This window comes from Plectropomus leopardus, chromosome 2, assembly GCF_026936395.1.
Source record: "Plectropomus leopardus strain MGB_pleo_1.0 chromosome 2, ASM2693639v1, whole genome shotgun sequence".
Taxonomy (NCBI): Eukaryota; Metazoa; Chordata; class Actinopteri; order Perciformes; family Serranidae; genus Plectropomus; species Plectropomus leopardus.
The window spans coordinates 40,252,223-40,396,401 of record NC_142177.1 but is presented as its reverse complement, the minus strand read 5'-3'; the positions used below and the strand labels follow the sequence as shown (position 1 = coordinate 40,396,401).

Below are 144,179 nucleotides of genomic sequence, written 5' to 3'. Positions count from 1 at the left end.
GTTATTAACTCACAACTTCCTGCTTCTGTTTCAAAATAAACACATTTTGTTTTCTTTATAATCTATTTTTTCATTTCATGTTTGTAACTTGCTTCTATATTTTTATCCAATGTGTTTTTCTATTTAAATTTAAATTCCCTGTGTAAGTGTACTTGGCAATAAAACTGGATTCTGATTCTGATTAAAAGCTAGAAATTTAATGGCTTTCACAATCAAGTTCAAAATCAGCCGTACAGGATGTTTGAGTGCTGGGTGTCTCCGGCGTGTCCACAGAGGCGGCGTTCACTCTGCTGCTGTACTGGGAGCTGCTGCACTGGGACGAGCGGCCTCTCAAAGAGTTCCTGCATTATCCCGCTCAGACAGAGTGGCATCGCAAGGAGGGGCTCTGCCGCAAAGTTATTCACTACTTCAACAAGGGGAAGGTGAGGAGTCACACACACACACACACACACACACACACGCACACACACACACATTGTTATAACTGTATTTTGGGGGCTTTTATGGCCTTTATTTGATGGTGCAGCTTGAGATTACAGAAAAAAGGGATGACACAGAGTGAGGATGACACACAGTAAATGTTCGTCGGTCGGGCTCGAACCGTTGGTCACTTTAATGACGACACATCGCCTCTGAATTTTGGGCACGCACTCTACCAGCTGAGCTACTCAGCGCCCTGAATGCTCTTTATTTTTCGATCCACACTGATTTAATAATTCTGTATCGTACTATTGGTGTATTCTGCTAACTTGTAATGTCATTTATGTCTCACTGTGCAGAAATTTTGAGAAGTGCATGTAAAACAAATCTAGACTCTGTATATAAATAAGAAATAAATAAAAGAGCTCATAGGATAATGCATAAAGCTGGCTATTATGAATTCACAAATATTTTTTGTAAGATCCTACACTTCAATATTTGCAGACATTGCCCTTATAAAAATTTAAAATACTTTTCCGAGTTGTAAACAAAAGCCTTTCGGTCTATATTGAATTTTCTTTTTTTTAATTGAGAGAAGGAAATTTTAATTTGAGAACTGTGAAGTGAGAATGAATGTAAAATATAGATGTATTTCAGTTTTGGAAGTCATTTTATGGAATGGATTCTGTCGCTCTGCTGAGTTTTTAAAAGCTGTAAAATGTGAAAAGATTACAGATTATAGTGTAAAATAATTAAGGATTGATCATAATGTGAAATAACAAAGGATTACGCTTTAAAGTTGTTTTTTTTGTTTATTATTATTATTATTTTTATTAAGTCATCCATGTTGTTTCTCTGGTGTTATTCAGGGTAAAATTTAAGAAAAAAAGTGACAAATGAAATGTCTCTCATGATTATGACATAAAATATTCATATTCATATTATTCATGTTCATTACTTCAACGACATTTAGGGAAGGATTCTTGTTGAATAAGTCAACACTGCGAAGTTTTTGCTTCTTCCCACTACAGAGGTGTGTGTGTGTTTGTGTGTGTCCTCAGTGCTGGGAGTACGGGATCCCTCTGTGCCGGGAGCTGGCCTTCCAGTATGAGTCACTGTACGACTACCAGAGTCTCAGCTGGATTCGGGTGAGCTGCACGACACGAAACACACCGACACACTGTGAAATCGGTCACTCAGAAACCACAAACACATCAGTTCACCTGTGAGACGTCGTGTGTGTCGACTCTGTCAAACTCATTGATGAGGTTTCATACGTGATAACCTGCAGTTTATCACAACGTGCAATTGGTGTGAACATTTTTTTAACCGTTGAGTTTTGCGTCTTGTTTATACAGTTTATTTTGTTCTTTTGTTTATTTGTCTTGTACATGCCTTACTTTGATATCCCTTTGCTGCTTTAATAATGCAAATTTCCCTGTTGAAGGACGAAGGACAGATTATCTTATATTAATGTATCGCATGTCATCGTATCACTACACGTATCATTTCCATTTTCATTATCAGTATCGTATCGTATCGTATCGTATCGTATCGTATTGTATCCTATAAATTTCAGATCATGTACGAAACTTCGTCAAAGAGTGATGAGGAATGAAGATGGTTTTAGTCTTTATTTGTCCCTCAGTGGCATTGGTAGCAGAACGATAGTTCTGTATCGTACTGTTTGTGTATTATAACACAAGGTCGGTTACGTTTATTTTATGTTATGTTATGATTATCACATTTCAGCAACAAAGCAACTCAAAGTACTCGACTTAAAACATTAAAAGCATCGAGACAGTACAAAAGAAACACGTCATAAAAGAACATTTAAGTTCTTAGAGTTAAGTTCTTAAGTCTTAAACTTATTAAAATTATTTAAAAGATATAAAATACAAAAATAAAAGTTACAGCGTAATAAATGAATAAATATTTGATTTAATAAATTAAAACAACAAACAGCAAAGTCTTAAGCCTTGATTTAAAACAAGTAAAACACAAGTTTATGTTGTTGAAATTTTAATTAATAATTACTTCATCATTATCATCTCTGTGCGCGTGTGTTTGTGTGTGTGTGTGCATGTGTGTGTGTGTGTGTGTGTGTGTGCATGTGTGTGCGCGTGCGTGTGTGTAGAAAATGGAAGCAGCGTATTACGACAACATAATGGAGCAGCAGCGTTTGGAGCCGGAGTTCTTCAGGGTCGGATTCTACGGCAGGAAGTTCCCCTTCTTCCTCAGAGTGAGTTCAAACAGATTTGTTTTGCAGTTTTAGTTTCTTCTAAAAGCTCACAGTCAAAAATGTTTAATTTGCCATAAATAAATCAGAAAAAAGCATTAAACATGGATTACAAGCTAACTCGTTCCCAAAAACGAAAGAGCTAAATATTGCATTTTTGCTTTTAAACTTGAATTTCTTTTCCTCTGTTTTGACCAGAACAAAGAGTTCGTGTGCCGCGGTCATGACTATGAAAGGCTAGAGGCCTTCCAGCAAAGGATGCTGGGAGAATTCCCACAAGCCATTGCGATGCAGCACCCCAATCAGCCTGATGAGGCCATTCTGCAGTGTGACGCACAGTGTATCCTTCAGACAAGCAATAAGATGCTGCGTGTTTGTCTGCATCTCTGTAACTGAACGAATTATTGATTATCATGGAAATTCTTCTGTAATATTCACTAGAAATATTACAGCCAACATTTTTCACATTTCTTACAGCCATTCTGTTTTCATCACGTGTTAACACTACGTTTGTTTTTAGGGTCATAAAGGCAGCAAAGTCTGCAAACTCCATTGTATTTCTTTGACCTCCTCCTCGGCTCAGACCTGCAGATCTACGCTGTAACGCCGGTACCGGACAGCGTCAGCGTGCTCCAGATGGACAGAGTCCCCGACCGCATCAAGAGCTTCTACCGCGTCAACAACGTGCGGCGATTTCGATATGACCGCCCGTTCCACAAAGGACCGAAAGACAGAGATAATGAGTTCAAGGTGAGCGAGGAGGAAAAGTTTTCAGAATTTTGGCCTTTTAAATGTCGGAGTTTTGTCATGATGCCACTTTGTTTTTTAGAAGAAGAAACAAACAAACAAAGAAATGAAATATTTTCAATATACTACATGCAAAGTAGTTTTTTTACGATGACAGTCTGGGATATGTCAGTGTGTGAGTGTAGCTGCTGACAGTCTGGGATATGTCAGTGTGTGAGTGTAGCTGCTGACAGTCTGGGATATGTCAGTGTGTGAGTGTAGCTGCTGACAGTCTGGGATATGTCAGTGTGTGAGTGTAGCTGCTGACAGTCTGGGATATGTCAGTGTGTGAGTGTAGCTGCTGACAGTCTGGGATATGTCAGTGTGTGAGTGTAGCTGCTGACAGTCTGGGATATGTCAGTGTGTGAGTGTAGCTGCTGACAGTCTGGGATATGTCAGTGATCAGCAGCTACATTGACTGTGACAGGTCACCTAGTGGAAATAGCATGTATTTCCTCCATATGCCAAATATGGTCAAAATGACCTCATCAGGTGGAAAATAGTCAAAATGACAAATTCAGAGTCAAAAGCCCAGAATGACACCCAGAAATAATACAAGTCCTGTTTTTCTGCTCTGATGGCTGTGGGATCAAAAATGTCAGTTTGAATGGGTTTCAATGGAGCATTTTTGGACCTGAACAGTCTGAATGTAACTATTTAGTTTCCACAGTGTATTTTAGACTTATTGTAGGAGCTGAGCTGCAAATTCACTGATTACACTCAAATACACAATATGGCTGAAATGTATGCCATACGCATGAACACAGACAAAATTATCAAGACATGAAGAATGAAAAATGTGTAAAATGTGCCAAACAGACCCTAGGGCTAAATGATGTTAAAATGCGGATGATGTTGAGGACAAAGTGTCGCCTGGTGGATTCAGGACAGTTTGTCTCTCTGCGTGTTGTCTCGTGTGTTTTCAGAGTCTTTGGATCGAGAGGACGACCCTGATCCTCACTCACCCTCTGCCTGGGATCTCCCGCTGGTTCGAGGTGGAGAAAAGAGAGCTGGTGAGTGAATAAATTATCTTCACGTTCAAAGGTAGATAAACCAAATAATACACATGTATGATCACCGTTTCCTCTCTTTTTCTGCGCCCGCCACTCAGGTGGAGGTGAGTCCGTTGGAAAACGCCCTCTCTGTGGTGGAGAATAAGAACCAGGAGCTGCGGACGCTGATCAGCCAGTACCAACACAAGCAGCTGCACGGCAACATCAACCTGCTCAGCATGACGCTGAACGGAGTCATCGACGCCGCTGTTAACGGAGGCATCGCCCGATACCAAGAGGTCAGACAAAAACCATTACACCAACTGTTAAACATTTTGATGGGGGTCATTTGAACCTGTGTAAAACCTGTGATAGTAAATCCTTGAAACTTTAGATGGGTCTTTAAAGCAGGTCCTTTATTTTTGTCCAGTTTGCATAGATAATAAAACCTTTATCAGAAGTCTTTTCAAATGTTTACTTGGGTTATTTTTTGTGGTATGTAGCATGTTCCTATTATATGCCTTTACTGGTTGAGAGAATATCTGTTTTGTATAAGTTTTATTATTTTGTATTTATTTGTGATAATCGTAGTCTTAACCCTTTGAAACCTGGGCAAAATACGTCATTTCTGTCAAAATCATGGGAGGAAGGAAATGAGTAATTTAGGAAGAAATCACACTGAAATTAGCAAGAAATAGTGAAAAGTAGGGCTGGGTAAAAAATATAATTATATCGATTCACCCATGCATCGCAATATATATTTTTCCCAATTCAATATCGATTCATAAAATCCAGTCGTCGAGTATTTGCGTTGTAATGCCGCCCCGCTCCTGTGGGGGCGCTGTGAGTGTGGTGACGTTGTTCAGAGGCCCCGCTTGACCCCGAACAACGTCTGTTGTTTATTCATGAAAATGGCGCGAGATCGCAGCGTGTTAAAATTAGCGCTGACAGCAATCAAAGCCGGCGTTTGGATACCTGAAGTCGACAGTCGTCACGCCGCGTGTGAGCCTCGCGAGTCAGTGTTAAAACACCGCAACAACACGACGAACCTGCGCAACCGTTTGCGCCAAAACCACGCAGGTGTTCTGCAGCCCGTAACTGAAGCTAACGCTAACGCTAACGCTAAAGCTGTGGATCAAATGCAGGTAAACAAACGTGTGGTCTGCAAACTACAGTCAGGCTCCTTCAAGCAAGACTCCTGCAGGAGGTGCAGCCTGACTCCTGACTCCTGCAGGAGGTGCAACTTGCCCCCCTGCTGCGCGCGATAATCTCCAGTCAGGTAAGTACACTTACGGTTCTGCATCATTGTGTAAGGCTTGTTTTTGTTTTTTTTTACATGTTTTACTGTAAACTAAGTCTGCTGTATGTAGAAATAAATGTACAAACGTATGTAGTTTTATAAAAGAATTTAATGATCTGGAAAAACAGATTAGTAATGTAGTGTAAATTAATTAAGGTGCGCAGAATCAGTGACATCTTTTAAATCTTATTTATTTATTGTTTTATTTTATTTATACCATCTAGCCACGTTTAAATTTACCTGCTTGTTCATCTGTCTCTTATTTATCTGATTTTATCATTCTATCTTTATTTTATTCACTCTGATGTGATATCGTCTTGTTAGATTACCTCGTTTTTTATGTCTTTTATTGCATTTGTTTTTATATTTTCAAAAAATTTGCTTTATTCCTGTTGACGTTTGTATACGTATATTCTTCTGGCCTTTTTGCTTTCTCTGTTTGGCTGTGTTATTCCCGCCTTTACTTTGTCTGTCAAAGCACTTTGTAAAAAACTGTTTTTAAAGGTGCTATATACATAAAGTTATTTTTATTATTTCAAGAAATGTGGACCTGTGGAGACCTTTACTCGTCAAGTCACCGAGGAATCCAGATCAGAAATGATAAAAACTGTAAGTTTAAATGCAAAAATACTGAAAAAAATGAGTGTGCGCGCACACACAGACACACACACACATATATACAGTATATATATCGGTTGTGTTGGCTTAGTGAATATAACTTTTGTATTATAAAACTATGCTGTATTTATATGATACATTTACTTTTTTAGCAGAGTGGACCAGTAAATGCAGCGACCACGAGGCAGCCGAGGAGCTGGAGCCGCAGGAAGAACAAGAAGACAATAATGTTGTTTTAGTGTTTAAATAAACACCAAGACATGCTTCGTGTTTGTGATAATAAGTTAAAGGTCTCACTGGTCTTTATTATGTCCAGCATTCAGTATGAGTTATTGTGTTATCCAAAACAAAGCACGTTAAGCCTAATTATAGTTGCACTTAAAAAAAATAATAATAAGCACAGTGTGCCTTTGTTTACATTTCAACTCAAACTTAAGGACAAGACGTGCTTTTTACTTTTTTCCATTAAATTACTATTAAGTTGACGTTTGTGCACTTTTCTGTACTTTAAATGTTTAATTTGATTAATAAAGAATAATGTGATGTTAAATTAAGTTTTGGTGTCAGTTTGTTCTGAGTCAGTTCTGATAATGCACGCTTTATTGAACACATATCACAAGGTATTTGAATTAATTACTGGGTGTTTCTGACATCTACACACACTGAATCGATATCGAAGCAACTGGATTAATATCGAATTGAATCGTGACCCAAAGAATCGAATTTGCATTGTGAGGTTCTTCACAATACTCAGCCCTGGTGAAAAGTAAAAAAACACAACAGAAATCAATAAAAACCCACTTTCCCAAACAATAACGGAACAAACAGGAAAAGAAAAGAAAAGAGGGAAATGACCTGGAAAAAAACTTCATAAAAATTGTAATAATTCTGCAAAATAATTTTAGATGCATAATTTTTATGATTAAAATTATAGTTCTGGATGTTTTGTGCAATTTGTGGGACGTTTCTTGTCAAGTCGTCCGCTGCCTTTTTCCACATCTTTTTTGAAAGAATTCAAACGGGGAGCAGCACACAAAGAATGATGTCCGCCAAGGTTTCAAAGGGTTAAACACCAGATACACTTTACTTTGTTATTTTGGTTTACACAGTAGTTTGTTTTGTTCGTGTCTCTTTCGTTTTTGTCACCAGGCTTTCTTTGATAAGGAGTACATCACCAGCCACCCTGAGGACACGGAGAAGATCACGCAGCTCAAAGACCTGATGCAGGAGCAGGTGAGACTTAAACTGCCAAACATGATCAATTACAAGACGGATTTTGGCGCCAAAATATTGATCTGATCTGAACACACGACATCTGTCCGTCCTCGAAGACGAATCCCTCCTCAGTTGATCATCCTGAGTTTTCGACCATTTTTCTCCCGGTTAAAGGGATTTTTGGGAGTTTTCTCTAATCTGCTGTGAGGGTCTAAAGATAGACGGATGCTCTGTGATGCTCAAAGCAGAGGAGAAAACTTTAATGTTTTTATTAAAAAACACGTTTACACTTTCTGAGGAAACGAAGCAAAAATGTGCACGTGTACAAACTTGTGGCCTGATGGTGGCATTTTTGGAAAAGTCACCAAAACAACAAATATGAGTTCAGGAGATTCTTCAGAGGCTCAGGAGTGTGAAAAGATTAACATCCAGACATCTCAGTCTGCACAATAGAAAGTCTGTCCAATCATGTTTTGTGATTTTGCCTCAGGTTCACATCCTGGGAGTCGGTCTGGCCGTGCACGAGAAGCTGGTGCACCCAGAAATGCGTCCCCTGCACAAGAAGCTGATAGATCAGTTCCAGATGATGAGGAGCAGCCTCTGCCACGTGAGTGCAGCAAAACGTTAAACAGCATTTTTTCACTTTATAAAACTCATGTTTCTTTTTAAAAACTTTGATCCTGTTCTACCACGTTTTTGCGTCTACCTGACTCATTGGAACAACTATTCTGGAAATGATTTCAGTGTGAAGTTGGAGCGCTGCAGCTGGAAACTACGAAACAGGCTGTGATGAAACCACACTTTTATTATTCACCATCAGTTTGAATCTACAAAAATAGCTTGTTTTTGTCACTGACAGGCTCAGACTGACACCATTATTGGAAATGATCCCATCAAAGATAGACTTTTGTTAAAGAGTAAGATCCTTCATGTTCAAGCAGAAACAGCCCAAAAATCCCCATCGCCGAACTTATGATTTCCCCAAATGGTTACATTGCATCCTGCTTTATTCTCTCTCGCAATACTGGAGCGATTTTTCATTTTTTGTTTTGACACAAAAACAAAAGAAAACAGGGTCCCGGCTGAAAAAGTTAGCCTTTAAGCTTGGGGGAGGGGAATAAAGAGACGCACAAATGTTGTTGAGAAATGATTTTTGTGAGCTCCTCATGAGCCAAAATATGATTAAAAAAACTTAAACAATGTGGAGTCTAAAGGAGGATTTTTCTTTTGTAAACATGCTGGAAGGGAGGACGATCACAGTGACGGAAGCTAATTAGTAGCTTCTTCAAAGAGGGTTTTATTTTGCTTCCAGCTCAGAGAAACGTGTCTCCGCTCAGAATCTGAACTTTCTCAACTTTGAACATTTCACCCTTTTAGGTCCTAATTAATCCGACAGTGTGAGTGTGTCTGCACAGCGCTTTGTGTTGAATTTTGCCACTGACGCGCGCAGAAACGTGCAGTGTGAATATTCAGAGCAGTGTTTCTACGTGGCGTTGCAGGGCCTGCCGGGTTTAGACAAAGCCGGATCAGGAGCGAGCAGAGGGATCCTGGCCTCGCACGGCCCCATGAGCCCCGAGAGCTTCAAACTCATGCACAGACACAGGTCAGCAACACACACGTTTCCCTCATCCTCTTCACCCCGACTCTGACATCACATCCTCATTACTCTCAGGGTTCCCACGGTCATGGAACACCTGGAAAAGTCAGGGAATTTCAAGGAGAAGTAGATGAAATGTGTAGTTTTGGTTGTTTTTGTTTTTTGTTCATTAGGAAAGTTTCTTTATTTTCTCCCCATGTTCTGTCTCTCTTTTTGTTTATTCCCATCAGGTATGTCAAATCATTTTAAGCACTGTTGGTTTCAGGGGAGGAGTATACAACCTTATATGGCTGTCTTCCTTCATTTTAAGCATTTTTCTTTCTTTAAAACTTTAAAGCATTTTTTTCTCATTAACTCTTTAATTTGTTTTGAGAATTCTATTTAAAAAATGTAAAAAAAAAAAAAAATTAAAAAAATTTGGTTAAAAAACAATTTTTTTTCTTTTCTGTGATTTTTCTCCTTTGATTTTTTTCTACAATTCTTCAATCCTTTAAATTGTTTTAGAAATGAGAAAAAAATATTAAAAAAAAAAAGATTTTTTTTTCTTTAAAATTTGTTCTAAAAATGGAAAATGGAAAGCATGTTAACTTTCCAAAAAAAATTTTTTTTAATATCAAATACAGTTTTTAAAAAAACTGGTTTGAAATGCATGTTTTCTTTTAAAGTTGCCAAAATAACACTGTTTATCACAGCCAGAAACTGTAAAAATAGAAGTAACTTGCATTTTGAAATATCCAGCAGTCCTTGAACACATCTCTGGGGATGCTGAAATTATGTTTAAACAGAGTTTGAATCTTATATGTTTGGAAAAAAATGCTTCGCAACTGGGGCAGGGAAAGAAATGTTCCGGGTCCGGGACACATCTTCCTCTCACCGTGCTCTTCATCACGACGCTGCTCACTGAGTCTCATTAATAATCTGCCACTTTTCTGGCTGCATCCGTGTTTCAGCTGCACTCATCTCACTGTCTGAACTTCTACCATTTCTCTTCTCTCTCTCTGTCTTCCTCCGTCTCTTCTTCTTCTGTTTCTTTTGCTTCCTTCGTGGTCACAACACAAACTCCCGCATCGCTCTCGTCCCCGCTGAACCTCCTCATGCATGTTTTGGTTGTTTCTTGCTTTCGGTTGCACTCTGCATGGCTCCTCGCGCCGCCCTTTTCTCCCCTCCTCCTCCCCTCCCTTTGCCTCTGCCCCTCTCTTTCCTCCTTCTCTCCCTCTACTTCTCCCTCTCTCCTCCTCTCCCTCCTCCCCTCTCTCTCTCCTCCCTCCCCTCCCTCTCTCCTCTTTCTCCCTCCTCCTCTCCCTCCTCTCAGCTCCATAGCCGTTTTGACTCCAGTGCGAAACTCCTCCTCCTCTCTCTCCTCTCACACCTCCAGTGAGGCAGGAAACGTGGGCAGCCTGCTGATCCTCACTGATGGGATGGTGGTGGAGCACGCCGAGGACTTCTACCGCATGCAGGTCAGTGAAAAACGCACAATAAAACTTTATTAACTTATTTGCAATGACGTTTGCAGGACCGAGATGGAGCGCAGGAAGTGATGAATCCATGAACTGTGTGAATCGAGCCTCCAGAACAGCGTCACGCTTTGAAACCATTTTTACATAGACGCCAAAATCTGAATTCAGCGCTTTTTTTTACACAGCTGCACTGGATCTCATTAGATTTAATGTATTTATTATTATTTAATTATTATTTATTATTACTTGCTTAACTATCAAGATTTGGTCCATTAATGTGATAACACTCAGGAAGTTTAGAGGAGCTGCAACACTAAATAATTTTATCCCCATAAAAATGAGCAGAGATGTAAAACAGAAGTCAGCCGTCTGTTTGAGGTTAGCTGCTCGGCCGCCATCAGAGTGCACGTGCCCAGTGGGCCCCGTACCGCGGAAATAGACAACCTGGTTTCATGCGAGGAGCTTTTTTATTTTGGTGAAACACCTCTTTACGTGTAACATTCATGAAAACATCTGTTTTTATCACAGCTGTTGGAAAGATTCTCATTTTTCTTTTATAAATATCCTCTCTGCTCTCCTGCTGCTGCAGTATTGTGTGACGTAAATATTGTAGTTTGTTTTTATTAACCATTTCAACTTTCTGACCACAGGCAAGCCCCTCCTCCTCTAGTCTTAGCTCCACCCACTCAGCGCCCTCGCAGATGATAAACTCCGCCCCCTCCACCATCAGAGGTAAGCGGCTCAGATGATTGGCTGTCAGTAGAGTCACAGGTCACACAGAGTTTCTCTTTTATCAGTATTTTAGTGTTTGTATCTCCTGTATTTCCTTGTTATCATTATATTATTTTTTCCTGTTGTCCGCGTGCAGTCGGCTCTCCTTCTCTGCCGGACAAATACAGACACAACAGAGAGATGCTGATGCTGCTGCCGCCGCACAGAGAGAGGCCGAGCAGCGCCATGTACACCAACATCACCGAGAACGGGCAGGTACGGAGGGCAGGAGGTGACTGAATGAAGAAGCTCTCAGGTTTTGAAATGTGTTCGTATGAATTGTGATGTCCGCCGTCGATGGTGATAAACGATGATTTGACCGTTCGAACAGGAGCTGTATGTAGGTCACATGACCCGGTTCTGCACTGACGTGTTTGTCATTCAAGTCTAAACCATAAACCATCAGTTCTGACCGGTCACAAAAACGGCAGCACTGAGGCTCTGTGACGTCACGACGACCACGTGAACACGGAGAAACATAACCGCTGATGTTTGTCTTTCTCCTCAGCCAACGAACCTCCAGCGAGCGTTGTTCCATCAGGTGATTGGTCCGTGTAAACCCTGCAGCGACCCCAACCTCTCTGTGGCCGAGAAAGGTGAGCTCGCACACGCGTTATCTCGCGTAATATCACAGTGAGCGATGTCGTTCTGTATCTCATCTCGGCTGCGATTCGGTCGCAGGCACGAAGCCGTGACGATATACAGTCCAACAGCACGACCTCGAGTGTGATATTGCTTTTATACAACGGTTCAACTGGCGTCTTTTATTAGTGAGCAGTTATGAGCGGATTATGATTTGTTTATTTGTGTCATGATTTTTTTGACTCCGCCCACACAAACAGTTGGAAGTGACAGTTGTTGCCTAGCAACACATAAACATTTTCCTGCACGCTGCTCGCTAATCTGTGTTAGCTCGGTCTTCGTGTTCTTCGAGCAGCTGCTTCGTACCACGATTATTTATCTCCGTGTTTTCAGTGGAGTCAGAGTCTGTTAACACTTCGTTACACTTTGTGTGATTCAGATGAGTTAGTTTGATCAGACAGGAAGTCGCTCCAACGTGTGTGTGTGTGTGTGTGTGTGTGTGTGTGTGTGTGTGTGTGTGTGTGTGTGTGTGTGTGTCTCAGGCTACAGTTAGTGTGTCACTGCACATCCTTGGACGTCTGTGTCTAATTACGTGCAGAGTTTAAAGTCCCGGTGACGTTGTACTTCATATCAGCACTCATAAACCGATCGATCAGATTGATTTGTCAGAACTAACTTTTGTATAATCAGAGTCAGACAACAGAGGGAGCAAGATCATGTGTTTATGTCTCTCCTCTCTCCTCCCCTCCTCTCCCCTCCTCTCTCCTCTCCTCTCCCCTCCTCTCCCCTCCTCTCTCCTCTCCTCTCCCCTCCTCTCTCCTCTCTTCCTCTCTCCTCTCCTCCTCTCTCCTCCCCTCTCCACTCCTCTCCTCTCCTCTCCTCTCCTCTCTCTCCTCTCTCCTCTCCTCCTCTCTCCCCTCCTCTCCTCTCCTCTCCTCCTCTCTCCTCTCCTCCTCTCTCCTCTCTTCCTCTCTCCTCTCCTCCTCTCTCCTCCCCTCTCCACTCCTCTCCGCTCCTCTCCTCCTCTCTCCCCTCCTCTCCCCTCCTCTCCCCTCCTCTCCCCTCCTCTCCTCTCCTCTCCTCCTCTCTCCTCTCCTCCTCTCTCTCCTCTCCTCCTCTCCTCTCCTCCTCTCTCCTCTCCTCCTCTCCTCCAGTCCTCACCACTCCCAGTAGTTGGAGTTTGGACAGCGGGACGAGAGAAGCCCTCCCCTTCCTCTCTGCTCATGTCGGCAGCGTCATGGCGCCTCCTGTTCCTCCACGTAACCTCCCTCATGGTACGTATGCTGCTGTTCTCCTCCTTTTGTCTGATTATGTTTCATATCTCTGTTATTTGTTTGCTTGTTGATTCTTTATGTCTTAATTGTGCTCGACCTCAGTGTGTGTGTGTGTGTGTGTGTGTGTGTGTCTGTGTCTGTGTGTATGTGTGTCTGTGTGTGTGTGTGTGTGTGTGTGTGTGTGTGTGTGTGTGTGTGTGTGTGTCTGTGTGTGTGTCTGTGTCTGTGTGTGTGTTTGTGTATGTGTGTCTGTGTTTGTCTGTGTCTGTATGTGTGTGTCTGTGTGTGTGTTTGTGTGTCTGTGTCTGTGTGTGTCTGTGTGTGTGTGTGTGTCTGTGTGTGTGTGTGTGTGTAATAAGTGTTTTTAGGATTTGTGTGTATCAGACGGCGTGTGTGCGTGTGTGTATTTGGTTTTGTGTATTGTGTTATTGTGTTTGTGCTCCAGCTGGGTCTGTCTGTTGTGTTTTTGTTAGTTTATTATTTAATTATGTGTTTTTGCTGTAGAAGAAAACGTGAACGTCTCCTCAGCTTGTTTTCACCGCAGACGTTATTTCAGGCTTTAGGACGAGAGAATCGGGAGTTCTTCGGTTTAAACTTTTTTTCGGGTTTGAGGACTCGTTCCTGCTGCACAGATCAGTGAAAACTTTGTGATCACAAAAACAAAATCTCTGAATAAACGAGGAACCGTTTCTAATGACAGCTGATTTGTGAGGAGGCAGCAGAATGAGACATTTAAATCCACACAGGGAGCAGGTCCTCGTCCTCGTCCTCGTCCTCGTCCTCGTCCTCGTCCTCGTCCTCGTCCTCGTCCTCAAAGATCACCATGTTGCACAGCCGTGTTTCTACAGTAGCCCAGAGAGGACAAACTAAACACTGATTCTTTAAAAGAGTTTTAACAGGCTGTTTGAAAGACCTCCACCTCCTCCTCACACTCCTCCACCTCCTCCACCTCCTCCTCACACTCCTCCTCACACTCCTCCACCTCCTCCTCACACTCCTCCACCTCCTCCTCACACTCCTCCACCTCCTCCACCTCCTCCTCACACTCCTCCACCTCCTCCTCACCCCCCTCCTCCCACTCCTCCTCACACTCCTCCACCTCCTCCTCACACTCCTCCACCTCCTCCTCACACTCCTCCTCACACTCCTCCACCTCCTCCTCACACTCCTCCACCTCCTCCTCACACTCCTTCACCTCCTTCTTCTTCTCCCACCTTCCACTCCTCTCCTCCTCTCTTTCTCCTCCTCCTCTTCCACCTCCTCTCTGCACCTGCCCCACTTCTACCTCCCTCTTTCCCCTTTCTCCTCCCTTCTTTCTGTCCTCTTCCTTCTCACCATTCTTCTCCCACCTCTCACTCCTCACCTCCTCCTCTCCTCCTCCTTTAACTCCTCCTCCTCCTCCTCCTCTCCTCCTCCTTTAACTCCTCCTCCTCCTCCTCCTCCTCCTCCTCATCATCTCCTCCTCCTCCTCCTTTAACTCCTCCTCCTCCTCCTCCTCTCCTCCTCCTGCTCCTCTTCAGTCTGAGTTGTGTGTGTGCATCTCTCTCAGTCAGTCCTGCTGTGTCTCTCCCTGTAGGACAACACCTGTCGATGCACTTTGATGCTTTCCACCACCAGGTCAGCGACCTCCCTCCAGCTCTCCCTGCGCGCTCCTTAAGAAAGGTACCCTTCTCCTCCTCCTCCTCCTCCTCTTCCTCCGCCTGCTCCTCTGTCCTGCTGTTGGTCTGGATGATTGTCTGTCCGTCTGTCAGTCTGCACTCCCTGAGAAATGCACCTTACTGTCAGAGTGCATTTCTTTGTGTGTCTGTCTTCACACGGTTTCACCTCGTCTCTGCAACACGTGCTGAATTTACTGAAAGTTATTTTTTTGTGTTTTGAAGGGGATTTTTTTATTTTGAAATAAATCACAAAAAACTTTCAGGACAAAAATAACTGTGTGAGTCTGCAGTGCATTTACAGCTGGACGACTTTGATTAAGAGAGAAAGTCATTGAAATCGGTTTGTCCCTGTGAGCTTTTCATAAAACGTTCTCTCGTTATTTTTTATGCTCTGATACAAAACACAGCTGAGTTTCCAAACGTCATCTCTGAGTTGAACATAATCTGTCACATTTGAGGGTGTTTCTCAAACACATCAACAGGAAATCAGCAAAGAAATTCTCCCTCTTGTCTGTAATGTCTGATTTTCACAGCAGCAGGGTGTCTGCAGGCCCCCGAAGTCTTAGATTGTCTTCAGGTTAATTTTATAAATAGCAGGACTTAAAAGCCATTAAAAACATCTTAAAATTAAAGTCTTGGCCCCAAAACATTTCTGTCTTTGTCAGGTAGAGTCAAGCTCTTCTGTATGAAAGTCCACATTATCTCTATTTCAGATCTTGAAACATACAGTTAATCTAATAATTCACTTTACCTGTTAAACTGGTAAATTCTGATTTATCTAACTGATTCCTGGAACCACATTCCTACAGAAAACCTGCTTCTGCTCTACATATGCTACTTATCTTTATGCAATCATTAAAAAGTCTTAAATTTGGTTAAAATTATCTTGAAAAGTTCCTAAATAAATATTAATATTAAGTGTCTGATCCCTGCAGACACCCTGCGTCAGATCCCCTCCTCTCCTTTTCTCATTTTTGTCCCGTTTTCTGTCCTTTTTTTCAGGATTATTTAGTTTTTACTCCTCATGTATTTCTCTAACATCCAGTTGTCATTTTGATTCCTAAACACCACGAAAAACGCATTCAGTTCATCCTGTTGCCTTTATTCATTCAGTGATTCCTCACAGGAGCTCTGTGATCTGCGTTTGATCCGCGAGCTGTCAAAGTTTAGATAGAAACCTGAACGTCTGATGGAGCGAGCTTTCCACCATCAGCTTGGTTCGAGCAGCTAAACTGCTCATCAGAAATAGGAAAGGTGTTATTAAAGGTGCAGGAACTGTCAATCAAAGTCCCAGCAGGCTCCGCCCACATTCAGCATCACTCACCTGCATTCAGTCACCTGAGACGCTGACCGAACTCTGCCTGTCCCTTTAACGCTGTCCCTCCCTCTGTTTCCTCCTCTGTCCTTCACTCTTTTCTCTGTCTCTCTCTGTCTCTGTCTCTTTGTCTCTCTCTCTCTCTGTCTCCGTCTCCAGTCTCCTCTGCACCCTATACCTGCCTCGCCCACCAGTCCTCAGTCCATCCTGGATGGCAGTAACTCCACCTTGTCGGGCAGCGCCAGCTCCGGAGTCTCCTCCCTCAGTGAGAGTAACTTCGGCGGCCCCGCCTCCTCCTCCGACCCCCCCGCCAGCCGCACCGATACCCTGGAGTCCGTCCCCAGCAGCCAGGCCTGGACCACCGACCAGGAAGACCTGGACTCGCCTTACCAGCCCGTCAGGTACAGCGTCTCCGAGCCTGAAGTCCTGGATGGAGGCAAAGCCCCGCCCTGCCGCAGCCACTCCGCCCCGGGAGGCGTCGCCCCGGCGGGGGGCCAAACCCAACCCCAGGCTCCGGGTTCGGCCCCTGCTGGAGCCCCGCAGCAGCAGGACGGGCTGCCGCACCCCCAGCACCAGTACTACCACCACCACCACTTCCACCCGCACTACATCCCCCACCACCCGCCTCTGTACCACCTCCACGAGCCGCCCCCAGCCCTGCCCCCCAAACCCTACCTCAGAGAGGGCTGCATCCCCGAGGAAGACCTCCTGAACACCCAGTCCGCCCCCCCTCCGCCCGCGCCCCGGCCCATGCCGCGCAAGATCTCCCAGCCCATAATCGCAGCGACCAAGGATGAGCAGGCGAAAGTGGCGTGGGAGCACGGCATCAGCGAGGAGTGAGACGGCGGCGAGGATTTACAGAAACTCGAAACAGAAACTCTTTTCAGGAGAGAAAGAAGTGAGAGGAAGTGATGTCGCCCGCTCCAATAACCAATCAAAGGTGATGATCGACTCTCACACTCGTCCTCAGCAGCTCCGCGTTCGACGCGTTTTCCGTTAGCCAAACGTCTCTGCACGAGCTCATCCCGCCTGATCTGTTTCTTTCAATACCGAAATTTTATTTCATCACGAAATCAATCATAATAATCTACATTAGTGATTTTATTTTCTATCAATAACACGAAACAAATACCTTTAAAAGGTTAACCCTTTGAAACCTGGATCGACATCCGTTTTCTTGTACACATTCAGGCGCCTTTCATGAGAAAAGTGAGAAAACTGGTTTGATTTCTTTGAAAAACATGAAAAAATGCAGCGTTCAACTTTGTATGAAACGTCCTGCAAACTGAAAAAAATGATTAAAAGATGACAAGAAATTCACCCGAAAATTAGTGTTAAAAAATGAGTGAGAGAATTAACTGGAAAATAAAACTTCAAGAAAACTATATTTATATTTATTATAATCATTTATTTAAAACTAAGTTATAGAGAAACATATATATTTGTTTTTATTATTTATGTTTATTTTATTTATTTTATTTTAGCACTTTTCAGGTCATTTCCTGTTTTTTTCTTTTACTTCTTCATTTTTTGCTAAATTTAGGTAATTTAACCTTTCACTAATTTTTTCGTTAATTTTTGAGTCACTAATTGTTAAGTCCGTCATTGTCTTCTCTCTATGTTTTTCAAAGAAATTCAGCCAATTTTCTCAGGTTTTGAAGGGTTAAAGATTTTAGATAAAATGTAAGAATTATACCGCTGCACTTTAACGAACAACAGAGCACCAAAACAACAACAACAACAGCAAAACGTCTAATTTTATGTCATTCATCAGATAAACAGCTGGAACAAGAGCAAACAAACAACGGGCAAAACGTGTTTATATTTCCCCAAAACACCAGAGTGTGTAGATAAATGTTACACAATATATAAAATAAAATATTGAAATATAATTTATATTTAATCATTTCGATTAACGGTGAAACTTTTGTAGAAATATGCAACATAAATGGCTTCCTGAGCCGTCGGTAGCTGCTCGATGATACGTGACGTGCACGCATTTTAACGGACCGGACGCCTCATACACACACACACACACACACACACACACACACACACACGCACGCTCGCAGGTTCTGATGTCGAAACTCCTGAAAATGTTGCATCCCCCCAAATTCATAAAAGACTGTTGGATTTTCGTTAAAGCGAGGAAGTGTTCAAGGGAAGAGGCGGCACATTTGTAGAATATTAACGATAGTAAAAACACACTTTTTGTCTTTTTTTATTGAAACGTAACGACTGATGTACGTTTTTTGATCAGGAAACTGTTTTGTAAGCATGATCATTCAAACGGACGGAGAGCTACAGGACGCACTGGAGAACACGCGTGTGCACTGATGACTGAACTGTGAAGGAGAAAACTTTTTTTTAAAAATTTTGTTTGTTTTTGTTTTAAAAATGTGAAACTTTTTACTTTTAGCCACCAGCTCAGATCACGCAGAAGCTGTCTGTGTTTGAAATGAATCAGCTCGGCTGGTTTCGCTTTCTGAAGCACGTCACAAACGGTGAACATGCTCAGTGTGTTTCCTGATTCCTGATGCTGCTTCAGACTCGACCGGAGAAGCACGAGTGAATTAAACCCAAACTCTGGTGATTATCTGTTTTTATTGACACCCTCAGAGCAGCCCCGTCTCCCAAAAATTACGTTTATAATCAGCTCATTTGAAACAGATAATGCGTTTTAAGGGACATGTAATACCGAATAGGAAATGTTGCGTAACCTTTGTGTAAAATCACAAACGTCAATGTTAAACATGTAAAAAAAAGGCAGTCTTGCAGCATCGAGTCTTAGTGACCACAGAATTGTATTTTCGATGATCTTTTTTTCTTAAAATTTTCCTAAAATCATCTTTGCCCAACGTTAAGAAAAGTGCATTTGTTGTCTAATCAACTCAAATGAAAATCTGTTTCACAAACCTGTAAAATAACACACGATGTGTTCAAGGACCGTCAGAAATTAGAAATGCCAACAATAATTTGGGTTTTTGCAGATTTCCGTTTTCTTGAAGAATATTGCCACAAAAAATGTAAAAAAAAAAAAGCCCCAAATTTTTTAATACAACTTGCCTCCGTGTTTTCTTTAAGAGTTGTCAGAGAAATAAATAAAATAAATAAAGCCATGTGAAGTTTAAAGCCCCTCCCTAACCAAAAAAACACAAGTTCCTCCCCAGTTCTTCTAAAAATTTCACACGCCTCTCTCTTTTTGCATCCCCCCCCATAAATAACAAACAGTCCCTAACTTATATTTCAACAGTCATTTCTAATAATTAGCTGAATTCTTCTTTTTTAAATATAAATATATTTAAAAAGCTAACGCATAGTGATGAAAAAGAACCGATAAGGAGTATTAAAGGTCGTTTCAGAGAATGTAATGTAGTCGTGGAAATTCAGTTAAAAATGTGTATGAACCTTCATTAATCTGAAAATAATCCCCCCCAAAAGGGCACTTTTTGTCTTGTTTGAGCAACATTTGATAAAAATTAGTGACCAGCTGTTTCTAGGAAATTACTGCTCCTTTTTTTTTGATTAAAGTAATTATTTGTGAGCTGTTTCTCGGGATTTAGGCGTCAGTAGGCGTCAGTGGGCGTGAAGTCACCGACAGAGTCAGAGGGTCAAAAAATATTCCGAAATAATAATCCCGAAAAATGTCAGCCGCATGTGACCGACAGCTGAGCGGCACAATGTGGTTAATGATGGCTGCATTCCATTCGGTTTGTTGCTCCTGTTGATGTGCATCCGCGCTCACTGATCAGACACTAAATGGTACGCAGCCATCGTCACCGCCATAAACATGCGAATTTGATTCTGAAACAAAATAAACTTTTGTTTTTTCGTTTAAGCGTTGAAGCTTCACTTCAGGACGTTGTGTAGCTGCAGCAGGTGAGTGTTTCCACGTTGATCTGACGGTTCAGACGCGTCGATGCTCAGCGTCGCGCCGATGAGCTCACCTCGGGGGTGTGGTGGTGGTGAACATGTTTAAGACGTGATCGTGGCGTGTTAAAGTTGGCGCGTGGTTTTGTCGCTGTGAGGGTTCGAGCTCGTTGCGGCCGTCTTGATTAGAGCTGCAGCCGAAGACGATATTCTTATTTTTTCACAGTGTAGTTTTGATATTTTATCGGAGCAGAAGGAGGATTGAATTCAGGGTTAGAGACGAGAATATGAGTCGTGTTTGTGACAGAAGAAACTGTGATAAATGATTTCACTTTGCCTTTAACCCTTTAAAACCTGCATGGATATCACTTTTCTTGTGCTGCGTTCACAGGCGTTTCAGACCTTTGAAACATGAGCAAATTTTTTATTTCTTTTAAAAAGGTTTTAAGTAATCTGGCAAGAAATGATGTGCAAATCACAATAAATAAAAAAAAAAATAATTATAATGAAACGTGACAAGAAAAATAACCTTAACAAGACGAGAAAGTAATTTACTAGAAAATTAATAAAAAAATAGGAAAAAAGTGTTGAGAAAACAAACTAATCTTTTTTATTTTCTTTCTTAAAGCACTTAAGTTTTTTGTTTCGGCAGCTTTGCTGCAGTTTGGCTCCACGGCTCGTGAAGTCGTGAGGATGTGATTCTCACTGAGCATGTTTGTGACACTAAAACACTGAAACACTCGTTTGTCTTTGTTTCCTGTGAACGCTGTAATGGGTAAAAAGAGGAGGAATGTTTTGGGAAACTCCGCAGAAATTCGGTGCACGGTGGTGACGGATTGATTTCTGTGTATATAAAGAAGGACAGAGTGTATTTATACCGATCATAAAGGGCAAACCTTGTATACATGTAGATTGTGATTGTCTCGCATTGTACTTTCTGATGTAAAACTGTTTTTAAACCTAAACAACAGAAAACAACACGAGTTCCTTTTGTCGAATAATTCAGATGATTTCAGGGCAGCTGAGGGGAGGTTTATTATTATGTTTTGTGTATTTTGCATCAATGACAAATCCAGACAGTGAGTTACTATGATGGACTTCCTTTGTACAATGATGCTAATGAGTATTTCTTGTATATAAAAGTCTTTATTGTGTTAGCATGGGTATAAACTGTGACGTGTATGACAGTAGATGTAAATACTCACGTTTTTTTCCTACTCACTAAACAAACTGCTGTGTTGTGGATTCATGATTAATGACAAACATTAAAGAATAATGTTTTATTGACTCAGCTCGGATTCGGCCTCCATTCATCTCTAATCTTCCTTGATCAAGTTCAGCTGTAAACACGGTGGAATAAGCATTCAAATAGTTAACGCACGTAAAAATAGCAATAACAGAGTGGAAAAACTCTTCATTACATCGAAGAGTCACAGTATAATTTGCTTTGAAAACGGCATAAAAAACATAGTACAGCTTATCAGAAAAAATGTCGGAGGATAGTGTGTTATTAAAATGTCATTTAAAGAAGAGTCATCATCTGATATGTCATAAAACACCATTAAAGAAATGTCATAGTTAGACAGAGAAGAAAGTCGGAGTAAAGAAAACTACACCATAAAAAATGTCATTGTAGGGCTTCGTCCAAAATAGCATCAAAAAGTCATACGATAATATGTTGTCCAGTACAGCATGAAAAAGTAATACTATAACAAAAAGCACGAAAAAATGTTACGATAATACGTCGTCCAAAATGGCATGTAAAAATTATATGTGAAAAATAAATAAATAATAATAATAAATAAATTATATGTTGTCCAAACTCGCATAAATATGTTAAATTATAGTATAGACGTCAAAAATAGCGTTCAAATTTCATACTATAGTATGTTGTCCAAAAATACCACTAAAAGTCAGAAATAGTACGTCGTCGAAAATACCACGAGAAAGTCACACGATAGACTGACATTTTGGTCAGATTTTTGACAACATGCTATATTATGTTTCTCACCATTTTTTCGACAATGACGTATCTCAACATGCTATACTATTTCATTTTGAGCTGTTTTTTCGACATGTCAAAATTTGACATTTTTCGACATCCTATACTGTGTCGTTTACAGCCATTATTTCATCATGCTACATTATGTATCTTTTGGCCATTTTTTGAATGTGATTTTCGATAACGTGCTATGATATGTCGCTTTCAGCTATTTTTCGACGGGCTTTAAAATGATGTTTATCGCTGGTTTTTCAACAACGTATTCTACAACGTGTCTTAACATTCTACTTCATGTTGTTTTCAGCTGTTTTTGGGACGTCATATTCCGACATTTTTCGACATACTATAGTACAGCATTTTGGTTCGTTTGTTTCGACATGCTAAATTATGGTGTTTTTGGCGGGTTTTGCAACATTCTATGCGATGGCATGTTTCGGCACGCTATTTTATGCAGTTTTCAGCTGTGTTTGGGACATGTCATTTTTTGACATTTTTCACTCTGCTATAGTATTGCCTTTTTGAGTCATTTCTTCGATATGCCATATTATCGTGCTTTTGGCCGTTTTTGCAACATCCTGTGCCATGGCTTGTTTCAGCACACTATCATTATCATTCATTATCATTCATTATCATTCTTTAGCTGTTTTTGGGACATGTCATTTTTTTGACATTTTTCACCATACTATGGTATTGCTCATTGGGTCATAAAATATAGTATAAAATAACATGCCAAGACACGCCATAGCACAGCATGTTGCAAAAACAGCCTAAAACACCATAAAAATGCATGTCGAAAAAATGAAAAGGCAAGGCTACAGTATGGCTAAAAATGTCAAACGTGTGAGTGGCAGCCGTGCTGTCCTGTGAGCAGTCAGCCTCGGTGCTGTGTGCTCTATGCGGCTGCTGTTTGCTGTGTTTGAACTGGTCAGCTCGATTGTTGCACGTTGAGTGACAGGTGCCACTCGACCTGTAAAAGGAGCTGGGACATGGAGCAGTTTTTTTCGTGTTTGTATCTTTTGTTTATAGGAAGCCTACAAACTCTGTTGTTGCACCACACTGTAGCAAATCTCTGTATAGCACAGTGGGTCCTGAGTGCGTCTGCTGTGGGTTGGAGAGGGTAGTTACAGCTTTCTTTTGTTATTTTTCTTTCTTTTTTATTTGTTTGCTGTCACCCATCGCCCTCTCTTTGTGTTTACATGTTCTCTGCTAATGCTGTTTAGCATAAACATCTAAAAAATAAACGGCTTCACGGCCTGTTTACGTCCACGGTGCTGTGTTACCTCCCTTTGTCCCATAGACATAACATATGCAGGTTATGAACACTATGAAATAGTATGTCCAAAGATTCACAGAAAGTCAAGCCTATAGTATGGAAAAAAAAAACTGCTTAGAAACATTTTGCAAAATGTTTTGCTATGGCGTGTTTCGGCACGCTATTTTATGTGGTTTAAAATGGTTTTAAGCATTTTTTTGAAAATGGCATTTTTTCACATTTTTGCCATACTATAGCCTTGCATTTTTGGTGGATCTTTGGACATGCTATTTAATAGTGTTTTGGGCTGTTTTTGCAAAATCTTTTGCTATGGCGTGTTTCTGAACGCTATTTCGTTTGGTTTAAAATTGTTTTCAGCAGTTTTTAAAAAATGGCATTTTTTGACATTTTTGGCATACTATAGCCTTGCATTTTTTGGTGGATTTTTGGACATGCTATTTAATGGTGTTTTGGGCTGTTTTTTGCAAAATGTTTTGCTATGCCATTGATCGGCACGCTAGTTAATGTGGTTTAAAATGGATTTTAGCAATGTTTTGAAAATGGCATTTTTTGACATTTTTGCCATACTATAGCCTTGCATTTTTGGTGGATCTTTGGACATGCTATTTAATGGTGTTTTGGGCTGTTTTTTGCAAAATCTTTTGCTATGGCGTGTTTCGACACGCTACTTCATGTAGTTTAAAGTGGTTTTCAGCAGTTTTTTGAAAGTGGCATTTTTTGACATTTTTGCCATACTATAGCCTTGCATTTTTGGTGGATTTTTGGACATGCTATTTAATGGTGTTTTGGGCTGTTTTTTGCAAAATGTTTTGCTATGCCATCGATCAGCACGCTAGTTAATGTGGTTTAAAATGGATTTTAGCAATTTTTTGAAAATTGCATTTTTTGACATTTTTGCCATACTATAGCCTTGAATTTTTGGTGGATTTTTGGACATGCTATTTAATAGTGTTTAGGGCTGTTTTTGCAAAATCTTTTGCTTTGGCGTGTTTCAGAATGCTTTTTATTGTGGTTTAAAATGGTTTTGAGCAGTTGTTTGAAAATGGCATTTTTTGACATTTTTGCCATACTATAGCCTTGCATTTTTGGTTGATTTTTGGATAAGCTATTTAATAGTGTTTTGGGCTGTTTTTGCAAAATCTTTTGCTATGGCGTGTTTCTGAACGCTATTTCGTTTGGTTTAAAATTGTTTTCAGCAGTTTTTAAAAAATGGCATTTTTTGACATTTTTGGCATACTATAGCCTTGCATTTTTTGGTGGATTTTTGGACATGCTATTTAATGGTGTTTTGGGCTGTTTTTTGCAAAATGTTTTGCAATGCCATTGATCGGCACGCTAGTTAATGTGGTTTAAAATGGATTTTAGCAATGTTTTGAAAATGGCATTTTTTGACATTTTTGCCATACTATAGCCTTGCATTTTCGGTGGAGTTTTGGACATGCTATTTAATTATGTTTTGGGCTGTTTTTGCAAAATCTTTTGCTATGGCATGTTTCGATGTGCTATTTTATGTGGTTTAAAATGGTTTCAAGCATCTTTTTGAAAATGGCATTTTTTGACATTTTTGCCATACTATAGCCTTGCATTTTTGGTGGATTTTTGGACATGCTATTTAATGATGTTTTAGGCTGTTTTGCAAAATCCTTTCCTATGCCATCATTCGGCACACTATTTTATGTGGTTTAAAATGGTTTCAAGCATCTTTTTGAAAATGGCATTTTTTGACATTTTTTCCATACTATAGCCTTGTATTTTTGGTTGATTTTTGGATAAGCTATTGAATGGTGTTTTGAGCTGTTTTTGCAAAATCTTTTGCTATGGCGTGTTTCGGCAGGCTATCTAATGTGGATTAAAGTGGTTTTCAGCAGTTTTTTGAAAGTGGCATTTTTTGACATTTTTGCCATACTATAGCCTTGCATTTTTTTTTTGGCTTTTTGGACATGCAATTTATGGTGTTTTGGGCTGTTTTTGCAAAATCTTTTACTTTGTCGTGTTTCAGCATGCTTTTTAATGTGGTTTCAAATGGTTTTCACCAGTTTTTTTAAAATGGCATTTTTTTGACATTTTGCCATAGTATAGCTTTGCATTTTTGGTGGATCTTTGGACATGCTATTTAATGGTGTTTTGGGCTGTTTTTTGCAAAATCTTTTGCTATGGCGTGTTTCGGCACGCTACTTCATGTAGTTTAAAGTGGTTTTCAGCAGTTTTTTGAAAGTGGCATTTTTTGACATTTTTTCCATACTATAGCTTTGCATTTTTGGTGGATCTGTGGACATGCTATTTAATGGTGTTTTGGGCTGTTTTTTGCAAAATGTTTTGCTATGCCATCGATCGGCATGCTAGTTAATGTGGTTTAAAATGGATTTTAGCAATTTTTTGAAAATTGCATTTTTTGACATTTTTGCCATACTATAGCCTTGAATTTTTGGTGGATTTTGGACATGCTATTTAATAGTGTTTAGGGCTGTTTTTGCAAAATCTTTTGCTTTGGCGTGTTTCAGCATGCTTTTTATTGTGGTTTAAAATGGTTTTCAGCAGTTGTTTGAAAATGGCATTTTTTGACATTTTTGCCATACTATAGCCTTGCATTTTTGGTTGATTTTTGGACATGCTATTTAATAGTGTTTTGGGCTGTTTTTGCAAAATCTTTTGCTATGGCGTGTTTCTGAACGCTATTTCGTTTGGTTTAAAATTGTTTTCAGCAGTTTTTAAAAAATGGCATTTTTTGACATTTTTGGCATACTATAGCCTTGCATTTTTGGTGGATTTTTGGACATGCTATTAAATGGTGTTTTGGGCTGTTTTTGCAAAATCTTTTGCTATGCCATTGATCGGCACGCTAGTTTATATGGTTTAAAATAGATTGTAGCAAATTTTTGAAAATGGCATTTTTTGACATTTTTGCCATACTATAGCCTTGCATTTTCGGTGGAGTTTTGGACATGCTATTTAATTATGTTTTGGGCTGTTTTTGCAAAATCTTTTGCTATGGCATGTTTCGATGTGCTATTTTATGTGGTTTAAAATGGTTTCAAGCATCTTTTTGAAAATGGCATTTTTTGACATTTTTGCCATACTATAGCCTTGTATTTTTGGTTGATTTTTGGATAAGCTATTGAGCTATTGAATGGTGTTTTGGGCTGTTTTTGCAAAATCTTTTGCAATGGCGTGATTTGGCAGGCTATCCAATGTGGATTAAAGTGGTTTTCAGCAGTTTTTTGAAAGTGGCATTTTTTGACATTTTTTCCATACTATAGCTTTGCATTTTTTTTTTTTTGGCTTTTTGGACATGCAATTTATGGTGTTTTGGGCTGTTTTTGCAAAATCTTTTACTTTGTCGTGTTTCAGCATGCTTTTTAATGTGGTTTCAAATGGTTTTCACCAGTTTTTTTAAAATGGCATTTTTTTGACATTTTGCCATACTATAGCCTTGCATTTTTGGTGGATTTTTGGACATGCTATTTCATAGTGTTTTGGGCTGTTTTTGCAAAATCTTTTGCTATGGCGTATTTCGGCACGCTACTTCATGTAGTTTAAAGTGGTTTTCAGCAGTTTTTTGAAAGTGGCATTTTTTGACATTTTTGTCATACTATAGCCTTGCATTTTTGGTGGATTTTTGGACATGCTATTTAATGGTGTTTTGGGCTGTTTTTTGCAAAATGTTTTGCTATGCCATCGATCGGCACGCTAGTTAATGTGGTTTAAAATGGATTTTAGCAATTTTTTGAAAATGGCATTTTTTGACATTTTTGCCATACTATAGCCTTGAATATTTGGTGGATTTTTGGACATGCTATTTAATAGTGTTTTGGGCTGTTTTTGCAAAATCTTTTGCTTTGGCGTGTTTCAGAATGCTTTTTATTGTGGTTTAAAATGGTTTTGAGCAGTTGTTTGAAAATGGCATTTTTTGACATTTTTGCCATACTATAGCCTTGCATTTTTGGTTGATTTTTGGATAAGCTATTTAATAGTGTTTTGGGCTGTTTTTGCAAAATCTTTTGCTATGGCGTGTTTCTGAACGCTATTTCGTTTGGTTTAAAATTGTTTTCAGCAGTTTTTTGAAAATGGCATTTTTTGACATTTTTGCCATACTATAGCCTTGCATTTTTGGTTGATTTTTGGATAAGCTATTTAATGGTGTTTTGGGCTGTTTTTTGCAAAATGTTTTGCAATGCCATCGATCGGCACGCTAGTTAATGTGGTTTAAAATGGATTTTAGCACTTTTTTGAAAATGGCATTTTTTGACATTTTTGCCATGCTTCGGCATACCTTGCATTTTTTGTGGATTTTTGGACATGCTATTTAATTGTGTTTTGGACTGTTTTTGCAAAATCCTTTGCTATGGCATGTTCGATGTGCTATTTTATGTGGTTTAAAATGGTTTCCAGCAATTTTTTTTAAAATTGCATTTTTTGACATTTTTGCCATACTATAGCCTTGCATTTTTGGTGGATTTTTGGACATGCTATTTAATGATGTTTTAGGCTGTTTTGCAAAATCCTTTCCTATGCCATCATTCGGCACACTATTTTATGTGGTTTAAAATGGTTTCAAGCATCTTTTTGAAAATGGCATTTTTTGACATTTTTCCATACTATAGCCTTTGTATTTTTGGTTGATTTTGATAAGCTATTGAATGGTGTTTTGAGCCGTTTTTGCAAAATCTTTGCTATGCGGTTTCGCAGGCTATCTAATGTGGATTAAATTGGTTTTCAGCAGTTTTTTGAAAGTTGCATTTTTTGACATTTTTGTTATACTATAGCCTTGCATTTTTTTTTTTTTTGGCTTTTTGGACATGCAATTTATGGTGTTTTGGGCTGTTTTTGCAAAATCTTTTTACTTTGTCGGTTTCAGCATGCTTTTTAATGTGGTTTCAAATGGTTTTCAATTAGTTTTAAATGGCATTTTTTTGACATTTTGCCATACTATAGCCTTGCATTTTGGTGATCTTTGGACATGCTATTTAATGGTGTTTTGGGCTGTTTTTGCAAAATCTTTTGCTATGTATGTTGTTTCGACATCGCCTACTCATGTAGTTTAAAGTGGTTTTCAGCAGTTTTTGAAAGTGGCATTTTTTGACATTTTGCCATACTATAGCCTTGCATTTTTTGGTGATTTTGACATGCTATTTAATGGTGTTTTTGGGCTGTTTTTGCAAAATGTTTTGCTATGCCATCGATCAGCACGCTTAGTTAATGTGGTTTAAAATGGATTTAGTACAATTTTTGAAAATTGCATTTTTGACATTTTGCCATACCATAGCCTTGAATTTTGGTGATTTTTGGACATGCTATTTAATAGTGTTTAGGTTGTTTTTGCAAAAATCTTTTGCTTTTGGCGTGTTTCAGAACGCTTTTATTGTGGTTTAAAATGGTTTTGAGCAGTTGTTGAAAATGGCATTTTTGACATTTTTGCCATACTATAGCCTTGCATTTTTGGTTGATTTTGACATGCTATTTAATAGTGTTTTGGGCTGTTTTTTGCAAAATCGTTATGCATGATGCGTTTTCTGAACGCTATTTCGCTTGGTTTAAAATTGTTTTCAGTAGTTTTTAAAAATGGCATTTTTGACATTTTGGCATACTATAGCCTTGCATTTTTTGGTGATTTTGACATGCTATTTAATGGTGTTTTGGGCTGTTTTTTGCAAAATGTTTTGCTATGCCATTGATCGGGCACGCTAGTTAATGTGGTTTAAATGGATTTTAGCAATGTTTTGAAAATGGCATTTTTGACATTTTTGCCATACTATAGCCTTGCATTTCGGTGGAGTTTTGACATGCTATTTAATTATGTTTTGCTGTTTTTGCAAAATCTTTTGCTATGGCATGTTTTCGATGTGCTATTTTATGTGGTTTAAAATGGTTTCAAGATCTTTTGAAAAATGGCATTTTTGACATTTTTGCCATACTATAGCCTTGCATTTTGGTGGATTTTGGACATGCTATTTAATATGTTTTAGGCTGTTTTGCATAAAATCCTTTCCTATGCCATCATTCAAGTACACTATTTTATGTGGTTTAAAATGGTTTCAAGCATCTTTTTGAAAATGGCATTTTTTGACATTTTTTCCATACTATAGCCTTGAATTTTTGGTTGATTTTTGGACATGCTATTTAATAGTGTTTAGGGCTGTTTTTGCAAAATCTTTTGCTTTGGCGTGTTTCAGAATGCTTTTTATTGTGGTTTAAAATGGTTTTGAGCAGTTGTTTGAAAATGGCATTTTTTGACATTTTTGCCATACTATAGCCTTGCATTTTTGGTTGATTTTTGATAAGCTATTTAATGGTGTTTTAATGTTTTTGCAAAATGTTTTGCACGCCATCGATCGGCACGCTAGTTAATGTGGTTTAAATGGATTTTAGCAATTTTTGAAATGGCATTTTTGACATTTTATACTATAGCCTTTGCATTTTTTTGGTTTTGGACATTTTATTTTATGGTGTTTTGAGCTGTTTTTGCAAAATCTTTTGCTATGTGTATGTTTCATGTGCTATTTTATGTGGTTTAAATGGTTTCAAGCATCTTTTTGAAAATGGCATTTTTGACATTTTTCCATACTATAGCCTTTGTATTTTTGGTTGATTTTGATAAGCTTATTGAATGGTGTTTTGAGCTGTTTTTGCAAAATCTTTTTGTTATTATGTTGTTTCGCAGGCTATCCAACGTGGATTAAAGTGGTTTTCAGCAGTTTTTTGAAAGTGGCATTTTTGACATTTTGCCATACTATAGCCTTTGCATTTTTTTTGGCTTTTTGGACATGCAATTTATGGTGTTTTGGGCTGTTTTTGCAAAATCTTTTACTTTGTCGTGTTTCAGCATGCTTTTTAATGTGGTTTCAAATGGTTTTCACCAGTTTTTTTAAAATGGCATTTTTTCACATTTTTGCCATACTATAGCCTTGCATTTTTGGTGGATCTTTGGACATGCTATTTAATAGTGTTTTGGGCTGTTTTTTGCAAAATCTTTTGCTATGGCATGTTTCTGAACGCTACTTCATGTAGTTTAAAGTGGTTTTCAGCAGTTTTTTAAAAATGGCATTTTTTTGACATTTTTGGCATACTATAGCCTTACATTTTTTGGTGGATTTTTGGACATGCTATTTAATGGTGTTTTATTGTTTTTTGTAAAATGTTTTGCTATGCTACTGATCGGCACGCTTAGTTAATGTGGTTTAAAAATGGATTTTAGTAATTTTTGAAAATGGCATTTTTGACATTTTGCCATACTATAGCCTTTGCATTTTCGTGAGTTTTGACATGCTATTTAATTATGTTTTGGGCTGTTTTTGCAAAATCTTTTGCTATGGCATGTTTCGATGTGCTATTTTATGTGGTTTAAAATGGTTTCAAGCATCTTTTTGAAAATGGCATTTTTTGACATTTTTGCCATACTATAGCCTTGCATTTTTGGTGGATTTTTGGACATGCTATTTAATGATGTTTTAGGCTGTTTTGCAAAATCCTTTCCTATGCCATCGTTCGGCAGACTATTTTATGTGGTTTAAAATGGTTTCAAGCATCTTTTTGAAAATGGCATTTTTTGACATTTTTGCCATACTATAGCCTTGCATTTTTGGTTGATTTTTGGATAAGCTATTGAATGGTGTTTTGGGCTGTTTTTGCAAAATCTTTTGCTATGGCGTGTTTCGGCAGGCTATCTAATGTGGATTAAAGTGGTTTTCAGCAGTTTTTTGAAAGTGGCATTTTTTGACATTTTTGCCATACTATAGCCTTGCATTTTTTTTTTGACTTTTTGGACATGCAATTTATGGTGTTTTGGGCTGTTTTTGCAAAATCTTTTACTTTGTCGTGTTTCAGCATGCTTTTTAATGTGGTTTCAAATGGTTTTCACCAGTTTTTTTAAAATGGCATTTTTTTGACATTTTGCCATAGTATAGCTTTGCATTTTTGGTGGATCTTTGGACATGCTATTTAATGGTGTTTTGCAAAATCTTTTGCTATGGCGTGATTTGGCAGGCTATCCAATGTGGATTAAAGTGGTTTTCAGCAGTGCTAGTTAATATGGTTTAAAATGGATTTTAGCAATTTTTTGAAAATGGCATTTTTTGACATTTTTGCCATACTATAGCCTTGAATATTTGGTGGATTTTTGGACATGCTATTTAATAGTGTTTAGGGCTGTTTTTGCAAAATCTTTTGCTTTGGCGTGTTTCAGCATGCTTTTTATTGTGGTTTAAAATGGTTTTCAGCAGTTTTTTGAAAATGGCATTTTTTGACATTTTTGCCATACTATAGCCTTGCATTTTTGGTGGATCTGTGGACATGCTATTTAATGGTGTTTTGGGCTGTTTTTTGCAAAATGTTTTGAATGGCGCGTTTTGGCACACTATTTTATGTGGTTTAAAATGGTTTTTAGCAATTTTTTGAAAATGGCATTTTTTGACATTTTTGCCATAGTATAGCCTTGCATTTTTGGTGGATTTTTGGACATGCTATTTCATTGTGTTTTGGGCTGTTTTTGCAAAATCTTTGCTACATGCATGATTTCTGCACGCTTACTTCATGTAGTTTAAAGTGGTTTTCAGCAGTTTTTTGAAAGTGGCATTTTTGACATTTTTGTCATACTATAGCCTGCATTTTGGTGGATTTTGGACATGCTTATTAAATGTGGTGTTTTGGGCTACTTGTTTTTGCAAAATCTTTTGTTATGCCATCCTTCAGCACATAATTATTTATGTGGTTTAAAATGGTTTAGCAGTTTTTGAAAATGGCATTTTTTGACATTTTTGCCATACCATAGCCTTGCATTTTTGCGGAATTTGGGGTACGTTATTTAATCAGTCTTTTTAGGTTGTTTTTGCAAAAATCTTTTGTTATGGTACATGTTTCTGCATGCTAATTTATGGTTTAAAATTGTTTTAAGCATTTTTGAAAATGGCATTTTTTGACATTTTGCCATACTATAGCTCTTGCATTTTTTTTTGACTTTTGACATGCAATTTATGGTGTTTTGGCTGTTTTTGTAAAATCTTTTACTTTGTCGTGTTTCAGCATGCTTTTTAATGGTTTCAAATGGTTTTCACCAGTTTTTTAAAATGGCATTTTTTGACATTTTGCCATAGTATAGCTTTGCATTTTTGCGGATCTTTGGACATGCTATTTAATGGTGTTTTCAAAATCTTGTTACATGGCGTGATTTGGCAGGCTATCCAATGTGATTAAAGTGGTTTTCAGCAGTGCTAGTTAATATGGTTTAAAATGGATTTTAGTACTATTGAAAATGGCATTTTTGACATTTTACATACTATAGCCTTGAATATTTGGTGATTTTTGACATGCTATTTAATAGTGTTTAGGCTGTTTTTGCAAAATCTTTTGCTTTACGTGTTTCAGCATGCTTTTTATTGTGGTTTAAAATGCCACGTTTTCAGCAGTTTTTGAAATGGCATTTTTTGACATTTTTACATACTATAGCCTTGCATTTTGGTGGATCTGTGGCATGCTATTCAATGGTGTTTTGTGTTTTTTGCAAAATGTTTTGAATGATGCTGCTTTTGGCAATAATTATTTTATGTGGTTTAAAATGGTTTTAGCAATTTTTGAAAATGGCATTTTTGATGATTTTGCCATAGCATAGCCTTGCATTTTGGTGGATTTTGGATTAAGCCATGCTATTTCATAGTGTTTTGGGTCTGTTTTTGCAAAATCTTTTGCATATGGCGATTTGCACGCTTACTCATGTAGTTTAAAGTGGTTTTCAGCAGTTTTTTGAAAGTGGCATTTTTTGACATTTTTGTCATACTATAGCCTTGCATTTTTGGTGGATTTTTGGACATGCTATTAAATGGTGTTTTGGGCTGTTTTTGCAAAATCTTTTGCTATGCCATCCTTCGGCACACTATTTTATGTGGTTTTAAATGTTTAAAGCAGTTTTGAAAATGGCATTTTTGACATTTTTGCACATACCATAGCCTTTGCATTTTTTGGTGAATTTTTGGGCATGCTATTTGAAATGTCTTTTAGGTTGTTTTGCAAAATCTTTGTTATGGCATGTTTCTGCATGCTAATTTAAGTGGTTTAAAATTGTTTTAAGCATTTTTTGAAAATTTGGCATTTTGACATTTTACATACTATAGCCAAATCTTGCATTTTTTTGGTGGAATTTTGGCATGCTATTTAATGAAGTCTTTAGGTTTTTGCAAATCTTTTGCATGGCGTGTTTCATGCTAATCTTTGTTCATATGGTTGTAAAATTGTTTTAAGCAGATTTTGAAAAAACATTTTTGGCATACATAGCCTTGCATTAAATTTTGGTGGATGGTTTGATTATCCATTTAATGGTGGATTATGGGCTTGTTTTGCAAAAATCTTTTGTTATGCCATCGTTTTCACACTATATGTGGTTTAAAAGTGTTTGAAAAATTTTTCAGATCAAATAGCGTGTTTGGCCACATTTTTGGCAAAAGATTTTATTTGCACGTTTTGTTTTATAGCATGTTCAGCTAATCTGGAAATGTTTTCAGATCTATGTTAAATGGCATTTTTTGACATTTTTTGATACTATAGCCTGAATATTTGGTGGATTTTTGGACATGCTATTTAATAGTGTTTAGGGCTGTTTTTGCAAAATCTTTTGTTATGGCATGTTTCGGCACACTATTTTAAGTGGTTTAAAATGGTTTCCAGCAGTTTTTTGAAAATGGCATTTTAAACCACATAAAATAGTGTGCCGAAACACGCCATAGCAAAAGATTTTGCGAAAACAGCCAAAAACACCATTAAATAGCATGTCCAAAAATCCACCAAATATACAAGGCTATAGTATGGCAAAAATGTCAAAAAATGCCATTTTCAAAAAACTGTTGAAAACCAATTTAACCCACTTAAATTAGCATGCTGAAACACGCCATAACAAAAGATTTTGCAAAAACAGCCAAAAAGACTATTAAATAGCATGCCCAAAAATCCACCAAAAAATGCAAGGCTATAGTATGGCAAAATGTCAAAAAATGCCATTTTCAAAAAAAGTGCTGAAAAATTTTTTTAACCACATCAAATAGCGTGTCGAAGCATGCCACAGCAAAAGATTTTGGAAAAACAGCCTAAAAGACTATTAAATAGCATGCCCAAAAATCCACCAAAAAATGCAAGGCAAAAATGTCACAAAATGCCATTTTCAAAAAACTGTTGAAAACCATTTTAAACCACTTAAATTAGCATGCCGAAACACGCCATAGCAAAAGATTTTGCAAAAACAGCTCAAAACACCATAAAATAAAATGTCCAAAAAGCCAAAAAAAATGCAAGGCTATAGTATGGCAAAATGTCAAAAAAAGGCCATTTTCAAAAAACAGCTGAAAACAATTTTAAACCACTTTAAATAGCTTGCCAAAACACGCCACAGGAAAAGATTTCGCAAAAACAGCCTAAAACATCATTAAAAAGCATGTCCGAAAATCCACCAAAAATGCAAGGCTATAGTATGGCAAAAATGTCAAAAAATGCCATTTTCAAAAAAATGCTTAAAACTATGTTAAACAACATAAAATAAGGTGCCGAAACACGCCATAGCAAAAGATTTTGCAAAAACAGCTTAAAACACCATTAAATAGAATGTCCAAACATCCACCAAAAATGCAAGGCTATAGTATGGCAAAAATGTCAAAAAATGCCATTTTCAAAAAACTGCTTAAAACAATTTTAAACCACTTAAATTAGCATGCAGAAACACGCCATAACAAAAGATTTTGCAAAACAGCCTAAAACATCATTAAATAGCATGCCCAAAATTCCACCAAAAAATGCAATATAGTATGGCAAAATGTCAAAATGCCATTTTCAAAAACTGCTGAAACCATTTTAAACCACTTAAATAGTGTCAAACACGCATAGCAAAGATTTTGCAAACAGCCTAAAACATCATTAAATAGCATGTCCAAAAATCCACCAAAATGCAAGGTTATAGTATGGCAAAAATGTCAAAAATGCCATTTTCAAAAACTGCTTAAAAACAATTTTAAACCACTTAAATTAGCATGCAGAAACATGCCATAACAAAAAGATTTTGCAAAAACAGCAAAGACTATTAAATAGCATGTCCAAAAATCCACCAAAAATGCAAGGCTATAGTATGGCAAAAATGTCAAAAAATGCCATTTTCAAAAACCTGCTAAAAACCATTTTGAACCACTTAAATTAGCATGCGGAAACACGCCATAACAAAAGATTTTGCAAAAACAGCCTAAAAGACTATTAAATAGCATGCCCAAAATTCCACCAAAAAATGCAAGGCTATAGTATGGCAAAAATGTCAAAAATGCCATTTTCAAAAAACTGCTTTTAAACCATTTTAAACCACATAAAATAGTGTTTAACGATGGCATAGCAAAAGATTTTGCAAAAACAGCCTAAAACATCATTAAATAGCATGTCCAAAATCCACCAAAATGTAAGGTTATAGTATGGCAAAATGTCAAAATGCTATTTTCAAAAAACTGCTTAAAACAATTTTAAACCACATAAAATAGTGCCGAAATGATGGTATAGCAAAAGATTTTGCAAAAAAAACAGCCTAAAACATCATTAAATAGCATGTCCAAAAATCCACCAAAAATGCAAGGCATATAGTATGGCAAAATGTCAAAAATGCCATTTTCAAAAAACTGCTTAAAACAATTTTAAACCACATTTAAATTAGCATGCCGAAACACGCCATAACAAAAAGATTTAGCAAAAACAGCCTAAAACATCATTAAATAGCATGTCCAAAATCCACCAAAATGCACAGTTATAGTATGGCAAAATGTCAAAAAATGCCATTTTCAAAAAACTGCTTAAAACAATTTTAAACCACTTAAATTAGCATGCAGAAACACGCCATAACAAAAGATTTTGCAAAAACAGCCTAAAAGACTATTAAATAGCATGCCCAAAATTCCACCAAAAATGCAAGGTTATAGTATGGCAAAAATGTCAAAATGCTATTTTCAAAAAACTGCTTTAAAACAATTTTAAACTGATTTAAATTAGCATGCAGAAACATGCCATAACAAAAGATTTTGCAAAACAGCCTAAAAGACTATTAAATAGCATGCCCAAAATTCCACCAAAATGCAAGGTTATAGGTATGGCAAAAATGTCAAAAAATGCCATTTTCAAAAAAATGCTTAAAACAATTTTAACCACTTACTTAAATTAGCATGCAGAAACACGCCATAACAAAAGATTTTGCAAAAACAGCCTAAAAGACTATTAAATAGCATGCCCAAAATTCCACCAAAAAATGCAAGGCTATAGTATGGCAAAAATGTCAAAAAATGCCATTTTCAAAAAACTGCTAAAATCCATTTTAAACCACATTAACTAGCATGCCGATCACGCATATAAAACATTTTGCAAAACAGCCCAAAAACACCATTAAATAGCATGTCCACAGATCCAATGCAAAGCTATAGTATAAAAATAAAAATGCCACCAAAAAACTGTTGAAACCACTTTAATCCACATTGATAGCGCTCACAATCATCACGCCATTGCAAAAGATTTGCAAAAACAGCCCAAAAGACTATTCAATAGCTATCCAAAAATCAACCAAAAATGTATAATAGTATGGCAAAAATGTCAAAAAAATGCCATTTTCAAAAAAACTGCTTAAAACAATTTTAAACCACTTTTAAATTAGCATGCAGAAACATCGCCATAACAAAAGATTTTGCAAAAACAGCCTAAAAGATCATTAAATACATGCCCAAAATTCCACCAAAAATGCAAGGTTATAGTATATAAAATGTCAAAAAATGCCATTTTCAAAAAACTGTTGAAAACCATTTTAAACCACATAAAATAGTGTGCCGAACGATGGCATAGCAAAAGATTTTGCAAAAACAGCCTAAAACATCATTAAATAGCATGTCCAAAAATCCACCAAAAATGCAAGGCTATAGTATGGCAAAAATGTCAAAATGCCATTTTCAAAACTGCTTAAAACAATTTTAAACCACTTAAATATTAAAAATGATGGCATAGCAAAGATTTTGCAAAAACAGCCTAAACATCATTAAATAGCATGTCCAAAGATCCACCAAAAAATGCAGGTCCAAAATATAGTATGGCAAAAATGCTTAAAACATTAAAAACCTGCTGAAAACCATTTTGAACCACTTAAATTAGCATGCCGAAACACGCCATAACAAAAGATTTTGCAAAAACAGCCTAAAAGACTATTAAATAGCATGCCCAAAATTCCACCAAAAAATGCAAGGCTATAGTATGGCAAAAATGTCAAAAAATGCCATTTTCAAAAAACTGCTTTAAACCATATTGAACCACTTAAATTAGCATGCCGAACGATGGCATAGCAAAAGATTTTGCAAAAACAGCCCATAACACCATTAAATAGCATGTCCAAACATCCACCAAAAATGCAAGGCTATAGTATGGCAAAAATGTCAAAAAATGCCATTTTCAAAAAACTGCTTAAAACAATTTTAAACCACTTAAATTAGCATGCAGAAACACGCCATAACAAAAGATTTTGCAAAAACAGCCTAAAAGACTATTAAATAGCATGCCCAAAATTCCACCAAAAAATGCAAGGCTATAGTATGGCAAAAATGTCAAAAAATGCCATTTTCAAAAAACTGCTTTAAACCATTTTAAACCACATAAAATAGTGTGCCGAACGATGGCATAGCAAAAGATTTTGCAAAAACAGCCTAAAACATCATTAAATAGCATGTCCAAAAATCCACCAAAAATGCAAGGCTATAGTATGGCAAAAATGTCAAAAAATGCCATTTTCAAAAAACTGCTTAAAACAATTTTAAACCACTTAAATTAGCATGCAGAAACATGCCATAACAAAAGATTTTGCAAAAACAGCCTAAAAGACTATTAAATAGCATGCCCAAAATTCCACCAAAAAATGCAAGGCTATAGTATGGCAAAAATGTCAAAAAATGCCATTTTCAAAAAACTGCTTAAAACAATTTTAAACCACTTAAATTAGCATGCAGAAACACGCCATAACAAAAGATTTTGCAAAAACAGCCTAAAAGACTATTAAATAGCATGCCCAAAATTCCACCAAAAAATGCAAGGCTATAGTATGGCAAAAATGTCAAAAAATGCCATTTTCAAAAAACTGCTTTAAACCATTTTAAACCACATAAAATAGTGTGCCGAACGATGGCATAGCAAAAGATTTTGCAAAAACAGCCTAAAACATCATTAAATAGCATGTCCAAAAATCCACCAAAAATGCAAGGCTATAGTATGGCAAAAATGTCAAAAAATGCCATTTTCAAAAAACTGCTTAAAACAATTTTAAACCACATAAAATAGTGTGCCAAATGATGGCATAGCAAAAGATTTTGCAAAAACAGCCTAAAACATCATTAAATAGCATGTCCAAAGATCCACCAAAAATGCAAGGCTATAGTATGGCAAAAATGCCATTTTCAAAAACCTGCTGAAAACCATTTTGAACCACTTAAATTAGCATGCCGAAACACGCCATAACAAAAGATTTTGCAAAAACAGCCTAAAAGACTATTAAATAGCATGCCCAAAATTCCACCAAAAAATGCAAGGCTATAGTATGGCAAAAATGTCAAAAAATGCCATTTTCAAAAAACTGCTAAAAACCATTTTAAACCACATCAAATAGCGTAGCGAACGATGGCATAGCAAAAGATTTTGCAAAAACAGCCCATAACACCATTAAATAGAATGTCCAAACATCCACCAAAAATGCAAGGCTATAGTATGGCAAAAATGTCAAAAAATGCCATTTTCAAAAAACTGCTTAAAACAATTTTAAACCACTTAAATTAGCATGCAGAAACACGCCATAACAAAAGATTTTGCAAAAACAGCCTAAAAGACTATTAAATAGCATGCCCAAAATTCCACCAAAAAATGCAAGGCTATAGTATGGCAAAAATGTCAAAAAATGCCATTTTCAAAAAACTGCTTTAAACCATTTTAAACCACATAAAATAGTGTGCCGAACGATGGCATAGCAAAAGATTTTGCAAAAACAGCCTAAAACATCATTAAATAGCATGTCCAAAAATCCACCAAAAATGCAAGGCTATAGTATGGCAAAAATGTCAAAAAATGCCATTTTCAAAAAACTGCTTAAAACAATTTTAAACCACTTAAATTAGCATGCAGAAACATGCCATAACAAAAGATTTTGCAAAAACAGCCTAAAAGACTATTAAATAGCATGCCCAAAATTCCACCAAAAAATGCAAGGCTATAGTATGGCAAAAATGTCAAAAAATGCCATTTTCAAAAAACTGCTTAAAACAATTTTAAACCACTTAAATTAGCATGCAGAAACACGCCATAACAAAAGATTTTGCAAAAACAGCCTAAAACATCATTAAATAGCATGTCCAAAAATCCACCAAAAATGCAAGGCTATAGTATGGCAAAAATGTCAAAAAATGCCATTTTCAAAAAACTGCTTTAAACCATTTTAAACCACATAAAATAGTGTGCCGAACGATGGCATAGCAAAAGATTTTGCAAAAACAGCCTAAAACATCATTAAATAGCATGTCCAAAAATCCACCAAAAATGCAAGGCTATAGTATGGCAAAATGTCAAAAATGCCATTTTCAAAAACTGCTTAAAACAATTTTAAACCACTTAAATTAGCATGCAGAAACATGCCATAACAAAAGATTTTGCAAAAACAGCCTAAAAGACTATTAAATAGCATGCCCAAAATTCCACCAAAAAATGCAAGGCTATAGTATGGCAAAAATGTCAAAAAATGCCATTTTCAAAAAACTGCTTAAAACAATTTTAAACCACTTAAATTAGCATGCCGAAACACGCCATAGCAAAAGATTTTGCAAAAACAGCCTAAAACATCATTAAATAGCATGTCCAAAAATCCACCAAAAATGCAAGGCTATAGTATGGCAAAAATGTCAAAAAATGCCATTTTCAAAAAACTGCTTAAAACAATTTTAAACCACTTAAATTAGCATGCAGAAACACGCCATAACAAAAGATTTTGCAAAAACAGCCTAAAAGACTATTAAATAGCATGCCCAAAATTCCACCAAAAAATGCAAGGCTATAGTATGGCAAAAATGTCAAAAAATGCCATTTTCAAAAAACTGCTTAAAACAATTTTAAACCACTTAAATTAGCATGCAGAAACATGCCATAACAAAAGATTTTGCAAAAACAGCCTAAAAGACTATTAAATAGCATGCCAAAAATCCACCAAAAATGCAAGGCTATAGTATGGCAAAAATGTCAAAAAATGCCATTTTCAAAAAACTGCTTAAAACAATTTTAAACCACTTAAATTAGCATGCCGAAACACGCCATAACAAAAGATTTTGCAAAAACAGCCTAAAAGACTATTAAATAGCATGCCCAAAATTCCACCAAAAAATGCAAGGCTATAGTATGGCAAAAATGTCAAAAAATGCCATTTTCAAAAAACTGCTTTAAACCATTTTAAACCACATAAAATAGTGTGCCGAAACATGCCATAGCAAAAGATTTTGCAAAAACAGCCTAAAACATCATTAAATAGCATGTCCAAAAATCCACCAAAAATGCAAGGCTATAGTATGGCAAAAATGTCAAAAAATGCCATTTTCAAAAAACTGCTTAAAACCATTTTAAACCACATAAAATAGTGTGCCGAAACACACCATAGCAAAAGATTTTGCAAAAACAGCTCAAAACACCATTAAATAGCATGTCCAAAAGCCACCAAAATGCAAGGCTATAGTATGGCAAAATGTCAAAAATGCCATTTTCAAAAAACTGTTGAAAACCATTTTAAACCACATAAAATTAGTGTGCGAAACATGGCATAACAAAAGATTTTGCAAAAACAGCCTAAAACATCATTAAATAGCATGTCCAAAAATCCACCAAAAATGCAAGGCTATAGTATGGCAAAAATGTCAAAAAATGCCATTTCTTAAAAACTGCTTAAAACAATTTTAAACCACATAAAATAGCATACCGAATGATGGCATAGCAAAAGATTTTGCAAAAACAGCCCATAACACCATTAAATAGCATGCCCAAAAATCCACCAAAAAATGCAAGGCTATAGTATGGCAAAATGTCAAAAAATGCTATTTTCAAAAAACTGCTAAAAACCATTTTAAACCACATCAAATAGCCTGCCGAAACACGCAATAGCAAAAGATTTTGCAAAAACAGCTCAAAACACCATTCAATAGCATGCCCAAAATTCCACCAAAAATGCAAGGCTATAGTATGGCAAAATGTCAAAATGCCATTTTCAAAAAACTGCTTGAAAACCATTTTAAACCACATAAAATAGTGTGCAGAAACACACCATAGCAAAAGATTTTGCAAAAACAGCTCAAAACACCATAAAATAAAATGTCCAAAAACCCCCCCAAAAAATGCAAGGCTATAGTATGGCAAAAATGTCAAAAAATGCCATTTTCAAAAAACTGCTTTAAACCATTTTAAACCACATAAAATTGTGTGCCGAACGATGGCATAGCAAAAGATTTTGCAAAACAGCCTAAAACATCATTAAATAGCATGTCCAAAATCCACCAAAAATGCAAGGCTATAGTATGGCAAAATGTCAAAAAATGCCATTTTCAAAAAACTGCTTAAAACAATTTTAAACCACTTAAATTAGCATGCAGAAACACGCCATAACAAAAGATTTTGCAAAAACAGCCTAAAAGACTATTAAATAGCATGCCCAAAATTCCACCAAAAAATGCAAGGCTATAGTATGGCAAAAATGTCAAAAAATGCCATTTTCAAAAAACTGCTTAAAACTATGTTAAACAACATAAAATAGTGTGCCGAAACACACCATAGCAAAAGATTTTGCAAAAACAGCTCAAAACACCATAAAATAAAATGTCCAAAATCCACCAAAAATGCAAGGCTATAGTATGGCAAAATGTCAAAAAATGCCATTTTCACAAAAATGCTTAAAACTATGTTAAACAACATAAAATAACGTGCCGAAACACACCATAGCAAAAGATTTTGCAAAAACAGCCTAAAACAACATTAAATAGCATGTCCAAAAATCCACCAAAAATGCAAGGCTATAGTATGGCAAAAATGTCAAAAAATGCCATTTTCAAAAAACTGTTGAAAACCACTTTAAACCACATAAAATAGTGTGCGAAACGATGGCATAGCAAAAGATTTTGCAAAACAGCCTAAAACATCATTAAATAGCATGTCCAAAAATCCACCAAAAATGCAAGGCTATAGTATGGCAAAAATGTCAAAAAATGCCATTTTCAAAAAACTGCTTAAAACAATTTTAAACCACTTAAATTAGCATGCCGAAACACGCCATAGCAAAAGATTTTGCAAAAACAGCCCATAACACCATTAAATAGCATGCCCAAAAATCCACCAAAAAATGCAAGGCTATAGTATGGCAAAATGTCAAAAAATGCCATTTTCAAAAAACTGCTAAAAACCATTTTAAACCACATCAAATAGCGTGCCAAAACACGCCACAGCAAAAGATTTTGCAAAAACAGCCTAAAAAAGAATGAAATAGCATGTCCAAAAATCCACCAAAAATGCAAGGCTATAGTATGGCAAAAATGTCAAAAAATGCCATTTTCAAAAACTGCTGAAAACCATTTTAAACCACATAAAATAGCATGCCGAAACACACCATAGCAAAAGATTTTGCAAAACAGCCTAAAACACTATAAAATAGCATGTCCAAAATCCACCAAAAATGCAAGGCTATAGTATGGCAAAAATGTCAAAAAATGCCATTTTCAAAAAAAATGCTTAAAACTATGTTAAACAACATAAAATGATGTGCCGAAGCACACCATTGCAAAGGATTTTGCAAAAACAGCCTAAAACACCATTAAATGGCATGTCCAAAAATCCACCAAAAATGCAAGGCTATAGTATGGCAAAAATGTCAAAAAATGCCATTTTCAAAAAAAATGCTTAAAACTATGTTAAACAACATAAAATGATGTGCCGAAGCACACCATAGCAAAGGATTTTGCAAAAACAGCAAAAACACCATTAAATGGCATGTCCAAAAATCCACCAAAAATGCAAGGCTATAGTATGGCAAAAATGTCAATGTCAAAAAAATGCCATTTTCAAAAAACTGCTTTAAACCATTTTAAACCACATAAAATTGTGTGCCGAACAATGGCATAGCAAAAGATTTTGCAAAAACAGCCTAAAACATCATTAAATAGCATGTCCAAAAATCCACCAAAAATGCAAGGCTATAGTATGGCAAAAATGTCAAAAAATGCCATTTTCAAAAAACTGCTTAAAACAATTTTAAACCACTTAAATTAGCATGCCGAAACACGCCATAACAAAAGATTTTGCAAAAACAGCCTAAAAGACTATTAAATAGCATTTCCAAACATCCGCCAAAATTGCAAGGCTATAGTATGGCAAAATGTCAAAAAATGCCATTTTCAAAAAACTGCTAAAAACCATTTTAAACCACATCAAATAGCGTGCCAAAACACGCCACAGCAAAAGATTTTGCAAAAACAGCCAAAAACACCATTAAATAGCATTTCCAAAAATCCACCAAAAATGCAAGGCTATAGTATGGCAAAAATGTCAAAAAATGCCATTTTCACAAAAATGCTTAAAACTATGTTAAACAACATAAAATAACATGCCGAAACACACCATAGCAAAGGATTTTGCAAAAACAGCCTAAAACAACATTAAATAGCATGTCCAAAAATCCACCAAAAATGCAAGGCTATAGTATGGCAAAAATGTCAAAAAATGCCATTTTCAAAAAACTGTTGAAAACCATTTTAAACCACATAAAATAGTGTGCCGAACGATGGCATAGCAAAAGATTTTGCAAAAACAGCCTAAAACATCATTAAATAGCATGTCCAAAAATCCACCAAAAATGCAAGGCTATAGTATGGCAAAAATGTCAAAAAATGCCATTTCTTAAAAACTGCTTAAAACAATTTTAAACCACATAAAATAGCATACCGAAAGATGGCATAGCAAAAGATTTTGCAAAAACAGCCCATAACACCATTAAATAGCATGCCCAAAAATCCACCAAAAAATGCAAGGCTATAGTATGGCAAAATGTCAAAAAATGCCATTTTCAAAAAACTGCTAAAAACCATTTTAAACCACATCAAATAGCGTGCCAAAACACGCCACAGCAAAAGATTTTGCAAAAACAGCCAAAAACAGCATAAAATAGCATTTCCAAAAATCCACCAAACATGCAAGGCTATAGTATGGCAAAACGTGAAAAAATGCCATTTTCAAAAAACTGTTGAAAACCATTTTAAACCACATAAAATCGTGTGCCGAAACACACCATAGCAAAAGATTTTGCAAAAACAGCTCAAAACACCATAAAATAAAATGTCCTAAAAGCCAAAAAAAAATGCAAGGCTATAGTATGGCAAAAATGTCAAAAAATGCCATTTTCAAAAAAAATGCTTAAAACTATGTTAAACAACATAAAATGATGTGCCGAAGCACACCATTGCAAAGGATTTTGCAAAAACAGCCTAAAACACCATTAAATGGCATGTCCAAAAATCCACCAAAAATGCAAGGCTATAGTATGGCAAAAATGTCAAAAAATGCCATTTTCAAAAAATGCTTAAAACTATTTTAAACAACATAAAATGATGTGCCGAAAGCACACCATAGCAAAGGATTTTGCAAAAACAGCCTAAAACATCATTAAATAGCATGTCCAAAAATCCACCAAAAATGCAAGGCTATAGTATGGCAAAAATGTCAAAAAATGCCATTTTCAAAAAACTGCTTAAAACAATTTTAAACCACTTAAATTAGCATGCAGAAACACGCCATAACAAAAGATTTTGCAAAAACAGCCTAAAAGACTATTAAATAGCATGCCCAAAATTCCACCAAAAAATGCAAGGCTATAGTATGGCAAAAATGTCAAAAAATGCCATTTTCAAAAAACTGCTGAAAACCATTTTAAACCACATAAAATAGTGTGCCGAAACACACCACAGCAAAAGATTTTGCAAAAACAGCTCAAAACACCTTAAAAGAAAATGTCCAAAAAGCCAAAAAAAAAAATGCAAGGCTATAGTATGGCAAAAATGTCAAAAAATGCCATTTTCAAAAAACTGTTGAAAACCATTTTAAACCACATAAAATTGTGTGCCGAACAATGGCATAGCAAAAGATTTTGCAAAAACAGCCTAAAACATCATTAAATAGCATGTCCAAAAATCCACCAAAAATGCAAGGCTATAGTATGGCAAATATGTCAAAAAATGCCATTTTCAAAAAACTGCTTAAAACAATTTTAAACCACTTAAATTAGCATGCCGAAACACGCCATAACAAAAGATTTTGCAAAAACAGCCTAAAAGACTATTAAATAGCATTTCCAAACATCCGCCAAAATTGCAAGGCTATAGTATGGCAAAATGTCAAAAAATGCCATTTTCAAAAAACTGCTAAAAACCATTTTAAACCACATCAAATAGCGTGCCGAAACACGCCACAGCAAAAGATTTTGCAAAAACAGCCTAAAACACCATTAAATAGCATTTCCAAAAATCCACCAAAAATGCAAGGCTATAGTATGGCAAAAATGTCAAAAAATGCCATTTTCAAAAAAATGCTTAAAACTATGTTAAACAACATAAAATAACATGCCGAAACACGCCATAGCAAAGGATTTTGCAAAAACAGCCAAAAATAGCATAAAATAGCATGTCCAAAAATCCACCAAAAATGCAAGGCTATAGTATGGCAAAAATGTCAAAAAATGCCATTTTCAAAAAAATGCTTAAAGCTATGTTAAACAACATAAAATAACGTGCCGAAACACGCCATAGCAAAGGATTTTGCAAAAACAGCCTAAAACACCATTAAATAGCATGTCCAAAAATCCACCAAAAATGCAAGGCTATAGTATGGCAAAAATGTCAAAAAAATGCCATTTTCAAAAAACTGCTTTAAACCATTTTAAACCACATAAAATTGTGTGCCGAACGATGGCATAGCAAAAGATTTTGCAAAAACAGCCTAAAACATCATTAAATAGCATGTCCAAAAATCCACCAAAAATGCAAGGCTATAGTATGGCAAAATGTCAAAAAATGCCATTTTCAAAAAACTGTTGAAAACCATTTTAAACCACATAAAATAGTGTGCCGAACGATGGCATAGCAAAAGATTTTGCAAAAACAGCCTAAAACATCATTAAATAGCATGTCCAAAAATCCACCAAAAATGCAAGGCTATAGTATGGCAAAAATGTCAAAAAATGCCATTTCTTAAAAACTACTTAAAAAAATTTTAAACCACATAAAATAGCATACCGAATGATGGCATAGCAAAAGATTTTGCAAAAACAGCCCATAACACCATTAAATAGCATGCCCAAAAATCCACCAAAAAATGCAAGGCTATAGTATGGCAAAATGTCAAAAAATGCCATTTTCAAAAAACTGCTAAAAACCATTTTAAACCACATCAAATAGCGTGCCAAAACACGCCACAGCAAAAGATTTTGCAAAAACAGCCAAAAACAGCATAAAATAGCATTTCCAAAAATCCACCAAACATGCAAGGCTATAGTATGGCAAAACGTGAAAAAATGCCATTTTCAAAAAACTGTTGAAAACCATTTTAAACCACATAAAATAGTGTGCCGAAACACACCATAGCAAAAGATTTTGCAAAAACAGCTCAAAACACCATAAAATAAAATGTCCTAAAAGCCAAAAAAAAATGCAAGGCTATAGTATGGCAAAAATGTCAAAAAATGCCATTTTCAAAAAAAATGCTTAAAACTATGTTAAACAACATAAAATGATGTGCCGAAACACACCATAGCAAAGGATTTTGCAAAAACAGCCTAAAACACCATTAAATGGCATGTCCAAAAATCCACCAAAAATGCAAGGCTATAGTATGGCAAAAATGTCAAAAAATGCCATTTTCAAAAAACTGCTGAAAACCATTTTAAACCACATAAAATAGTGTGCCGAAACACACCATAGCAAAAGATTTTGCAAAAACAGCTCAAAACACCATAAAATAAAATGTCCTAAAAGCCAAAAAAAATGCAAGGCTATAGTATGGCAAAAATGTCAAAAAATGCCATTTTCAAAAAAATGCTTAAAACTATGTTAAACAACATAAAATAACGTGCCAAAACACGCCATATTAAAGGATTTTGCAAAAACAGCCTAAAACACCATTAAATAGCATGTCCAAAAATCCACCAAAAAAAGCAAGGCTATAGTATGGCAAAAATGTCAAAAAATGCCATTTTCAAAAAACTGCTGAAAACCATTTTAAACCACATAAAATAGTGTGCCGAAACACACCATAGCAAAAGATTTTGCAAAAACAGCTCAAAACACCATAAAATAAAATGTCCAAAAACCCCCCAAAAAATGCAAGGCTATAGTATGGCAAAAATGTCAAAAAATGCCATTTTCAAAAAACTGTTGAAAACCATTTTAAACCACATAAAATAGTGTGCCGAACGATGGCATAGCAAAAGATTTTGCAAAAACAGCCTAAAACATCATTAAATAGCATGTCCAAAAATCCACCAAAAATGCAAGGCTATAGTATGGCAAAAATGTCAAAAAATGCCATTTTCAAAAAAAATGCTTAAAACTATGTTAAACAACATAAAATGATGTGCCGAAGCACACCACAGCAAAGGATTTTGCAAAAACAGCCTAAAACACCATTAAATGGCATGTCCAAAAATCCACCAAAAATGCAAGGCTATAGTATGGCAAAAATGTCAAAAAATGCCATTTTCAAAAAAATGCTTGAAACTATGTTAAACAAGATAAAATAGTGTGCCGAAACATGCCATAGCAAAGCATTTTGCAAAAACAGCAAAAACACCATTAAATGGCATGTCCAAAAATCCACCAAAAATGCAAGGCTATAGTATGGCAAAAATGTCAATGTCAAAAAAATGCCATTTTCAAAAAACTGCTTTAAACCATTTTAAACCACATAAAATTGTGTGCCGAACAATGGCATAGCAAAAGATTTTGCAAAAACAGCCTAAAACATCATTAAATAGCATGTCCAAAAATCCACCAAAAATGCAAGGCTATAGTATGGCAAAAATGTCAAAAAATGCCATTTTCAAAAAACTGCTTAAAACAATTTTAAACCACTTAAATTAGCATGCCGAAACACGCCATAACAAAAGATTTTGCAAAAACAGCCTAAAAGACTATTAAATAGCATTTCCAAACATCCGCCAAAATTGCAAGGCTATAGTATGGCAAAATGTCAAAAAATGCCATTTTCAAAAAACTGCTAAAAACCATTTTAAACCACATCAAATAGCGTGCCAAAACACGCCACAGCAAAAGATTTTGCAAAAACAGCCAAAAACACCATTAAATAGCATTTCCAAAAATCCACCAAAAATGCAAGGCTATAGTATGGCAAAAATGTCAAAAAATGCCATTTTCAAAAAACTGCTTAAAACAATTTTAAACCACTTAAATTAGCATGCCGAAACACGCCATAACAAAAGATTTTGCAAAAACAGCCTAAAAGACTATTAAATAGCATGCCCAAAATTCCACCAAAAAATGCAAGGCTATAGTATGGCAAAAATGTCAAAAAATGCCATTTTCAAAAAACTGCTGAAAACCATTTTAAACCACATAAAATAGTGTGCCGAAACACACCATAGCAAAAGATTTTGCAAAAATAGCTCAAAGCACCATAAAATAAAATGTCCAAAAAGCCAAAAAAAAATGCAAGGCTATAGTATGGCAAAAATGTCAAAAAATGCCATTTTCAAAAAACTGTTGAAAACCATTTTAAACCACATAAAATAGTGTGCCGAACGATGGCATAGCAAAAGATTTTGCAAAAACAGCCTAAAACATCATTAAATAGCATGTCCAAAAATCCACCAAAAATGCAAGGCTATAGTATGGCAAAATGTCAAAAAATGCCATTTTTTAAAAACTGCTTAAAACAATTTTAAACCACATAAAATAGCGTAGCGAACGATGGCATAGCAAAAGATTTTGCAAAAACAGCCCATAACACCATAAATAGCATTTCCAAAAATCCACCAAAAATGCAAGGCTATAGTATGGCAAAAATGTCAAAAAATGCCATTTTCACAAAAATGCTTAAAACTATGTTAAACAACATAAAATAACATGCCGAAACACACCATAGCAAAGGATTTTGCAAAAACAGCCTAAAACAACATTAAATAGCATGTCCAAAAATCCACCAAAAATGCAAGGCTATAGTATGGCAAAAATGTCAAAAAATGCCATTTTCGCAAAAATGCTTAAAGCTATGTTAAACAACATAAAATAACGTGCCGAAACACGCCATAGCAAAGGATTTTGCAAAAACAGCCTAAAACACCATTAAATAGCATGTCCAAAAATCCACCAAAAATGCAAGGCTATAGTATGGCAAAAATGTCAAAAAATGCCATTTTCAAAAAACTGCTTTAAACCATTTTAAACCACATAAAATAGTGTGCCGAACGATGGCATAGCAAAAGATTTTGCAAAAACAGCCTAAAACATCATTAAATAGCATGTCCAAAAATCCACCAAAAATGCAAGGCTATAGTATGGCAAAATGTCAAAAAATGCCATTTTTTAAAAACTGCTTAAAACAATTTTAAACCACATAAAATAGCGTAGCGAACGATGGCATAGCAAAAGATTTTGCAAAAACAGCCCATAACACCATAAATAGCATTTCCAAAAATCCACCAAAAATGCAAGGCTATAGTATGGCAAAAATGTCAAAAAATGCCATTTTCACAAAAATGCTTAAAACTATGTTAAACAACATAAAATAACATGCCGAAACACGCCATAGCAAAGGATTTTGCAAAAACAGCCAAAAATAGCATAAAATAGCATGTCCAAAAATCCACCAAAAATGCAAGGCTATAGTATGGCAAAAATGTCAAAAAATGCCATTTTCGCAAAAATGCTTAAAGCTATGTTAAACAACATAAAATAACGTGCCGAAACACGCCATAGCAAAGGATTTTGCAAAAACAGCCTAAAACACCATTAAATAGCATGTCCAAAAATCCACCAAAAATGCAAGGCTATAGTATGGCAAAAATGTCAAAAAATGCCATTTTCAAAAAACTGCTTTAAACCATTTTAAACCACATAAAATAGTGTGCCGAACGATGGCATAGCAAAAGATTTTGCAAAAACAGCCTAAAACATCATTAAATAGCATGTCCAAAAATCCACCAAAAATGCAAGGCTATAGTATGGCAAAAATGTCAAAAAATGCCATTTTTTAAAAACTGCTTAAACAATTTTAAACCACTTAAATTAGCATGCCGAAACACGCCATAACAAAAGATTTTGCAAAAACAGCCTAAAAGACTATTAAATAGCATGCCCAAAATTCCACCAAAAAATGCAAGGCTATAGTATGGCAAAAATGTCAAAAAATGCCATCTTCAAAAACCTGTTGAAAACCATTTTAAACCACATAAAATAGTGTGCCGATACAGACCATAGCAAAAGATTTTGCAAAAACAGCTCAAAACACCATAAAATAAAATGTCCAAAAAGCCAAAAAAAAATGCAAGGCTATAGTATGGCAAAAATGTCAAAAAATGTCATTTTCAAAAAACTGTTGAAAACTATTTTAAACCACATAAAATAGTGTGCCGAACGATGGCATAGCAAAAGATTTTGCAAAAACAGCCTAAAACATCATTAAATAGCATGTCCAAAAATCCACCAAAAATGCAAGGCTATAGTATGGCAAAAATGTCAAAAAATGCCATTTTTTAAAAACTGCTTAAAACAATTTTAAACCACATAAAATAGCGTAGCGAACGATGGCATAGCAAAAGATTTTGCAAAAACAGCCCATAACACCATAAATAGCATGTCCAAACATCCGCCAAAATTGCAAGGCTATAGTATGGCAAAATGTCAAAAAATGCCATTTTCAAAAAACTGCTAAAAAACATTTTAAACCACATCAAATAGCGTGCCAAAACACGCCACAGCAAAAGATTTTGCAAAAACAGCCAAAAACACCATTAAATAGCATTTCCAAAAATGCAAGGCTATAGTATGACAAAATGTCAAAAAATGCCATTTTCACAAAAATGCTTAAAACTATGTTAAACAACATAAAATAACGTGCCGAAACACACCATAGCAAAGGATTTTGCAAAAACAGCCTAAAACAACATTAAATAGCATGTCCAAAAATCCACCAAAAAATGCAAGGCTATAGTATGGCAAAAATGTCAAAAAATGCCATTTTCAAAAAACCTGTTGAAAACCATTTAAAACCACATAAAATAGTGTGCCGAAACACACCATAGCAAAAGATTTTGCAAAAACAGCTCAAAACACCATAAAATAAAATGTCCAAAAAGCCAAAAAAAAAAAATGCAAGGCTATAGTATGGCAAAAATGTCAAAAAATGCCATTTTTTAAAAACTGCTTAAAACAATTTTAAACCACATAAAATAGCATACCGAATGATGGCATAGCAAAAGATTTTGCAAAAACAGCCTAAAACATCATTAAATAGCATGTCCAAAAATCCACCAAAAATGCAAGGCTATAGTATGGCAAAATGTCAAAAAATGCCATTTTCAAAAAAACTGCTGAAAACCATTTTAAACCACTTAAAATAGCGTGCCGAAACACGCCACAGCAAAAGATTTCGCAAAAACAGCCTAAAAGACTATTAAATAGCATGCCCAAAAATCCACCAAAAATGCAAGGCTATAGTATGGCAAAAATGTCAAAAAATGCAATTTAGAAAAAACTAGTGAAAACCATTTTAAACCATATTAAAAAGCATGCTGAAACACGCCATCGCAAAAGATTTTGAAAACACAGCCCAAAACACTATTGAATAGCATGTCCAAAAATCCACAAAAATGCAAGGCTATAGGGTGGCAAAAATGCCAAAAAAACGCCATTTTCAAAAAAATGCTGAAAACAATTTTAAACCTCATCAAATAGCGTGCCGAAACGCGCCATACCAACAGATTTTGCAAAAAAAGCCTAAAGCACTATAAAATAACATGTCCAAAAAGCCAAAAAAAAATGCAAGGCTATAGTATGGCAAAAATGTCAAAAAATGCCATTTTCGAATAAACTGCTGAAAACGATTTTTCACCATATAAAATAGCATGCCGAAACACGCCATAGCAAAGGATTTTGCAAAAACAGCCTAAACCACCATTAAATAGCATGTCCAAAAGTCCACCAAAAATGCAAGGCCATAGTATGGCAAAAACGTCAAAAAATGCCATTTTCAAAAAACTGTTGAAAACCATTTCAAACCACATCAAATAGCATGCCGAAACACGCCACAGCAAAACATTTTGCAAAAACAGCCTAAAGCACCATTAAATAGCATGCCCAAACATCTGCCAAAAAATGCAAGGCTATAGTATGGCAAAAATGTCAAAAAATGCCATTTTCAAAAAACTGTTGAAAACCACTTTAAACCACATAAAATAGTGTGCCGAACGATGGCATAGCAAAAGATTTAGCAAAAACAGCCTAAAACATCATTAAATAGCATGTCCAAAAATCCACCAAAAATGCAAGGCTATAGTATGGCAAAAATGTCAAAAAATGGCATTTTTTAAAAACTGCTTAAAACAATTTTAAACCACATAAAATAGCGTAGCGAACGATGGCATAGCAAAAGATTTTGCAAAAACAGCCCATAACACCATAAAAAGCATTTCCAAAAATCCACCAAAAATGCAAGGCTATAGTATGGCAAAAATGTCAAAAAATGCCATTTTCAAAAACTGCTGAAAACCATTTTAAACCACATAAATTAGTGTGCCGAAATACGGCATAGCAAAAGATTTTGCAAAAACAGCCCAAAACACCATAAAATAAAATGTCCAAAAAGCCAAAAAAAATGCAAAGCTATAGTATGGCAAAAATGTCAAAAAATGCCATTTTCAAAAAAATGCTTAAAACCATCTTAAACCACATTAGATAGCGTGCCAAATGATGGCATAGCAAAAGATTTTGCAAAAAACAGCCCAAAACACCATTAAATAGCATGTCCAAAAATCCACCATAAATGCAAGGCTATAGTATGGCAAAATGTCAAAAAATGCCATTTTCAAAAAACTGCTGAAAACCTTTTTAAACCACATCAAATAGCGTGCCGAAACACGCCACAGCAAAAGATTTCGCAAAAACAGCCTAAAAGACTATTAAATAGCATTTCCAAAAATCCACCAAAAATGCAAAGCTATAGTATAGCAAAATGTCAAAAAAATGCCATTTTCAAAAAACTGCTGAAAACAATTTTAAACCACATAAAATAGTGTGCCGAACGATGGCATAGCAAAAGATTTTGCAAAAAGAGCCTAAACACCATTAAATAGCATGCCCAAACATCCGCCAAAAATGCAAGGCTATAGTATGGCAAAATGTCAAAAAATGCCATTTTCAAAAAACTGCTGACAGCCATTTTAAACCACATCAAATAGCATGCCGAAACACGCCACAGCAAAACATTTTGCAAAAACAGCCTAAAGCACCATTAAATACCCATGTCATTTCAGTCATTTTCTGTAACCGCTTGTCCTCGTAATGTATAGTATGGCGTAACGCCATACTATACATTACATACTCGTAACGCCTATAGTATGGCGATAAATGTCAAAAAATAACGTCCCAAAAACAGCTGAAAACTGCATGAAGTAGCTGTTTTTCGGACGTCATATTTTGACATTTTTCGCCATGGTATAGTAACTGCATTTCAGCTGTTTTTTCAGCATGTCATATATTTCTGGTCATGCTGTTCTGTGTCACTACACTGTTTATGTGTGATGTTTTGGTCAGATTGTTGATGACATTGGGGCGACCTCTAGCTCACCAGGCAGCGTGTTCGCCTCATATCGCCGAGGCCTCTGCAGCGGCCCATGTTCCTTTGCTGCGTGTCATTCCCCCTTCTCTCTCCCACCTTTCCTGTCTCTCTAAAAACTGTCCTGTCGATAAAGGGGAAAATCCCCCAAAAAATAATCTTTAAAAAAAAAGGTGGTTGACGACATCCTATAATATGAAGTTTTGCTCAGATGTTTAACTACAAACTAGTTTTGATGACATGCTATGATTTGACGTTTTGGGCAGATTTTTGAGGACATTACATAATTTCACATTTTAGTCTGATTTTTGCCAACTTTTGACGACGTGCTATAATATAATATTTAGGTCAGACTTTTAATGACATACAACCGTATGAAGTTCTGGTCAGATTTTTGACGACATGCTATAGTATGACATTTTGGTCTGATTTTTGATGACATACTATGATTTGACGTTTTGGTCAGATTTTTGTCAAATGTTTGACGACCTGCTCTAGTGTAACGTTTTGGTCAGATTTTTGACAAGATACTATAGTATGATGTTTTAGTCCGAATTTTGAAGACATACTGTACTGTGACGTTTTGGACAGATTTTTGACTAAATACTGTAGTATGACGCTTCTTTCACATTTCCAACGACATACTATACTTTATATGTATGTCACCCAAAATATCATAAAAAATTAATTCTACACTGTCATCCAGAGTTGCTTAAAATAGTCATACTATAGTATTTCTCCCCCTTAATAGCATAAAGTCACTCTAGTATTTTGTCCAAAACAGCATAAACATTTCATACAATTTCATGTCATGCAAATTGGCAGGAAAATGTCATACTATAGAACATCATCCAAAGGATCATAAAAAAGTCATACTATGTTATGTTCTGGCCAAAAAATAGAATAAATTACACTAAGTCTTCAAAAATAGCATAAAAAAAGTCATACAACAGTATGTCATCCAAATTAGCACAAAAAAATTAATACAATAGTATGTTGCCCAAAATAGTATAAATAGGTCGTGGTATAGTTTATCATCTAAAATAGCAATAAAAAATTACAGTGTCATCTAAAACATCATGAATAAATCATTCTATAATATGTCATCCATAATACCATAAAAATGTCATACTATAGCATGTCGTCCAAAATAGTACACAAAATTCACACTTAAGATCATCATCCAAAAAAGCATGAAAACGTCATACTAGCATGTCATCCAAAATCAAGTGATGTCACATTAACAGCTGCCGTCGAACATTACATAAAAGCCATACTGTTCTATGTCGTCCAAAACAGCATAAAAATGTTAGACTATAGTTTGTCATCCGAAATTGCATGAAAAGTCATGCTATAGTCTGTTTTCCAAAACATCAAACTCCTGCTGTGACATGCTGTCTAAAATAGCATAAAAAAGACGAACTTTACTGCGTCCAAAAGAACTTAAAAAAGTCATACTAGAGTATGTCACCCAAAACAGCATGAAAACGTCACAAAAATGGCAATTATTGTATGCTGTCTAAAGAAGCCATGGTGTATTGATTAACTGTATTTTAGTTGAAGCAATGACTTTTCTTTGAATTGTTCTAAAATATGTTTAATGCTTTACATTTGTTTTTGCATTCTTTAGTATCATAAACCAGTGTTTATCAGACCATGGCAGTGTAATCGCTGTCAGTTCTTCTCCTGAATTAAAATCATCCATTCACACCATTTAAGGACAATTATATATAGAAATATATAAACATATTTATTTTTACTGTACAGCAAAGGGTTGCACGACAAAATACAGTGGCATTCACTTAAAAAATACACAAAATCTAATGAGCAGTGCTTCCCTGAAGTGCGTTTTTTTTTTAAATAAATAATTTACACACACATATGAAAACACACTATTTTCTTACACAACACTTTTGAAAAGCTCAAATGCCTTTAACATGGTGAGAATGTAAAAGTTTTTAGGCGACACATGATAAGAACCGGGATCTGCTGATCTGACACGTCAACTCACTATTCGCCTTTCTGTCCCTTTTGATTTGAGCTACTTCATTAATTTTTAATTAAATAATTAATTGATATGTACATTTAAAAAGCCTAAGTCCCTTCAGTTTTTAGTGAAGTGTTACATTCTCACTTTTTAACCAAGAATGTGACAGAAAATATAAATTAGACACACAGATGAGATGGTAAAGATGATAATAAAGAAAAAAAGGTCAACACAAAAAACAATAAAAGCAACATACAGCGTTCAGAAATGTATCCAGATCTAAATCGACAGATCTTAATTTTCTATAATAAATACACCTTTGGAAAACTGTCAGTCTTTGTTGATCTGTCAGAGAGACATTGACTCTTTCGGAAGCTGTCGGTTGTTAAGTTGTCGACGTACCTTAATGTCTTTCGTCAATTCACACACGCACACTCAATCCTTAACTCCTTGCAAGAGCTGTGAAGGATCTACTCACATGAGCAGTTTCCCTGTTCGCTCAAACGGTTTTTGCACAGGCCGATGTCCTGCAGCGGAGAACCTGCAGCAAAGCAATAAAGAGAATTAGTGTAAGAGCCACTTCCTCACTTATATTTACTCTTTTTCATTAATGTATTTAGATCTGCATTTTTGAATGTGCGCTGTGAGTTTAATAATTGTTTTGAGTCTGTGTGAACCCTGCAGGTCTTCGAGTTGAGAAACGGGAAATGTGCAGCCTGGTGGTGTGGCTGCCTGGAAAGCTCTTTAGAATCTGTGCAGCTTTACGTTTCATCCTGTCGCCTATTATTTTTTGCATTTTTGTTTACTACAGTAAATCTGCCAATACAGCTTTATTTTCATTTTTAGTTTTGCAAGCAGTGTAAAGCACGTGGAAAACAAACAAAAAAATGTATTTTTGACTTTTTTCTTTAAGCAAACACAAGCGTCTTTTAATCTCAGTCAGCCAAAGAGAGACAACAGGACTTCAACTAAAGGATATCGTGGTCACTGCAGAAAGGGTGTTACTCAAAATGTCAAAATGTACACAAGGTCTGGGCGGTGTTAGGTCCGTTTCACACAGCGTGTGTCAGTGATGGCGGCCTCGCCAAACTGCAGCGTGTTTGATGCTTGTGGTGATCACACATGCACATGCAATCACTGGTTTCATGACAATAAGATATTAAATCAATTCTTTGGATGATACAATATTTGCAGATATCACAAAGTCTGCCACGATACGATTTCGATTCAATTGAATTTAGTGGCCGGAGATCGATAAGAGCTGTTATTATCTGCTCATTTAACACAGTCGGTTACAGAAGAAGCTGCCACCCTCCTTTCTTTTGCTTTTGGCCAAAAAAACATAAAACCAACATCTAAATAACTGTAAACACAACTGGTTTATTCTGTAAGAAAACCCTTTCAGAAAAAAGAAATTTTCATTTGAACTCAGACCAGGATCTTTTTCCTAAAACTTCAAGGATATCTGACTTAAAGCCCTGATGGCAAACTTCTCCCAGCAGAACATCAAACGTGTATGAACAACAATATAATTTCACAAAAGTATAAAACAGGCCTCAAAAATAACAGCAGAGGGCATAAACAGAGCAACTGTCTTCTCTAAGTCGTGTTTCCCTCACATATACATCATGCTCCTGACAAAACAGCACGGATGAATTCAGTCTGCATGTATGATTTTTCAGCCTTAAATGATCGAAACAGAGGAGCTAATGTCGCTGTAAAGTTGTCAAAAAGAGATGCCCAGCAGCGGCGTGATGTTTCAGAGTACCGCGTTCGTTTACAAGACGTGCTCTGTCTGCTGATCCGCAGTTTCTCCAAAAAAAATGATTTCGACACTGATGATGCTGCTCGCTATAATCTTCCTGCCGCTGTGTGATGATGACACAGGCCGTCTTCAGATGAAGGCGCATCCAAAAGATAATGATCAATGTTTACACTTTGAATCATTTATCACTGAATAAATACATCAATCCAGACCGACGGATCCTTACACCCCTACTGACTACAAACCGAGTTAAGATAAACGTCTGCCTGAAACCCACTGTACGATCAAATGAAGCCTTTTCTCTGCTACTTCAATGACTGTGTGAAAGCTCACATTCTCAAACTACAAAATGTTCAAAAACAGTAAAAAATCAGCTGATGTTCAGTTTATCAACCCTTGCACACACGTCAATATGTGATCACAGCGAGTTACGATGTGATGCATCAGCGAGCGTAACCACGGCCACGTCTACACGTTACAGAGGTGTTGATCAAATCAATTAAATGAACTTACCTTTATTGTGGAGGATTTTGATGCGATTTGCAGCTGTAAGCAGAGCTAGAACTGTAGCGAGAAAGATAACTCCAAAAACAAAACTTCCAAACAGCCATTCGAATGCCACTTTTCTGGGTGAGTCCTCGCACACTTTCCCTGAAACACATCACAAAAAGCAAATGCAACACTCAAAATGTAACTGCATATTATACTGCATTTAACTACACAAAACAACGATTAAAGATGTATGAAAATCTTTGAAAACTATTAAACTATAATTATTTAACAATTTAAACTCCAGAAAAAAACCTCACCACTGAAGTGCACTAATGTCTCCTCATGAGTCTGATGGTGGATCTCGTCCTGTGTGATCACACAGCGGTAGCGGTCGCTCTTGGTCACGTTAATGTTGAGGGTGATGGAGTCGTGGTCCTCTCTGTAGGAAACCTGCGGCTCCTCAGCAGGAAGTTTGTTTCCAGCGCTGTCCTGCCACTGAAGACGAGGTTTTGGAGAAGCACCTCGGACTTCACACTGAAGCAACGCCCTGTCATCTGTAGCATCCAGCGTCCTGATGCGTGGCTTTGGAGTCGCAGCTGTGAAAACAGTACAAAAGCTGATGAAGGACTGCGGTGCAGTGGACTGACGGAGAACGATGGGATGCTGCTGCGTGTTTCACTGTGGAATATATTGTGTTTAACAGAGAGAATAAAAAGCATAAAGTGAACTTTAAATGTACACACCAGCTTTGTTTGAAAAGACACATTTTAACAGTTTTACCTCTTCTGAGAAATTAAGAAAGGAGTGATCACTAAAAGTGCCATTTCTCATGAGTCTGCAGTGCTAAAGGTGGCTCAGTTGGTAGAGCGTGCACCCCGTGTTCAGAGGCTAAATGTCCGGGTTCAAGTCCGAATGTCAGCACTTTGCTGCATGTTATCATAAATCTCCCGATGTTATCATAATTTCATCCCGATTTCCTTTCATATCTCCAGCTGTCTTATCAAATAAAGGCCATAAAAGCCCCAAAAAATAACTTATACTTACTTTTTTAAAAAAATGATGTGGTGCTGAAAAGATAAACAATTTCCTGAAGATTAATCAAAATACAATAAACAATTTTGATAACCAACAATGTTTTGTCATTTATCAAACAAATATTTTGGTTCAACCTTCTCAAAAACGATCATTACCTGCTTCTCTTTGTCTTGTAGCTCTGAACATATCTGAATTTAGGTTGTTGGACGAAACAAGACAGACGTCTGAAGACAGCTGACACTAAATCATAAATAATCAAGAAATGAATCGATAATGGAATCATTAGCTGGAGCCTTACACTTTTTTGTGTAAATTGTGTACGTTTAATGTTAACTTTAAGCAAATTAAAACGTGAATAAAGGATTAATTTTATCACAGACAAAAAATTGTGTTATGTGTTAAGTGTCTTGTAATTACAACTAAAGCATTGATCAGTTGAAGGTCATTTTAGCCGTTTAAATCCTCAAAGACAAATCAGGAGAAAACCGCAGTCAGTCGTGTTTGATGATGTCACTTATTTCTACGCCTGCATTGTTTGTCTGTCACCCAGCAGCTGCAGATTTTTATTATTTCAAAGATTCAGACGCAATTCCTTCACCTTTAATATTGTTCTTTTAACACTGTAGAAATCAGTAACATCATCCAAATCGGATTGATTTTCCCTCGTCTGTCTTTTAAAACAGATGAGCTCTAACAGACATTTTATCTCAAATTAAATTTTATTTTTTCACTTTTTTAATTTTTGTTATTTTTATTGTCCAGGACTTCTGGACAGGATCTGCTGTATATGGCCTCTGCAGCGATGATTCGGAAATGGTGTTTATAGTGGTGATTAATTGCCTTTTTTTCCTTCTTTCTATTTTTGGAAGGAGGTGAATAAAATGCTTGAAATGATTGCAGCACACGTCACAGGAGCAGAAACAGCTGACATCATCACCTTTGTTTTTTCCTGATCTGTCTCTTAGGATGGGCTCTGTAAGACAAAGAAGAACATTAATTTTTGAGTTATATCAAGAACTAATGAAATGGTCCTCGTGATGCAGTCTCAACATCTAAAACTGAGCAGGAAAAACACGAGCAGATGCACAAATTCCCACAGACACAAGCACAAAAGGCAGCACGCATCATGAGGGAGCTGCATGTTCAGACTTTCTTCCTGTAACTAAAAGGATGAGGTGGGATTAACAAGGCAGCGCCCCACTTACCAATTTCCTGTTCGTTTATTCACTTTGTCGCATGAAAAACAGGAGAGGAAAGAAGAGGATTGACATCACTCTCATGTAATGCAGTAAATATGAAGCTACAGCCAGCAGATATTTAAACTGAAAGAAGGACATGCAGCGATGCACTGAATGAGACAGAAGAGAAGAACACAAGCTGCTGAAGTGACACCCCTTTCCCCTACAAATAAAGTGTATGGATGTAGTTTCCAAACACGGGAAAACCCTCTAAACATGCATGATTGGCTTCATTTCCACTTGCCAGTGAACTCATTGCCCCAGCACACGAGCCTGCCTTTCTTTCAGCATTTGTGTTTGTGTTGGAGACGGTTGCTGGTGTGTCAGTGTGACCTCACAGACAGGCAGGAGACCGGAGAAAAAAGTCGCTGCAGATATATTTGATATGAGTCAGTGTTTGAGCCAGGAGGTTAAGGGTTTTTTTTAGTTACAGTCCCTCCTTGCATCTCACTGATTCAGGAGACACAATTACCGTGTTCACCCGGGTGTTGCATTCCCATCAATGCCGATCAGAGCCGAAGGTGATAAAAACCTGTGTCTACTGCATCGAACGCATCCCCATTGCATTAAAAAGCCAAATGTCAGCGGGTTTTTTGTGCAGTGGGAAGGAGGCTAAGGACAGGAGACTGAGCATTTCTGGTTCAGCTGCTTTTATCATTGATACTTAATACATATTTCTATATTTGGCTGTTGGATTTGGGCTTTGAATTCACATGTTGAAGATGGACTGTGAACAGACCGAAAGTACAGAATATGAATTAAATTTAATTTGTTTAAAATGAGACACAAATATTGGGGACATTAATGTAACTGAATGAAAACTTAGCTTGAGTTTTGTGAAGGCTTACTGTATTAATTGTTGATTTAGTAACTTTAATGTTAATTATTTTAATTCTTTCCAGTATATAAATGTCCAAAGATAAAAGCATGTCATGATCTGTCTTAAATTATCAGCTTACATTAAATAGTAAAGCATAAACTGTCTTATTGTCACAGTGTAATTATTTAACGTTGTTGTTTTTGGCCTTTATTTTTTTTTTATGCATCTCTTTTTTTTCTAAGCCTGGATGTATTTTATTTTATACAGTTGTTGGGGAAACAGTTGGTTTTGCAGAGCGTGTAGGCTAATGTTAGCTAAAGAGTATGTCTGATATAATGCTAATATAATTTAATACTGGTGCTGTCATAGTTTAACGTTAATTTTAAACAATGCCATGCGGCTAAATGTTGCTCATTTTGCTGTTCAATTCCCCCACAATTTGTGTCTCATTTTAAACAAATCAAACTGAATATAAACTTATATTCAGTACTTAGGCTCTGTTCTGAGTCCTAGCGTCTTGTACTTGTTAAATAATATTTTAGTGGAATAAAACTACGAGCTACGTTTCTAAAAGTACTGAAATATATTAGGATTAAACAAGTCCTGCATATGAATAGTTTGATTCATATCTTAGTTCCTGACTAGATCTCTGACTGTTTTTATTTTCTCCTTGTTTTTTAAATTTATTTCTTTTGATACTGGTGTATTTTTGTTGTTTATTTCATGAAACGACATTTAGTCTGTAATTTTACTTGATGTACCTATTCATTAATGTAAAAGCCAGTTTTTGATTACAAATAAAGTTTAAAGGAGAAAAAAGAGTAGTACACAGGAAACCCCTGAGGACATGAACCAGTCTCCATGGCAACGTTAGCTCACCTTGTACTGAGGACAGATGTTGCACATCTTCAACAACACACTTTGAACAGAGTGTCTTCGCGTGTCGAGATTCAAGCAGCGAAACAAACCGAGACAAACTTCGTTTCTGTCGCTTCGTCTCGTCCCCCGCACTCTTTAGCTGCTAGCTTCGTGCTACTTCGTGCTAGCTTCGTGCTAGCTTCGTGTTAGCTTCGTGCTACTTCGTGCTAGCTTCGTGCTAGCACCTGTGCAGGTGTGCAGGTGTTTCTCCGAGTTAACAGGTGCTCTTTCCCGATGTAGAGAGTTCCCACAGTGTCGCACAAAGATAACCGTTTACTATTATGATCTTGTGCTTTCCTCTGACGGGCTGAAAATGATAAAAGCAGGATGTGCATTTCGGAAACGTGTAATTCGTCTCTGCAAACATCTCAACCGCCGAACTCCAGCGACAGGAAAATCTCGCGCGATTATTTCCGGTGCCGGAATGTCTCGCGATGTCTGTGACTTTTTTTTTTTTTTATAATTTTGGGTTAAAATGCGTTATATGAGATTGTAGCAAGTGTAATATGAGTAATGCATTTACTGCGTTACAGCAAAAATAATACATACTGTAACTGTTACTTCTGTAATGCGTTACTCCCAACACTGTACCATGGTAAATTTCAGTAAGGTATGAAATACTGTCCCAGCCTACTAACTCTGACGTTTGCAGTAACGCCGTTTTTATAAAGTAGAGGAGGTGTCATGATAAAATTGTTCCAGTGTGTCGTTAAGCACTGATTTCCCCAAAAAATCGTCGAAACAAAAATGGTGAAAACAGTCTAACAACACAATGTAGTACTAGACAATTCCAGGTCTTAGACATTTTTTAATGAGTATCTTCTAATATTTATAATGTGTGCAGAAATAAAACACTGGTTCTGCTTTACCTGGACTTTAATGTCAAACTTTGAAGGTGTTACTCATTTTCAGGGATTTAAACATTAAGCTGAATGAGCAAAAAAGAGCAGTTCGGGGTCAAAACCAAAATGGCAGCAAGAGAACGTTTTATAAACGTACTCACCGACCACAAGCTCAGTGTTGAATGTTTGAGGTGGCTGAAGATTTGGAAAAATGCAGGTGTAGTTTCCAGTGTCACCTATCTCCGTATTTTTGATGATTATGGAGGCGTTACCGTTCTTCAGCTCTTCGGGGAAATGAGACACTCGACCTTTGAACCGCTCGCTCTGACCTGAGCGCCCGTTGTTGTATTGGCTGCCCGCATTGTACAGGAACACCTCCTGACGACCAGTATTTTTGTGGGCAGCTTTCCTCCAGTCGAAGAGCGCTGCTTCAATACTCTCCTTGTTCTCGAGGGAGAAAAGTAACACAGCATCACTCCCTTCTTTGACGACAAGTCGTCCTGAAAGACAAAACATATTTTACTTATTATGTTTATATAGAAAGGTCAGGCAGAGAATCAGAAAACACATTGGAACATTTTTTTTCATGCCGGCATAATTTGAGTATATTTAAGATTATATTTTTTATAAAAGATACTCTGTTGACGCAACAGCTTTAAGAGAGCTGTTGTCTTTAGACCTTTTATGCTAATTTCCAGCAGGTCTGTCATCAACCGTAACTATTAACATTACACCAAATTTCATTCATAATTTAATAATTAATTATTAATCTGTATATTGAGTAAGATAGGAACAGGAGGCACCATGACCAAATCCATGGGGAGGACTTTGGTACCGCTGTCCAAACTCACACTGGTACTGGGAGGGGTGAGGACTGGAGGAGAGGAGAGATTCATGACTTTACATTTCTAAATATCATTTTATATTATCTTATTTCATGAGAGAGCAGTGTTTCTTAATTCTGCGAACAGAATAGAATAGAATAGACTTTGTGTCAGTGTTTCTCCTCTCAGTGGTAGGGCTGTAATTTGTAATGGGCTAAAAATTACAATGCAGTAATTTGTAAGGCTACATCTCATATAATAGCATATAAATGTTTATATATATATATATATATATATTTATATATATATATATATATATATACATTCACACAAGAAAACAAACAGTCTTTCATATATTTTTACTGACACCAGAAGATCAGTATTGTAAACCTCATAGTCTGCCCAAGAGAGTTTAAGACTTAAATACTTGTCCCTTTAGCCTGTTGAAGTTGTTTTATTCTGAAATATTTGCATTTTTAATACTGTATACATATTTCCTGTATGTGTTTTAACAAAGACATAAACTGAGAAATCGTCTAAATATTTAAGTTATGATCTTAATAACTCTGCTAAAATAAAGTTTTAGGAGGCCTAAGAGTTTGGCACAGTACTGTATGTAAAAATAGCATATAAGTTAACATTCTGCAAAAGCATCGTTTTAAACAAATTACCATCTGACTCTGATGTACCTGAGGTGGCTGAGCTAACATAACAGGAGATGAACTATGAGCAAAGCAGAAAAAAGGTGCATTTTTCCACCTGTGATGTGCTGAGGGGATGTGCTGAATGACTGTGTGTTTTCACTCTTAGATGTAAAAGAGTAAAAGCAGTGACGAGATGTAGGCTACAAACAAACACTCACTGAGAGCAGGGCTGCTGTGTACAGGCGAGACACAGTGTGTGTGTGTGTGTGTGTGTGTGTGTGTGTGTGTGTGTGTGTGTGTGTGTGTGTGTGTGTGTGTGTGTGTGTGTGTGTGTGTGTGACTCAGAGTTGATCTTGCCCCGCACACATGCAGCAGGCTGCAGACTCGAACACACAGAGCTCTCGTCTGGACCGAAGAGCAAAAATAGCTCACAGACGAATGATTTAATGTTGTTGTAAATGACAGAGTTGATGAGAGAAAGACTGTGAAAGATCATTTATTTGTAACCCAAATAAACAAATAGTTGATGTTTTCTTTAAATGTCCAATACTGAAAACAGAATTTCAGAGCTTATCAATACACCAGTTTTTAGCAATTCAGCCCCGGGGCCCAATTAACACCAGGCCTCAGTACCCATCCCTAACTGCAAGGTCGTTCCTGTAAATATTCCCATGTCCTAGTTTATTCCCAAAATCCCCCCATCTGAAAGCACATGACCTGCTGCAGCCCGAACAGTGGCTGACTTGGCTTCACTGCACACCCACACATCTGCGCTAACCGCACGGTGTTTCTGTCATCTGCTGTGCTGGTGCCAAGAGGACATCTGTGTGTGCAGAGACCAAAGGGCTTCCCCCGGAGCTGACTGCATAACGCTGCTGAAACATTTTCCAAGTAGTTCCTGTTTGAAAGAGGGGGAGGGCACTACGCTGCACAACGCCCACCAAAGGTATGCAAGCTATGAACGGTCTCCGCCCCTGTCTCTGCTGTATGCTGCCGTCAGGTCCTGAACTGCCTTTAATGTTCGCTGCTGCTCATGTGACCGGAGATACACAGACACATTTACCTACGTATCTTTCATCAGTGTAGCTTCACTGATTTATAAGTGTAATCAGGGGAACGATTTCCCGACTCAGATTCTCTAATCTTTCGACGTCACATGAGAGAGTAGCTTATGTTAACAGATGTTAATGAATTTTATCAGGCCATAGAAAAAACAGATTGTAGTTGGTGTTATTGATATTGATGCATCAATGATTATATAATACAGTAATATTTATGTGAAGGAAAAATTGAAATTGGTAGTTCTGCATCATCTACTATAACTATTTGTACTTTAAGTACATTTTGATGCTAATACTTTTGTACTTTGTGTAAGAGTTTAGAGTAATGTAGTATTTTTACAATGTGGTAATGTTACCTAAGTAAAAGATCTGAACACTTCCTCCACCACTGGTATCTTATAATATAATTTTACTTAATGAATTAGAGCAATTACATACAGGCGCAGGAAGAGACGCTGGTTGGTCGGGTTTTTGTTTCGGGCTGCACGTCTCATGGATTTATTCAAAGCTATATGAGGATCTTTTTTAGGGTTTGCAGACATTTGGAGGCCAAAAACTGACCAAACCTGAGCGGATCTTCACCCAGGAAAACTTTTCTATAAACAAGCTCAATTTTGTGCTTTTTTAATGCACATAGCTTACAGCCTTAGTGCCAAATCAAGCCCCTGATAGAGTGCCAAGCGTGCCCCCAGCCATTTCCTAAAATCCAATGAAAAATAAAGGGATTCATACTGGGAATTACTTTTGTACTTAAAGTATCCATAAGGTACCAGAGTGCATAAAACAGCATAAAAATAGAGCTTGTTTATCAAAAAAGGGCCAGTTTAGGATGCCTAACATCAAGCTAAGCTAATTTCCTAAAATCCTAGAGATGTCCTAATATCCAAGTAATTTCTTAAAATCCTGTAACCATCCTAAAATCCTATAAACATCTTTAAATATGTGAAATCAAAGACATAAAGACTCACAGCCTCTACCATCAGGCCATCAGACGCCTGAACAATCCTATCAGCACTGCTACACACACACACACACACACACACACACACTTCACCCCTCCCACCGATGCACAGAGCACTTTTCAAACTTTTACTTTTGTTCCCCTGAATTTTTTAGCTATAATAAGTTTTGTGTGTGTGTGTGTGTGTGTGTGTGTGTGTGTGTGTGTCAGTGTGAGTGTGTGTGAGTGTAAAGAGGACAAGCAAAGTAAACATTTTATTGTATGGTCTACTGTGTTTTTATTGTGCACATGACAAAAAAACTTCTATCTTAAAATCCTACAGTTATCCTTAAATATTAGAATTGTCCTAAAAACATAGAAAAGTCCTAAAGTCCTAGAAATATCATGAAACACTAGAAACATCCTAATCCTAGAAACATGCTAATATCATAGAAATAATGGGGGGTAGTTTTATTCCATTATTGGCTACAACGCTGGAGCACTGCAGTAACCATAAAGTATTCAGTCATGCCTAGAATATAAAGTATTTTATGTTTAAATATATTACTGGGAGTCTTATTGAGACCATTTTAATGGACCTGATGCAGCTGATAAAATAATAAAAGTATTGCATCTATACTTTGCAGGTGCCATGTTCAGGTTTGTCAAAGGAGATGCTGGATCATCAGCCAGTCAAAGCACAGACACAGCTGAGCCACAACAAGCCACCAGGACCAGGATTAAAATGTGCTCATAACCAGCCTTTTCCAGGATTACAATGTAATCATAACCAGCCTTTTCCAGGATTAAAATGTAATAATAACCAGCCTTTTCCAGGATTACAATGTAATCATAACCAGCCTTTTCCAGGATTAAAATGTAATAATAACCAGCCTTTTCCAGGATTAAAATGTAATCATAACCAGCCTTTTCCAGGATTAAAATGTGCTCATAACCAGCCCTTTCCAGGATTAAAATGTAATCATAACCAGCCTTTTCAAGGATTAAAATGTAATCATAACCAGCCTTTTCAAGGATTAAAATGTAATCATAACCAGCCTTTTCAAGGATTAAAATGTGCTCATAACTTACAGCACTTACATGCACCCAGTTGAGCCAAATCCAGCCTTTTACAGCACTAAGAGCCCACAGTGATCACAAGCAGCCTGTAAAATGACTAACAGTGACACAGTAAACTGAGATTACAGCCGTGGGAGCGCACGCCAGTCAGTTTAAGCTGTATTGCCCAGTATTCACGTCTTCAGCTGCTCGCACATGAATCAAACAGTCGAACAGGTATGTCTTTGTGAAACTTTAATGTTTCTTGACACCCAGTTCTCCCGTCTTTGCAATTCATAGTTTGATCAGGCAATTCTTAGGCAAAACCCCTAAGAATTAAATCTAGTCATTTTGAGGCAGAAACGACCTTCCAGAAACAAGATAGCAGCTGCAATCATTTTTGGCAAAATAAAAATTGCATTTCTTTTGTTGCATTGGTCATTTAAAGATATGTACACAGGTTATAGGGACTAGGTGAGCTATAATCTGTCAAATATAATCATTATGAATGAAATCAGGTCGTTTTGAGGAGGAAAAAGCCTTTCAGTGGCAAGATAGGAGCTGCAATCACTTTTTGGCAGGTTTTTATGTAGCTCTGACTCTTCAAAGGTATTTGAACAGATAAAAGGAGGAAAAAGCAGTTTTAGTCTCAGGCACAGAGCAGGTGATATAATGCAGGCTCATGAAGATAACAGCGGATATTACCTTTTTTTTGAGTTACCATCTGTAAAGTATGATCGACTACTTTCCAAATGTAAACAAGATTTTAGAAACGCATACAAACAACAAACAGCGTTTGTGACAGAGACCCTCAAATACAATTACAAGCCTTGTCACTGCTACCTGTTACCTGAGGCACCGCCTAGGTCTCAGTTTATCTCCTCTCAGCGACCAGGGAAAGCATATTTACAGTTTGAGCCGGCGGGAAATACACGGGGACATTTGGGAAGCTGATGTTGAATCGGAGGTTATTTAAGGTCAGGCTGATGATGTTTGGCTGCAGCAGAAGCTAGTTAGCTAACGTTAGCTTTGTTACGGACTCACCGGGAAAAAACAGGTCTTTCTTACCGTGTGTGTGTCCAGATACACAGACCTGCAGAGTCAGCTGCAGACCGAGACTGAACGCAAAGACCTGCCGAGCTGCAAATCCCAAACCCGGCATGTTCACACGAGCTAACGACTAACTGAGCTAACTGACGGTTTGTAAGTGAACTAAGCGTCGGTATCTCTCGAGCGCTTACGCAAAGAAAACGCACGTTAGTGTCAAACTCTAATATACAGGACTCCCCCTTCAGAGGCTGTTCCCTGAAGTTTGTGACTCAGACTGTTGCTTCAGACTGTGACTCAGACTGTGCCCGGTTCGTGCAGCACTCAGCTGCAGTTGAAATATCGACGTAACCAAGCTGCGGAGTTTGCGTGACGTTTCAGGGCTGCAGAAAAGGCGGAAAGCATAGAAACAGTGTCAACAAGTGACAATAAATAAATAAATTGTATATGCATTTTTTAGCTGCAGCTGCAAACTTTAAATTTTAAAGCATGCCAGTTGAGTATATTGAGGACAATGCTACTTTATAACAGGAGTTGTCGACTTGATGTCACAAATGCATAAACATGGCTTGTAAAAGTCAATGTTGTGTCAATGGTAAGAATCTTTTTTATGAATGCACACATTGAATATTGATCATATGTTTTGTGTATTATAGTATCAATGTTAACGTCTATGTAAAATGACCTAGATTAAATATAAAAAAAATAAAAATATAAAGACTGTGGAAACAGCTATCACCCTCTTGTTTGAACGCTACTAGCATTAAAATGTAATAAAAGTAACCCATCTTCCTTGTAGCTTTCATGATGTTCCCACTTTTCAACCTCAAAGCAAGTGAACACAACAAAGTTGGAAGTTTGGACTTCAAAACTCAGAAACTATAACATTTCTGACACCACCTGAATGCAGCATAACCCTGTGTCCACTGTCCAACCTGCAGGACCTTAACACCGCCCTCACTGTGCTGGGCTCCAGGTCCAAACACTGAGCTGGCAAGATTTTTGGAGAGCAAAAACTGGCTAAAATAGCTCTAAAACCATGTCAGTGGGCTGCACGATAAATGATCTGTGTTGTATGTGTGTGATGATGATGAATAATGTGAGACAATATTTCTTTTGTCTCTCAGTTCCTCCTTTGTGTGTGTGTGTGTGTGTGTGTGTTTTTCTGCTCTCACATCTCTGCCCTCGACCGCCCTCCTCTCATTCAATTCCCCCTCCTCCTCTCTCATCCTCTATATTCATTTGACTTTTCTCTCCTGACAAAGTGTATGAAAACACTTTAGTAAAATTATTTCATTTTGGATTTGAATTAAAACATATACGTATAGATTCCACTGTAATAGATATATACATATATATTTGACCACTGGGCAAACAGGAAATGACAAACAGGAAATGACCATACAAACAGTACTCTCATTTCCATTATGTCCCTAGTCTCTATATGTCTGCACAATGTATTGTTGCATTTAAATTATGATCATTTAAAAAAAAAAAAAAAAAACTAAAGCTGTTAGAGGAGTTCGCCCACACTCACTTTATCTTCAGGCTTGTCGCAAAATATAATGAACAGTACTATAGATAAAGGCAAAAAAAAGTCCAAAAATAATATTTAAAATTATAAAATAATACCAACTCTATACCCACTCACTAATATATATATATATATATATATATAATTTTTAATTTATTAGTTAATTTATATAATTTGGCTGTTTTAGGCAAATAAAAATGTAAATAATGTTCATTTTGACCCAACTGTGGTTTAACACCTTGATGCTAGTTCAAGGTAAAGAAGAATTATGTCATTTTATCAAAAAATAAATAACTTTTTATTAATGAAAGCTATTAACAAATATAATATCTGTAAGGAGAGAGCAAACAGAAATATACAGCACTTACCCATGTCAGGTCACGGGATGATCAGTAGCCCTAAATAAATGCACACGTGCTTCATTAACAGTAATATATTTAAGTCGGCACTGATTCTGCTGCCAAAGTCGAGGAGGAGCAAGTCCGTCCGTACTGAGTATTTTAATGTTAATGCAATTACAAGTAATACCAAATAACTGAGACAGATCTTCACATACTTGTACACGTCCAGGTACTTGACCTGGGATAAGTACCAGCTGAAATACTTTTCAGTTAGTTTTTTTGCAAACTTTGAGGAGACTCCCTCAGGTTGTTCTTGAGATATTTGTGTTAATGAGAATAAAACAGACATAATGTCACAGTGACCTTTGACCACTTAAATGTGATCAGTTCTTCCAACAAGATGTTTGTGCCAAAGAAACTCCGCTTTGAGGATACTTTATGCTACTTTTCTTTCAAAACAAAGATAACTCAATTCCTTTTTTTTTTAATAAATCATTTTTATTCCCCAACAAAAAATAGCTCACTCTTAACTGGTAATCTGTGTTTTACAGTCTTATATAAAGTCTCTCCAAAATAAAATGAATACAAGAGCTTGTTCCACACAAGTAAAATGGCTGAAGTGCAGTCTACATTTAGCAATCAAACATATAAAATTCAAATCACTTAAAAAAAACAGTAACTCTTCGTTACAGTAACAAACCTCAAATCTAACAGCTCAAGCTCTCATGGCGCGTGCTGTGTGAAACATTACATGAATCGACGTATTTGTGTCATCGATTACGTCGACGCGTCGCCCCAGCCCTCAACAGGTCTACATGAGCATTCATCAATATGTGTCATCAGAAGGTGGCCACTCTGCAGAGGGCTTTTTGGTGCTTTCACTTTGCAGCACTGGAGCTGAAAGCAGACAAATCTGCCCATCCAATATAAAATTCACTTTTAACACAGATACTTTCCCTTTTTATCGTTTGAAATCCACTGCTAAAATGTTAAAAAAAAAAAAAGAACCGCCATTCATTTCCACATAGTTTTTCACACACAGAGTCACTGGAGAGGAACGCAAGAGCAACATGTGGCTCCAGAGCTGCAGAACAGAACATATATATAAATAATAAATGATATCTTTCATCAAATATTCACAATGATCATTACAAGTACATACATATTTACAACTCACAGCAACTTCTAGCGCTTGACATAAACAATAAATTAAAAAGTAGATTTTTTTTAAGTTAATTTTTAAAACACCCTAGAGATAAGATTTTTCTGCAAGCCAATGGCCCAATCTAAGATCTGCTGGTGTCACAGGTCACCGGATTACGCAGGGGTTTTCTACTTTTGGTTCAAGGCTTTGGGCTTGAACCAAAAACATGATCCTTTAAAAAAACTACTCTATCTCATTATCAACCTGTTTTCAGTCTGTGTTGTGTTGATCTTCATCTCTTTGGTAAAAAAAAATTGTGTTAAATTGTTTGTCCTTTGCGGGACTGTAGATTATAATGCTGTTTATCTAGCTTAGATTTATTTTAAAACCTATTCTGTACCTCTTACTACCTGACCATTACTACCCCAACCCCTAAACCTGATCCTGATGCCGTCCCCAACCCTGAATCACCATCATATGAGACCAGCAGCATCAGTCTGGTCACAACCTGGAAGGGAAACTATACGAGTAACACGCTGATGACGAGAGCCGGGCGACACTTTTGGTAAAAGTCCAGTTATTAGAGGTTGGATCAAATCTTGAATACAGAAAGTTAAAAAAAAAAAAGTGGCACAAAAGTAAAAAGGATTAGCTGCTCCTGGATGGCAACTCATGGATTTTCAAAATCCTGATTATTCTGATCCATATAATAAAAATTTGAGAACCTGAATCCCAAAACCAAATCTGAACCCTCAAACTGGCCTTTTAAAGTTTGTCTAAAGGTGAGGGGCCGGCAGAAATATTCTCTCTCTTCAGGTCTAAACATCCAATAATTTCTCAGAAAAACAGATGCTTTCTCCCTCCCTCTCTTTCTCACCCTCTTTCTCACCCCCCCCCTTTGTCACTCACATCGCCTTATGAGTTCAGGGGGTCCGCTGAAGAGTCTTTAATTTTGCCATTTTCAAGGTGCGACGCACCGTTTTCCTGGTTGTGTGAGCTGTTTAACAGCAGACGAGATCCTGCAGCAAAGAAGAGTAAATATTACAACTCTTGTAGTAAACAGAAAGGATTCAGGACCCAAAACTACTTCTGTATGGTCTTTTAAAAGTCTGCTGATCCTGGAGATTAAACAGCTTGAATGTTTTTGGTCAGCTCATGAATTAATTTGTGTTTCGCAGATGAACCTTGAGGTCGAACACCAGAGAGAAATGATCCAAAGTGTCAGTTAATAAATGATTAACTGTCTTCAATGGCAAAAAAATACATTAAGGATTATATAGAGCTCTTTTGATTTATGTATTTATTTAGTTTTAATTTCTAAGACTTTCTCAAATGCAAGAGCTTAATGAAAGTTACTGGTTGATCATGATAACTGTGACAGATTTACAACTGTGCTATATTTACTTTTAGTAGAATCAATCAACACTAGAGCTGGAGGTTGCATGTTAATACCAACAGAACTGATCATTTCTAAGGAGACAAAAAGAGTCGTGTTAGTCACACTGTATCTGCGATGTTGATGTCTACACATCATAGATATGTTGATCAAATCAGTTGTATAAACGTACCTTTATTGCGGCTTATTGTGATGATCTTTGTAGCTGCAAGCAGAGCCTGAACTGCAACAACAACTACAATTCCCAAAACAAAACTTCCAAACAACCATCCGATGGCCACTTTGCCGGACGAGTCCTCACACACTTTCCCTGAAACACGTCACAAAAAGCAAATGTAACCAAAACTGTAAGTGCACATCACATACTGCAGACTGGTCATTGACTAAACAAAACTATAATCAAAAGTGAATAAAAATCTTTGAAATCTAACAGCTGAAATTTAATTTTGACACTTAATCTCCCAGAAAGAAATCTCACCACTGATGTGCACAAATGTCTCTGCATGAGTCTGGTGGTGGATCTCCTCCTGTGTGACCACGCAGCGGTAGCGGTCGGTTTTGGTCACGGTAGCGTTGAGGGTGACGTAGTAGCGTCCGTCACTGTGTGGCCGCTGCGGCTCCTCAGCAAAGAGATTCTTTCCAGAACTGTCCTGCACCTGAAGACGAGGTTTTGGAAAAGCACCTCGAACGTCACACTGCAGCAGCGCCCCATCATCTGTGGCATGAACTATCCTGAAGATCGGCTGTCGAATTGCAGCTGTGAATGCAGAATAAACCAAACAGCAACAAATATGTTTTAATGAAACACATCATGTTTAAGAGAGAAGAACAGAGAAACAAAAAAGCACAATCTGAGTCTTAACTAAACACCCCAGCAGTGTTTGATAGGACATCATATTTCAAAGCCTTTTACCTTCTGACAAATTTGATAATTGATGACCACCGACAGATTTTATTTTAAATCTCAAAGAAACCATTTCTTTGTAGAGGGACGAGGAGAGTGTTGGTTCGTTTATGACCTATTTATGCATCACTGTGCTGCCTAAACATTTAATATTTTCACATAAGGAAAAAAATGAACCAAAACATGACAACAAAGAAAAACATTTCTATAGCACGAATAAGTTACACAGTTAATTTTCATAAAAAGTACGACACATTTTTGCTTTGAGTTTATGTCTTTGAGTGAGTATCTTATGATTGTTGTGGGTTTTTTTGCTCTTTTGCTCATTTCATATATTGTTCTTTTTTGTATTTTTGTTGTTTTTTTTTCAATCAAACAGTAAAGCACTTTGAATTACATTCGATTTGTTTGAAAGGTGCATAAATATAATTTGATTGATTGACTGAGACAAAACAGACATCTGGAGACATTCAAATCGATTATAATTTTTTTTAAACTATTTTCTGACAATTATAAACAAAACTATTAAGCGATTAATCAAACACAATCATCACTGTAGGACTTACGCTAACAGTTCAATAATTAATTTAAGTAAAATGTTTAGTTCTGTTGATCTAAATTTAAATATGAATAACAGTTTTTACAGAGAAATATGATGTTACCGATAATCATTTTATATACAGTAAATGGTAGAAAGGTTTAGACAGACAGATAATTCATCCCCACAGGGGAAAGTCTCGTTCAACAGCAGCAGCAAAAAAACATAAACACAATGAACAAGAAAACGTGCTAAAATCACAGTTATGATAAAAAGCATGTCCTTCACAGCAATGTGCACAGTGTAAGCATGCACATGTTCAAAGTGTGCAAAATGGATAAAATTATGAGTTAAAAATGTTAAAAATATGCTGAACGTTGTCAGGGTAACAGAATATAAATGTGAGTCCAGTTAAACTGAGTAATAAGGAGTCATTTTGTAATTACAAGAACGTTATCTTTCAGTTGAAGGAAATGTTAAATAGTGGTAAATACTTTTGTCCGAAGGACCGTTCAGAGACAAAGTCCAACAGACAGATCAGGAGAACGTACTGCTCAGTCTTGATTGATGATGTCACTTATTTCTGCACCGACATTGTGTGTGTGTGCTACAACTCTGTCACCCAGAGACTGTGTATTATTACTATTATTATTTATTCAAAGATTTAGACACAATAGCTTCATTATTCTGCTCTTTTAACACTGTAGAAATCAGTAACACCATCAAAATCAGCACATTTTCTCCTCATCTGTCTTTAAAAATAGATAAGATCCAAAAGACATCAGATCAACAGAAATATTTTTCATCTCAAAATTAGATCATGTGATCATAATTATAGGATTATTAAATGGATTATAAATATTTATTGTCAAGGAGTTCAACTTCTGGGTAGGATCTGCTGTACATGAGCCTCTGTAACAATGACTCACAAACAGTGTTTACAGGGGGATTTATTGTTTTTTGGAAGGACGTGAGTAAAATGCTTTGAATATGTCCGATCAAACAACAGGAGACTGAAGGAGTGGTAGCACAGGTGACAGGTGTAGAAATAATTGACATCACCTTTGTTTTCGTCTGAGCGGTCTCTAAGGATCGGTACTGAAAGACAAACGAGAATTTGTGGGTGATATCATGAACTTGTGAAATGTCCTTAGTGGTGTAGTTTCAACATTTAAAATGGAGCGAGGGAAAACACAAGCAGGAGCACACACACACGCACACACACACACACACACACACACACACACACACACACACACACACACACACACACACACACAACACCATGCATGCTGTGAGGGAGCTGCGTGTTTAAACCATCATCCTAAAAGTTCACAAAAGCACACACATCCACACAAGAAACTAGGTTCTTGACAAGAGAAGAAAAAACTAAGTCTACACACAGTCTATCACCACCGAGGTAACATTTCCAGCTACGGGCTCTTCATCAGACTGTGATGAAGAGCAGTGGGAAAGGAGCTTAACTAAATACATGAAGTGGGACTGATTAGACAGCACTCCACTTACCAGTTTCTTGTTTTCTTATTCGCTTTGATGCAGAAAGCAAGCAGAAGGAGAGAAGAGAAGAAGAAGATTGATACCACTCTCGTGTCTGTGCAGTAAATATCAAACTGCAGCCGGCTGGGGGAGGAAATCAGCAGAGGCCCAGCAACATGATATTATCAAATGCCATATACATGCTATTTTAAACGTTTAACAAAATGCAGAGTTTAGCTTAACTTTGCCTAAAGACTGAAAGACCTCCAGAACACAAACAGGTAAACATGGATGCAAAAAAATGCTGGTTGTAAAATACTGCAAATATACTGTAAATGTACTGTAAAATACTGTAAAATGCTTTACAATGTTTTATAAGAAAGGAAATGCATTTAATATCTCTTGATGTAAACACGACTTTAGTTTGAGGAAGCACACAAACGCAGTTAGAGCGAGCAGCAGAAGCAGACAGTTTATACGTAAAGAAAAGACATGTAGAGGAGGAAAAGAAATACTGAGATCTCAATTAATGTGTATACAAATACAAATACATACATTTATGTATACATATATATAGCCACGGTATAAGTCACGGTACAGTTCAGTTCAGTTCAGTTCAGTTCGGTTCTCAGTTAAAGGGGAAAATGCAAAGACCTGCTCGTCATTAGTTAAGAAAATGATTTTTTTAGTTTACCGATAACAATTTCACATTTGTCAGCTGTGACGGGGGCTGTCTGCCTGGCCGGATGAGGCTGGTCTCCTGCAGGATCCCTCATCCAGACTCCTGATACCAGCCAATACTTAAATAATTTCCCATTCATCTTTCAAATACTGCATTGATCAGAGCTTATTTATTTATTGACTTACTTAATTAGTTCATTTTTGTAGTGCCAGGAATAGTATTTTCTCTCTGACTGCAAAGTTGGATGAAAGTCTGTCATCTCTTGGTGTGTCCTGTGTTTAAGTGTAATTTTAAAAACACATTTCCTGCAGTCGTACATCAGAGAGTTTAGAGAACAGCATGACTTCTACAGCTGCCAAAAGCCCACCATCATTCCCAGTTAGAGAGTGGGTGAACTCAGGGCTGAGGCCCCAAAATCACTAAATCCGTCCCTGATAAAATACATATAAATGTATATAAAAGCTGACAGCAGCTGGATGAGAGACGGAGGGATGTATCTTCATATTTAGAAAGACTTCCATCTAAAGTCTGACTGAAACTGAGACTAAAACGTTGTTTTCTGTAGAAGTCTGAAGAAGTCACTTTGCCCCGATGAACATTTGACTATTTCTGCACTTTAGCGCTGTGAGGAAAAACTCTGTTTTGTGCGTCTCCGTCACAGCGCTGCGAGCCATCCATCAGTTCACACACAGCTCAGTACTCTCACCGGACTGTTTCTATCTCAGATGTCTTCTTTTGGTTTTTTTGTGGTACGTAACACTACAACACTTAGCAGGCAGAGCTTAACTGACAGCGAGGCAGTCGAGACTGAAGCATAAATTAGATAAACAGCCATAAGCATTTTAATTGATTTAACAAAAACGCGGTCAAGACCTGTTCTACAGGGAAATTATATTGTATCTGATATAATGTTCGAGGGAAACACTGAATTTTTATTCATTTTTACAGACAGCGGTACACCTCTGAACCAAACCGAACGTGCCTGTACCATGACGGTTTGGTACAAATACGTGTTTTGTTACTCCTCTAGTTAGTAATAACATAGATTTTATATAGCAGGGGCGGGGATTGTTTTAGGCCCGCCCAAAAAAAATCTGTTTATGTTAATGATGAGAAACAGTTGAGGGGTCTAACTCCAAGATGCAGTACTGCTCAGTATTCAGACTCCTCTGAGGTGTTCAACAGTCGGGGAACAGCGGGAGATCGTAAACAGCACTCACCAACAATGAGCTGTTTAGTCTGAGGATCCTGAAGCTTTGGGAAAACACAGGTGTAGTTTCCAGTGTCGTTTATCTTTGTATTTCTGATGATTATGGAGGCGTTTCCGTTCTTCAGTTCATCTTGAAAATGAAAGACTCGACCTTTGAACTCCTCACTCTGCCCGTTGTTTTGGATCCCATTACGATAATAGAAAACCTCTTTCCGAAGGCCGTCTTTCTGAGCAGCTTTTGTCCAGTCAAACAGCTTTGACTCGATGTTCTCCTTGGTGGCGAGCGAACACGGTAACACAGCATCGCTCCCTTCTGTGGAAATCACTGTGACATCACCTGACCCTGAAAGAGGAAACATATTTTAATAATAATAATTATTATTAAGTCGGGTCAGACAGACAATAAAAAACATATCTGAACACATTTTTCGTATTGGAATTAGAGCCGCACCATTGATTGAATGATCAAGATCATGATTTGGGCTTCTCACAATTTTAAGAAGACGAGCAGCTGTGACATTTACATTTAAATGCATGGCCCCTCATAGAAAACTCTGCTGCATATCAACTCAAGCGTTTCCCAACAACGCATGCCCACCGCACGCAGCTGTAAACAACCAGAAACTTGACCGCATTCATTCATTAGGGCATCGCAACTTGAAAAATTTCAATGGTGTTCACATCAAGACAACCAATCAAGCTGCAGCCACCTGCAACCAGACGCCAACCGGTCACATACAGTGGGCATGCACGAAAACAAACAGCTTCCTTGCCCTTTTGTAGAGCTGTCAGTCAAACTGTTACTCAAACGTCTGCATCAGACAAGAATTTCAAAATTGTTTTTTTTCCCTTTATTTTACCTGGTGAGTCAATTGAGACCAATTCTCATTTACAATGACGACCTGGCCGAGAGGCAGCATCGAGACACATTCATACAAATCAATACAAAAACAAAAGAATACAATAAGGGTCGTAAAGATAAAATAGGCTAAAAGCATGAACAACAGTCAGCAACTGCTGCCTTCACCAAACTGTTAAAAGATGAGAGTGGGATGAAGGAGGGGAGTTTTAGCGTCTGTTGTCATTGGTTCCAGTCGTGGGCTGCAGAAAACTGAAATGAACAACGGCCAATAACGGTGCGGACTTTGGGGATGAGGAGGTTGATGAAGTTGAAGTTGAAGTTGTTGTTGTTGTATTTAGGTCAAATATAAATCCTATATGTGGATTAATAATAAAAACTGAGTTCAAATTGAGTTTTCCAATTTAACAGTCGAGTAAAATGAGCAGGACAGATCAACCGAGGTCCGACTAATGCAAGTAACTGAATGCAGGCCTAAACTGCGACATCAGTGTGTTTGCAGGCATTAAACTCAGTTCACTTCATGCATTAAAACAAAGGAGAGACACGACAAGCTGGAATACAGAGCATCTGCATTAACAATATTGCTTTCAGTCAGGAAACAATCGGCAGTATAAGGTGGTCTGTATGACTTTTGTCAGGTGGCGCTCACATCAGTTGCCATAATATTTCCAGAAAAATGGATGCTGAGATTGATGGAAACCCCTGACAGCCAGTCCTTTTCAGATTGCTAACTGGAAAAACGGGTCAGTGGATGATGCTGGGACTCGCCCTCTCCACTTGAACGCCTGAACAACACTTACATGCTCTTTGCAGCAATGCACACACACACACGCCTCCTCTCAAGATGGGAATTTCATGCTGCTGTGCTGCTTTGCCAAAGGTGTAACATTTGACGACATTTTATGAACGTGACCCATCGCTAGAGATTATAAAGCAGCTGATAGCAGTTAGCAGCTAACTCAAAGAAGACCACCAGCAGAAAACTTCCACAAAGTAGAAAAAGGATGAAATCAGCAGCCATATGAGAGGGGCGCTGAACGATTGTGAGGGACATGTTATGCCTTTGTTACTGTCTATAAAGTACTGCTAATATGGATGTGATTCTTCACAACGGAGGCCGGCACTGCTGTGTTACATCCCGCCCAGCATGCCTCCTCTGTGTTCACACTGGAGCAGCACGATGCCGAAGCTGTTTGGTAGTGTGTAAACATGCAAAGGCGGCATAAAGAAGTTTTGTTTTTGTTTTGTTTGGGGGCCACTTTTGCAAAATAATCAATATTTTAAGTCATATAAAGAGAAAAGACATGGGATGAGGAGTAGGGAGTCCAGGGGCCAGTCGCAGCAGCCCCATATGTTTTAAGGACCTCAGGACATTTCTTGGATTTTGTTTTATTTTATTTATTAATTGTTATGTATTTTTCGATTACTTTGTTGGGATTTTGCCTTTATTAACAGCTGTAGACCGACAGGAAATGTGGGAGAGAGAGGGAGAGAGAGGGGGAGAGAGGGGGAGACACGCAGCAAAGTGCCACAGTCTGGACTCAAACCAAGACTGCTGCAAAGGCCTATGGGAAGGTTTTAAGACTTTCTATGATTTGAGGACATAGCAAGGATTTGAGGACATGTCTAGTATTTTGAGAAATTTCTCTGATGTTAACCCACTTCCTGGGATATAAGGACATTTCAAGGAGGGGGGGGGGCGCTTCTTTTGATAAACAAGCTCTATTTTTTATGCTGTTTTATGCACTCTAAAGTACTAAAACACTTCCCAGTATGAATCACTTTATTTCTATTGTGAATCAGAAGATTGTTGGGGGACCACCCAGCCCTCTGTGGGGGCCCAGATTTGGCCTGCGGGCCGTAGATTAAATATCTGTGCTCTACACTGCCTGTAAATCCATAAACTCGGCTACATTTTCACGTTTGCAGGCGACAAAAACCTTCTAGGGCTGACAGAAGGACGCAACAAAACACTGAGTTAACAATGAAAAAATCCACAATTTTGTCCTAATAACAAGTTTGAAGTTCAGCAATGAGCAGAAACACTTCGCCACACGAGTGTCCTAGGAGCCGTAAAAGGTCAAAAGCATCATCTGGACTTCTGAAGGTCATCAGCAGCATCTAAAAAATAAACCCTGTGAGACCCTGAAGTGAGTCTGATCCTCCCAAAAACATCAACACACGTCAGCTTGATACAAACTCCTGAAGCGATCCGGCATTTAACTGCTTTAACCGCACAACTCAGCAGCAGGAATGAACGTCTTTGGTCAGTCTTTGGTCAGTCTTTGGTCAGTTTTTGGTCAGTCCTTGGTCAGTCTTTGGTCAGTTTTTGGTCAGTCTTTGGTCAGTTTTTGGTCAGTCTTTGGTCAGTCTTTGGTCAGTTTTTGGTCAGTCTTTGGTCAGTTTTTGGTCAGTCTTTTGGTCAGTCTTTGGTCAGTTTTTGGTCAGTCTTTTGGTCAGTCTTTGGTCAGTCTTTTGGTCAGTCTTTGGTCGGTTTTTGGTCAGTCTTTGGTCAGTTTTTGGTCAGTCTTTGGTCAGTCTTTGGTCAGTTTTTGGTCAGTCTTTGGTCAGTTTTTGGTCAGTCTTTGGTCAGTCTTTTGGTCAGTTTTTGGTCAGTCTTTGGTCAGTCTTTGGTCAGTTTTTGGTCAGTCTTTGGTCAGTCTGTCGTGATCTGTAATTATAAATTGATAAAGTACTGCTATTATAGTGCTTCACTATAACACATCCATGGCTACGCTGTATTTAGCTAACACGCTAACATATCTGAGCCATATCGAGTACAATCGGCTGATTATCGTAATTTACTGAGCATTATCTCTTTCTTACCTTGTGTGCCTCCCAGACGTACTCCAAAAATCAGGAGACACGAAAGGACAACCGATATTTGCCAGTATCCAAACATGCTAATCCGTGTTAGCTAGCCGCGCTGCTAACGGTGGATGGACTCTTACCGACGACTGTCGGTACTCAGAGTCAAACACAGCTGTTAACGGGACACCGGACACGTTTACTGCGCGATACAGCGCTTTGGTTTCCGACGTTATATTTAACACGACTGACGACAGCTTTGAGCCTGTCCGTCCCACGGATCCACTACAGCGAGCTCAGCTTCATTCATAGCAAACAGCGCACCCTAAGACCGACACACTTCCTGACGCCAAGAGACACAAAAGCACAACCTTTGATTACAGCTTCCGCTACACCCTTCACAATAAAAGACTCATTTATACTCATGATGTGAAACAATAAAACTGCAAACTGTCAAAATATAAAACAAAAGAAGAAGTTCACATCGTTAGAGATTACACTGATACAGAGCCTGTGACACGGTGGCAAAAACTTAATTAACAAATATTTGTCAAAAATACCATTGTTGGAAGTACTCTGATACTTTTACTTGAGTAAAAGTACTAAAACAGCACTGCCTCAGTCTGAGTGGATCTTAAAGGTCCAGTGTGTGATTTAGGGACTGTTTGTTATTTAACAGAGGGAACTTCACAATGGGTTTTTTTTGACTGGGGAGATGGTTAGGCATAGGCTATTTTTTGTATTATTTTATTTTGCTTAGGAACAACTTAATTAACGTAATTGTTGTATTTTGCATTTATATTCCCCAGAAAAACCCAAAAGTGGATTTAAAAGACATGTTTTCTTATAAAATCTTCAAAATAACAATATTTATGAGAGCCAGAAACTGTGAAATATGGTGATTTGTTTCGTTGCTCTGGGTCATGAGTCTGTATCTGTTTGTGGATCTAATTATTTATATTCCTGCTAAATTAGTCTGTGAGTAATGGAGGGTTATTTCATGTTGATATAAAAATGTCCCGACTCCTGTTGAGTAGTTTAATCTACATCAGCACACCTTATTCTGAGATCATCGTGTGTTTGCAGCGTCCTGTGAGAACCGTGCAGCTGTCAAAGTGCAGGGCAGTAAAAAGTACAATATTTACCTCTGAGATGTGGAAAAAGGAAATAATCAAATCAAATACCTCACATTTGTACTTGAATAAATGTACTTTGTTACATTGATGCAGATCTGCTACATTGTTTCATTCAAAATGTTTTTCATCACAAAAAAGTCTATTGTAAAACAGTCAGTCAGTCATTTTCTGTAACCGCTTGTCCTTGTAAGGGTCGCGGGGTGGCTGGAGCCAATCCCAGCTGTCATCGGGCTGAAGGTGGGGTACACACCTAAGGGCAATTTAGAGTCATCAATCAACCTGAGCTGAATGTCTTTGGACTGTGGGAGGAAGCCGGAGACCCCGGAGAGAACCCATGCAGAGAACATGCAAACTCCACACAGAAGGGCCCCCGGCTGGACCGAAACCCCGTTCCAACCAGGATTTGAACCTGGGACCCTCTTGCTGTGAGGCAACAGTGCTAACCACAAAGCCGAAACAGTCCCGACTCACAGTTTGACATTTTACACTTTTTATTCAAACGTTTGAATATAAATAATGAAGCACAGCCTGAAATACATCAAACCTGCAGGAGCATCATCAGTGAGCAGAAATACACTTTAAAGTGCTTTTTTAAATTTAAATCAACAACAGTGTGTAGTTCGGTGTGTAGTTCGGTGTGTAGTTCGGTGTGTAGTTCGGTGTGTGTAGTTCGGTGTGTAGTTCAGTGTGCAGCTGACAGTTTGAGCACCTTAAATAAAAAAAGCAGTTCATGTTTGTCTCAGTGATCAATATCAAAATAATCAATACGTCACATTATAATCTTCACATTTCAGCAGCTTCAGCTCAGTGAAGTCTGATGTTTGTGTTGATGCTCGTGTGATTATCTGACCACTTTTATATATTTACTCTTTAAATTACATCATGTTTTGGAGGAGTCGTCATGTTTCCTTCAGCTGATGATCATCAATCCCATTTTTTTAGCAACCAAAGATCCTGAAGAAGAATTTAAGAAGAATTTAATGATTTTATTGAATTAATTAAACAAAAAAGAAACTTTAACTCTTCACTCATTCAAAATTATGTCTGTAAAGTTTTGGTCACCTCATGCTTTAAACTATATTTCTTTTTTACTTTTACAGAAAATTAGTTTAATCAGCAACAGATAGGAAAGCTTATTGACTGAACTAGATTAATTGTTATATCCATAATCAACTCCCTTTTTTTAACTCGATGCTTTTGAATTCTGCTGTTTAACTTTTATCATTTATTATTATTCATCACGTTTTCCTAAATTTCCATGAAGCTCCATTTTATTTATCAAGAAACTGCAGATTTATGTCCTCAACAACTTTTTACTGACACTTCCGTCCAGGAATGAAATTAATCTTAAATCAGATGATAAAAATTAAAAATATAAATAAAAGATTCAATAAAAAAAAATACTAAAATTAAAATCGCACACAGTGCGAGAAGTCGCCTTGAAAAGATTTTTTTTCTTAAAGCTGCACAAGCGTGAAAGTCGATCAATATAATAATATTCTAATAATAATATAATAATATATATTATAAATAATATAACACAAACTATAAATCAGAGTTAAACACAAACTTCTCATTTTATTCTCCCCTAACAGAATAATTCATTAATAATCAGCTCTGTCAGCATTAAAGGACACTTCTGCTCTTTTTGTCTCGTTATCACTGAACCTTCGAGTGGTTCATCTTTTATTCTGTAAGGCAGATAATGATGCATATTAAAGTGCATGTCCACATTTATTAAATAAACCAACAATAGAAACAAATAGAAACTACTGTAACATCTGCTGAGACGTAACAATCATTCAGAGGACAGAAGACCGACATGTTTTAAACTGATTCTGTCAGATTATATTCAACGATGACGTTAGAAACGCTGAATAATATTGTTGAAATTATCTGTGATAATGTTTTTATGAATTACTTAAATATAATCCTATAATCCTGGGGAACTATCAAGGGTGAGCAGTGGTGGAATGTAACTAAGTACATTTACTCAAGTACTGCACTTAAGTACAAATTTAAGGTACTCTTTTCTTTTCTTGAGACTTTATACTTTTACTCTACTACATTTCAGAAGGAGGTATTTTATTTTTTACTTCACTACATTTATCCGAAAACTTCAAAAACTAGTTCCTGTACAATTAAGTTTTTCAAAATAAAAAACATAAGAAGAGTGCATGAAATATGACGTCTTGTCACAGATTAGATTACCCAGCAGTCCTTTCAAGTACAGCTGAAATGATCAGACAGATTAGCAGTCAATTACCTGATCGAAAGAAAATTAACTGGAAACTATTTTATGAAACATTTTCAGTCACTTTGTTTCATTTTTCTCTTCCTTTTTTTTAGATTTAGATTTTTCTTTTATTTTTCATACTTTAAGTACATTTTCCTGATTATACTTATGCAACACTTTTAATGCAGGACTTTAAAAGTATTTTCCCAGTGTGGTATTAGTACTTTTACCTAAGTAAAGGAACTGAGTACTTCCTCCACCACTGAGGGTGAGTGTCGTTTTATTACCTTGACTTGAGGAATTTTTTGTGGTTGTAATTGTACTTTTACTTTATTACAGGTTTTTTTTTACCACTCTACCAACCACTGAAAACTGCAGTATGATAAATGTATAGATGAGGTTAGATGTGACATAAAGACTAATTATAGTTAATTAAATGTTCGTGTTAACGCCTGAAACAAACGACTTCATCACATGTTGTCAAACCACTTCTGAAGGCAAAAGTGTCGTTTTGTTGTTAAGAACAAACTCACAGAGAAAAGTCAAGTTTTGATCTGAGAGAGGCACAAATTTTGAGGAAAATTCTGCAAAATCAGCAAATGAAAGTGCAAAGTCCCGTGTGTCTCCACGCAGTAATGCTCTGTGAATATTTGGAGACACCGATGAAGATAAACAGCAGATGGAGCTCGTTCTCCAGCCCATTAAAACCAGTGTGAGAGAAGAGGACATGAGAGTGTTTTTAAAGAGCTCCGGTCAAACCTCAGAGGTGACGGATGATGTTCAGACCTCAGGTGACGTCTGAGGAGGCTGCAGCTGCTCGGACCGACTCGAGTCTCCGAGGGAGCGTCTCTTCTCGTCTGCAGGAGGGACAATAAAGTTATAATAAAGACAATCCGAACTAACTCGATCCTCCTCTGCAAATACAAACAGAATGACTCATGTCTCAGAACAGGCTTTCTAAGACTTTCTAACTATTTTTACTGCCACCTGCAATGAAATTAAAAAACTATTTTACAAAAACTAAAATGAAAGGAAAACAAAAAGTGTAACATATAATTTAGGAAAGAAGAAAGAAAGAAAGTTTTGGAAAGAAGTTTGTCTAAACATTAATTGTAACATAAAACATGACTTAAGTTAATGTCAGGAGCACGTGCTCAGAAGCATTTGTTTTTTTGTTTCATACAAATTATTTTAAGATTTTACAATACAAAGTCAAGATAAAAACAAATAAACTCCCTCATCCCAAGTCTTTTCTCTTTTTATGACTCTAAATATTGATTAAAGACATTTTAATACTCATTTAGGCATTATTTTTAGATGACTGAATAAAATGCATTTTAAGACTTTAAGGATCCGCAGAAACCCTGTGAGACAAAACTGTCAAGACTCGAAACATGAGAAACATATAAAGACTCTGTCGTGTTGTCTGATCATCGTCAACATGTTGATACAAAACTTTATTTAAACTTACCTTCATTACATTTTAGTGTGATGCAGCCCTTGTACTTTAACACAGCGAGAAGAACAACACCAACAAAAACAGAGCAGAGAACTGAAACAACAGCAATAATCCATCCAGGAGTGGACTCTGAAAGAGACAAAAAAGTTCCTGTTATTACTCAGACAGTACGTGTGTGTCAGAGACATCAGAGTGGACATCAGAGTGTCCACAGAGACAGCAGCTGAAGGTGTGGACGCTCCTGAGATGTAAAGTGTGAAGCTGTGAGCAGATAAAAGCAGCAGTGGGACGAATGTCAGCAGGGACAGTGATGTCCGCTCTGATCTGATGGACAGTTTCCTGCTCGGCAGTGAGGAGGGGGACGCTGGACGTGTCCCTCATCAGGAGGACCAAGGTTTGACCATCTGTCCTGCCTCCTCCACTTCAGCCTGTTTACACCTGACTGCTGCTGCAGCTGTCCTCTACAGCGGGGACACTCAGCCTGCTCTGCTTTGGGGGACACTTTTACAAAATGAAAGGAGTCCAGTCAGAGCAGCCTCATACATGTTTCTAGGATTTTTGAACATTTTTAGGACATTTCAAGTGTTTTAGGATATGTCAGGGATTTCAGCATGTTTCTCGGATTTCAGGACATTTCTAGAATTTGACACATTGTTGGGATTTTAGGAAGTTTTGTAGATTTTGGGACATTTCTAGTATTTTAGGACATCTGTAGGACTGACGCATCTTCTAGGATTTCAGGACATTTCTAGGATATTATTACATTTTTAGGATTTTAGGACATTTCTCAGATTTTAGGACGTTTCTTGGGCCATCAGTTGAGTATCACTGATCTACACCCTGAGTTCAGGCAGTCATGGACTCTGGATTACATCGTTTCACTGAGCAGTAAAAGTACATTTTTTAGGTACTTTACTTGAGTATTTCAATTATCTGCTACTTTATACGATCTCTAGTTACTTTGATCTCACACACAAAACACGACTGACTTCATAAAATGCATGACACTGAAGACGTGAAGAAAACAGCATTCGGGGTTAAATTCGGGTTCTTCTGTGGTGTAATATGAAATCGTTTGTTTTCATGAGTTGTGACACTTCTCAGTGTTCATCATTTTTGGGTTAAATCAGTAAACGTTTGTATTCTCTGAATCTCGTGGGTTTGTTTTTGTCCCTTTTTTATCGTTCTGTGTCCCCTCTCTAAATCCAGATGTTTTTGTGTGTCTGTGAACGCAGCACAGTCGGAGTTCGTTGTGAGTTTTTGTTCCTCAGCAGCAGTTTGAGCGCAGAGTTTGGGGTCATGTGGCGGATAACTGACGAGGTTTCCTACACGTTCATTTATCTGCTGCAAACAGATTTTTGGAGCTGGACGGTTTATTAGGACGCTGTTGGATTATATAAACGTTCAGTTATTTTTAGCACACTTTGGGCACAGACGGAGCAGCAGAACGTCAGGCGCACTGACAGTGAAACTTAACCCTTCATTGTGAGTCTAAAAGTTAACTTTCACTAACAAACAGCTGCTCCTCTCATTTATTGATCTGATCAGCTGTGAACAGATCATCAGATCAGTTATTAACCCCACGTGTGACAAACTGCTGCTAAAGAAAAAAAAACTTGCAGAGCTCCGCCTGTGCTGCTTTTACAGACTTGAAAAAACCTCAGAATTTAGAGAGGGGACACAGAATAATAACACACACACTGACCTAAAAGTATATATACAGGCTCTCTCACATTTTCATGGTAAATATCTCAAAATTTTTCCATGACTTTTCAAACAGCCACAATAAAAACAGGAAATCTTGCTTCACCTGCAGGTCGTCTATCAAATATATGAGATTAAAACTCCATTAAAATATAATTTCAGTGTAAAACGAACAAACACACGTGATGGAAACCAAAACATCTCCACACAGACGCATTTTAGATCTACGTCGTGTCGACAGCCACAGAAAATAAATTTGCTGTTATGTTACATTATTTAAAACATCATCCACAGAAAACTCCTTTAACTGTTTCATAACACTGAACAAAATTCAAAGTCTTTTCCAAAACTTTCAATGATTTTTAACTAATTCCATGACTTTTCCAAGCCTGGAAAATGTGAAATTGTGAAATTCCATGAGTTTCCAGGTTTTCCATGACCTTGGGAACCCTGATTACATCCCAACAGTGCTCCTAATGAACAGTCCAGCTCCAAAAATATGAAATCAATACGTGGCGGCAGAAGTTTAAATGAATAAAATAAATTCATAAATAAATGAATGAGAGAGAAACTCTGGTTCATCCTGAAGCAGAAATGAGCTACAAACTCAAATTATTTCAGTTATTTCCCTGCAGACTCTTTCTTCCTCTTCCCTCTGTACATTAACCCTTTAACGGGCATCGTTACTGCATGGTGCATTTTTTTTGTGATCAAACTGCTTCACTTAAAACTCAGCAAAACTCAATTTGATTTTATACGGATGTTTTTATACGATGCATTTTAGTATTTTGATTTTACTCTAATTCTATTCAATTTTGTTTTTTTTACATTACATTGATTTTTTTTTACCATCCATTCTGATCAGATTTATTACTAAATTCATTACTGTTTTTATTTATTTTTGCTTATTTTTATATCCATTTTGTCTATTTTTATTTTATGAAAATACTTTTATTTTCAGATTTTTATTATATACCTCTGATGTTTTTTATTATATATTTTAAACAGATTTTTATTAGATTCATTTTTATTTGTGTCTATTTATTTTTGTTTATTTATTTTTATAAATCTATTGTCTGAAGTGACTTTTAAGTTCAGATTTCTATTATATTACATTGACTTTAACACTTTTCACATGCATTACACAAGGAAAATGTTTTTTTTTCTTAATAAATTGATGCATTTTGTTAACATATTCTGAGGTCTATAAAGTTGTTTAATTTTTTTGCAAAGCTATTTCTCAGTGTGACCATTAAAGAGTTAATAAAGTGGAGTCTCAGTGAAGTTTTCACTCAGTATTAAAAAAAGGTTTTAAACATGTTCAGATGTTTCATTAAAACACATAAACAGGTAAAATTATTTGACTATAAAAATATGAGTCAGTATCTTACCACCGATGTAAACGTAAGTCTCAGCAGAAACCTGATGGTCGATTTCGTCCTGTGTGACGACACATCGATAGTAGTCGGACTCGTACACGGTAGTTCGGATGACGATGTCGAAGCTTCCTCCTGTTTCTGTGATCTTTGTCTCCTCAGCAGGAATCACGTTTCCTGCTCTGTTTTTCCACTCCACTGTAGGTTTTGGAGAAGCGCCTCGAACGATGCACTGCAGCCGTGACCAGTCTTTTTTTGCCTCTGTTATTGTGACAGACGGCTCCGGAGCTGCACCTGAAAACATCACAGAAACCACAGATCCAGGTTTTATGAATGATATATGAATATCGATATGTTGATGTGTTTGTATGTTTGTTTTGTCTATTATAATGTCATGTTTTTTATCATGTGTGATAAGTGTTTTTTAGGGATTTGTCCTGCAGATGTAAACTAGCTAACAGCTAAATCTGGCATGAATCACATCTCTTCTCTTTTTGAGATTAATGTTTTTTAAGCACCGTCATTGTTTAAATAACAACATGAAAGAAAATAAAGAATAAAATCAAAGAACTAGAAAACACAGTATAAATGTACTCTATCAATCAATTACACCAAAAATTGGGCAACATAAAGATATTATTTTGTATGGAGATATGAGACTTTATATCGTCTTAGATATTGGATATTGTTATATCATGATATGGAATAAATTGTGTTTTTTCCTGATTTTAAAGGTTATATTACAGTAAATTTATGTACTTTTCTAAACTTACCAGACAGTTCTTCTTGTTTTAATACTTATCTTTACCCACTTAAAGGTAAGTATTGTATCATTATCATGTCACTACATCTACATTATTAATGATTAATGATCAAAAATTTAATTGTGTCAATATTTTGTCAAAGTACCAAAAGTCATTCCTACAACACTGTCACATCAAAGAGGCAATTTGGTAAACAAATAAATAAATAAATAAATAAATAAATATTGTTCGATTTGTCTCCCAGCTCATTCATGAAGTGCCTTTGAGGGGATTTAAAAATATCGAGATAAATATTGTGTATCGAGATATTACCTAAAAATATTGCAGTATAATTTTCAGCCCTAACTAACCTGCCGTCATTATCTGACAGGGTCTCATATTTCCAGCATTTTTAACTTCTGTCATAAGTTTGGAAACTACTTAAAACTACAAACACTATTATTTGGAAAACCTGTGATTTTTTAAGGTTATGTCGTCTGATACATTTCTGCTTTTTAACCTAACGGAGACGATGTTTTATTTTGCTGTGAAACAACGTGTGTGATCACGATTTCTGAATTTCCTTCAGCATAAAATCAGCTCAGAAGATTTCTCAACTGCTGGTTTAACCCTTTGAAACCTCAGAAAACTCGCTTGATTTCTTTCAAAAACATGAGTAGAAGGCAATGAGCAATTTAAGAAGAAATGACCCAGAAATTATCAAAAAGAAAATATTATAAAGTAAAAGACACTTATTTTAAAATAGAGAAAAAAAGGGAAAAAAGTACAATAACATAAATCAAAGAAATGACCTGAAATAGTGTTTAAAATAATAATATTTATGTGAAATAATTTTAAATGCGTAATTAGGATAATTATAAATATAGTTTTTAAGGACATTTTCCACAGCTTTTCTTTTTTTTTTAACCATAATTTCCAATTCAGCTAATTTCCTGCAATTTCCTGATCACCTCTTTCAGGAAATAAAGTAAACCAGTTTGCTCAGGGTTCAAAGGTTTAAAAACATGTGAAAGTTTCTGAATACAGAACAAGAAATGTGACGTCCATCCAGGTTTCAAAGGGTTAACAGAATAAATCAAAACAAATTTAAAATGATCGTTGATGTTTGAAACTTGCAGCTGCAGTTTAAATCAGAGCTGAGCCGCATTAAATATAATGTTTAATATCAAGTTCTCTGAGGGGTTTTAATGCCGATCCTCAGCGTCAGATTTCAACAGTTATTAATAAATATTTCACTGAAGTTTTGACTTCACTAAACTACAGTTAAATCTGCTGATGCATAAATCTTCACTCCATAACTACGTATATAAATATGTAACCACGACAAGTCTGAACGCACAAACAGCCGGAGAGAGCGAATTAAAACAAAAATACAGGCCTGATTTTATTCTTGCTGTTTTTGTTTGTTTGTTTGTTTGTTTGTTTGTTTGTTTGTGAGAAAACTCAAAATCAGAGCTGATCTTCAGTCTGTGTAAGTGAAAAAGTGAAGAATAAAAAACATCTGGGGTTAAAATTTGGGCTCTTTTATGATGTGATATTGTGAAAAAAGAAAAAAGAAAAGGCGCAGAAATAAAGAGCAGCTGTATGATGACATCATAGCCACAAAGCATTGTGGGAGGACTAACAAGCATCGACGTGCTCTTTAATATTTAATTAATTTTATTATTTTAAACGTTAAATTTTTCATTCACAAACAATCATTCTTCTCTAAACTCATAAGTTTGTATCTATAAACTTTTATTCTCCTGGAAGTGAAAAACTCTTTTTAAATCACTCAGTTTAATTAATAAAAATAAAAGTGTCAAACTTTTGGAAATTTCTGCCACTTTCTGACTGAATCTTCTGTGTATTTGTATGTTTGTGCATCTGTTTATATTTCTTGTTATATTGTTTGTTTTGTTTAGTTTCTTGATTTTAATTTTTGTACATTTTTATTTTCTCGTCTGTTAATTTATCTGCAGCATTTTATCATTTGTAAACTGCATTTTTACTTGATTTTTTTACCTGTGCTGTACCTTTTTCCTCAGGTTTTTATATGTTTGCTTTGTCAATTTAAAGAAAATAAAAAAGCACAAGCATCGACCCAGATTTTCTGACTCTTAATTTCTCTCTGTCTAAGTAACCTGTGGAGTTTATTGTGTTCATCTGTTATAGTTTTTGTCTTAATTCTTGTTTGATTAGATAAAGCTGTGTGCGCTGAATGTTGAGGCAGAAATTGGGAATATTCATGTTTAAAATTAACTTTTTTTTTTTTTTTTAAATAAAATTGGACAAAGGGGATAGGATTTGATAAGTATTCACATTTTTCAGCTCTTTTTCGGACATAAAGCACATTTGTTTAATGAATGTGTCCAACAGGAATTCTTTCTTGCGTTCTTTTCTTGCTTATATTTTATTTTTTTCTCCTATTTTATTTGGGATGTTCAAAATAAAGATCAAACTAACAAACTGAGTGAGTTTAGATATTTCCTCCTTTTTATGGTTTGGTTAATGAAGTGTGTCATTATAAAAAAAAGATGTAATAATATATAAATATTGCTGCGTCTCTGTCTGCTTTCATGCTGACTGAGTGTATTTAACCACTTTCACCCAAAATCTGTCTTGTATAATTATAGGAATAATTGTTATAAATGTGAACATTTCTTAGTTTTCCCTGTTGTTAGTTTAATTATTTAGAAGATTCATTTCTTTAATTTTTTGGGGTCAGTTTAGCGTCAGCTTTTGGTACCAGGTACTTTATACTAACAGAAAACCAAAAAAGGTGAGTAGAGAAGAGTAGAGTAGAGTAGAGTAGAGTAGAGTAGAGTAGAGTAGAGTAGAGTAGAGTAGAGTAGAGTAGAGTAGAGTAGAGGAGGTACCATGTAAGTGGAGTCAGCTTGTGAAGTGACAGTGCAACAGATCTGTGCCAATTTATGCTGGATTTTAGCCACTAGATGGCGCTCTTCACCAATAAAACAGGGATGCAGTGGGAGTTTGATTTACTTCACTCTGCTTAATGTTCACTGGTGCTTTCTCACTGCCCTGGTTATTGCCTGTAATATTTTAATATTATATCGGTGTATTTAATCCATCATGGCAGCCTTCACAAATGTTTAAGAATTTGATGATAAGGTTAAATTGAGCAAAAGAGTTAATATGTCTATTCATTAATACGTATCATTTTAATCAGTGTAAAGACAAGTATTTTTACTTATTTTAAAAATAAGTATCACTTATTGGAAATATAAACCTTAAACTGTGTGCTTTTATGTTCTGTTTGCAGAACCACAGATTCATAAATCTAGTCTACATTCCTGATTTTATTATATATGAAAATATGACCAGAGGGAATCTCACCAGTGATTCGCACAAACGTCTCTGCAGAAACCTGGTGGCTGATTTCCTCCTGTGTGGCTACACAGTAATAGAAGTCGGTCTTGGTCACAGTAGTTTGGAGGATGATGTCGTAGCTGTCTCCTCTTTCTGTGATCTGTGGTTCGTTAGCAGGAAGTTTTTTTCCAGAGGCGTCCTGCCACTCTACTTTAGGTTTTGGAGAAGCACCACGAACAACACACTGCAGTAATGCCAAGTCGTTTGTTTCATTAAGTGTTTTGACTGATGGCTCTGGAGCTGCACCTGTGAACACAGTAAAAACAGACATTGAGGGGAAACAACACCCATTTTTAAAATTCATGTTATTCTAAGACAGTCCAAAAATATTAGTAATAATAAACAACTCTCTCCTAAATACAAAAACTTGAATGCTAAAACACAAATTTGTGATATCATTGGATATAAAGTGTGCAGCTGCTCTATTGTGGATATTATTATATAATAATGAAGGTGGAAGATGTTTCAGATGACTTTCAGAGCAGCCAGTTCAGTGTTATATGGGAAAATGCTATGAAAAATGAAAACATTACACTAGAATAAAGCACATTTGAGTGTAATAAACTAAACAAACATGTTGTGGGTCCACAAAATCAGGCTCCCATTCATCGTCCATGGAGCAGATCCAGACTGTTTGTCTTATCACGGCACAAGTTCAGGACTTCCTGGTTTCTGGCTTTAAGAGACAGTAGCTCATGTCCACAAATATTGATTGGCCATTCAAATAACATATTTGAATTCTAAACTAAGGTTGGTTCCCTTTAAGTGACATTTAACACTGCAAACACTATTTCAGACTCATATCATGACAGAAGCACATTTGGAATTTAAAGCTACGTTTGTTGTACTACATATATCATCCTGAATTGAAATCACATAAAAGTTGTTGTCTAATATTTGGATAATATTTCCTTTTACAGATAAGTAACTTAAAAATGTTTTTAGAAAATATAAAACTTGGGGTAATTAAAAGAAAATCCATCCCTTGTGTTATCTGGGCTTAAATTTATCGGTGATGTCTACACTAAATAACCACTTTATTTCTTACACCTGTGCAATGTAATGCAATCCAGTAAAAATAAAGCCTCCATAAATGCAGTTGAATCAACTATAGAACACAAACTGTTGTTTAAACCTTCATGAAAGTGCATTAATAAAGGGCTATTAAGCTGGATTCATTACAGATAAGATCATCATTATCAATGGAAAATTCGTGTATTTGGATTCTAATTTGGTGGTCGTCTCAACACATATACATATGATATTTTATAATTAAAATTAAACCGACAGAGATACAAGATTGGTTTTAGCACTCTATCTTTAAGTTACAGGTGTTCCATGTTAGCAATGCATATAAGATTCCCTTTCTATCCACACCCTAGTCAATAAACCAGTTACTAAAAAAAGACAGAATCCTAAAATGTGTCAGTGTGTTGTAAATGTCTCAACTTTAAGTGATGTGTAAATGGTCTAACACATTAAAACTGATCTCAGTCAGTTCAACAAAGACTTAAAGTAACACTTACTGCGGAGCAGTTAACAGCCTACTTTAATTAAGATGAATTCACATTAAAATCAGGACTCACCTCTGATGTTTTCATCTGATCTGTCTTTTAACATTTTGAAGCGCAGAGGTTGCACGCGACCTAAGATTTGTATGTAAAAAATAATATTTAAAAAAACGACATTATTCCACGTTGACTGTAAAAGTCAGTAATCGCATGTTATACTCTTCTGAAACCTTATATGTTCGTTTTTTCGACGGTTTTAAGAAACCAATTACAGGATTTACGACATAGAAATAATAGCGTGTTACTTTACGGCAGCAAACAGTTGGCAGCTTAGCTTCCCTCCTGTCTAGTCGCAGTTAAAAAGTATTTATGGGTAAAAAAAACAATCATTTGTTGACAAAACAGCGGCTCGTTTTAAAGAGCAAAGTCACACCGATTAAATTTACCTCCTTTACGTTTGACGGAAGTAAAATTCACGTGAATAAAAGTAGATTTTGTTCCTCGTTTAGTTTCGGCTCCGCTCGTCAAACTTCCAAAACAAAATATTTTCAGTCCATTTAAAGTTTTGACCAAAGATTTGACCAATCATGTTCAGTATCTCTGAGATCAGGAAACGCCCCCGAACTAAAGCAACCAATCAGCATCTTTATACGACCTAAAGCGACGTCACTACCGGACACTTAACGCAATCAACCAATCAGAGGAGAGCATTTCCACGTGTGTCTTATTGACAGCTGGTTTCCTCCAATAGGAAGTCAGCACTGTGAAAACACGGTGAGTTGTGGCCACTTAAATTACCTGTGTGACCATATATGGAAGTGACTGTAGCTGGACTTCCGGTGGCAGAGGGACCCCCACAGAACAGAGAAACTTTATTTATATGTTTATGGAGGTCAGATTCAGGGATAATAAATATCTTAATCTTTATTTAAACATTAAAAACATATTTTTATAGTCAGATTTAACTCTCAGGAACATTTTGTCAGAATCATAAAGAGATTTATTTTTATTATTTAGTAACTTTGAGAAAGTTTTAGAGAGCTCTGGAGTCCTCTGCTGGAGATGCTCTGTACTGCACTTTCTAAAATATCTCAGAGACACTTCTGTCAATCAACCTCAAATTTGGTACAGACATTACAGACAAGTTCAGGGAGAGATCCTGTGAATTTCAGCCTGATGGCTCTTTTTATGACTGATTCACTGTGTTTAAAATGTGAAAGTAAAGGGCAAAAAACTGTTAAGTTTCTGTTTTTTTCTCATTAATATTTTATGTATTTAACTTTTTCAGAGTCTTGAATAAAATCAACACATTAAAAGAAACCTGCTGAGTGTTTGTTTTACAGTGATATTATTTACATGTATCAGCTCCTCGTGGTCCTGATATTAAACAGTTTAACATTTGAAGGTATTAAGAGACAGAAATAAACAAATTCAAAATGAGCCTGAAGAGGTTAAGACTGGATCTGAAAAGCAAAACAAAACATACATTAAGCTTTTACAATCAAAGATTCAGAGGAGATGATTTAATCAGCTGAAATATCAGAAAAAGAATAAACATCTTTAAGCGTTTTACTCACCAACAACCAGCTTAATGTGGAAAGTCTGTCGTGGCTGCAGACGAGGAAAAACACAGGTGTATTCTCCGCTGTCAGTCATCTTCGTGTTTGTGATGATGATGGAGGCGTTACCGTGTTTCAGCTCTTCAGGAAAATGAGAGACTCGACCTTTGAACTGCTCGCTCTGACCTGATCGTCCGCTGTTGTAATGGACTCCTGCATCATAAAAGAAAACCTCCCTCTGTTTTTCATCTTTCTCAGCAGCTTTCTTCCAGTCGAACAGTTTTAGCTCGATGTTTTCTTTGCTGAGCGAACACGGTAAAATAACGTCTCTGTCTTGTTCCACTTTGACGACTGTTGGTCCTGAAAGATAAAAACACGTTGATCAGTGTGTTTAAATCAGAGGAATCAGTGGCGGGCGCCCTCTCCACAAAGCTCGCCCTGCAGGGAGCTTTTTATGTTTCTGATGCACCAAAAAGGCTCTGAAGACACAAACAGCACATTTGTGCACAGCAGTGAGTGTGGAAACGTCTGTCCTGCTCACACACGAGGTGTCTACAGATCTATATGCACATGGCAGCTGCTGCACATTCACTTTCTACACTTATGTTTATTTATTTAAAACAGGCAACAACAAGACAACAACAACAACAATGCCACACTGTGCACGCTTCAGTGGTTTATAAAATAAATAACCATACACATCAACTTACTGCCTTAAAATTGAAAAATGCTGTTCTGTCAAAAATAATAAAATAAAATAAAATAAAATAAAATAAAATAAAATAAAATAAAATAAAATAGGAAACAGGAGTAGCAGGGCTCAACTCAGACAGTTATTAGGTATAAATACGCTTTTAAATAAAAGTTGATGCTTTAAGCCACATTTAAATAAAAATTAGGTAAAAAAATGAAATAAAATGTTGTAAAAGGTCATTTATCAGAGACAAAAATGTCAGAGGCTTGAGCAAAACATTTTGTCTCTCTCTGCAGATCTCTGAAGAACAATTAAGACAAACAAATGGAGGATTGTTATTACAGCAGATTATTAACTCATGATATCACAGAGAAGCACTCTAGTGTTTGTCCTCAGAGCATCCTTTGCACTGGCCTGCAGAAATCATATTAGGAGTTCAGTTTTGGTGTTTTTTTAGAGATTTATTTACAATTTCTAATCCTGACTTTTTTTCCTCTTTTTCTAACTCTTATTTCTCCCACTCGTCTAGATGCACACCAAACTCATCAGTAATTAACAACATTCAGCTCTCTCTCTCTCTCTGTGGAAGAGATGATGAACATCAGCAGTGACTCAGGAGTTAATCAGACTCTGTTCGCTCATTCAACACAAAGACGGAAACAAGAGCGAAGAAAACATAAAAAGAAAGTAAAACTAAATATTTAGGTCGTAGTGATGACTCAAACCTGAGAACTACACACAGATTTCACCATCACCTGTGGTACTTTGTATCCATTAAGTATCTAATTTATCTAATACTGTAATGTATCTAATAAGAGCCAAATATATTTAAAAAATGATTTTAATTTTGATAAATTTCGATTTGGCTTTCCATGGTAAAGATAATGAAGCTAAGCTAATGCAAAGAAAATGTATTTGCCAAGAAATAAAAATCATTATCATCATTCAATGTTATTAAATGATACATTAAAAGTTATCCATTATATATATGATGAAATCATTTTGTAAATATGATTTTTACAGTCTAAAGTGACGCTTAACCAACCTTTATGTTACAGGAAGTGATGCTGAGACAGTACATTTACATTTTTATGAAATAAATAAGGATGAACATTCACTGATGCTAACACTGTATATTTAATGTTATTCAATTATAAATTTAATTTAAAAAATATTTATATATCAGTTAAACACAAATAAAACAACCTCCTGTGGTTATTTTATTATATTTTAAAATGATTATTGTCATTATTATTATGTAATTTGGAGCCTCAGGCAGCAGACACTCAGGTAAAGTATATATTATATTATAACTGATCGTAAATATCAGAGCAGGCTGTGTAAATATTGATCAGGTCTGAGTGAAGAAGCTTTGCTCGGAAACAGAGACGCATCTCTGCAGGATGGACGCCGCCCCGTTAAATGCTGCGCAGCTGTGATATTATCAGACTCTTTCAGCATCAGGAGGCTGAAATTCAACCACATCACCAAATATTTTCATTTCATCGATCTGAGCCGATTATTAGCAAATATTTCACATATTACTGTTTCTGACGTTTGTTTTAAACGCAGCTGGATGTATCAGGTGTCCGCGCTCATAAACTTGTCAGTTTTCATCATTCACATATAAAACAGTTGAATCTAAATAAATTTTAATTTTCTCACCGTTTTGATCAGCTGACGTTAATCCACACCGAGTCACGAGACAGAGACACGCGACAGGAAGCAGCTTCATGGCTGCTGAAGTCACCTGGACGGTAAACATCACTTTAACGTCTCTGTCACGAGACTACCGAACATTTAACGGCGTCTGTCTGAGAGGACACACAAAAACCAAACTCTGATTTCAGCTTCCTGCCACACCCTTCACAATAAAAGACTCATCTACACGCCCCTGCTGAAAAAGCACCCTGACTACATTAATTTTGGGGGTTTAGCTGGTCTTATTCTGGCATAAATCTCTACAGTCAGCTGTTATTGGAAAGGATAAATGTGCGCAGACTGACAGGCTGCTCAGACCAGTGTTTCAAACCAGTAAAGACCAGCAAGAACTGGGCCAGGACTCAGGACCATCTATGACCACCTTAGACCAGACAAAACCAACTAAAACCAGCTGACAGCACACACCGGATTTTAGCCGTTTTTACCTCTGCAAAGTAGTGCTAATATTTTCACAATAAAAGACTCATCTACACTCAGGATGTGAAACAATAAAACTGCAAACTGTCAAAATATAAAGCAAAAGAAGAAGCTCACATCGTTAGAGATTACACTGATACAGAGCCTGTGACACGGTGGCAAAAACTTAATTAACAAATATTTGTCAAAAATACCATTGTTGGAAGCACTCTGATACTTTTACTTGAGTAAAAGTACTAAAACAGCACTGCCTCAGTCTGAGTGGATCTTAAAGGTCCAGTGTGTGATTTAGGGACTGTTTGTTATTTAACAGAGGGAACTTCACAATGGCTTTTTTTTGACTGGGGAGATGGTTAGGCATAGGCTATTTTTTGTATTATTTTATTTTGCTTAGGAACAACTTAATTAACGTAATTGTTGTATTTTGCATTTATATTCCCCAGAAAAACCCAAAAGTGGATTTAAAAGACATGTTTTCTTATAAAATCTTCAAAATAACAATATTTATGAGAGCCAGAAACTGTGAAATATGGTGATTTGTTTCGTCGCTCTGGGTCATGAATCTGTATCTGTTTGTGGATCTAATTATTTGTATTCCTGCTAAATTAGTCTGTGAGTAATGGAGGGTTATTTCATGTTGATATAAAAATGTCCCGACTCCTGTTGAGTAGTTTAATCTACATCAGCACACCTTATTCTGAGATCATCGTGTGTTTGCAGCGTCCTGTGAGAACCGTGCAGCTGTCAAAGTGCAGGGCAGTAAAAAGTACAATATTTACCTCTGAGATGTGGAAAAAGGAAATAATCAAATCAAATACCTCACATTTGTACTTGAATAAATGTACTTTGTTACATTGATGCAGATCTGCTACATTGTTTCATTCAAAATGTTTTTCATCACAAAAAAGTCTATTGTAAAACAACTGTTGCAAAATATCATCTAATGATGCAAAAATGAAGTAAAATTACTTATTTGATCAAAGTTTGAACACAGAAACATCCGAAACAGTCCCGACTCACAGTTTGACATTTTACACGTTTTATTCAAACGTTTGAATATAAATAATGAAGCACAGCCTGAAATACATCAAACCTGCAGGAGCATCATCAGTGAGCAGAAATACACTTTAAAGTGCTTTTTTAAATTTAAATCAACAACAGAGTGTAGTTCGGTGTGTAGTTCGGTGTGTAGTTCGGTGTGTAGTTCGGTGTGTAGCTGACCGTTTGAGCACCTTAAATAAAAAAAGCAGTTCATGTTTGTCTCAGTGATCAATATCAAATTAATCAATAAGTCACATTATAATCTTCACATTTCTCTGACAGCAGCTTCAGCTCAGTGAAGTCTGATGTTTGTGTTGATGCTCGTGTGAAGAATTTAATGATTTTATTGAATTAATTAAACAAAAAAGAAACTTTAACTCTTCATTCATTCAAAATGATGTTTGTAAAGTTTTGGTCACCTCATGCTTTTAACTATGTTTCTTTTTTACTTTTACTGAAAATTAGTTTAATCAGCAACAGATTGCAAAGCTGACTGAACTAGATTAATTGTGATATCCATAATCAGCTCCCTTTTTTTAACTCGATCCATTTGAATTCTGCTGTTTAACTTTTATCATTTATTATTATTTATCAAAGTAAAGAAGTTTCTTTCTTAAAGCTGCACAAGCGTGAAAGTCGATCAATATAATAATATTATAATAATAATATAATAATATATATTATAAATAATATAACACAAACTATAAATCAGAGTTAAACACAAACTTCTCATTTTATTCTCCCCTAACAGAATAATTCATTAATAATCCGCTTTGTCAGCATTAAAGGACACTTCTGCTCTTTTTGTCTCGTTATCACTGAACTTTCGAGTGGTTCATCTTTTATTCTGTAAGGCCGATAATGATGCATATTAAAGTGCATGTCCATATTTATTAAATAAACCAACAATAGAAACAAATAGAAACTACTGTAACATCTGCTGAGACGTAACAATCATTCAGAGGACAGAAGACCGACATGTTTTAAACTGATTCTGTCAGATTATATCCAACGATGACGTTAGAAACGCTGAATAATATTGTTGAAATTATCTGTAATAATGTTTTTATGAATTACTTAAATATAATCCTATAATCCTGGGGAACTATCAAGGGTGAGCAGTGGTGGAATGTAACTAAGTACATTTACTCAAGTACTGCACTTAAGTACAAGTTTGAGGTACTCTTTTCTTTTCTTGAGACTTTATACTTTTACTCTACTACATTTCAGAAGGAGGTATTTTACTTTTTACTTCATTACATTTATCTGAAAACTTCAAAAACTAGTTCCTGTACAATTAAGTTTTTCAAAATAAAAAACATAAGAAGAGTGCATGAAATATGACGTCTTGTCACAGATTAGATTACCCAGCAGTCCTTTCAAGTACAGCTGAAATAATCAGACAGATTAGCAGTCAATTACCTGATCGAAAGAAAATTAACTGGAAACTATTTTATGAAACATTTTCAGTCATTTTGTTTCATTTTCCTCGTCTTTTTTTTAGATTTCGCTTTTTCTTTTATTTTTCATATTTTAAGTACATTTTCCTGATTATACTTATGCAACACTTTTAATGCAGGACTTTTACTTTAAACAGAGTATTTTCCCAGTGTGGTATTAGTACTTTTACCTAAGTAAAGGAACTGAGTACTTCCTCCACCACTGAGGGTGAGTGTCGTTTTATTACCTTGACTTGAGGAATTTTTCGTGGTTGTAATCTTACTTTTACTTTATTACAGGTTTTTTTTTACCACTCTACCAACCACTGAAAACTGCAGTATGATAAATGTATAGATGAGGTTAGATGTGACATAAAGACTCATTATAGTTAATTAAATGTTCGTGTTAACGCCTGAAACAAACGACTTCATCACAACATGTTGTCAAACCACTTCTGAAGGCCAAAGTGTCGTTTTGTTGTTAAGAACAAACTCACAGAGAAAAGTCAAGTTTTGATCTAAGAGAGGCACAAATTTGGAGGAAAATTCTGCAAAATCAGCAAATGAAAGTGCAAAGTCCCGTGTGTCTCCACGCAGTAATGCTCTGTGAATATTTGGAGACACCGATGAAGATAAACAGCAGATGGAGCTCGTTCTCCAGCCCATTAAAACCAGTGTGAGAGAAGAGGACATGAGAGTGTTTTTAAAGAGCTCCGGTCAAACCTCAGAGGTGACGGATGATGTTCAGACCTCAGGTGACGTCTGAGGAGGCTGCAGCTGCTCGGACCGACTCGAGTCTCCGAGGGAGCGTCTCTTCTCGTTGTCTGCAGGGAGCAAAAAAAATTCAATTTGAGAAAATCTCAACTAACTTGATCAAGTTAGGGTGTAAATACCAACAGAATGATTAATGTGTGAGAGCAGGTTTCCTACAGCGTAAGGTAAGTGGGATTTAAGACTTTCTAAGACTTTTAATGCCACTTGGAATCAAATTGAGGAACAATTTTACAAATTTTAAATTTTTTTTTTTAAGTAAACTGACACGTACTACTTAGGATTGGGAACGATGTTGTAAAATATTTCTTGCAACATAAAAAACATGACTTCATGGAGACGTTAATGTGAGAAGCATTCAGTATCTATTTTTTTTAATTTACCACTTATTTTAAGATTTTACAATACAAAGTCAGGAAAAAAATTAAATAAAAATAAAAATAAAATCCTACTTTGCAGATCTTTATATTTTAATTCCAATTAAGGCCTTATTTTTAGATCAGTGAATACAATGCATTTTAAGAAGTTTTAAGGATCTGCAGGAACCCTGTGAGAAAATAAAACATCTGCCAGGACTCTAAACATGACAAACACAAAGATTCTGTTGTGTTGTCTGATCATCATCAACATGTTGATACAAAACATTGTTTTTAAATTACCTTCATGACGTCCGCATGTGTAACCCCTCCACCTCAACACAGCTAGAACAACACCAACAACTAAAACAGAGCAGAGAACTGAAACAACAACCGCAACAATAATCCATCCAGTGGGGAACTCTGAAAGAGACAAAAAGTTCCTGTTATCACTCAGACAGTAAGCGTGTGTCAGAGACATCAGAGTGGACATCAGAGTGTCCACAGAGACAGCAGCTGAAGGTGTGGACGCTCCTGAGATGTAAAGTGTGAAGCTGTGAGCAGATAAAAGCAGCAGTGGGACGAATGTCAGCAGGGACAGTGATGTCCGCTCTGATCTGATGGACAGTTTCCTGCTCGGCAGTGAGGAGGGGGACGCTGGACGTGTCCCTCATCAGGAGGACCAAGGTTTGACTGTCTGTCCTGACTCCTCCACTTCAGCCTGTTTCCACCTGACTGCTGCTGCAGCTGTCCTCTACAGCGGGGACACTCAGCCTGCTCTGCTTTGGGGGACACTTTTACAAAATGAAAGGATTCAGAGCAGCCTCATACATGTTTCTAGGATTTTAGGACATTTTTAGGACATTTCAAGTGTTTTAGGACATGTCAGGGACTTCAGCATGTTTTTAGGATTTCAGGACATTTCTAGAATTTGACACATTGTTGGGATTTTAGGAAGTTTTGTGGATTTTGGGACATTTCTAGTATTTTAGGACATTTGTAGGACTAACGCACCTTCTAGGATTTCAGGACATTTCTAGAATTTGACACACTGTTGGAATTTTAGGACGTTTTGTAGATTTTGGGACATTTCTAGTATTTTTTTTTTTTTTTTTGCACTTCCATATGTTTATTTATGTCACAATTTTACCATCTACAGCAACACAGTTGTATCTTCTTAAGTTTAGAGATTATAATCAACGACAACATAAAGAATATCCATGCTAATGGTGACCATTTCACCCTTTAGAGGCCACATTTAGTTTTTTTTTTTTTTATTCATGTTTTTGTCAGACAACAGAGCATAAGAATCATTGACTACAACAATCATTACATCCATATAGTCAGCTCTCTGTCCTTTTTTTTTTTTTTGATTTTGAATAAGCAAAACAAACAGAACTACATAACAGCTAGCACAAAAAAACAAAACAAAACAAACAAAAAAAAACACAAACAAACAAAAACAAAGTGCCTACAAACTTAACTTGACATCTGGGTATACTTGACTCGTGACTTTCACATCCAATACAGAATATACCTAACTCACAATATCTGACAAAGCAGATGCATCCTCTAAATATTGCAAAAAGGGACCCCAGACTTGGTTAAAGATATCTTCTCTCCCCTTAACTCTATAAGTTACCTGTTCATATAAAGCCATTTTGGTCATTTGTTCAGTCCATTCTTTAAAACAACAAACAATAGATGACTTCCAGTGCCTTAATATTATCCTACAGCCTGTTGTGGTGGCTAGACGCACCCATACTCTCTGTCTTCCAGTTAGATTTATGTTATCTGGTAAAAGACCCAAGATACACAAAGCTGGCGACTTAGAAACATTAATATGAAAAAGACCATTCAAGAGCTTAATGATCCCATCCCACAAGTGATCATTTTTTCCACATCCATACAGCATATGAACTAAAGTCCCTATTTCTTTCTGACATTTCCAACAAGTATCTTTGTCAACTAATTTCAGTTTAGCAAGTTTACTGGGGGTCCAATAGTTTCTGTGGAGTAATTTGTAATAGATAAGCTGGGACTGTGTTTCGTGTGAGCAACCATACCAAGCTGCAACCAGTTTCTTCCAACTATCCTCTGAAACCTGAATTCCCAAGTCTTTCTCCCAGCACAGTTTCAGCCCTTCTAAATGAGGTGCACGTGCCTCTCTAAATATCCCATAGAACTTAGAAGCTCTGATTCTTCTGTTACCAGGAATTAGGAATACCTCTTGGATACTAGATGGGGGGTCTAGGCCAGTTTTCACATTAGTTTTAATACAGTGTCTGATTTGTAAAAATCTCCAAAACTCCTTCTGATCTAGGTGAAATTCTTGTTTAATGTCAATGAATGATTTCAAGCCATTTTGACCAAATACATCCCCCAATTGGTTAATTCCTGCACTAGCCCACTCAGCCCACATGAAAGGTGATTTACCAATTAATAATTTCTTATTAAACCAAATAGAGGCTCTAGAGGTAAGATAAGGATTGGTATTAATGAATTGATGAGATCTAAACCAGGTTTCTTGTACAAAAGCCAGAACAGGGTCTTTAAATGGTACTGGTCTTCCTTTCTGAGTGAAAAAGGCCTCTAATGATGTGGGAGCCAATAAGCTTTCCTCAGTTGCTACCCATGATGGCCTCATTTCAGGAGAATTATTAATCTTAACTAGCTGGGAGAGAGAAAATGCATAATGGTACAAGTCCACCTTGGGTAAATCTAACCCACCATTATCTTGGGCAGCATAAAGTTTGGACCGATTAAAAGATGGCTTTTTGCCTGCCCACACATACCCCTCCACAACTGTATTATAAAGCTTTAATAGGTTGTGTGGAAATGTTATAGGTAACATATATAAAATATACTGGAGCTTTGGGGAGATTATCATCTTTACCAAATTAATTCTGCCCAATAATGAAAGATTCATTTTTGCCCAATTCTGCAGAAGAGGGCGAATGTTTTGAATCACTGGAGAGATATTAGCATGCATTATTTTATCCAATCTGGGTGTCAACTTAATCCCTAAATATATTAAGCCCTCAGACATCCACTTAAATTGCCATGTACTTCTAATAGCTGGGGGACAAAATTTAGAGATAGGCATAGCCTCCGACTTAGACCAATTAATAGTGTAGCCAGAAATCTCAGAAAAAGAATCAATAATTGAGGAGATGACAGGAACTGCCAATTCTGGATTACTTGAAATCAGAAAATCAAGAATGTCATCCGCATACAAAAAAAGTTTTTGTTCTTCTTGACCCATAACTACCCCTTTAATGTCTTTGCATTCTCGCAATGCAATAGCAAGTGGTTCCAAAAATAAAGCAAAAATGAGAGGTGACAAGGGTGAACCTTGCCTAGTGCCCCGACTTAGGGTAAATGATGATGACATTATCCCATTAGTAAGAACTGTAGCCATAGGATCTGTGTACACTACCTGTAGCCACTGCATAAAGGTGGGACCAAAACCAAATTTCTTCAATGTATAGAACAGGAAGGCATACTCAACTTTATCAAAGGCCTTCTCCGCATCTAGGGAGAAGGCGACAACAGGATCTACATTATTCCTGCTCTTCCATAATACATGTAATATCCTGCGTAGATTATCAGCTGAGCACCTATTTTTAACAAAACCCACCTGATCCCTATGTACCAGACTAGGAAGCACTTTCTCAAGTCTAGCGGCAAGTATCTTGGAAATAATCTTTTCATCAACATTAATTAATGAAATTGGGCGATAATTCCCGCAATACTGTGGGTCTTTATCTTTTTTATGTAATAATGTAATCACTGCGGATCTCATACTAGGAGGTAAACTACCCTTCTGTAAAGCATCTTGATACACAGCCAGAAGCCTTGGAGACAATTCATCTATAAAAGCCTTATAGAAATCTGATGGAAATCCATCATTGCCTGGAGACTTGCCCAATCTGAGACTACCTATCGCCTGTTTGACTTCATCTAAGGTGATCTCTCTTTCTAGAAAATTTCTTTGATCACTGGTCAAGCTAGGAATTTTAATAGAGGAAAAGAAATCTGACATCCTCTGTTCTTCTACTAACCCATTGGAGGTATATAACTTTTGAAAAAATTCAGCAAAGACCTCATTAATTTCTTTTTTATTAGTAGTCAATTTATTATTATTATCAAATATAGAAGGAATTAGATTACTGGATTTTATCTGTTTAACCCTATAAGCCAGCATTTTACCTGTTCTTTCGCCTTGTTCAAAATATTTTTGATTCAGACAGAAAACTGCATATTCAGCTTTTTTCTGCAACATGCTGTTCATTTCAAATTTAAGCTTAATTAGTTTATTCCATACTTCCCTCTCAGGATGCTGTATGTGCTGTTTTTCAAGATCCTTTATGTCCTGTTCTAATTTTAACAGTTTATCCCTCTGAGATTTTTTAATGGATGAGCTATATTGAATAAGACACCCTCTCAAGAACGCTTTAAAAGCATCCCAAGTTATTCCAACATCGTCAATAGAACCTTCATTAAACTCCCAAAACTCATTCATCTTTATCCTTATAAATTCACAATAACTCTCATTCTGTAATAAAGAGTTGTTTAAGCGCCACCTAAGTGAAGGTTTCACACTTCACACTTCAGTACTAGATAAGACAAGTTCAATAGGGGCATGATCAGTTATAACAATGTTACCAATAGAGGAACCAATAATTTGACACACCAGAGAGCGAGACACCAAGAAGTAATCTATTCTAGAATATGTAGAGTGCGGATGAGAAAAGAACGTATAGTCTCTTTCTTGAGGATGTAGTAATCTCCATATATCCACTAGGCTCAATTCTTCTGTCATAACGTCCACAGCCATACAAACTGGGTCATTAATTTGTCTGGGCTGGGAGGATTTATCCAGGAACATATCCCTGACTTGGTTAAAATCCCCCCCAATTATAATATTAGTGTGTCCAATATTCCGTACTGTGTTACAAATTTCATGGAAAAATTCTGGTTCAGGAGAGTTGGGAGCATAAATATTAACCAATGTCATTTTCTGTCCCTGCAGACACGCATCCAAGACCACCCATCGACCCTCTTGATCAGTGTAATGCTTGAATACCTGAAAATCTAAGTTTCTCCTTATCAATATAATCACCCCTCTTTTCCTATTAGAGAATGTACTATAATACACTTGAGTCACCCAATCTCTTTTTAATTTTAACGACTCCTCACCATCAAGGTGTGTCTCTTGAATCAGGGCAATGTCTGTTTTTTTCTGCTTTAAATATGTAAGAATTTTTTTCCTTTTAACAACATTATGGCAACCCGCTATATTCCATGACACTATTTTACACAAAGCCATAAAGTCATGCAAGCCATATTATTTTAAATGGGCAGTTAGCCCAAAACACTCCAGTTTGTCTAATCCACACAACCTTAAAACCATTTTCTTGATAAAACCCAGTAGCAGTATAAACACATCTGCACAAAACAGTAGGCACCATAAAATGAAAATGAAAAACAAAAAAGATAAGAACGATTGGGCAAAACCAAGCCCAACATAACAGGAACTCCATTGGTCCGTAGCACTGGATGATCCCATAATGGCTTCCTTCTTCACTCGTTCCTCCTCCCTCCCCCCATCTATATATCACAACCAAAATATGTCGAAAAGTGACCTAAAATGCCCAATTCACTTAATAACATTCCACAAAGTCCGAATTAGACTGCAAGATAGTTCTTAAACCGTACTCCTCGTGTCGTAAAATTGTCCATAGCCTTGAATAAAGCAGTTTGTATTCTACAAATGAAGGAAAACAAATTGCCTAATAATAAAATAAGTAGGCATAACCATAGCTTAGAAAATGCTAAGAGTAAACGCAGAACCCATGTCTACAGTAATACTGCTATGTTTGACTGAACTATAGCTATCTTATTACCCATTTTCCTCAGTGTTGGAAACCTCATCTCCACCTCCATCTGCTGGGTCGATGGTTGAATCCAGGCCGCTGAGAAATTGCTTAACCTCTGCTGGGTTGGAGAACTGATGCCGCTGGTTATCCAATGAGAATGTCATAACGGCAGGAAAGCGAAGGGCATAGACAATATTGCGTTGTTGCAGCAAGAGTCGTACCTCGTCAAATTTCCTACGTTTCTCCTGTACTTCCTGGGCGTAGTCCTGGAAGAAACGGACTCGCATGCCTTTCCAGATGATCTGCTTCTTTTTTCGGGCCGCCGCGAGTACAGATGCTTTGGCTTTGTCCCTTAGAAAGCGGACGATGATGTGTCTCGGTCTCGAATCCGCAACAGGTGGTGGTGCGGGACCCACACGATGGATTCTGTCTATTTCGTACCAATCATCAGCCTCAATGTCCAAAGCCTCACTCATCAGATCTTTCAAACATCCCTCAAGATCCCGACCCTCAGTTCCTTCTTTAACGCCCGATATTCTGACATTTTGGCGTCGGGAAAATCCCTCCAGTGCCGTCAGCTTTTCTTGCAGCCGCAAGTTCTGTTTCACTAAGTTTTTGCTAACTGAGCTAGCTTTAGCCTCTTCATCTTCCAGACGGGATATTCTTGTCTCTGCTTCTTCGACCCTATCACCAAGGCTGTTGACGGCTTCATTCAGGGACTCAATTCCACCTTTCACCGCATTCATGTCATGAGCTAACTTCTCAAGAATCGATCTTATGGCAGTCAACTCGGCAGCTATGTTGTCTTTAGATGGGCTCTCACCGTTAGCTCCAGCAGGTGAATCAGCCATTCCAGAAGACTTAGCCTGAAAGTTTTTGGTTTTTCCTTGCGATGTAGTTGGCTGGTTCCGCATGAAATAGTGAATTTTCTGACTCATTCCACTGCCGTTGTACGAGCTACACCACAATAAAACTTTATGTCGACTGAAACTGTTTTTTAAGGAAGTTTAGGAAGCGAACGAGCTCCGCTCCGGTTTAGTCAGCCATCCTGGGCGGGCGTACCACGTGACTCCGACATTTCTAGTATTTTAGGACATTTGTAGGACTAACGCACCTTCTAGGATTTCAGGACATTTCTAGGATATTATTACATTTCTCAGATTTTAGGACATTTCTCAGATTTTAGGACGTTTCTCAGATTTTAGGACGTTTCTTGGGCCATCAGTTGAGTATCACTGATCTACACCCTGAGTTCAGGCAGTCATGGACTCTGGATTACATCGTTTCACTGAGCAGTAAAAGTACATTTTTAGGTACTTCACTTGAGTATTTCAATTATCTGCTACTTTATACGATCTCTAGTTACTTTGATCTCACACACAAAACACGACTGACTTCATAAAATGCATGACACTGAAGACGTGAAGAAAACAGCATTCGGGGTTAAATTCGGGTTCTTCTGTGGTGTAATATGAAATCGTTTGTTTTCATGAGTTGTGACACTTCTCAGTGTTCATCATTTTTGGGTTATATCAGTAAACGTATGTATTCTCTGAATCTCGTGGGTTTGTTTTTGTCCCTTTTTTATCGTTCTGTGTCCCCTCTCTAAATCCAGATGTTTTTGTGTGTCTGTGAACGCAGCACAGTCGGAGTTCGTCGTGAGTTTTGTTCCTCAACAGCAGTTTGAGCGCAGAGTTTGGGGTCATGTGGCGGATAACTGACGAGGTTTCCTACACGTTCATTTATCTGCTGCAATCCGACACAATTAAACATCTGCTGCTGCAAACAGATTTTTGGAGCTGGACGGTTTATTAGGACGCTGTTGGATTATATAAACGTCGGAGACAGACGGAGCAGCAGAACGTCAGGCGCACTGACAGTGAAACTTAACCCTTCATTATGCTGAGTCTAAAAGTTAACTTTCACTCACAAACAGCTGCTCCTCTCATTTATTGATCTGATCAGCTGTGAACAGATCATCAGATCAGTTATTAACCCCACGTGTGACAAACTGCTGCTAAAGAAAAAAACTTGCAGAGCTCCGCCTGTGCTGCTTTTACAGACTTGAAAAAACCTCAGAATTTAGAGAGGGGACACAGAATAATAACACACACACTGACCTAAAAGTATATATACAGGCTCTCTCACATTTTCATGGTAAATATCTCAAAACTTTTCCATGACTTTTCAAAGAGCCATAATAAAAACAGGAAATCTTGCTTCACCTGCAGGTCGTCCATCAAATATATGAGATTAAAACTCCATTAAAATATAATTTCAGTGTAAAACGAACAAACACACGTGATGGAAACCAAAACATCTCCACACAGATGCATTTTAGATCTACGTCGTGTTGACAGCTACAGAAAATAAATTTTCTGTTATGTTACATTATTTAAAACGTCATCCACAGAAAACTCCTTTAACTGTTTCATAACACAGAACAAAATTCAAAGTCTTTTCCAAAACTTTCAATGATTTTTAACTAATTCCATGAGTTTCCAGGTTTTCCATGACCTTGGGAACCCTGATTACATCCCAACAGTGCTCCTAATGAACAGACCAGCTCCAAAAATATGAAATCAATACGTGGCGGCAGAAGTTTAAATGAATCAAATAAATTCATAAATAAATGAATGAGAGAGAAACTCTGGTTCATCCTGAAGCAGAAATGTGCTACAAACTCAAATTATTTCAGTTATTTCCCTGCAGACTCTTTCTTCCTCTTCCCTCTGTACATTAACCCTTTAACGGGCATCGTTACTGCATGGTTGACATTTTTTGTGATCAAACTGCTTCACTTAAAACTCAGCAAATTTGATTTAATACGGATGTTTTTATACGATGCATTTTAGTATTTTGATTTTACTCTAATTCTATTCAATTTTGTTTTTATTACATTACATTGATTTTTTTTTACCATCCATTCTGATCAGATTTTAGTGTAAATTCATTATTATTTTTATTTATTATTGTTTATTTTTATATTCATTTTGTCTATATATTTATTTTATAAAGTTACTTTTATTTTCAGATTTTTATTATATACCTTTGACAATTTGTTTTGTTATCATATATTTTAAACATATTTTTATTAGATTCATTTTTATTTGTAACTATTTATTTTTGTTTATTTATTTTTATATATCTATTGCATTTCTTTTAATTTCAGATTTCTATTGTATTACATTGACTTTAACACTTTTCACATGCATTACACTAGGAAAATGTTTTTTTCTTAATAAATTGATGCATTTTGTGAACATATTCTGAGGTCTATAAAGTTGTATAATTTATTTGCAAAGCTATTTCTCAGTGTAACCATTAAAGAGTTAATAAAGTGGAGTCTCAGTGAAGTTTTCACTCAGTATTAAAAAAAGGTTTTAAACATGTTCAGATGTTTCATCAAAGTTTCCTTTGAACACATTCACACATAAACAGGTAAAATTATTTGACTATAAAAACATGAGTCAGTATCTTACCACCGATGTAAACGTAAATGTCGGCCTCAGTCTGATGGTCGATTTCGTCCTGTGTGACGACACATCGATAGTAGTCGGACTCGTACACGGTAGTTCGGATGACGATGTCGAAGCTTCCTCCTGTTTCTGTGATCTTTGTCTCCTCAGCAGGAATCACGTTTCCTGCTCTGTTTTTCCACTCCACTGTAGGTTTTGGAGAAGCGCCTCGAACGATGCACTGCAGCCGTGACCAGTCCTTCTCTTCCTCTGTTATTGTGACAGACGGCTCCGGAGCTGCACCTGAAAACATCACAGAAACCACAGATCCAGGTTTTATGAATGATATATGAATATCGATATGTTGATGTGTTTGTATGTCTGTTTGGTCTGTTATAATGTAATGTTTTTTTATCATGTGTGATAAGTGTTTTTTAGGGATTCATCCTGCAGATGTAAACTAGCTAACAGCTAAATCTGGCATGAATCATGTCTCTTCTCTTTTTGAGATTAATGTTTTTTAAGCACCGTCATTGTTTAAATAACAACATGAAAGAAAATAAAGAATACATGTTATGACTGATGAAAAATCAAAGAACTAGAAAACACAGTAAAAATGTACTCTATCAATCAATTACACCTAAAATTGGGCAACATAAAGATATTTTTTTGTATGGAGATATGAGACTATATATCGTCTAAGATATTGGATATTGTTATATCATGATATGAAATAAATTGTGTTTTTTTTCATAATTTTTAAGGTTATATTACAGTACATTTATGTACTTTTCTGAACTTATCAGACAGTTGTTCTTGTTTTAATACTTACCTTTACCCACTTAAAGGTAAGTATTGTATCATTATCATGTCATTATATCTACATTATTAATGATTAATGATCAAAAATTTAATTGTGTCAATATTTTGTCAAAGTACCAAAAGTCATTCCTACAATACTGTCACATCAAAGAGGCAATTTGTTAAAAAAAAAAAAAAAAAAGATAATAATGTTCGATTTGTCTCCCAGTTCATTAATGAAGTGCTTTTGAGGAGATTTAAAAATATCGAGATAAATATTGTGTATCGAGATATTACCTAAAAATATTGCAGTATAATTTTCAGCCCTAACTAACCTGCCGTCATTATCTGACAGGGTCTCATATTTCCAGCATTTTTAACTTCTGTCATAAGTTTGGAAACTACTTAAAACTACAAACACTATTATTTGCAAAACCTGTGATTTTTTAAGGTTATGTCGTCTGATACATTTCTGCTTTTTAACCTCACGGAGATGATGTTTTATTTTGCTGTGAAACAACATGTGATCACGATTTCTGAATTTCCTTCAGCATAAAATCAGCTCAGAAGATCATTTTAAATATATAATTAGGATCATTATAAACATAGTTTTTAAGGAAATTTTCCACGGCTTTTTTTTTTCTTGATCACCTCTTTCAGGAAATAAAGTAAACCAGTTTGCTCAGGATTCAAAGGTTTAAAAACATGTGAAAGCTTCTGAATACAGAACAAGAAATGTGACGTCCATCCAGGTTTCAAAGGGTTAACAGAATAAATCAAAACAAATTTAAAATGATCGTTGATGTTTGAAACTTGCAGCTGCAGTTTAAATCAGAGCTGAGCCGCATTAAATATAATGTTTTATATCAAGTTCTCTGAGGGGTTTTAATGCCGATCCTCAGCATCAGATTTCAACAGTTATTAATAAATATTTCACTGAAGTTTTGATTAAACTAAACTACAGTTAAATCTGCTGATGCATAAATCTTCACTCCATAACTACGTATATAAATATGTAACCACGACACGTCTGAACGCACAAACAGCCGGAGAGAGCGAATTAAAACAAAAAATACAGGCCTGATTTTGTTCTTCCTGTTTTTGTTTGTTTGTTTGTTTGTTTGTTTGTTTGTGAGAAAATGAACTCAAAATCAGAGCTGATCTTCAGTCTGTGTAAGTGAAAAAGTGAAGAATAAAAAACATCTGGGGTTAAAATTTGGGCTCTTTTTTGATGTGATATTGTGAAAAAAAAAAAAAGAAAAGGCCCAGAAATAATCAGCAGCTCTATGACGACTGCTATGACATCATAACCACAAAGCATTGTGGGAGGACGAACAAGCATCGACGTGCTTTCGAATATTTAATTAATTTTATTATTTTAAACGTTAAATTTTTCATTCACAAACAATCCTTCTTCTCTAAACTCATAAGTTTGTATCTATAAACTTTTATTCTCCTGGAAGTGAAAAACTCTTTTTAAATCACTCAGTTTAATTAATAAAAATAAAAGTGTCAAACTTTTGGAAATTTCTGCCACTTTCTGACTGAATCTTCTGTGTATTTGTATGTTTGTGCATCTGTTTATATTTCTTGTTATATTGTTTGTTTTGTTTAGTTTCTTGATTTTAATTTTTGTACATTTTTATTTTCTCGTCTGTTAATTTCTCTGCAGCATTTTATCATTTGTAAACTGCATTTTTACTTGATTTTTTTACCTGTGTTGTAACTTTTTCCTCAGGTTTTTATATGTTTGCTTTGTCAATTTAAAGAAAATAAAAAAGCACAAGCATCGACCCAGATTTTCTGACTCTTAATTGCTCTCTGTCTAAGTAACCTGTGGAGTTTATTGTGTTCATCTGTGTTAGTTTTTGTCTTAATTCTTGTTTGATTAGATAAAGCTGTGTGCGCTGAATGTTGAGGCAGAAATTGGGAATATTCATGTTTAAAATTAACTTTTTTTTAAATAAAATTGGACAAAGGGGATAGGATTTGATAAGTATTCACATTTTTCAGCTCCTTTTTGGACATAAAACACATTTGTTTAATGAATGTGTCCAACAGGAATTCTTTCTTTCTTTTCTTGCTTATATTTTATTTTTTTTCTTCTATTTTATTCGGCATGTTCAAAATAAAGATCTAACTAACAAACTAACAAACTGAGTGAGTTTAGATATTTTTTCCTCTTTATGGTTTGGTTGATGAAGTGTGTCATTATTAAAAAAATGTATTAATATATAAAAATATTGCTGCGTCTCTGTCTGCTTTCATGCTGACTGAGTGTATTTAACCTCTTTCACCCAAAATCTGTCTTGTATAATTATAGGAATAATTGTTATTAGTGTGAACATTTCTTAGTTTTCCCTGTTGTTAGTTTAATTATTCGGGAGATTCATTTCTTTAATTTTTTGGGGTCAGTTTAGCGTCAGCTTTTGAAATGACAGTTAACAGATCTGTGCCAGTTCACGTTAGATTTTAGCCACCAGATGTCGCTCTTTACCGACATAACAGAGCTGTAACGTGAAGTTTGATTTTCTTCAGTTTAATATTCACTGCTGCTTTCTAACAGACTTAAATTCTGCCTGTTGCATTTAAATATCATATTGATCTATTTGTTTTATCTTTTTTACGCTTAAATATTACTTATCTGCAATGTCAGTATTTACCAAATGTCAAATATCTGTACTTTAAATGTGTAATAATGTAAACTCTGCCATTCAGCCTTTTTATTTATTATATCTTGCTTTTGTTTTTACTCTTTACAATCATCAATATCAGTATCAGTATACTCTAAACTATCAATATCTGTATTTTAAGTGATGTAAAACAGCCACTCAGTCTTCTTTTTTACGGCTTTCTTTTTATTATTCTTCTTTCAGACTGAATATAAAGTCTCTCAACTCAATCTGTGACTCTGACTGCTGGAGTGTTTTTACACTTTTATTGTTTTATTGTTTATTCAGCGATAAAATATTTATAACAAAGAAAACACCAACTGTGTGTTTATATGACCAGTTTTTACTGATCCTACCACAGACTACAGCTCTTTCTGTGAAGCAGAGTCTCAGATTCTTAGTGAAGTTTTTGCTCAATTTGAAATATTTTTAAAATGTAAAGATGTCTTCATCACAATTTCCTTTGTGGTCTGCCTGAATACACATTTTTCTAGTGAACAACACATACACAACCTTAATTATCTTAATATATATATTTTTTTTAAAAATTGATTCTCACCAGTAAAATGCACATAAATCTCAGCCTGCGTCTGGTGGTTGATTTCGTCCTGTGTCACGACACAGCGATAGCGGTCGGTCTTGGTCACAGTAGTTTGGAGGTTGATGTCGTAGCTGTCTCCTCTTTTTGTGATCTGTGGTTCGTCAGCAGGAAGTTTGTTTCCTGCAATGTCCTGCCACTCTGCTTTAGGTTTTGGAGAAGTCCCTCGAACAACACACTGCAACAGCGACCAGTCTTTTGTTTCATCAAGTATCGTGACAAATGGCTCTGGAGCTGCACCTGTGAACAAAGTACAAACAGATATTAAGTGACACTAAACAATGCAGACGTTATTTCTGACTCACATTATGACAGAAGCACAGACACAGTGAAGACATTTGGACAAGTTTTTTAATTTTTGAGCTACGTTTTTGTTCTACATAATCTCGAATTGAAATCACTTGAAATTTGTTGTCTGACATGTAGACAATATTTACTTACACTTAAGTAATATAAAATATCTGTTATAAAATATTTAAAATGGTGAAGTTAAAAGTTAAAATGTGAACTTAATGTGTTATCTGGGTTAAATTGTGTCAGTGATGCATAAACTCGGTGGGCATTTTATAAAGTACATCTGTACAATCTAATGCAATCTGATAAAAACTTCAAATTGATAATACAGGTAAATCAGCTGATCTTTAAAACAGATTTAACACAAACCAAAAGTTTTGAACCTTCGTGAAGACAGATTTATTAAAGGACTATAAGACTATGTTCGTTTCAGACTGGTGCACCTTAATAATTGGAAAATAAGTGTATTTGAATAATAATTTGGAGGTCTTAACATCTACACCTCATATAAATAACAACTTGTCATTTAAGATAAAGAAATAATGATTGATATAATAGACTAAATTTGGTACAATAACAGGTTTTTGTCCACATACAAATGCACATAAAATACACTTTCTATTTTCTTACAGCTGAAATTATATCAATTAAATCTTATACACCCTCTAGTAAATAGACTTATTATTAAAATTAACGAAAAGATGTCAGCGTGTTATAACCGGCTCCATTTTTAGTGATGTGTAAAGAGTTAAACACATTAAAACAATAATCTCAGACTTTAACAGATACTGTGAAACCAATTACGGCCTTTTTCGTACTTAATTAATTTCACATCACATACATGATGAAAAGATCAGTGACGTCATTAAGATCAGGACTCACCTCGGATGTTTTCACCTGTTCTGTCTTTTAATGTTATAAAGCGCGGAGGATGCACGCGACCCAATATTTACACGCAAAAAAGTATAAATACATTCACAACATATTTTCAAATTTACTGTGACAGACAATAATCACATGTCATAGTCGCCTGAAACCTTAAATGTTCGTTTTTACAACGGATTTAAGAATTTAATTACAGGATTTACGACATAAAAACAGCTCCGTGTTACTTTACGGCAGTAAACAGTTAGCAGCTTAGCTTCCATCCTGACTAACTGCAGTTAAAATGTATTAAAAGGTCAAAAAACAAACATTTACAGACAAACAGCGGCTCGTTTTAAAGAAAAAAATCACACCGATCACATTTACGTTTACGTCTAACCGGAAGTAAAAATATCGTGAATAAAAGTAGATTTTGTTCCTCGTTTAGTTTCGGCTCCGCTCGTCAAACTTCCAAAACAAAGTATTTTCAGTCCATTTAAAGTTTTGACCAAAGATTTGACCAATCATGTTCAGTATCTCTGAGACCAGGACACGCCCCCGAACTAAAGCAACCAATCAGCAGCTTTATACGACATACAGTGACGTCACTACTGGGCTTCTACTCAATCAACCAATCAGAGGAGAGCATTTCCACATGTGTCTTATTGACAGCTGGTTTCCTCCAATAGGAAGTCAGCACCGTGAAAACACGGTGAGTTTGTGGCCACTTAAATTACCTGTGTGACCATATATGGAAGTGACTGTAGCGGGACTTCCTGTGGCAGAGGGACCCCCACAGAACAGAGAAACTTTATTTATATGTTTATGGAGGTCAGATTCAGGGATAATAAATATCTTAATCTTTATTTAAACATTAAAAACATATTTTTATAGTCAGATTTAACTCTCAGGAACATTTTGTCAGAATCATAAAGAGATTTATTTTTATTATTTAGTAACTTTGAGAAAGTTTTAGAGAGCTCTGGAGTCCTCTGCTGGAGATGCTCTGTACTGCACTTTCTAAAATATCTCAGAGACACTTCTGTCAATCAACCTCAAATTTGGTACAGACATTACAGACAAGTTCAGGGAGAGATCCTGTGAATTTCAGCCTGATGGCTCTTTTTATGGCGGATTCACTGTGTTCAAAATATGAAGTTAAAGGGCAAAAAACTGTTAAGTTTCTGTTTTTTTCTCATTAATATTTTATGTATTTAACTCTTTTGGCGTCTGAAATAAGATCAACACATTAAATGAAACCTGCTGAGTGTTTGTCTCACAGTGATATAAATCACATGTATCAGCTCCTCGTGGTCCTGATATTAAACAGTTTAACATGTGAAGATATTAAGAGACAGAAATAAACAAATTCAAAATGAGCCTGAAGAGGTTAAGACTGGATCTGAAAAGCAAAACAAAACACATGTTAAGCTTTTACAATCAAAGATCCAGAGGAGATGATTTAATCAGCTGAAATATCAGAAAAAGAATAAACATCTTTAAGCGTTTTACTCACCAACAACCAGCTTAATGTGGAAAGTCTGTTGTGGCTGCAGACGAGGAAAAACACAGGTGTATTCTCCGCTGTCAGTCATCTTCGTGTTTGTGATGGTGATGGAGGCGTTACCGTGTTTCAGCTCTTCAGGAAAATGAGAGACTCGACCTTTGAACTGCTCGCTCTGACCTGATCGCCCGTTGTTGTAATGGACTCCTGCATCATAAAAGAAAACCTCCTTCTGTTTTTCATCTTTCTCAGCAGCTTTCTTCCAGTCGAACAGTTTTAGCTCGATGTTTTCTTTGCTGAGCGAACACGGTAAAATAACGTCTCTGTCTTGTTCCACTTTGACGACTGTTGGTCCTGAAAGATAAAAACACGTTGATCAGTGTGTTTAAATCAGAGGAATCAGTGGCGGGCGCCCTCTCCACAAAGCTCGCCCTGCAGGGAGCTTTTTATGTTTCTGATGCACCAAAAAGGCTCTGAAGACACAAACAGTACATTTGTGCACAGCAGTGAGTGTGGAAACGTCTGTCCTGCTCACACACGAGGTGTCTGCAGATCTATATGCACATGGCAGCTGCTGCACATTCACTTTCTACACTTATGTTTATTTATTTAAAACAGGCAACAACAAGACAACAAATAAACAACAACAACAACAACAACAATGCCACACTGTGCACACTTCAGCGGTTTATAAAATAAATAACCATACACATCAACTTACTGCCTTAAAATTGAAAAATGCTGTTCTGTCAAAAATAATAAAATAAAATAAAATAAAATAAAATAAAATAAAATAAAATAAAATAAAATAAAATAAAATAAAATAATAAATCAACCAGTCAACCAGGCTCGACTCAGACAGTTATTAGGTATAAATACGCTTTTAAATAAAAGTTGACGCTTTAAGCCACATTTAAATAAAAATGAGGTAAAAAAATGAAATAAATGTTGTAAAAGGTCATTTATCAGAAATGTCAGAGGCTTGAGCACAACTTTCTGTCTCTCTGCAGATACGTAAGAACAATTAAGACAAACAAATGGAGGATTGTTATTACAGCAGATTATTAACTCATGATATCACAGAGAAGCACTCTAGTGTTTGTCCTCAGAGCATCCTTTGCACTGGCCTGCAGAAATCATATTAGGAGTTCAGTTTTGGTGTTTTTTTTTAAAGATTTATTTACAATTTCTAATCCTAACTTTTTCTCTCTTTTTCTGACTCTTATTTCTCCCACTCGTCTAGATGCACACCAAACTCATCAGTAATTAACAACATTCAGCTCTCTCTCTCTTTCTGTGGAAGAGATGATGAACATCAGCAGTGACTCAGGAGTTAATCAGACTCTGTTCGCTCATTCAACACAAAGACGGAAACAAGAGCGAAGAAAACATAAAAAGAAAGTAAAACTAAATATTTAGGTCGTAGTGATGACTCAAACCTGAGAACTACACACAGATTTAATCATCACCTGTGGTACTTTGTATCCATTAAGTATCTAATTTATCTAATACTGTAATGTATCTAATAAGAGCCAAATATATTTAAAAAATGATTTTAATTTTGATAAATTTCGATTTGGCTTTCCATGGTAAAGATAATGAAGCTAAGCTAATGCAACGAAAATGTATTTGCCAAGAAATAAAAATCATTTTTATCATTCAATGTTATTAAATGATACATTAAAAGTTATCCATTATTTATATGATGAAATAATTTTGTAAATATGATTTTTACAGTCTAAAGTGACGCTTAACCAACCTTTATGTTACAGGAAGTGATGCTGAGACAGTACATTTACATTTTTATGAAATAAATAAGGATGAACATTCACTGATGCTCACACTATATATTTAATGTCATCCAATTATAAATTTAATTTAAAAAATATTTATATATCAGTTAAACACAAATAAAACAACCTCCTGTGGTTATTTTATTATATTTTAAAATGATTATTGTCATTATTATGATGTAATTTGGAGCCTCAGGCAGCAGACACTCAGGTAAAGTATATATTATATTATAACTGATCGTAAATATCAGAGCAGGCTGTGTAAATATTGATCAGGTCTGAGTGAAGAAGCTTTGCTCGGAAACAGAGACGCATCTCTGCAGGATGGACGCCGCCCCGTTAAATGCTGCGCAGCTCTGATATTATCAGACTCTTTCAGCATCAGGAGGCTGAAATTCAACCACATCACCAAACATTTTCATTTCATCGATCTGAGCCGATTATTAGCAAATATATCACATATTACTGTTTCTGACGTTTGTTTTAGACGCAGCTGGATGTATCAGGTGTCCGCGCTCATAAACTTGTCAGTTTTCATCAGTCACATATAAAACAGTTGAATCTAAATAAATTTTAATTTTCTCACCGTTTTGATCAGCTGACGTTAATCCACACCGAGTCACGAGACAGAGGCACGCGACAGGAAGCAGCTTCATGGCTGCTGAAGTCACCTGGACGGTAAACATCACTTTAACGTCTCTGTCACGAGACTACCGGACATATAACGGCGTCTGTCTGAGAGGACACACAAAAACCCAAACTCTGATTTCAGCTTCCTGCCACACCCTTCACAATAAAAGACTCATCTACACGCCCCTGCTGAAAAAGCACCCTGACTACATTAATTTTGGGGGTTTAACTGGTTTTATTCTGGCATAAATCTCTACAGTCTGCTGTTATTGGAAAGGATAAATGTGCGCAGACTGACAGGCTGCTCAGACCAGTGTTTCAAACCATTAAAGACCAGCAAGAACTGGGCCAGGACTCAGGACCATCTATGACCACCTTAGACCAGACAAAACCAACAAAAACAGCTGACAGCATACACTGGATTTTAGCCGTTTTTTCTCAGCAAAGTAGTGCTAATATTTTATTATTTTTCCCATCTGTTATTTAATATTAAGCCCACATTTCCACTCAAAATTAAAAATTAAAGTTAAAATCCCTTTTAGGGACTTTTCGAGTCCTTTTCGAACATGTAAACCAAGTCATTATGTATTTGACCTTTTTTTTGTTTGTCATGGTCTGAAAATTTTACTTTTTCTGTCTGACTGTTTGTATAATCACTCAATACTACTACTAACAACTGCTAAAAACGTTTACATCAGAAAAATTCATTATTCTGGTCAGTAAAAAAACAGTTTTGGAGGTAATCCACAAACTAAAAATGTTCAATAATAAGACTGTGAACTCTGAATTAAAAATAATGTTGCAGAGTGCATTAAAAGCATCAACACAGAGTTTTTGTATAAAACAAACACAAAAACAGTGCAGATCCCCCTGAACACCACCACAGAGGTGCAGATTAAATCTCAGTCCAGCAAACAGCGCAAAGGTGTTAATCCCGAAAATATCAGTTAAAAACACAGAAACTAAGAAACCATAATAAAACACACTTTAGCCTCTTCATGATCCATCCGGGCGCATATTTAAACAATAAACACTGAGAAACTTGAGCTCAAACATTTCTGTTTCCCTCCATTAGGCTCAAATGCTAACGCCAAAATAACCCGTTTCCGCCGAGAAGCCTTCAAAATAAAGGTCTCGCAAAATCATGACAGAAAGTTGGACTTTCGAAATAAGAAGTTACAAGTGATTTTAACTCTTGCTTAAACCTTATTTACAGAAATGTATTACCCTTTTAAGTATCATTTAAAATAAGCTTTATAAGAGATCCACAAACCTACATTTATAATTATTATAATTCTACCTCTTAAAAATATTTTACCAAATTATTTTTAAGCTTTTTTAAGGACCTTTCATTCTTCTCTTGTTTGTTTTTCTTATTAAAATTTTGTTTCCATGATAAAAGTTTCCAAAACAGTCACAACACACAATCTGAAATTGTTCATGTTTTATTTAAACGTTTGAACAGAAATATGAAGCACGGCCTGAAATAACAAAATATCTGCAGAAGCATCATAAATGACATGATAGATATACATGAGCTTTATATTTCTAATATAACGTCAACAGCAGTAAACAGTCAGTGTCCAGTTTATCAGCTTCAGCCAGCTCAAAGTAACGCAGTCTGACACAACAGCAATGTACAGTTTGATCTAGAGACGTGTTTCAAATCCAGGCGGACAAACCTCAGGAAACAGCCGTCAGTAAAATGCAAGATAATACAGCAACAACATAATCTTTAAAACTGTTTCTTGACTTTTACAGAAAACTTGGCAAGGGGGTTGTAAGGTATGATTTCATGAAAAAAAGAGCTTTGGGGTTGTTGGTTTTTTTTTTTAAAAAAAAAGAAAAACATTTTCTGTTTTTTTTCTATTTTTTAAATTTAAAAAAATTCCTTTTTTAAACTTTAAATCTTGTTAGTGATTTTTTTTATTTGCTTTTTTAAATTTTTGGCAATTCTGAAAGAATATTTTGGCAAATGTTTTTTTTAAACATCTTACAAAAAACTGTAAAAACTGTTGAAACTGTAAAAACAAAAATTAGCATTGGATTACCACATTTCCAGCGGTCCTTGAACACATCATGTGTTATTTTACAGGTTTGTGGAACAAAATTCTTTGAATTTTCCCAAATGTTCAAGGTATATTAATTTTTTCAAAACTTTTCAAGGCCTGGAAATAGATATTTGCAAATGTTTTCACTGCAGGATTGTTGTATCAGACTGAATTAGTTTTAGCGTGTGTAATAAAGTGGACACTGAGTGTGTAGTTCAGTGTGTAGCTGACAGTCTGACTGAGCACTTTGAATAAAAAATTAAATGGGAACATTTTTCATTAATTGAGGTAAAACAGGACCAAATTTAAATACAACTCTAACATAACTCATGCAGTATAAAGTCTGATTTATCTGGTCGGATGCTCAGTATTCTCCAGTCACACACATTTTCACTGAACTGTTATGATGTTAAACACGCGTGGACAAACAGTCTTGTGCTCGGCGTGTGTTTGACAGAGCTCATATACACACTTATGATCAGGTAACGTTTTATATTGAGACGTTTTTACTGAAAATGCACGTATTTGTGAAGTACTGCACATACAACTATATGATAAATGAGATTTGGATTACAGTGAAGGAGATGAGTGAGAGTTTAACAGATATTTTCATATAGTTTTGCTGTTGTTAAACATGGACCCCTGTGACTTAGTATACTGGTCTGGTATACTGGTATACTGATAAAAATGGTCATTTTACAGGTGAAGTATTATTTTAACTCTCAAACTGCTTGAAATAAATGAGGACCAGACAAAAAGTCCTCAGTATCACACAGTCTGATCTGAAACTCAAACTGGTTCATCAACATGGTGCAAAAACTTTAGCAGCAAATTACACAGCACAGGAAGAGGCAGTTCACTTTATCAAGTAGTTTAACTTTGTGGGACTGGTGAACCTGCAGGACAGAAAACAAAGTTAAATTACAGAAAATCCAAAGTGAGTCGATCCTCCTCTGAGTGTCAATAACAACAGAAGGATTCATGTGTGAGAAGATAAAACAACAAGACTCAAACATGAGAAACATATAAAGACTCTGTTGTCTGATCATCGTCAACATGTTGATACAAAACTTTACTTAAACTTACCTTTATTACGTTTTTGTTTGATGCGAAGCGTGACTACAACTGCAACGAGAATGAGAACAACAATACCAAGAACTCCAGCAAGAGCACCAATCCATCCAGGAGTGGACTCTGAAAGAGATAAAACGTTCCTGTTATCCCTCAGACAGTAAGCGTGTGTCAGAGACATCAGAGTGGACATCAGAGTGTCCACAGAGACAGCAGCTGAAGGTGTGGACGCTCCTGAAATGTAAAGTGTGAAGCTGTGAGCAGATAAAAGCAGCAGTGGGACGAATGTCAGCAGGGACAGTGATGTCCGCTCTGATCTGATGGACAGTTTCCTGCTCGGCAGTGAGGAGGGGGACGCTGGACGTGTCCCTCATCAGGAGGACCAAGGTTTGACTGTCTGTCCTGCCTGCTGCAGCTGTCCTCTACTCCCTGAGCTCTGACTCGCAGGCTGCAGGCGGTCACTCTGGGTTAACTTTAGTAAGAACATCTTTATTTTAGGATAATTGTTGTTACAGCTGGTGTTGATAATCTTTGTTAAAAGAAAATATAACACATAAATGAAATAAGACAAAGAGTCTACAGTCTTGTCTGTGGCTCTGTGAGGCTGTAACACAGCAGCAGCTCACACTGATCTCACACTGTGGATCAGAGACAGGCCGCACAGGAGAGGATGTGTGACTTTTATCTCGCCTTATTTTCTGTCTGCAACAATGAAATTATGATACAAGTCAAAACTGTTATTTACATAAATATGCAGATGTTGTGGTCTTTGTATGAGGGCGTCAGACTGGAGGGTTAACATACCTGAGCCGTCTCCAATCTCGGTTTCACCAATGTCCACTTAAAAAAAAAGACAGGATGATATTAAATATTCATTGATACATAAGTAAATATTCTTGTATAACCTATGTTCATTTAATTTCACTGTGACAACTTCAGTAAAAATCAACAACTTTCTTATTACTGTAGTGTAAACAAAAACAATACTGACATCTAAATGTTCATATATAAGTTTTTTTTTTCCATACAATGAATCTTTCTCTGTATTTTGGATCAGTGTGCTTTCTGCACTGACAGAAACAGCTGGTTCACTCTCAGTATTTCTGCTGCAGCACTGCAGGAAACACACACAGAGTGCCGTTAAAGAAACACGAATAACCTGTTTATGAGGCTTATTCATGTTATGATCATACGGTGTTAACGTGAATGCAGAAAAATCGGGCTAGTCACATTCCTCGTATACATACCAGTTTCTTTCAGAGGACTTTAACTAGCATGTTCGAGTTTCTTCTCAAAGGGTTATTGTATTTACATGCTAAAACACATTAAGATTCTCAAAAGCCTGATCATAAACAGGTAATTCGTGTCCATGTGAACTCACTCACTGAGTGTGTTTTGACTCTAAATCATTTATTTTCTGAAAACACTTGCTGGCTGTATGTTCTACGTTACTCAAGCAAAATGTTTCTGCAAGCAGAGCAAAGTGACTCTGATGTCCTCTGAGGACACACTCTGTCCCCGGCTGTGTGCTGAGATCTTATCAGCGACAAGAGACGACCTGGAGACACACGGGACATGTGTTTGACTTCCTGCTGAGGACACAGTCACACAGCTCTCACTGTGGTTATAAAAGAACCAGGAGGCTGTGAGACTTCAAGTCCACAAAGAGCGTCTCAACCGGACGGACAAACTCCCACCACTCCTTTATTAACCCCGAAAGAGCTGGACCGCCGTTGATCCAGCCCCCTGAACGAACTCTCCCAGAGACGCCGAACACTGTGACACACTGATAATTACAGGAAACACTCTGGTCTCTGTTTAAAAATGGGAACAACAGCCTCAGTCTGCCCCCCCCACAGGCACCGAACCTGAACTCCAGTCGACTCTGAAAAGACGAGTCAGCCTAAGACACCAGACCACAGACTTCAGCATACGCCTTTATTTTGAAAAACTGTGTCACCTTCAAAAGACAATAAAAATAATGCTCGAATGCTCGAAATAATGTAGGATTTCAGAGAAAATACAAATCAACAGATAAAGCACATGCCATATCTGACTTTAAAGCAAGGAATCAGTGTGTGTGTGTGTGTGTGTGTGTGTGTGTGTGTGTGTGTGTGTGTGTGTGTGTGTGTGTGTGTGTGTGTGTGTGTGTGTGTATGTGTTTTCTATTGTGAGAACCCATGCCACTGGGCCATGATTTTGAAAAACTATTCTACTGAACCTTTAATATCTTTGTCCTTGTTACAATCACTTCTCTAAGGAATGGAGCAGGGAGGAGGGGGTTAATTGGTGAAGAAAGATCAACAGGAAAAGTCCACTGTAACAGCCAAGTTTCAATGGAGGGCAAACACTTTTACATTTACACCACAAAATGTAGGATTCAAATACTTGGCACTAAAATGTTGACATTATGACCGGCATCGATTAACATGACTAAACACCCGTGTATACGTTTTTGGCTGGAAAAAAAGTGGTTACTCTTAATTTGTTTTATTAAAGTTACTCACCCACAACAAGCTTAATCTGGAAAGTCTGGCGAGGCTGAAGACGTGGAAAATCACAGGTGTAGTTTCCTCTGTCACTCATCTTCGTGTTTGTGATGGTGATTGAGGCGTCGCCGTGTTTCAGTTCTTCAGGAAAGTGAAAGACTCGACCTTTGAACTCTTCACTCTGGCTTGAACGACCGCTGTTGTGATGTTTTCCTCCATCATACATGAAAACCTCCTTCTGACCGTCTTTCCTCCATTCAAACAGCTCTGACTCGATGTTCTCCTCAGTACCGAGGGAACACGGTAAAGAAACATCTCTCCCTTTGTACACTTTGATCATCGTTGGCTCTGGAAGATAAAAACATGCATTAATCAGTATGTTCACATGCAGAGGCATTAAGTTAGGCAGACATGTGGAAGTTAGCGTTAACAACATATCCACTCATCATGTGACACAAACTCTTGCTTTTTGTCCTGTCTCCCACATTGTCCTCAGAGTCATTTTCACCACCCCAAAGAAAGCATATTTAAATGCTTTACATGTTTTTTAGTCAGTAATTGATCTTTTTTTCTACCTTTACCTTGTTTTAATATTTACTTTTTTTAATTCTCATTTTTCACACAATAGTCTTTAAATATTCATATTTGAGAACAAACATAAAGACTTAGGTGATATTACAGTATAACAGTATACCAGAGTATTTACAAATCCTGACAGTATGATTTTCAGCAGATAGGAGATAGATCATAAAATACACATAAAACTTCTTCACAGTAAGAAAGTTATTAAATCTACAACTGTTGATGATCAAATGACACAATAAAGCCACAGAATATTCATTTTGAAAGGTCCTTACTATGAAAAACGTTTGGCTAAACATTTCTTCAGAGCCTGTGAGACAGTCAGAGACAGAGACACTGTCTGTCTCTCTGAGCTCAGACTATTACAGATATTATAGTCCCATACACTTCTTATGTTTTAGCCAATAAAATAAACACTGGAATCTATATTTTAATTTTGGAAAATGTTTAACAGTGTGAGGAGTAATTTTTCTGAAACAACAACAATCATGATTTCAGAATTTAAATTCATCTTTCACCCTAAAATCAACTAAGAAGATTTCTGATCAGCTTCTGTCGGTTTCATCAGAATTACAACAATAATTAAATATAAATTAATGTTTTAAACTTCTAACTACGACCTGAATAAGAAACATTTTTCAATCTAAGGTGATTTATTAACTTTATAGAAATAAAAAAAAAGCATTTGTATTACTAAGAAAACATATTTCAAATAATTGAAGCTACATAGCAGAATTTCAGGAGCAGGACCACACCACTACTGCACCTCAACCGCGCCTCTTCCGGCCTAAATATCCTCCTAACCTGATCTCCCCCTTTGTTCTCGTTATTCTACACCCCCCTCCCTCGATCTCTTCCCTTTTCCTCCTTCTCTCCGTGGGGTCCTCGGGGGTCTGTCGTACCCGGGAGCCACGGCGGATTCCCACCGAAGCTTCTCCACACCGCGAACCATCCATCCCACAATAATTCAACATCAGTGTTTATACCAAATCTACCAAATCTACATTCACGTCAATAAATTGTGAAAATGAATTCCTACTGAGGTGTGGTCCTTGCTGCTGAATGACATATTAGGATAATTATGTAGAAGAACAAATTATTAAAATTAAACTATAAGTGTGTTTACGGTTCAGAGTAAAAACAGGTTTGTTTGTTTGTTTGTTTGTTTGTTTGTTTGTTTGTTTGTTGCTTCATTTCCTGAAGAAGAATAAAAAATAGAACCAGAGATACACAATATTTTGCAGATAGCTGTCATGTTGATATTTTCGGACTCATTTTGGCTGATCAGATACAATCAGCTGAGACAATCCTGACAAAAGCAAACCAGAGACGATCTCACCCGTTTAAACTAATTAAAGTCGCATCATTAAAGCGTCGTCTTGTCGGCTCGTCGTGTCGCAGAAATGTTTCTTTCAGGCCGATGTCGATATTTGATTTTACAGCTGCAGTGAGCTGCTGTTTGTCCCTCACCTCGGCCAAAATCAAGAACACGAGCTCCTCCTCAGTGCTGACGTGTTTTAAATGCCTGACCAGTTCAGCAGCACCTCTTCCCCCCTCATAAATAACTAACAGTCCCTAACCCTAAACACAGAGGGAGGCTGAGGTGTTTACATGACGAAGGAGATCAACTTTCAGTCAAATTATCTGAGTGTTTGTCTGATTTTGAGAAATTTGATTTAATCTGATTTCAGTCTGACTAACATGTTTACATGAACTTTAAAAGTCCAGTTTTAGTCGGATTAACACAATAATTCAGGTTTTTCTAACATCATGTGAACGTGCTGACTGTGTGAAGTTTCTCTGTTTTTATCTCCGTTTTTAACTTAAATCCAAACCTGCGGCTCTTTCAGGTGTTTCTGACGTATTAAAGCGACTCTGCTGCAGTGAATGAAGCGAGTGTTTGAAAGCTGCATGTGAGAAATCTGAGAGCCTCAGCCTCAGAGAGCCTTTTTTTCTGTTAGATATTTGCTTAGTATGTTTAGTTTAATTATCATTGTTTTGTTTAGCACATTTCTTCATAATTAGTATTTTGTTTTGTTTTGTAGTGAAAGATAGGTAGGAAGGTAGAACCAGCATGCACCTGGGAAAAAATGATGATTTCTTTGTTCCAGTGTTTGCTTATTTCTTGGCTAAATAAATCAAGAATAACCTTGATGGCTATGAACAGACACTGAACCTATTTTGCCTGCGTACAGAAAATGCCCATGATGCATCAGTGGCCCTTTGATTGTTTGATTTAAGTTTGATTTTCGTTGCTGACAAACGGCCGCTTCACCAGCGAAACACAGGGCCTCTTATTCCTCCTCTTCTCTCTGAAGATGAATGAAGTCTCAGACCAGTTTTCCACTAAAATTAGTGCATACGTGCAGTTTTTTTAAGCACAGGTAAACCTGCCAAAATATGGTGGTTATTTATTGTTATATATATCACTTCCTGATTCAGTCTCTCTTTCAAACTCGGTGCAGACTAATTTGGATGTTTTAGCTGCTTGGGAGGAAACGGACGGTGTTTAGCTGTGGCGCGTGTTTTTGTCTCGTCATTTTCACACAGGTGTGAATAGCGACTATCCACTCTCTCATTGCATTAAAATGCCAGATATTAGTGTGATTTTGTGGAGTGGAAAAGAGGCTTACATGTGATATAAAGCTTCCACTCAGTTTGAAACATTTGTGTGGATTTTTTCATCACAAGTTCCTTTATGTTCAGTTTGAACATGTGAACATTTTTGAAAAAGAGTAACTTAAGTACAATAAAAAATATTTAAATATGAAAATACGACAAGGAAAACTCTTACTGTTGAGAGGCACATAAATGTCTTCATAAGTCTGATGGCCAAGTGTTTTCTGTGTGACTAAACAGCGGAAGTCGTCAGATCTGGTCACAGTAGCGTTGAGAGTGTAATACACGCGGCCTCCTCTTTTAGAGACTTGAGTCTCCCCAGCAGGAAGTTTGTTTCCAGCGCTGTCCTGCCACTCTACTGTAGGCTGTGGATCGCCTTCAACCTCACAACGAAGCAGCACTCCGACTTTTGCATCAGATGTCGTGACTGATGGTTTTGGAGCTGCACCTGTGATGACAATAAAAACAAAGATTATATACGAAAATTAAAACTTCACATTCGTGGCCTCAATTACACATTCCATCATTATCTGAGAGAGCGTGATATTACAAACACGTTATGATATGAGTTAGATTCGGACCTATATCAAGAAAAAAGCACTTATACAGTTGAGACACTCTTGAATTTCTGCCAAATCTGTTGTGCTCCAACGATGCAAAAATGCAGTTATCAAATATGAAACAGCCTTGAAAGGTAATGAAATGTCCTGTATTATAAGATGTTAAATATGTTAGTGAGAACCATTTTTAATTATAGTGCAGAGATGGAAATAAATGATAAGATTTGTTGAAATCCTGCCTTGGCTGTCGAGCACAGCTGATTCAGGATTTCACTGGAGAACTTTCTCTATTTTTATAATTTTATTTTTTGCAAAACACAAGAGCAGGAGTTCATGTCAATGAGGGTAAACTAAATATAGAAAGAAAACAGGATTAAAAAGCAAAACAAACTACAGTCTCTGCAATAACCAGAACACGAAATCAAAACCCCGCTAATATAGTTTCAACAAAAACGGATCATTTTTACTCTAATTACGATTTATTGATGGACTGTTTAATGACACTGCTTTGTTTGAGATGAGTGCACCAAGTAAATTACACATTCAGTGGATTTAGCTGTTTTTTTATATTTAATTTTCAATGAATAGCATCTCTATACATTTAAAAGGGATTTTAAAAAATATACTTTTAAAACCATTAACATTTAGTCAAACTTTGCGTGTAAATAGTGCGATGGTAAACGTATAAAATCATCACAGTTAGTTCAACACAGCGATGTTTTAAGATTTCAGGTGATCTGAATGATATCAGGCCTGTGATCACACACCTGATCACAGAGTTACGCCATTAAAATAATAAATAAATCAGGACTCACCTGTGATGTTTTCACCTGTTCTGTCTTTTAATGTGATAAAGCACGGAGGATGCACGCGACCCGATGTTTACACATTAAAACTGATAAATAAATACACTTTATATTTTCATGTTGACTTCAGAGGTCAGGACAAACATGCTGTATAACGTTTGAAACCTTAAATTCTCGTTTTTTATTCGGGTTTAAGAATCTCGTCACAGGATTTACGACATAAAAGCAGCATCGTGTTACTTTACGGCAGTAAACAGTTAGCAGCTTAACTTAAATCTTGTCTTGCCGCAGTTAAAAAGTATTTATGGGTAAAAAAACAAACATTTGTTGACAAACAGCGGCTCGTTTTAAAGAATAAAATCACATCCATTGAATTTACCTCCTTTACGTTTGACGGAAGTAAAAATATCGTGAATAAAAGTAGATTTTGTTCCTCGTTTAGTTTCGGCTCCGCTCGTCAAACTTTCAAAACAAAATATTTTCAGTCCATTTAAAGTTTTGACCAAAGATTTGACCAATCATGTTCAGTATCTCTGAGACCAGGAAACGCCCCCGAACTAAAGCAACCAATCAGCATCTCTGTACGACCTACAGTGACGTCACTACTGGGCTTCTACTCAATCAACCAATCAGAGGAGAGCATTTCCACGTGTGTCTTATTGACAGCTGGTTTCCTCCAATAGGAAGTCAGCACCGTGAAAACACGGTGAGTTTGTGGCCACTTAAATTACCTGTGTGACCATATATGGAAGTGACTGTAGCTGGACTTCCGGTGGCAGAGGGACCCCCACAGAACAGAGAAACTTTATTTATATGTTTATGGAGGTCAGATTCAGGGATAATAAATATTTTAATCTTTATTTAAACATTAAAAACATATTTTTATAGTCAGATTTAACTCTCAGGAACATTTTGTCAGAATCATAAAGAGATTTATTTTTATTATTTAGTAACTTTGAGAAAGTTTTAGAGAGCTCTGGAGTCCTCTGCTGGAGATGCTCTGTACTGCACTTTCTAAAATATCTCAGAGACACTTCTGTCAATCAACCTCAAATTTGGTACAGACATTACAGACAAGTTCAGGGAGAGATCCTGTGAATTTCAGCCTGATGGCTCTTTTTATGACGGATTCACTGTGTTTAAAATATGAAGTTAAAGGGCAAAAACTGGAAAGCTTCTGTTTTTTTTCTCATTAATATTTTATGTATTTAACTCTTTCAGCGTCTGAAATAAGATCAACACATTAAATGAAACCTGCTGAGTGTTTGTCTCACAGTGATATAAATCACATGTATCAGCTCCTCGTGGTCCTGATATTAAACAGTTTAACATGTGAAGATATTAAGAGACAGAAATAAACAAATTCAAAATGAGCCTGAAGAGGTTAAGACTGGATCTGAAAAGCAAAACAAAACACTTTAAGACACAGCTGAAACCTTTACAATCAAAGATTCAGAGGAGACGATTTCATTTTCTACAGACGGCTGAAAGATCAAAAAAAAGAATAAACATCTTTAATGTTTTACTCACCAACAACCAGCTTAATGTGGAAAGTCTGTTGTGGCTGCAGACGAGGAAAATCACAGGTGTATTCTCCGCTGTCAGTCATCTTTATGTTTCTGATGATGATGGAGGCGTTACCGTGTTTCAGCTCTTCAGGAAAATGAGAGACTCGACCTTTGAACTCATCACTCTGACCTTGATGGCCGTTGTTGTAATGGATTCCTGCATCATAAAAGAAAACCTCTCTCCGACCAGCGTCTGACGGAGCGGTTTTCGTCCAGTCGAACAGTTTGAACTCGATGTTTTCTTCAGTGCTGAGGGAACACGGTAAAACGGCTTCACCGTCTTGTTGTGCTATGACGACTTTTGGCCCTGAAAGATGAAAAAACAGGAATTAATCAGTGTGTTTACAGGCAGAGTCACTGAGTGAAGACAGACACATGAAATACAGACAGACAGACATGAAAACTTAACTGCTGTTAAAAGAAAATGTGACGTCACACAGAGGAAAACATGCCTCTGCACAAACGTGAGGAACATTTTTGCAGGCATTAAATTCAAAATTAGTCTGTATTTACAAAAAAAATCCAAAAAACAGTTTGAACATGTGACATCTTGTTTCTGTGCTGTAATTGAAAATAAGTCAAAAAGGATTTATAATATATATTTATATTTATCATTACATTGTGTTTTTATTGATGTTTTTCACAGCGTCCCAACCTTTTTTGAAACTGGATTGTAACTTTTCTCTTTTTCCAAAGTGGTGGTGGACATGACATCAGCACATTTCCTCTGATGGTTGTTTTATTTAATCTTTCATCATTATTATAACCATTTCCTACTCATTAAAAAACACAGCCTGACAGTCGGTCACCTTCAGGCTGAGGGTTTTGCTGTAACTCCAGTATACTGACACTCTGGAGGATCAGTTTCTTAGTTTCGACTGTTGAACCGAACGCTGATTTCACCTCTGCAGAGCTTCCTCTCTCTTCCTGTTTAATGTTTCATTTAGTGACGCGTCTTCAGCTCTTGGCCATGTGACAGAGTCTTGGCAGAGCATATTATTTAGAGTTTAGTTGGCGTTACTGATGATAATAGTTTAGTTATGATCGAATGGGATTCGTCGTTGAGCACAGCGAGGTAAGAGCAGAGGAGCTCACTTCTCATATTTATTCTCTTAACATGAAATTAGATCAGATAAGATCGATAAGAAACTCTTTATCGTCTGTCCCACAGAAATTCTCCTTTGACAAGACTCCAACAAAAATACAACACACTGTTAAACACACTTAAGACACACTCAAACTCATAAAGTGCAGACATTAAAAAGCAGCAGCAGATAAAACGATGTAGTGGAGTGTCTGTTTCATTTTGTTCAGGGTGGTTGTTGCAGAGGGAATAAAAGATTTATTTTTTATAATTAGGTGAAATTTACGGGATTGTTGCTGCATGAGGATCAGTGTGTCAGTGTCGTGTTGTTTTTTTGCCCCCTGAGGTCCAAAAATCCGTTACTGTCAGTTAACACCACACCCCTCTGTGAGCACACGAGCCAAATACACTTTTAAACAGGCGTCGTTGCGACAGATCTCATCATTTATCAGACAACATCTCTTCACCCAGAAACAGGCGAACCACACAAACAGGCACTGCTGCGTGATTTTAACACAAGAGTGTGTGGGAGAGCAGATGGACGACGATAACAGAGAGAGAGGGAAAATTAAAACATGAATTACTATAAAGCAGATTGAGCCACATTAACAGGACAGGCCTCCACCTGCCTGAGCCAGGAACACCTGAACACCTGCAGATCCAGATCCTGAACACCATCACAAACCAACAGAGGAGATTCAACAGAAATCTGATGCAAACCTCTCGTTATGACAGTCTGTGGTTAGGAAGGTTGTTCTGAAATGTAACTGGATACAGATTATTTACCTTGTTAAAATGTAATGGAAATTATTATATTTAATCACTTTTCTGATGATCTATTTATTTATTTATTTAACTGGGAAAAAAAGCTGAACATTTGGGATAATAGGCCCAAAGAAGGCGTTCCTGAACTGTGAAAAGACATAAAACAGAATGAATGTTTCATTCTAAATACAACATTTTGATACTTTAATTATATATATTTTCCCGCAGTAACTTTGATTTATGACAATTAACTTTTTTGCCATATAATTACTTTATTTTGTCACCAAATAGGCAGATTTAACTTTGCAATATTGTTTTGAATTCATGTTCATCTGTATTTTCAGAAATATTTTCATTAAAAAACAAATAAATAAATAAATCATCAACATTTTGATCAATAAATTTAATTTGACTGAATATTTTTTCCTCAGTAAGTGTAACTTAATACAGTTACAATTTCTTTAATTACTTTGTGACAAATTACATGTAACTGATTACTCTCCAACACTACTTAGCTGGTGATGCTGATTCTGATTTTTAATTTTTTTAAATGAATGGGCTAATTCAAATGAGCTAAGAATATTTTGGATTTATGTTAATCTGCACCTTTGGCTGTCATGATCACTGCCTCTCATCCTCCTCCTGTCACTCTGCCAGTACTTTTCCACTCTACCTGCAAGCCACGCCCACCTCTCCTGCCAGCTCACCTCACAGCTGCTGCTCATCACCAATCAGTCCTGCATAAAAGCCTCTCCTGCACACTCACTCTCCGCCAGATTGTTCTACAGCATCATGCAAGGCTTTCCAGCGTTCTTCTGCCTGAACTCACGAAGCCGACTCTGCCTGTCCCCGACCTGCTCTCCTCGTCTGATCCCCGGTAAACCTACCTGCCTTCTGTCCCCGACCACGAGTTCTGCTTTAGCGTTTCTGGAAGTGATCTGCTCTACTGGTAACGATTCCTTTGCCTGGCCCCGACGATTCTCCTGCCTGTTCCCCGTCGGTACTGCTGCATTCATGGACTGCTCAGCTGGCTACGAAAACCCCGCCTGTCCCCGCCTCGACGGTACCTCCACACGTGCCGCCGGGCCGTCGGACTACGGGGTTTCCTCCTCGCTGACATCTTGTGCAGTAAGCTTCGTCTCTTCACTCCGTCTGATCATCAGAGACTGTGTTAGGGCGCTCCGCTCGAAGAACGAACTTTACTCAGTACTGTTTCACTTTGCTTCGTTCCTTGCCTGTGTTGGTTTTAATAAAAGTTATTACCAACTGTTCCTGTTTGCCGGTGTACTGCATCTAGGTCCACACCACTCCCGTTACAGTACAATCTGGCCAGACATGGACCCAGCAGAGAACACCGCTCTTCTGTCTCGCCTAGCCTGCGTGGAGGGAATGCTGCAGCAGCACGAGGCTCAGCTCACCTTTAACGCGGCTGAAGCTCGTCAATCGGCTTCGGCGCTAGACGCCAGGCCGGCCATTTTGTCTCCCGATGCCCAGCTAAAGGGGAGGGCTCAGCAGTAGAGAGGGGCATCCTGCTGAGCCGATCTCGGAACTCTGCCCCTGACCAACGACCCTTGTTCCACGTCCAGCTCTTGTTGGCGGAGGGATCTCACACCCTTGCTACTTTCATTGACTGGGGCCGATGTTAATCTCATTGACGAGGAACTCGCCCGGCAGCTAGAGATTGAGCTGGTCCCTCTTCCTCGTCCGATACCAGCCAGCGCCCTGGATGGTCATCTTCTGGGGACTGTCACTCACCAAACCACACCCATCTCGATGCTCCTGTCTGGCACACACCTCGAGACCATCAGGTTTCACGTCCTGAGGTCTCCCAACCTTCCCCTGATACTCGGCTACCCCTGGCTTCGCCGTCACAATCCACATATAGACTGGTCTACGGGGTCCATCCTGAGTTTGAGCCCCTCCTGTCATCAGATCTGTCTTCGACAGACAGTCACACCCTCGCTGCGTGCAAGTTCCTGCTCCACTCCAGACCTCTCCAAGGTGCCCCCAGATTACCACAATTTCTGGGAGGTGTTTAACAAGACGAGGGCCACTTCTCTGCCCTCTCACTGGTCATATATGCCTGCGCCATTGACCTTCTCCCCGGTTCTGTTCCTCCCAGGGGTCGTCTATACTCCTTGTCAGCACCTGAAAGAGAGGCGATGGAGACGTACATCGGCGATGCTTTGGCCTCCGGTATCATCCGGCCCTCCTCATCCCCCGCTGGGGCAAGCTTCTTCTTTGTTGGCAAGAAGGATGGCTCCCTGAAGCCCTGCATCGACTACAGGGGTCTGAACGACATCACCATTAAGAACCGCTATCCTCTCCCCCTCATCGCCTCCGCCTTCGAGCTGCTTCAGGGGTCCACCATCTACACGAAGCTGGACCTCCGCAACGCTTATCATCTGGTCCGGATCCGAGAGGGGGATGAATGGAAGACTCATTAATGATGTGCTTAGGAACCTGCTTAACAAGTATGTGTTCATTTACCTGGACGACAGTCTGATCTTCTCTCGCTCCAAGCAAAAGCACGTACATCATGTTCAGACGGTTCTGCAACTCTTGTTGGAGAACTCCCTGTTTGTCAAGGCTGAGAAATGCGAGTTCCACGCCTCCTCTGTCTCCTTCCTGGGGTACATCATCGGTCACAATCGTATGGAGATGGACCCTGCTAAGGTCTCTGCTGTCACCTCCTGGCCGGTTCCTGATTCTCGCAAGCAGTTGCAACGTTTCCTAGGGTTCGCCAACTTCTACAGGAGGTTCATCCGGGGTTACAGTACGGTAGCTGCACCTCTCACTGCCCTCACTTCCTGCAAGGTCTCCGAGGAGGCTTTCCAGCTCCTCAAGAGGCGCTGGGGGTAGGGGCCGTACTCTCCCAACGTTCCGCTGTGGACCAGAAACTCCATCCCTGCGCCTTCTTCTCCCGACGATTGTCCCCGGCAGAAAGAAATTACGACATTGGCAACCGGGAATTGTTGGCGGTGAAGTTGGCATTGGAGGAGTGGAGGCATTGGCTGGAAGGGACCAAGGTTCCCTTCCTTGTCTGGACAGACCACAAAAACCTTGAGTACATCCGCTCAGCCAAGAGACTGAACTCTCGCCAAGCCTGGTGGGCATTGTTCTTCGCCAGGTTCGCCTTCACCCTCTCATATCGACCTGGTTCCCGCAACGTCAAACCCGACGCCCTGTCTCGACAGTTTCTGGTTGGGGAGGATACTCCCCGCTTCTCGTCTCTTGGCCGCCCTCACCTGGGAGATTGAGGAACGTATCAAGGCGGCATTGGAAGACCAGCCACGTCCCAGCTCTTGCCCCCAGGACTGCCTATTTGTTATTTGCATGATTCCCGACTCACTTGTCATCCAGGTATTGCACAGACCAAGGAGGTCCTGCAACGGAGGTTCTGGTGGGCTACCCTGGAAGAGGACACCAAAGACTTTGTCAACGCATGCCCTGTATGCAATCAAAATAAAGTCCCACGACGGGCCCCTGCCGGCCTCCTACGACCTTTACCGGTGCCTCATCGCCCCTGGTCCCACATTTCGCTGGACTTTGTCACTGGTCTGCCACTGTCAGGAGGCAACACCACTATCCTGACAGCGGTGGACTGGTTCAGTAAGATGGCTCACTTCGTGCCTCTGCCCAAGCTCCCTTCAGCCAAGGAGACCGTTGGTGCTCCTGGAGCACGTGTTCCGTCTCCACGGCCTCCCTTCTGATGTGGTCTCCGATCGAGGTCCCCAGTTCACCTCTGCATTTTGGAGGGAGTTCTGTCGCCTCCTGGGTGCCTCCACCAGCCTGTCCTCCGGTTACCATCCGCAGTCCAACAGCCAGTCGGAAAGGATGAACCAGCAGATGGAGATGGCACTCCGTTGCATGGCCTCCAAACACCCCGCCTCCTGGAGCTCCGTCACTGGTCTTTCCCCGTTCCATTGTGCGTACGGCTTCCAGCCCCCCCCCCGTTTTCAGCCCAGGAGAAGGACACTGCTTATCCCTTGGTAGAGGCTTTCATCCGTCGCTGTCGCCGAGCCTGGACACAGGCCAGATCCGCGCTTCTGGGGGCTGCGGATCGATACGCCACAGCAGCTAACCGTCACCGGTCCCAAGCTCCCTCCTACCAAGTGGGACAAAGGGTGTGGTTGTCGACCTGGGATCTTCCTCTGAGGGTGGACTCTAAAAAGTTGGCTCCTAAATTTGTCGGACCGTTCCCCATCGAGAAGGTGGTCAACCCGGTGGCGGTCCGGCTCAAGCTGCCCCGCACTATGAGGATTCATCCCACCTTTCACGTCTCCAGGATCAAGCCTTTCAAGGAGAGTTCCCTGCAGCCTGTCTCCCGACCGCCTCCGCCCCCCGCATCATCGACGGGGCTCCGGCTTACACGGTACACCGCCTGCTCCGCTCTCGCCGTCGTGGGAGGGGGCTACAGTACCTGGTGGACTGGGAGGGGTACGGGACGGAGGAGCGGTCTTGGGTTCCGGCTCGCCAGATCCTGGATGCGCGACTCGTGGAGGAGTTTCATCGCCTGCGCCCTGACCAGCCCTCCAACCTCGCCTCGGCGCGTGGTGGTTCCGGCTCTGTCCCCCACTCTCCTCCTGTTTCTGAGTCGTCAGGGGGTGACGATGTGGACTCTGCCTCAGAGATGGATGTTTCCCTCTCTGGGGACGAGGAGGGTGAAACTGGGGCCTCCGAGGAATTCTTTTTTTTTTTCTGTTTCTGTTCATTTGTTGTTTTTATGTGTGTTTTATGTTGTTATTTCTGTGGTTGTTGTTGTCTTTGTGTTTTGTGGATGAAAATAAAAAAATCAGACAGAGACTCGACAATGAGCGTTCAGATCTGTGTCTGTGTGTGAGTGCAGGGCGGGAGGCAAAATGCGGAACTAAACTTCATTGAAAACAACATTCATTTCCTCTGTGGTTTCTACTTCTACTACTTTTTAATTTCAAGCAGAAGTCACACTTTATATTTCAGCAGCGACAAAAGAAGCCAAATATCCTGCAAATATCAATCAGCAGCCGATTCCACTCATATAACAAACCAAAACTCAAACTTCTCATGAGCTGAACTCACAAACACATCAAGTCTCCACAGGATGGAGACGACTCCGCCCCACAACACACACACACACACACACACACACACACACACACACTCGCACACACATGCACATACACACACATCTTTCCACCGGATATTACAGTCTGTAGATATGAAGTTAGTGCGCAGCAGCAGAAGCTGCAGTTTCTGAGAAACAGAGCTCATGCACACGCATCAGCAGCAGTAATGACGCAACCTGTAAAGTTATAACTTGGCTCCATCGATCCTATCGATCAGCTGATCGGGACACGTCGCACACACACAAGATTCAACAGAAATCTGATGCAAACCTCTCGTTATGACACAATTACTTGATTTATTAAAAATCAAATCTTAAAAATAAAAAGAACATTAGATTACTTTTCCAACAAATTCCTTTTTGATTTTAAACTGGGCAATAAAGCTGAAATTTTGGGGAAAGTAAGCCCAAAGAAGGCATTCCTGCACGCTGTAAAGATGTAAAGCAACAGAATAAATGTTAAATGTTCATAAATGTTTTATTCTACATTTAAACAGAAAAATAATATACAGTAAATAATATATTCAGATGTAACATCTTTGTAATTGTTTTTTTAATATTAAACATGTAAAACTTTTTTCTTACAGAAAAAAATATGCTGTTACTGTAACTGATTACAATTACATTTATATTACATGTAACTAGTCTCTAACACTGCTTGGCTTTCTTTCTTTCTTTTTTTAATCAAATGTTTACATTTAACTTTGCTTCAAATATTTTGGATTCATGTTAATCTGTATTTTCAGAAAAAAATAATTAAAAACAAAGAGTAAAAAAACCCTGAAAAAATATACCCAATTTAAACCAGTGAATCAGTAACTGTAATTTAATTACAGGACACTTTTTTCTCAGTTACTGTAACTGATTACAAATGTGTTTACTTTAAATTTTTCGAAGTTCAAGCAGCCCACACACACACACACACACACACACACACACACACACATGCACACACACAAAGAAACACACGCACACACACACAAACAGACAAACACACGCACATACACTGGATGAACTTAGTGCGCAGCAGCAGGAGCGGCAGTTTTTACAGAAACAGAGCTCCGTCTGCATCACGCAAGCGCATGCGCGCACCCACCCACCCAGCCAGCCACACACACACACACACACACACTGTATTTCGGCGACATGAGAGTCCAGAATTGGTGAAATCAGTGAAACTTTCAATCAGGTTTAATAAGAAGAAAAAAGTTCTTTGGAAAAATTTGCAACAAAACTTCTCATGAGCTGAGCTCACTCCACCCCACAACACACACACGCACAAAAACCCACGCACGCACGCACGCACACACACACACACTTTTACACCGGATATCACAGCCTAGTGCGCAGCAGCAGAAGCTGCAGTTTCTGGGAAACAGCTCCGTCTGCATTACGCACGCGCACGCGCACATGCACGCACCCGCATCAGCAGCAGGAATGACGCAACCTGTAAAGTTATAACTTGGCTCCATCGATCCTATCGATCAGCTGATCGGGACACGTCGCACACACACTGAGTGCTGCAGAGACAGCCGCAGGGGCTGCCGGGACACAGCAGGTGTCTCGCGCTCCCCGCATCCTCGCGCAGTCTTTCCAAAATGACTTTGAATTAAATAACTGCACAGCTCAGCTCACTCACAGCTCACTCACCGCTTCCTTCCGCGGACGTTGTTGAGGACAGAGTCAGGAGACAGAGACACACGAGAGGACGCAGCTCCATCGCTGCAGATGTCTTCAGAGGACAGACTCAGTGAGACATCAGTCTCCCTATAAGGAGGCTGGAGCCACTCCTCACACACAGCGATTGGACGAGAACAAACACTTTCGGTTTCGAGACTTCAGCAGGCTGAAAGTACAGCTTCCGGCATGCATATTTCACAATAAAAGCCTCACCTCCACAGGCTGTATTATAACAGTGACTCATGAACTCTGCACACAAACTGCTCAGACTGTGTTTAAATGCAAAAAGCACTTTATCTTCACACTAACATTAAAGCTGTGGATTAAATCAACTACAGAGCTTCAGATCCAGCACATGTCCTCTGTACAGTTTATTGTTAACCCTTTGAAACCTGAGCAAACACTGAGAAAGCAACAGTTTCCAAGAAAATTACCTGAAACTTAGTACAAAAAAAAGCAAAACATAAGTAAATAAATAAATAAACAAGGAAATAACTTGGCAAAAAAGTGCTAAAAATACAAATGACATATTCTATTTTGAACATATAATAATAATCATTAATATAGTTTCTGGACAATTTCCCTTTTTTAAAATAATTTTCTAATTTTTCTCTCTCACGCTTCTGTTAAACATTAATTTTCAGGTTGTTTTTTGTCACCTTTTACCAGTTTCTTTCATTTTGCTCATTGCCTTTTCCCATTTCCTGTTTTTGAACTAAATTAAACCTTTTTGTTCAGGTTTTAAAGGTTTAAATAATCTCATTTAACAGAATGATTCATTATTAATCATTTTTGTCTGAATTAAAGGTACTTCCTCTCTTCTTCCTCGTTAACTCAATCTGTGACATCATTGTGACATCATCACCATCATCAGCAGGTAAATCTTTCACCTCAGTTTAGTATAAAAAAGTAGGCTAGTCCTTCAGGTTTTAAAGGTTTAAATAACAGTGAAAGGCGTCTCAGCGCAGCACAAGAAAAACTGATGTCCATCCAGGTTTCAAAAATGCACAAATGTCTAAATGTCTCCTGAACTGTGTTTTAAAGATTAAAATAAAACCTTGCTAATTTGGATCACCAACCAGTCAAACTGTGTTCAGTGACTCAAAAAGTTTGTGATTATTTAACAACTGCAAAATGTGTCATTGAATATGAATCACTAAAGCACAAAATAAACTTAAATTATAAGGAAATCAGAGCAGGTTCTGTATTATAGCCTTTAATCTGGAGTCCCTCTCTTTTTAATGGGCCAACATCAAGTTTTTAAGGAACAACGTGTCAGATTTGGGGGGATTTAGTGGCTTTTGATTACACTGAGCTCAAACTTCTCCTGGTTAAAATTTCTTCAGTGTTCAGTTTTTACTGGGAGCTGAATTATCCACAGAGATCTCCTCCTCTCCTAAACAAAAAATTCAGGTGATTTTAACCAGTAAAAACCCTGAAAACAACAGTTCAATGTTTAAAAATTTCAACGAGGACCTGCTCTCATATATGTAGATATTAACGGCTCACTCTAAGATAACAAAATATTCTTTCTTTTTGGTGATTAGAAACGAATAAAACACACTCATCACGTCATAGTGCAAATATATCCTCCTGAATCCGATAAAAACTTTGGTTTGTTGAAGTTTTCTTTCAGTATTTCATCAGAAATAATCAGCAGCCAAAGTTAATCTGTGACACGTTTCAACAATCACTTTTCGTGAGAAGAGATTCTTTAGAAATACCACACACACTTATCTGCAGACGCTCATAAATCGAAAGTTATCTTCCAGCTCCAGAACTGACAAAGACGCTTCCTGTTTGCATTTCCAGAGAATCTGTGGTTAATGTGTAACTCAGTTAAAGTCTGTCTGTAAACACTGACCAGCTGCTGCACTCAGCACCACACTGCACCTATCTGTTACACCGAAAACAAGAGAA

The 144,179-nt window shown here is 37.1% G+C and overlaps 5 protein-coding genes and 1 long non-coding RNA gene across 19 annotated transcripts in view; 2 read left to right on the top strand and 4 right to left on the bottom strand.

The window, feature by feature from the left end:
• LOC121948924 (dedicator of cytokinesis protein 3-like) overlaps positions 1–21,385 on the top strand; it is a 240,599-nt gene extending 219,214 nt beyond the window's left edge. For 6 of the 12 annotated variants that reach the window (XM_088070831.1, XM_088070844.1, XM_088070839.1 and 3 more), the window contains 17 exons: positions 274–422; positions 1,482–1,568; positions 2,558–2,662; positions 2,858–2,999; positions 3,243–3,409; positions 4,372–4,458; positions 4,557–4,736; positions 7,505–7,588; positions 8,061–8,177; positions 9,049–9,173; positions 10,480–10,624; positions 11,275–11,356; positions 11,493–11,611; positions 11,904–11,991; positions 13,132–13,251; positions 14,828–14,913; positions 16,384–21,385. In XM_088070831.1, coding sequence (XP_087926957.1) covers positions 274–422; positions 1,482–1,568; positions 2,558–2,662; positions 2,858–2,999; positions 3,243–3,409; positions 4,372–4,458; positions 4,557–4,736; positions 7,505–7,588; positions 8,061–8,177; positions 9,049–9,173; positions 10,480–10,624; positions 11,275–11,356; positions 11,493–11,611; positions 11,904–11,991; positions 13,132–13,251; positions 14,828–14,913; positions 16,384–17,064 — 2,564 coding nt within the window. In that variant the 3' untranslated portion in view covers positions 17,065–21,385. The remainder of the gene's footprint in view (positions 1–273; positions 423–1,481; positions 1,569–2,557; positions 2,663–2,857; positions 3,000–3,242; positions 3,410–4,371; positions 4,459–4,556; positions 4,737–7,504; positions 7,589–8,060; positions 8,178–9,048; positions 9,174–10,479; positions 10,625–11,274; positions 11,357–11,492; positions 11,612–11,903; positions 11,992–13,131; positions 13,252–14,827; positions 14,914–16,383) is intronic. The other 6 variants (XM_088070845.1, XM_088070865.1, XM_088070834.1 and 3 more) reach the window with 4 other exon arrangements.
• LOC121960884 (uncharacterized) lies at positions 5,322–6,905 on the top strand. 2 transcript variants are annotated; one of them, XR_006107014.2, is made up of 3 exons: positions 5,322–5,716; positions 6,278–6,346; positions 6,511–6,905. It is a non-coding gene; the product is annotated as an uncharacterized LOC121960884 (long non-coding RNA). The 2 variants fall into 2 exon arrangements; XR_006107013.2 differs by having other exon boundaries at positions 5,323–5,716; positions 6,508–6,905.
• A 35,033-nt stretch (positions 21,386–56,418) lies between the features above and the next one.
• Positions 56,419–82,142, bottom strand: LOC121948913 (butyrophilin-like protein 2). The gene is made up of 11 exons (XM_088071493.1): positions 81,846–82,142; positions 78,168–78,500; positions 75,831–75,866; positions 73,805–74,083; positions 73,499–73,636; positions 72,908–72,949; positions 63,498–63,836; positions 60,456–60,491; positions 58,801–59,079; positions 58,505–58,642; positions 56,419–56,767 (listed from the first exon to the last, which is right to left on the bottom strand). Exons 1-11 carry the CDS (start codon positions 81,919–81,921, stop codon positions 56,697–56,699), a joined length of 1,767 nt encoding a protein of 588 aa, XP_087927619.1. The 5' UTR covers positions 81,922–82,142; the 3' UTR covers positions 56,419–56,696.
• A 1,294-nt stretch (positions 82,143–83,436) lies between these two features.
• Positions 83,437–99,440, bottom strand: LOC148190298 (CD276 antigen-like). The gene is made up of 6 exons (XM_088070778.1): positions 99,301–99,440; positions 96,960–97,301; positions 93,839–94,117; positions 89,754–90,032; positions 86,671–86,787; positions 83,437–86,056 (listed from the first exon to the last, which is right to left on the bottom strand). Exons 1-6 carry the CDS (start codon positions 99,398–99,400, stop codon positions 85,980–85,982), a joined length of 1,194 nt encoding a protein of 397 aa, XP_087926904.1. The 5' UTR covers positions 99,401–99,440; the 3' UTR covers positions 83,437–85,979.
• Positions 99,441–100,790: 1,350 nt separating this feature from the next.
• Positions 100,791–123,002, bottom strand: LOC148190297 (CD276 antigen homolog). Of its 2 annotated transcripts, none has more exons than XM_088070767.1 (7): positions 122,864–123,002; positions 121,834–121,982; positions 119,467–119,808; positions 116,754–117,032; positions 112,746–113,024; positions 103,685–103,804; positions 100,791–103,078 (listed from the first exon to the last, which is right to left on the bottom strand). In XM_088070767.1, the coding sequence occupies exons 2-7, from the start codon at positions 121,931–121,933 to the stop codon at positions 102,999–103,001; spliced, it is 1,200 nt and encodes a 399-aa protein (XP_087926893.1). In that variant the 5' UTR covers positions 121,934–121,982; positions 122,864–123,002; the 3' UTR covers positions 100,791–102,998. The 2 variants fall into 2 exon arrangements, with proteins under 2 accessions (XP_087926893.1, XP_087926897.1); XM_088070771.1 differs by having other exon boundaries at positions 103,685–103,744; positions 122,864–123,001.
• Positions 123,003–123,306: 304 nt separating this feature from the next.
• LOC148190296 (butyrophilin-like protein 2) lies at positions 123,307–142,400 on the bottom strand. The gene is made up of 7 exons (XM_088070783.1): positions 142,230–142,400; positions 133,586–133,930; positions 130,865–131,137; positions 127,507–127,836; positions 125,804–125,839; positions 125,015–125,122; positions 123,307–124,824 (listed from the first exon to the last, which is right to left on the bottom strand). The coding sequence occupies exons 1-7, from the start codon at positions 142,297–142,299 to the stop codon at positions 124,802–124,804; spliced, it is 1,185 nt and encodes a 394-aa protein (XP_087926909.1). The 5' UTR covers positions 142,300–142,400; the 3' UTR covers positions 123,307–124,801.
• Positions 142,401–144,179: the final 1,779 nt, after the last annotated feature.

What these genes read in the sequence shown, in the direction of transcription:
- LOC148190298 (XM_088070778.1), bottom strand. Translation starts at nt 99,400, where the DNA reads ATGTTTACCGTCCAGGTGACTTCAGCAGCCATGAAGCTGCTTCCTGTC. An exon ending in GACTTACGTTTACATCGGTG is followed by an intron (nt 86,788 to 89,753) that starts GTAAGATACTGA and finishes TGTCTCTTTCAG; the next exon opens with AGTCCACTCCTGGATGGATT. An exon ending in CACACTAAAATGTAATGAAG is followed by an intron (nt 86,057 to 86,670) that starts GTAAGTTTAAAT and finishes TCCCTCCTGCAG; the next exon opens with ACGAGAAGAGACGCTCCCTC.
- LOC148190296 (XM_088070783.1), bottom strand. Translation starts at nt 142,299, where the DNA reads ATGGAGCTGCGTCCTCTCGTGTGTCTCTGTCTCCTGACTCTGTCCTCA. An exon ending in CCACATTAAGCTGGTTGTTG is followed by an intron (nt 131,138 to 133,585) that starts GTGAGTAAAACA and finishes TTGTCATCACAG; the next exon opens with GTGCAGCTCCAAAACCATCA. An exon ending in CGAGATTGGAGACGGCTCAG is followed by an intron (nt 125,123 to 125,803) that starts GTATGTTAACCC and finishes TATCTCTTTCAG; the next exon opens with AGTCCACTCCTGGATGGATT.
- LOC148190297 (XM_088070767.1), bottom strand. Translation starts at nt 121,933, where the DNA reads ATGTTTACCGTCCAGGTGACTTCAGCAGCCATGAAGCTGCTTCCTGTC. An exon ending in CCACATTAAGCTGGTTGTTG is followed by an intron (nt 117,033 to 119,466) that starts GTGAGTAAAACG and finishes CTTTGTTCACAG; the next exon opens with GTGCAGCTCCAGAGCCATTT. An exon ending in CACATGCGGACGTCATGAAG is followed by an intron (nt 103,079 to 103,684) that starts GTAATTTAAAAA and finishes TGCTCCCTGCAG; the next exon opens with ACAACGAGAAGAGACGCTCC.
- LOC121948913 (XM_088071493.1), bottom strand. Translation starts at nt 81,921, where the DNA reads ATGTTTGGATACTGGCAAATATCGGTTGTCCTTTCGTGTCTCCTGATT. An exon ending in GACATTTGTGCACATCAGTG is followed by an intron (nt 73,637 to 73,804) that starts GTGAGATTTCTT and finishes GACGTGTTTCAG; the next exon opens with GGAAAGTGTGTGAGGACTCG. An exon ending in CAACACTGAGCTTGTGGTCG is followed by an intron (nt 60,492 to 63,497) that starts GTGAGTACGTTT and finishes TTTGTCTTACAG; the next exon opens with AGCCCATCCTAAGAGACAGA.